At 41.2% G+C, this 144,179-nt stretch overlaps 1 protein-coding gene across 2 annotated transcripts; it reads left to right on the top strand.

Moving 5' to 3' along the window:
• Positions 1-37,888: 37,888 nt before the first annotated feature.
• Ca8 (carbonic anhydrase 8) lies at positions 37,889-135,318 on the top strand. 2 transcript variants are annotated; one of them, XM_052176042.1, is made up of 9 exons: positions 37,896-38,117; positions 38,820-39,011; positions 59,321-59,445; positions 95,217-95,312; positions 99,004-99,066; positions 99,943-99,991; positions 101,228-101,340; positions 114,962-115,131; positions 133,665-133,761. In XM_052176042.1, exons 1-8 carry the CDS (start codon positions 38,018-38,020, stop codon positions 115,094-115,096), a joined length of 873 nt encoding a protein of 290 aa, XP_052032002.1. In that variant the 5' UTR covers positions 37,896-38,017; the 3' UTR covers positions 115,097-115,131; positions 133,665-133,761. The 2 variants fall into 2 exon arrangements, with proteins under 2 accessions (XP_052032003.1, XP_052032002.1); XM_052176043.1 differs by lacking the exon at positions 114,962-115,131 and having other exon boundaries at positions 37,889-38,117; positions 133,665-135,318.
• Positions 135,319-144,179: the final 8,861 nt, after the last annotated feature.

Genomic DNA, 144,179 nt, shown 5'->3' with positions numbered 1-144,179 from the left:
AATGTGGTATATTTACACTATGGAATACTACTCAGCTATTAAAAACAATACATTCATGAAATTCTTAGGCAAGTGGGTGGAACCGGAGAATGTCATCCTGAGTGAGGCAACCCAATCACAATAGAACACACATGGTATGTACTCACTGATAAACGGATATCAGCCCAGAAGCTCGGAACACCCAAGACACAATTCACATATCATATGATGCCCAAGAAGAAGAAAGGAGAGGCCCCTGGTCCTGGAAAGGCTCAGTGCAGCAGTGTAAGGGAATACCAGGACAGGGAAGTAGGAAGGAGTGGATGGAGGAACAGGGGGAAGGAAGAGGGCATATGGGTCTTTTGGGGAGGGGGGATCCAGGAAAGGGGATATCATTTGAAATATAAATAAAGAATATATAGAATTTAAAAAAGAGAGAAAGGACAGCAGAGGTTAGAGTGGGGTGTTGTAGTGTGCATACTTGAAATCTCAGTGCCTCGGAGGAAGAGGCAGGAAGATCAAATGTTTAAATCCAGCCTCAGCTCCATAGTAGATTCAAGTCCTGGCTGTGCTATGTAAGACTCCATCTTGCAAGACAATCAAACAGCACCAGCACCAGCACCAGCAGCAGCACCAGCACCAGCAGCACCAGCAGCACCAGCACCAGCAGCAGCAGCAGCAGCAGCAGCAGCAGCAGCAGCAGCAGCACCAGCACCATCAGCAGCACCAGCACCAGCAGCAGCACCACCACCACCAGCAGCAACAGCACCAGCACCAGCACCAGCAGCAGCACCAGCACCAGCACCAGCACCAGCACCAGCACCAGCAACAGCAAGAGCAGCAGCAACAGCAACAGCAAAAAGAAAACCAGAGAATGGAGGATGGGGCTGTGTGGGATGCTAATGTTCTTTTAACCTAGTAGTTTCCCATCTTTGGAGTCAGATGTATCTCCATCATTGCAGGAAAACTGAAAATGTCACTGTGACCTCTTGTCCTTTCACAATATCTCATAAAACCAATTAGAGCTTTTTAAGTGTACTTTACAAGGACTAGTGTGTTCAAGGAAAAATAAAAAGAGCTCTTGACCAGAAAGCATTGCTTGTATCAAAACTATAGCTAGGAAAATATAAGAGCATACATTTGTAATGTTCACAACCTATCATGGTGATAAATACATGAAAGTCTAGCTTTGGACAAATTTATTTCTGCGGCCAAGTAATTTCAGCAGAGTGGAACAATGCCAGAGCCAGTGCATTGGCTGGAGTCACCCCGCCCAGCTAAAGCCTACTTGGGATAAACCAACTTTTGAGTTTTAAGGTTTACTCTGCCTTGTATTTTGTATTTTATTAATATATTGTACAGCTGAAACAGTCCCTATAGTGATTGCCCTGAGAGGCAATGTCTTACATAGACCTCTTGGAGTGTGGTGTGGCTCCAGCGGGTAACAGAAGCATCTCTGTTTCCTATGACAGAAAATGATTATCTCCCAGTAAGTAATGGCATGGGAGCAGACTCCAATTCCTTTCTCCAGGCAACTGAGTAATATCAATGACCTCTCAGAATAGCTAATCCATCACCAATGGCAAGCAGAACATGAAAGAGAACAAGAATTGCTTCTGGCATTTTCCACACTAACTGTGCCTTTGGGAAACCTCTGATGTTAGAGATTTGGGAAGTAGAATAATCACTTTTCCTCATACTGCATTAATGTTTAAAAAAGCTAAGTCATATTACAAAATAGGTCATATTAGAAACATCTTGCTTTAGGAAAAATGTAGCTTTCCACTGCTTGATTTCCAATACCTCCTGACTCTGATGTCCTGAAAATGATCATCTCCGGTAAGTCAGGGCATGCCTTGTCAGACCTACTTCTCAGCATGCTTTCTGCTCTCTAGCCAAAGACCTGATCATGGACTAATATCCCTTGCATTTTTCTGAGACTCAACACTGCTGGACATCCCTGTCAGTATTCTCAACACCCCAGAAATCCAACCACACAGTCTAAGGCCCATTACCATATCACTTCCCTGAGTGAATTTCTGACCTGCACTGTGACCAGTCTTGTCTTGCTAAGCTTGCCCATGACAGAGTTCACCACACTTGGATGTGTTAACAAAACCTATTCAGCATCCAGGTCTCTCTCTAGATCGCAGGCCAAGGCAAGGTGCACCTCTCCCTTTTCCCCAGACTTCCTGTTCAGAGTATCTCCTCTTGCTGCATTGTTCATAGAGTCCATCCTTGGGTAACAGTTTCCCCCTCTTTAGCACAATCTTTTAATTTATCTGATAAGTATAACTATATATTTAGAGTAAACAACATCATGTTTGGGTATGTATGCATAGTATGAAATGGTTTTCGTGCCTAAATAAATAACATACTGTGCCTAATTATCTTCTTAGTATATGTGTCTATCAAACTTTCTCTCTCTCTCTCTCTCTCTCTCTCTCTCTCTCTCTCTCTCTCTCTCTCTCTCTCTGTCTTTCTCTCTCTGTCTCTTTCTCTCAGTAGATTTCCAGTACATAATATATGATTTTTTGATCTCCAAATTGCACTCATCTTTGCTATAGTTTAGGTACTGAGTGTGTTTTTTTCAGAGCCCATAGGCTAAGGATTTGGCCTCTAGCCTCTGGTATTACTAAGAGATGATGGAGCCTTTAGGAGGTGGGTTCTAGTGGGAGTGAGTAAGGCCATTGGAACAGGCTTTTGAAGGTGCTGGAAGCTTGGCTCCTTCTCTTCTTTCTTTGCCTCCAGGCCTCTGTGACATGAAATGTCTCCTCTGTCATGTGTCCCTCCCCTGATATATTATGCTACCACATGCCCAAGGCAGCAGAAATAATGTTTATGGACTAAAGGTCTTTGAAATTGTGAGCTGAAACAAACCCTTCCTCCTTATTAGGCTCAGATATCAGAAAGTTGACTAGTGTATTCTTCTAATGGAAACTTCATACCTTTGACCTACAGTTGCCCAACCAGCTCCTTGTAACCACCTTTCTGCTCCATGATTCTGCAGGATAACCTTGTTTCCATGCTCACATTAGGTCATGCAGAACTTGTTTTTATGTGCCCGGCTTATTTTGTTTAGTGTATTGTTCTCCAGGTTCTAAGAAGACAATACTAACCTATCCCTGTCATTGAGGCCTTTATTATTTTTTCTTTTATATCACTTAGTAATCCCCAGCTGGATTGTAAACCTGAGGAGGTGCTGTTGTACAGGTGTATAGAGAGCTATTGTAGTCACTGACCAACAAGGTAGTGTGTGACTCACTGAAATAGTAAAAGCTGTGCATTGTTTCTGTGTCCCTCGCAGTGTTCAAATTAAATTTCACCCATTTTTAGACTATTTACTACAAATTGTATTTGTTAATGATATTGTGTGTCCTAGATCAGTTCCTCTATAGCACTTCTTGGACACCGTCATTAAAGGCTTCAAAACTTCTCAGGGAGACCACTGGATGGTTTATATAGCAGGGGTTAAACTTTTCATAGAGGAATGCTCTGCCCTAAATTGGTGTAGGACTCAAGGAAGGCATACATGAGACTGTAGTCATACATGAGACTGTAGAAGAATTTTAATCCAGCAGCACGGCTGTTCTGGCAAGGGATCACACCCAAATACCTGTGTGATCTGGAATATAAATCCCTCTGGCTGGAATATAATAACATTCTTAGTCCACACCTTTCAGATTAAAGCTGGTTTTTAAAAGGAAGCAGCCATGTTTCTCATTGAGAGGCAGACAAAGTGATGAATCAGAGAAAGATTTGACAGAATGAGTCAGAGATAGGATATGACCAGCTCTCATGAGAATACAAAGAATGAGAGGTGACTTAAGTGAGGGAGAGAGAGAGGAGAGAGAGGGGGGGAGGGAGGAAGGAGGAGGAGGAGGAGGAGGAGGAGGAGGAGGAGGAGGAGGAGGAGGAGGAGGAGAATGCAGTTTTATGGGACAGTTTTACAGAGACGGGTTGCAGGTAAAGACAGGATGAGCCAGATAATGAGAAGATAGAAGATTCGAACAGATTGTCAGAGTTAGTTTGAGGCTAAGCAGAGCAATTTAGTCAGACACCAAGAGAAGCCAGTTTGAGTCAGTCATCTTGGAAGATTAGATTGTATTGAGGTTAGAAGCATCCAGGCCTAAGCCTAGGGATTCTTAGAACAGGTGAAGAAACACTCTGGGCTTAGCACAAGCCGTGTATTTGCACAGTTTGGGTATGGCTCTCATCTCATCCCATCATCTGAGGAAATAAAAGAGAAATTTACAAGAGACATTTCTAATGTGACACAGGGATTACTGGAAGGCACTCTATGACCCAATGCACAGTTCTACTTCTGTTTTTCTTCTGGACACCGTGGGACAATGGAGGATTATAGCAAGCTGAAAATTATCAAATGCTAAGGCCAAATCAGTCAGAAATATGTCAAGTCTATGCCTGTGGTTTTCTAATTTTCTAATTCGTAATAAACTTGTCAGGATTTGAGGCATGTTCTGGCAGAATAGTTTTGTACAGACACTGCTGCACAAAATAGCTGTTCTGTAAGAAAAATGGATCTTGGGAAAGTTTCAAATGAATGCTGTCCATGCGGCCAGGACTCACCTTTCCCAGTGAGGCCCTGTTAGCCAAGCTTAGTTGATGTGAAGTGACAGTAAATCCTGGCACTTTTCAGATGTGCAAACCACCACAGCAATGCAGGGACAGGCTGTCACCCTTCTCCAAAATACGTCTTTTTTTCTTACACAAACTTTTACTCTAAGGCTGCCACTTCGTCCTACTGCCTGTCCATCGCCTTTCTAGCTATGCTATACTTTCAGAGCCATCTTGGAAAGATTCAGAATTCTGTGCTTTATTGGAAGACAGCAATCCACAGTGGGAAGTTTCCATGCCTCTGGAACTTTTAACCTTCTCACTTTCCTTCCATTTCTCCTCCCCTCCCCTTTCTCTCTCTTTCATTTTCAGTTTTTTCCTCCTTTGAGACAAGATCTCCCTTGCAGCTCTGACTCCTCTCAATTCTGTGGCCTCCTGCCAAAGCCTCCCAACCGCTGGGATGGGGGCCATACATCATGTTTAACTCAAGCACACACTCTGAAGTCTAGAAAGGGAGCCCTCAAGACTTCTTTTTTCCCCAACATATCTTAACCCTCTGTCTTTTCTTTCTTTTATTGCTTTTTAAAAGCCTTTCCCTTCATCCTGTTATTATGTTTGTGCTTGTGTGTGTGTGCTTGTGCATGTGCAAATGTGTGCCATGGTACCTACGTAGGAGTCAAGGGCCAGGTTTCAGGAATTCATTCTCACCTCCTGTATTGTTGCCTCGCATCTGCTGGTAGTTATGCTGGGCTTACAAATGTGTGACACGGTTTGACTTTTTAAAAAGGAAATTTTAGAAAGTATTTAACTATTTAAAGTGTGTGTGTGTGTGTGTGTGTGTGTGTGTGTGTGTGTGTGTGTGTGTTTATGTATTTGGGTACCCAGAAGGTACACAGAGGTACACAGAAGTCACAGGGTAATTTGTGGTGTCTGTTCTCTCCTTCTACCACGTAGGTCCTGGTTATCAACTCAGGTCATCAGCAGGTGCCTCTAACCACTGAGCCACATGGCTCACTTCATATCTGGCTATTCATTTCAGTTTCAGGGAAACTCAGGTCAATCTTGAGGCCATCTTGTGCAGCAAGTGCATTTCGCTAGCCTCCACTTTGCATTTTCCAAGAACAGAACAGAGTCATTGAAAAGCAAGCAGAACTGGACATACATGTGTCCACTTGACTTTCTTGGCATTTGCGCTGCTTGAGGGAAAGGACAGATTCACTGTCAGTTCCACAAGATAATGTTGAAGTCCTGAGTGTTGCATGTGTTTCTTTTCTTAACCCTTAGGTAGCAAATCCCTTTTGTAATGACATTCTTGCTTTCACAACCCTCAGTCTTTACCCAATGGTGAGAGCCAGAAATGGACAAAGCTTTTTGAACTTGTGAGCCGTGGCCACCCTGTACACTCAGAGCTAACACGATAAATGCCTTATTAGAGTCATGCAGTTCAAGTAATGAGTTCTGGGTTCTGATATTCAGACTCAGTGACTGACCCTGCTTTTTCTCACTGGTGGCAGCTTCTCCATCTCTGCAAACTTATACTTTTCCATTTCTCAAGTGAAGGTAGTTATCAAGTCTAAATGGTATTGCATTTGTAAACAGTTTTGTATGATGTTCTCTGGTCAGCTAGCACTCAATGTCAGATGTGGTTTATATGTGGGTTACCATTACCACACAACTTTCTAATTTTATGAATTCTGTTGGGAATGTCATTCTATTCCGCACTTCATTATAACCATAACTGGGTCACCCTAAGTTAACTTTGCCTCTGAGGTGCTGCAGACCTCACCTTGCAAAATGATAATATTAATTCATCTCTTTTTAATTTATCAAGGGACTTCCACTAGTTACTAATTTAGGGATGCCTAGACTCTTTCTTCATGTCCTTGAACTTAGATGTTGAAGATTAAACATTAAGAGGAGAAAAAAAAGATTACAACTGTTAATTTCCTTCATTTTCAAAATGGCTCTTAGTAGCAAATAGGAGACAGGAAAAAGGTGGCTACAAAATAAACTTGATTTAATGTGTTCTGGACACCAACTTTCCCTTACAGCTCTCTTCAAGCCTGCTGAACACAAAGTACAACCTGTGATATATTTATAAAATGGTCAAAGAGAATCTGGCACTAGTGGAAAACCTGATCTCGTTCAAAAGTTGCTTTTGTGACTGGCTTTCAGCTGCAATGCCTGACTGTCTACTCAGTTCTGGGAAGGCCATGTGTATGATTTATGCTGGGCCCTTAGGAGCAAGAGAGGACAGCCTTTTTCTTTACTTGTGGCCTGGAGAGGACTCCAGTGGCTATACTGAAGTCACAGTTTTTATGAGGTCCACAGAGGACATGTGGAAGGGAAATTGGGAGGGAGTAAGGTTCTCTACTGTGGAGAGGGTCGATGCCTTAAAGTAGTCCTAGGCATGGCATGGCCCTAGGACACTGTAAGGGTCCACATGTTTGCTGGGTGGTGTAGTGAAAGTGGCTTCAGTTTTACCTGGCTCTGGACATGGTGTGTGTGTGTGTGTGTGTGTGTGTGTGTGTGTGTGTGTGTTGGGGGGGCAATTGTTTCCCTGCTTTGTTTTAATTTGCAACCATTCACTGACGTTTGTTTCTCTTAAGACTCAGCAAGGAGTAAGTTCTACAGAAACCTTATTTTTTCAAGTCCAGGCCTTACTGTACTTACTGGACAAGTCCAGGTTTGTCTAGAACTCATGACCTTTCACCTCAGCTTCCTAAGTGCCAGGAACACAGATGTGTAAAATAAGTTTTGTGATAAAATATTAAAAGATGTTTGGTGGATGCCGTGCAGGAAGAGCTGCACTGGGCAAGCAGCAAGCTCCCTGGAGATGACCCACCATCTGGCTCAGTTGTGATGGGAGCACTGGCTCAGCTGTGATGGGAGCACTGGCTCAGCTGTGATGGGAGCAATGGCTCAGCTGTGATGGGAGCACTCCGGTGAGGCATGGCCCCAGGGACTTTGACCCAGAATTGTTTCTTCCTATAGGTGTGCTTCCTCACGTTTGCCATTGCTGCCATCCTTATTGATTTGGCTTGGTGTGAGTGGACAGTGGGAGACCCTCACTGCTTTATGTAGCCTGGTGTGATTACTTCCTAGGTGATAACCACCTATTGGGCAAATTTCCTGCAGATCAGCATGAAGATGAATCTTCATGAATTAATGGTGTTTAGATGAATTAATGATTTCATAGAATTCCTGACTTGATTCTAATAATTTTAGGAGGAGTACAAGGAGATAGATTTAGTTGTTTTGTCAGAAAGATATAACAAAGTTAGAAGCAAGAATAAAATGTGCTCCCTCCTCAAAGACTACTAAGTAAAGGCTGAATAATGAGAAATACAATGAGCGCTTATAAATTACACTGAGAATATGCACTATGATAAGGCAAGGCCACATGAAACTGTTGGTTTGAATGCATAATGAGCTTATAGGATGAAACACTTACCATCAGAACTTTTGTCTAAGAAGGTATAAAATGGCTCCATCTACCAAATGTAAATATATATGTATATATGTTTGTCTGTACAATATCTCTATGTCTGTCTATATTTTTGTGCATACATACATGTATAGTGATATATATACACATATATATATGTATATATGTATATATATGTGTATACACACACACACATATTCATGCGTACTTGTGAAATTGTTGAAATATGTTGTTGGGCCCACCCAGTTTGTGTGTGTGTGTGTATATGTGTGTGTGTGTGTGTGTGTGTGCATGACCTCTTCTCTGTCCTTTTCTTTCTTGTTGGCTACTTAACAGAGTTTCTTGCTGGGTATTCTTGCCAGTCCCTGATAATTCAGTTGGCTGCTAACTGCACTGACCTGAAGTGCCAATGGCATATGCCATACCTTACTGCTTTCTTCAGTTACCTGGATGCCAGACAGGCTCTCAGCAGATGCTGATTACAGAAAAAAAAATAAGGATAAAATTTCTTTTTGTATACTTTGTATGTGTAGTCCCTGAATAATGCACCACAAAAGCTTCTGCACCACAAAAACTATCAAAGAGGCAGCAGACTCTTCATTCCCACCCCAATATACAACCTCTACAGTAAAATGTTCCACAGGAGTTGTCCAAAATGGCAGCTCCTGTCCAAATCTCCTTAGCCTGTGGCTCTCACAGGAGCTGCAGGAGCTGTCCACACCTTTCCTGCCTCAGCCTACTGCCACCTTGAGGAGCTGTCCATGGTGACAACACCTTCTTTCCTATCTCAGCTTCTATGAAACACCACTGCTGGAACTGTCCCATAGGGGCTGTCCACAGTTGCACCTTCTTTCTCTCCAGTCTCCCCTGCCCACAGTAGCCCCCACAGAGATGGCTAGCTGCATCAGGGAAGGACTTCCCACTCTAACCCATGGGCCACATGCTGGGGTGAAAAAAGCCACCAATCCCTGAGCAGGAGAGCCACCAATCCCATAGCTTCCCACAAAACTTCACCAATCCCTGAGCAGGAGAGCCACCAATCCACAGGTAGGAAAATCCACCAATCCCAGAGTTTCCCACAAAAACCTACCAAACCCTGAACAGGAAAACCAATTAATTCCTGAACTACCCAAGCTCAGGATTTGAAATCCCACCAATCCTCACTCTGGAAATCTCTGCCCTGAGAAACTCTGCCCTCTCAGAAATGTTACACGATGCTGCCCTTTGTTCAATTCCCTGCTGTCTACTCCTGGGGGCAGAAGGCAGCCAGCCATCACTGGATTTGTCCCTCCTGGACCATCCAATAAATTCCCTTCATGAGATCTCCTGCCAGGTGTGACTCTCATCAGAAGAAGCCAAGAAGAAAGGAAGCAATGAAAGGCAGAAGAGAAGTGAAGAGAAGGAGAGGGGCGGAGGCTCCTGAGCTCCTGAGCTCCTCTGGGGATAGCATCTCCTGGGAGCCGCAGCGCCTCTGCTGAGTTGTGAGGTTCCTTAGCTCCCCTGTCTCAGGATGTCCTTCTACTGGGACACTGTCCCACTCTAGAACTACGTGGTTCTTCGGCTCCCGCGTCTCAGGATGATCTTTCACTGAGATAGCTTTTCCCTTCCTGGGCTCTCAAGTCTCAATAGACCCTTCCATCCGAGCAGAGAAGCACAGTATTTATTGAGAAGACATTGCATGGAATGTGTAAGTTGAAATAGGAATATTTAACTGTGGAACTCACAATTCTAACAAGAAATGTTTTATTTCAGTACCCTGAGATGTCTAGGTATCTGCTTCTCTATTTAAAAACGGGGAGCTGGTCATTAGGGATGCAGCTCAGTGTACAGAATTTGTGTTTCGTGTTCAAGGTCCCGGGTTCTATCTACATCATTCAGAATATAAAAGGAAAGACTTTGGAATAGATGAGCTGTGGCGTCCCTGTTTGATTTTTGAATGCTGTGGCATTGCACATTTTTAGTTTATAAGGCAATGCTTCACCCCATCGATTATAGACAATGCACTGCTTTTCACAAGCATTGCTGATGTAGAATCTATGTTCTATTCCCATGGAGATGGGGATCAGTTTGACCCATTGGCTCCTATGAGAAACCTAGGCAGCAGCTATCTGAATTAGAAGAAAAAAATCAAATTGCATAGTATCTTTTAATGATGTCATATTAATATCTAAATGCATAATTTAAAAATGCATAAGATAATTGTCACTAGCTAGAATATATTTATAGTCTTCACACAAGGCATACTTAAATGTCTTCTATGTGTGTGTGTGTGTGTGGTACTAGGGATTGAATCCAGGGCTCAGTGCATGATGGATAGAAACTTTACAAATTAGCCACACTCCCAATGCTTAAGATACTGCTTTTAAGAAACCAAGCTGTTTATTTTTTTGTTTTTTTGTTTGTTTTTTGTTTGTTTTTCAAGACAGGGTTTCTCCGTATAGCCCTGGCTGTCCTGGAGCTCACTCTGTAGACCAGGCTGGCCTGGAACTCAGAAATCCGCCTGCCTCTGCCTCCCAAGTGCTGGGATTAAAGGCATACACCACCACCGCCTGGCCAAACCAAGCTGTTTATGCTGATAGTATAAAGGCTCTGAATCCTGTACAGTTTTTTATATAAACAGATACACATAGACAATATAGATATCATATGCACATACCCACAATACATATTCACAACCAGTCATATACAGCTTCAGATATATTAGACATGTACCCACAGATCACACATTCACATGTACAGGTGCACATGTACACACATCATACACTAGAAGCACATGCATAGTCACACAGACTCACCCACAGGCTACTTCTTGAATTGGAGACATGTGAAGGAGGACTCTCTTCTTGTGGCAGAAGTACCAGGTTAACAGTGTCAGAGAAAGGCACCTCTGAAGAGCCAAAAAAGATGCTCAAGGCAGGGGAAGCTGCCTGATGCTCACTCTGGGGGCATTGTCAGCTGCTTTTTTCCAGCTCACTTCTATAAAGAGGATGTAGGCAGTGTAAAAGCCAACCAGGAAAGAGAGGACAGTGTGAGACAGAAAGGGAGAAAAAGAAAGGATTGGGAGGGACTATTTGAAGAAGAACTTGACCTAGGGGCGGTTGAATGTATATTCTGGTGTGCCCAGTGTTCAGGACCACTGGATGTGGTGCTTCTATACTTTAATGGGTACCAATATGGATGATATATGGTCACCCATATCCCTACATTCTCTATGTTCACCTAGCATGCTGACAAGACCATTAATGGGCTTTGAAGGAAATCCCTGAGGATTTTGGGGCATTGAGAAGCAGTAGTTCCTGAAGGAAGAAAATGTCACTGCGCTTTGGTGTTTGCCTACATTTATTGATAGACATATTCTAGTCTGTGTAGAGGAAGTATTTTGTCTCAGGATTTATGATCTTAAGATAGAATATGATTTTCTCATCAAATACCTGCTCTACTGCTATCCGTTCTTGTGTCTAGAATGTTACCACAAAGAACTTCTGTCATCTCTCTCAACTGCAGGGTGGGTTTTGTGACGGATTTCTAATCAGCAAAACAGGGCAGAGAGATTGGGAATGTCATCACCCAAGATGACATCACAAGAGGTCTAGGGTCCCCCTGGCATGACACATCCTCCTGTCTTCTTTGCTTGAGGGACCACAGAGATCTGATGCCTCTAGCCAAACTCACTAGAGACTGAGGCTGCTGGCAGCTTGGTGAGTGACATTGGAAAGAAGATCTCCTCTTAGCAGAGCCTTTGATGGCATACCAGTCCACACCACGACATTGAGCACACACCTTCACACCCAGTTCCTTTTTCTTTCTTTGTTTGTTTCTTTGTTTCTTTGTTTCTTTGTTTCTTTGTTTCTTTGTTTCTTTCTTCCTTCCTTCCTTCCTTCCTTCCTTCCTTCCTTCCTTCCTTCCTTCCTTCCTTCCTTCTTTCTTTCTTTCTTTCTTTCTTTCTTTCTTTCTTTCTTTCTTTCTTTCTTTCTTTCTTTCTTTCTTTTTTCTTTCTTCCTTCCTTCCTTCCCTCCCTCCCCCTCCCTCCCTCTTTCTTTCTTTCTTTCTTTTCTTTCTTTCTTTCTTTCTTTCTTTCTTTCTTTCTTTCTTTCTTTCTTTCTTTCTTTCTTTCCTTAAACATCAGTGATTGTAATATGCTGTGCCATATTATGACTGTGAACAAACTCTGGACACAGTATCCCAACTATGCCAATTTTATTCTTTGAGTATTTGGAACTAAAAGCATTATGAAAATAGCAAATGCAGGCTAGGCTTTCTCTGGATCTCCTCTATCTGCAGACAGATCCTGAAGAAGGAAAGCAACGATCCCTAACTTCTCAGGGGGCTTTATCAACCAACAGATACCTTCCCAAGCTAGCACATCCCTCCTATTCTGTTAAGTACTGCCTATTGAAATTACACACTTACGTCTATGTCTACATCTCCTTCCCTCTTCATACATATGTAAGTTTGCAAAGCCCCACTTTGAATGTGCACATTTCTCTCTATAACGTCCCATACATGCAATATTAAAAGTTAGGTGGTCACATTTTCTCTAGTTAATCTACCTGCTGATAGTGTGTCTCTTAGAACAAGTTCTGCAACTTAGGAAGGTAGAAAGGTTTGTATCCTGTACAGTATCATTTCATCATCAATCACCATTTATGGAGAACCCATATATGTTCTGTATATATTTCTTGGTTTACAAAATACATTTTAATATAATGTATGCTAGGTTTCCAAGTAGTTTCTCACAGTCCTAAGAATGCAGAACCCTGAAGATTTCTATAAGATAATTATGTCTGGTTGAGAAATTGTAGCAATCACATCCTTCACTGTGAGCAGGATGTGACTTTCTCCATACATGCTATAGTCTACAAATTCTTTGAATCTAATTAAGTGATATAATAATATCTTTGAATTCCATACAAAATATTAATTGTTGTGGGATATCCACCAGAGAAGGCTACTCAGACATGGGTTTAAATCAACAGAAGGTCTTCATTAGCTAGTTGGTGACTGATAATACTGTGTGCTTAAAAGCTCACTTCGAGAAAACTTTGGGACTATGCTGGGATATTTGGGATCCCAGGATAGTCTCAAGCTTTCCTCATCATGCACTTTAAAATGTAAAAACTACATCCAGGATTGACATACATCAGTTAGTAAGAACAGTTAGCCAGAAGTGGAACTACAGAAACAAAAAATAAAGCAAGGTTAGTATATTTAGAGATGTTCTTAGAACTATGAACATTGATGAATTAGGTCTTTGTGTTAATCTGGGCAGGTGGTGCTGTCTACATGCTGAGTTTTATGGCCTGAATGGTACTTCTATCATGGAGTCAGTTGTGCTAATCACTAATCAATGCCAGCAATATAGAAAAATGTTTATATGTTTTGAGAAAGTGGAATTTATTCCAGGAATGTAAGGTTGACTTAACATCACAAAAGAGATCAATGTTATATTTATTACAGTAAATACATAAAAGATAACTATAATATAATAGCTACAAAAAATTGACAAAATTCACCATTACTCCTTCTTATAAAAACAAAATAAAACAAACAAACAAAAAACAAGGGATCCTCAGTCTGATAAAGAGAATTGTAACAATGAGCATTCCCACCTGAACATAACTTCCCTGAAATAATGACTAAGACTCAAATATATTTACAAATACCTAGGTCATAAAGCTAGGCTCGTTCTCCAACTAGCTCATAACAGAGTGTCCTGTTTACTCTAACTGAGTTCTGCCATATGGCTGGTTCCCTCTGCTCAGCTTTCGTGAATCTTTCCTCCTCCATGTCCTGGGACGAATCCTCCCACATTTGACTCTCCTTCAGGATGCTTTTTTTCCTTCAGGATGTCCATCTCCTATTTTACTTTTTCCTGTAGGTCATAGGCTTTTTTTATTGACAAGTGATGCATCCATACAATACACATATTCTCTCTACAGAGAATATTAAAAAATCTATTAGGCAAGATCATACTGAGTGCTAAAAAATATAAAAATAATAGCACTGTTTTCCCTTATACCCAGGGACAAGACAAAGTTTTCTATGGTCACCATTTTTATTTACTATTTCATTTGCAGTCTTCAGAGTGGAGGAAATGGCAGTGATTCCTGAAAGGAATATGGTTTTTCTTTCTTCTTTTTGTTTTTTTTTCTTTGGTTTTTGGATTTGTTTTTTTCGAGACAAAGTTTCTCTCTGTAGCCCTGGCTGTCCTGGAACTCACTCTGTAGACCAGGCTGGCCTCGAATTCAGAAATCTGCCTGCCTCTGCCTCCCAAAGTGCTGGGATTGCAGATATGTGTCACCACCACTCGGCTGGTTTTTCTTGAGATAATAAAAGTGTCTAACAAATCATAGCAAGATTATGTAACTCTGTACATATATAGAAACATTTAATTATAAACTTTACATGAGTAGAATTTATGTATAGAAATTACATTCAGTACTACTATTAAAATTCATTCACTATAATATTAAAATGATAAACATCATGAAAGATAGGTAAGCACTGAAATTCTATTTGGAAGTATCTCACAAACACATCTAGAGGTACATTGTACTAATTCAAGTGCTTTTCAAAATAATTAAGTTGCGTATCAAAATTAACCATCAAGCCCACCCTTTGTCAAACTGACACTCAGCCACATTTCCTTATACCATGATAGTCTACTCATAGAACTGATGAAATCTCAACTCAATCCATTCACATAGCCTCCTAGAGTCCCCCTAACTTTGCCTGTTTCAATATTGTTTAAAAGTTCAAGCTTATTGGGTGTGGTGGCAAAAGGCTCTTAATAATAGCATTCAGGAGTCAGAGGATGGCAAATCTCTTTGAATTTAAGGCAATCATACTCTACAAACCGAGTTTTTCTGCCCCACGATGCATGCTTTCCCTTCTACCACCTTTTCCCAGATTCTTCCCTTTTCTTCTTTCATTCCCTTCCATGAGCCTTTCCTCTTGCTGATCCTCAAAATCATAGCCTATTTTCTTTAAAGTATCATCTGTCTCTATCTATCTATCTATCTATCTATCTATCTATCTATCTATCTATCTATCTGTCTGTCTGTCTGTCTGTCTGTCTGTCTGTCTGCCTGCCTGTCTGTCTGTCTGTCTGTCTGCCTGCCTGCCTGTCTGTCTGTCTGTCTGTCTCTAGCAATATCTATCTAACTCTATTATCTATATATTTTAGAGAGATAAAAAAAATACAACCTACTCACTCCATTAGTTGAATGCTGACTAACAGGAGTTGGAGATTTTAGTGTGGGGTCTTAGGTATTGATATCTATCATTGAATTTATAGGTAGGCATACATCTATATTAATAAAAGATTTCTTCAACTTATGGTATCAAAACCTACATTTCCTTCTACATTGGCTATAAAAATCAATTGTTACTATCGAAATGATTGTAAAATGGAAAAAGCAAAAAAGTGGTGGTATGAAGTGGTGGTGTATGAAGTTGATTTTAAGTCTACTGGAAAGGGAGACAGGGTTAGACACACTTGGTGGCCAAGAGGACAAAAGTTTCTTTTCAGGGGATGCACAGAATGACAGATCTTTATTTTCCTGTAACCAAGAAACAAAGTTTCTTCTTCATGGACATTCTGGAACGCAAACAGGGTCATTTTCTCACAGTTATCACCAAGGCACAAGGTTTCCATCAACTCCAAATATAGATGGCTTGGATCCGTGCAAGTCAAGAACACACGGATTTTGTTAGGTTTCTGTTACAGAGGGAAGGCCATGCACGCTGGAGAACTTCCCACAGAGGATAAGAATATAAATGTTATTTAAAAAAATTTGAGTGGAATGTGTCAAGTTATAAGTTAATGTTTTATATTGATTTTTCCTGTACAAAGAAGAAAATCTAGATCATTGTAGTTTGTATATGACATTGTAGCATGAGATTGTATGGGACTGGTAAGATTCTCAGTAAAAGCATTTTCAGGGCAAGCCAGACAATCTCTGAGTTGGATTCTGGAATCCACATAAAGGAAAAGAAGAGATCCCAATTTGGTTTCACTCATACCCCCCATAAACACACAATAATAATTAATATGTATTTTAAATATATAGAATAGCTGGGCATAGTGGCACATATCTTTAATCACAGCACTTGGGAGACAGAGTTATGGGAGTTTTGGTAAGTTCAAGGCCATCCAGGTATATATAGTGAGTTTCCATACAGCCAGAGCTACACAGAAAATTACTGTCTCAAAGATTAAAAAAAAAGAAAGAAAGAAACATTTTAAAAGGAAATATTAAAATAGAAATAAAACATCACATTTCAGTTATTTTTGTTTGTAATCTCCCTTTGGAGGTTGAAGAAAACTTTCACAGGTGTCACCTGAGACCATAGATATTTCCATTGTGATTCATAACAGCAGTAAAATAATAGTTGTGGAGTAGTAATGAAAATAATTATGTGGTTGGGGGTCTGCACAGTATGAGGAACTGTAATAAAAGATCACAGCATTAGAAGGTTGAGAAACCCTGCTCTACATGGGAGAGATAATGTGAACAGTTCTGTAGGAAATGATGAACTAAGGTGGGTTGTGAAGGAATAGGAATAGGAACAGGAATGGCAGGTGATCTGCCTTTGGGCTGATGTCGAATACTTGGGCCATGTCGAATACTTGTTCCTGAATATGACAAAGTATACCTGGGGACCAGAAAGTATTCAGTATTGGAGTTACAGGAAAGATAGGTCAAATCCAATTGAGATGGAGCCAGCACAGAGAACATGGCAGTTCTGAGACTACTGGTCTTTCAAGATGGAGAGAAAAGGATATAGGAGGATCACTCAGGCCATTTTAACATTTACGATTATAATTGGCTAGCCTCCTTTATTTTATTGTCTATAATCATACAAATATAGAATATGTTGAAATTCAAATTCTCTTTTGAAAAAAATATTTTTAAAAACCTTGTTCACTATTATTGGCAGATAGTTACTTAATTTTCACTCCCTCCTTTTTTTCTTCTTTCCTTTCTTCCTTTAGAATCATTAAGTTGTGCTTATCTGGCAACTGCTCTGCCACTGTTCCAGTCCCAGGCAAGTAGAATTTATTGATTATTTCAGCATGTTTCTGGAGCCACAATACTCACTATTTGCTTAATACACACCATAGTGTCTTTGAAGTTAGTAGATCTTTTGAATGTTCTAACATTGATACTCGCCATTTTAACCTCCTCAATAACCCACGTCTGTAAATGTAAATATTGCTTTTATTTCCCCAGATAAAAAAAATGCTATGAGAGCTGAATCAAAGCTTTATGAATACATGGCTTAGACTGAGCCCATAGTGCTTCTATCTAACTATCCCTAGGCTCAGGCCTGGAAGCTTTTAACCTCTGTACAGTCTAATTTTATGTAAGCCGGGACCTTGAAGGCTTCAGTTTTCAATCTCCATCTGGTAACCTAGGCCTAGAATGTTATAGCCTCTGAGACTTACTGCTGAGTTAACTCACTCTTTCTAGCACTTTTTGAACTCTTCTGGGCTGGTTCATATAGTGGGTTTGGTAATGCTGTTTGTATTCTAATGTTCATTTGGGTCCCCAAGATTATTTGCACAGGAGAGTCCCACACATAAGACACTGCCCTCCAGTTAGTTCTGACCGGTAAATAAAGATGTCGGTACTCAATGCCTGGGCAGGGCAGACAGAAGCAGAACTTTAGGATTTGTGGGCTTGGGACTGGGAGGAGAAGGGAAAGGAGATCCACCGTGTGGGGAGGGAGAGCATAGAGAGGAGAGACACCATCCCTGAGAATAACACAGAGCAGAGAGGGGTGGCTGCCCGTGTGAAAGAGCTGGAGGGGTGCGACCTAAAGCAGTCAAGATATAACACAGAATTTAGGAAGTTGTAACTCTGAATTGTCTGGGGGAGGTAGATTCTATCAGTAGAGGAGTTAGGCAGTGGCCCAGCCATTGTGCTGATTAAGGCATATCAAAAGAGAAAGGCTGTGTGTGTTTCACCAGGGAACTTAAACCATTGAGGTGGGTAGTGAATCTGCCACCAGGTTTTGTTAATTAAATAATTAAGTCAATACATTCAACTTAGCTGTTCTGGCTCAAATTCTTCTCCTAGCTGACTGATTCAAATCAGCTTCTCTTGGCTTCTGACTGGATTGCTCTGCTTGAAAAGACTGCCTCTGAACTCCACTGAATAGAACCTGAGCCCCACTGCATTTCCTGAACTTATATGAACTGCACTCACTGAACTACCCTTCTTCACTGACTGAACTCAACTCAGTTCGCTGAACTCTCTTTGTGCTACTCTTAAGTAACTACTCTTTCCTGTCTGTCCTTGTAAGACTTGGGTATACTATCTTTGACTCATTCTGTCAAATCTTTCTGATTCATCACTTTGTCCCTCAATTAGATGTCATTTTCAAACATGGCTGCTTCCTTAACTTTGCCTTCATTGTTTGAGATTAAAAGTACGTACTAAGGCTATGTCTGCATTCCAGTCCGAGGATTAAAAGTGTTTCATTCCAGCAGATCACACAGACGTAGAAGGTCTTTGGATGTGATCCTTTGCCAGAGCAGCCATGTTGCTGAGTTAAAATTTCTCTACACACATCAATTCTTCTCCTCTTCATGCTTATTTCTTCATGCTTAAAAAGAAAGTCGTTCTTTCAGAAAGTTGTGAGGATTGTGTAAATAAGCGCAACAATATCTGGGGCTGAAGATATGTGCATCATGTATCCTGCCTTAAACCTTCCCCTGACTTGGTATCTATTTCTCAAGCTTAATACTACTTCCTAAAGGTTTTGAATTTTGTGACCTCTCTGAAGATACTGGGACACTTCCTGGAAGGTTTAGTTGAGGTTTTCTGTGTTCAGTGACCGGTAAATTCATTTTATGTTGATATCATTCAGAAGTGCTTTATAAAATTGGGATCTTGGTTCTCACTCTGTTCTGTGGCCTAAAATCAATCTAATTCATTTAAAGGAATTTTTCTAAAGATCAAATTGATTTGTGGATTCTATTTTTAGGTTTTTTGCAAGACTGTTCTATCTATCCATCCTACCTTGGCCCACAAGGATGCTCTTTTATAGTCCGAGATTGGTAATTGTGACACATAGCATTGGTTGTCAACTTGATTACACCTTGTGATGATTTGTATATACTCAGCTCAGGGAGTGGCACTATTAGAAGGTATGGCCTCATTGGTAGAAGTGTGTCACTGTGGGTGTGGAACTTAAGACCCTCATCCTAGCTGTCTGGAAGCCAGTATTCTTCTGGCAAGCCTTCAGATCATGACAGAACTCTCAGCATCTCCTGTACCATGCCTGCCTGGGTGCTGCCATGTTCTTGCTTTGACCATCATGTAATGAACCTCTAAACCTGTAATCCAGGCCCAATTAAATGCTGTCCTTGTAGGAGTTGCCTTGGCTATAGTGTCTGTTCATAGCAGTAAAACCCTAAGACACACCTAGAATTACCTGGAATACATTAAGCGGTCACATGTGAGGGATTCTTTGCTTAATTTGAAGCAGAAGATCTACTTCTAACACAGATATTTGAGCTGAGAAGACATACCTTTAATCTACAGCTTTTGAAGTAGGAAGACCCATTTCTAATCTGGGCCATGCCTTCTGGAAGTCTACATAAAGACATGAAAGAAGGAATCTTTTGCTCTTTGCCTGATTTCTCATGCCTTACCAGTTAGTCCTTACCTTCACTGGCATTATAAAATACTTCTCTGGAATTATAGCATATGCTGATTAAATGAGACATACAGCCTCATAGACTGAGCAGCTAACAAATTCTTAGACCTTCTGTTCATAGGTAGAGCACTATTGGACCATGGCCTGTAGTTAATTCTAATAAATCCCTCTAAATAAATAGAGTATATAAATATAGGTATTTATCCTATAAGTTTTGTTATCCTAGAGAACTCTAGCTAATACAGTGAGCATTTAGTATAGTATTGTATCATCCTAAAACTTCTTTGCCAATACTGTTTCATCTAAATTAATTTTATCCATTTCATTTCTGGATCACAAAATGAACTATAATTTTTTAAAAAAGATTTGTTTATTTATTATATTTAAGAACACTGTAGCTGTCTTCAGACACACCAGAAGAGGGCATCCAATCTCATTACAGATGGTTGTGAGCCACTATGTGGTTGTTGGAATTTGAACTCAGGACCTTGGGAAGAAGAGCAGTCAGTGCTCTTAAATGCTGAGCCATCTCTCCAGCCCTAGAACTTTTTTCAGCTCTCAATAACATATACAATTTTTTCAGTTGTGATGACTTTAAGAGATAATGTACCTTACACTTTTCTTCATTGCAGGGCATGATGTTGCACTGTAGATGTTGCTAAATGTGTTAATAAAAACACAAGTCTGCTAGCAAAAACAGATGGCAAGATAGTCATTACTGAAATGCTGGGTGTTTTCATTGGGTTATGGATACCTGGGGTAACTGCAGCTATAAAGACCTGTTGTAGAGCTCCTACTGGGAACATCAACAAAAGTGTACTGTCAGAATGGAAATGGAAAACACTGGCGTAGATGATAAGAGAAAGAACTTTGCCCAAATTCTAGAGTATGCATTTCTACCAGAAAAGTAATGTGCAAACTGTGAGATGAGTCCAGCATAAAAAACACATTTGAAACTTGTTCAGCTATTGTATGTCCACCAACAAAACCTTCAAGTTTGAGCACCCCATGACCTGTGAGCACCGCCTTTAAAAGCAAAGAATCTGGGACCTTGGGAGAAGGAAGATTTCCATGTGAGGATGAGGACCTGAGTTCAGATCTCCACTATCCACACAAAAAACTGCAAGAAGTGGTGCATGTCTATAACACTAGTGCTGGCAGAGGGGACATAGGCAGAGACACGTGGAGGCCCAGAGATCACTGCTCAGTGGGTTAGCTAAACAATATGCACTTGGTTCAGTGAGAGAGCTTGTCTCAAAATGTAAGGTAGGGCCATCAAGATGGCTCAGTTAATAAAGTTGAGACATATTTAATTTGTTTCTTTTTCATAGGCAGATACATAGGTACTCACCGATGCTGAGTTTTCTATTGTACCCTGCTATCCTTTCTTCTTTAAACTTGCCCAGGAATGGGTACTTTCTCTGAGAAAACACAACACAGAAAAATCTTGGATTTTAAAATTTTTTTAAATCAACTGATGAAAAGTTTCATGTTTTTGGAAGACTAGGGTCAATTTTAATGAATTCATTGATGTTAGGTGGTAAAATTTAGGCCGCTTAAGAGTTCCATATTATGGGAAGTGGATCTTAATTTTTTTCTTAACTAGTTTTACTCCTATAAAATTTTAAGGATAATTTTATATGGTATATTTTGCTAATATTCATCTCCATTTCTCTCCAGATCTACTCCTATTTAGCCATCTGTGTTTTTTCTTCTGAGCACTCTCCGTTCAGTTCCACAGATCACTTTTTAATTGGGTTGTCTTCTTGGTGTTTAGTTTTTTGAGTCTTTTGTGTATTCTAGAGACTAATTCTTTCAGATGTATAGGTGACTAAAATTCTGGGAAATGATATTACAGAGTGGAAGATTAAGTGTGGAAGATTCAGTAAAGACTAACTTAGAAAAAGACACAGAATTTTTTCATTCATTGATATAGACAATGATCAATCAATTAAAGAACAAGCATTGGAGTGGTTTTACCTAGGTCAGAATTGAAATGGGAGGTTAAGAGAGAGGCTTTGAAGTCAAATTCACAATACTGTATTAGTGATGAAAATTCAATTTATGAGAGGGCAAACAATGTAGGTTGACCCCAAGCTTTCCCCTCTGGAAAAATGGTGCCTCTTTTAGTTGTAGTTAGTGAGGTTTATTTTAGACTTGAAATTTGAGAAACAATTAAATGAGGAAGATTAGGAAGCCAGTTGAAATTTATGTTAACTATTTACAAAACACTAGGATTTATATATATTAGCTTTTGTTTTTACAATTATGAGTTGCTATTACTTTAAATCACATGTTTTTCACAGAACAAAATGCTACCATGTTTAATATAGAAATTTGTGAATGTGGAATGGAGTATGATTCTTTTAAAGTGAATGCATACAAAGTTGTCTTTGCTGCTGTCATCATAATTTCCACACAGCAGGCAGTCTGTTTGAAAGTCTCTGTCTGAAACCTCAAAACCTCCCGGCTCTGGGATGCTTTCCATTGGTCAGACTGCTGTCTCCAAGGCTGGTTTCTTGTGGTCTTCCCTTGAGACATTGAGCGTTAACATGCTATTTCATGGCTGTGACTCCCCAAGATCAAAGACAAATATTACTCCTTATACTACCCCAATCTATAGTATCTGTTTTGGTTATCTTTTGTCAACTTGACACAAACTAGAGTCACCATGAAGAGGTAACTACGGTTGAGAAATTGCCTCAATCAGGCTAACTTGTGGCATGTTTTTAATTATAACTGATGTAAGAGGACCTATCTCAGTGCAGATAGCACTATTCACGGTCTGGCATCCCTGGCTTATATAAGAAAGTAAACTGAGCAAGCAATGTCGAGAAAGTCGGTAAGCAGAATTCCTCCATGGCCTCTGCATAGTTTCTGCTTTTAGGTTCCTGGTTTGAAGCTCTGACTTCCCTTTATGCTGGACTGGATTCTATAAGCTGTGATAAATCTGTACCTTCCCAACGTTGCTTTTGATCATGATGTTTAGCATAGCAACAGAAAGCAAGAGAGGAGAATACCTAATCAATAAATATTAGTTGTGTAATGGATGAATGAGCATATTCATATGTAGCTGTAGGAGTGATGTCTCTCCTACATGAAAATCCCTAGAACTTTGCTACAGCAGTGTACTGCACAACCAGTGTATTTAATCAATTTATTTAATTCATTTATTTAATCAATGATGGTCTACTATGTTATCTAGTGACATTGTGTCCATCCTAGCTTGCAGAGATACACAGTATGTTTATATAACACTGGCATTAACTAATGATGCATTTCTCAGAATGTGTCCCCATTAAGACACTCATTATTACAATTATAATTTTATTGTTCCTAGAATATGCAGAAAGCTCTCATCTCAATGATTTTCCTCTCTTCTTTCCATGACCTCAGCTCCTTAATGGATAAGCTCATTACCTACCTCACCTGAAATGTAAACACGAGTGTCCTATTTGCTTGTCCAAGGTGGGGGGGTGGCCGTGTGGGTAACTAATCCAGAATACATACATGTCTGTGTCTAATTTGGACTTTACCAAATTTGGTTAAGTATCTTGTCACCTAGACCCCCAGCAGATCCTATTTTGATTTGAGGTCTCAAAGGGATAAAGGTTAGGTTACTGAGCCATTCACTAAGTCTGGGATTCTTAAATGATAATGGTTCTTATATTGTATGTACTTGGGAAAATCTTGGAAATTGAATCATAAAGACATTTCTGAATATGAATGCCATGATAAGAGCATTATGCACATAATTTAAATTAATAATGAAGCTAATTTCAACACATGATGATCTAAGAAATTATACATATAGATGCCTTCTTAGAATAATTGCAACAAAGATTCTTATTCTGTTCTGGGAAAGTAAATTTTTTTTTTTAAAATATTTAGTTATTTATTATATGTAAGTACACTGTAGCTGTCTTCAGACAGCCAGAAGAGGGTGTCAGATCCCTTTACAGATGGTTGTGAGCCACCATGTGGATGCTGGGATTTGAACTCATGACCTTTGGAAAAGCAGTCGGTGCCCTTACCAGCTGAGCCATCTCTCCAGCCCGGGAAAGTAAATTTAAGGGAACAGTACTCTAAAAAATATCTGAACAGTGACATATCAAACATGCTGTGTGTACATGCTGACAAAGATGAACCTAATAAAACAACAGTTCTTTTTCAAACACATGTGCAATAGTAAAACATTCACAAATGCTAAAGTAAATATGGCATTTTTGAGTTTGGAAAGAGCCAATGTGTGCTGTGCAGTGAGTGTCAGGCTCAAAGTTGGCAGTTGTAAAGGGGAGGCTGGAATCTGGTGGTCAGTTGTAATGGTGGATGGGGAGGGAGTGGTGTGTAGGCTGTGTCAGGAGCACACGTGGGTGTGCACAGCTGTGAGTTTTGTGTAGTCTTCCCAGGCTCGGTTCTCCTGGATACCGGTTATTTGATACTCCAATATTATTCCATGTAATACATGGGGAAAGATGAGAGAAAACACACTCTCAAATTGTTTAGCAATTGCAATTGTTCTCTAATTATATTATTATATTGACTCCACTGGCATATATTTGCATTTTGAAAACACACACCCTAATTTATAGGCATGACTGCTCTAGTTGAAGTGGTTTGCCTATGTTAACTTCTTTATTCTTCCCAATAGCCAGTTTGATTTGGTGTAGCCTCTGCCTTCTCTTATTGGGTTAAATACGTTGATGAAGCTTTGTCAATGTCCATTTTATTTCCTCAGATGAAGTGGTGAGATGAGAGCCACACCCAATGTGTGTGCATTCACGACTTGGGCTGAGTCAGAGCACTTTCTTCTATGTTCTAACTATGCCTAGGCCTAGGCCTAGAAGCTTCTAGCCTCAGTACAATCTAATCTTCCAAGCTGACTGATTCAATCAGATGTCTAACTGAATTTCTCTGCTTGACATCTTAGTAACTTTGGCAATATGTTCTATCTCTTTCTCTGTCTCCTCATTCTCTGGATCATTCTGTCTTCACCTGTGTCTATTTTGTCCTTTCTACAACATAGAAAGAACAGAACAGTTTTTTAAAACTGTCCTGGTAAAACTGCCATATACACTTATCACATACCACAGCACAACCCCCCCCTCCTTTCCTCCCTCCCTCCCTCCCTCCCTCCTAAATAGCCTTTTTTCCTGTGCTGTTCTATGAGTTGGACATATCCTATCTCTGACTTACTCTGTCAATTCTTTCTCTGATTTATCACTTTGTCTGCTCCTCAATTAGATATCACATTCAAACATGGCTGCTTCCTTCACAAACTAATCTTACCTTCATGGTTAGGAATTAAAGGTGTATACTAAGGGCATGTCTGTATTCCAGCCCTGTACTTTAGGACATGTCTGCATTTGGGCAGGATCATATCTTTGGATGTGATCCCTTGTCAGAGTAGCCTGTTGCTGGATTAAAATTCTTCTACAAAGATCAACACTTCTTAAACTAGAGAGCCATTATACTACATTGCCCTTTGATATTTATAGTATTCCAATGATAAAACACATTTAATAAGATGTGGTTCTTCCTTATTTTTGAAGTATAATTTTTTTGGAGAAGTTCTCTGTAAATATATTTTAGTACTTGACAATTATTTTGTTTTAAGTTTTTCATGTTTTAGTTTTAGTCTGTTCTTTAATTTTCTTCTCTACAAAGGTTGGGGAATAACAAGCTATCATGTTGCATGTCATACTGACCCTTAAATAATTGAGTTTTAGTTGAAAGTAATGACGTCAGTCTTGCTAGTGCTGCATATGTGCTCCGCAACAGGCTTGACTTTCTCTTCCAGCATTGACAATTACGCTGATATTACCCAGCTATGCCTGATCAAGGGCTTCCAATCAGTGTGAACACGATGAATCCCATTAGCGTTAGCATTAACATTCCAAATGCTTTTTTTTTGTTTATTGTTTATGTTCCTGATTCCTCCTCACTACACAATCTCTTTACAGAATAGAAATATTTTACATAAAACATTTGAATGCTTTCTGTTTTGGTGGAGAAGCATTTTCAATTGCTAAATAGGCACTTTACAGTTGACACTCATTGAGAGTTCGTGGCAAATGTGAATGGATGAATAGCAAATGTTGCTATGAATGATCTTTTCATACAACAGTGATTAACACATCCTCACGTTGAGTTGTGAAGCAAGAAGAGGGTTTGAATGAGTTCTAGCTTAGGAGCTGGTCAAAGTTATATTGACATCTCAGATCCTCCCTATGTTAGCTGTGTGTCCATGGCCAAACATGGAGTTCTCCAGGTTTTATTTCTTCTGCTATTAAATGAACTTTTGTTTCATATTGCTGTGAATTGATAGTTCAACCATATTATACACATAATATACATCAAGTAATTGGTAAGCTCTCTGCCAATGAAAAGGGATGTTGGAATTCTATCAAAAGATGGATCTCTGGTTTTCTAGGAAGAAGGAGACCAGCTATCCAGAGAACTACTCCATATTAGCTATTGTAACATGCTCCAGGTTTTGATATTTTCAAGATAGTGGATCTAGAAAATGGTCTGAAACAAGCAGGCCCAGAAAGACATTGGAGAGGCAGATCTGGAAGAAGAGGTATATGAAAACATGCTTACAGAGATGGGTTGGGGTTGGAGCTTTCTCTATTAGAAGATTCTAGCCATTTTTTCCATTTTCTATGCTTAAGAAAAAATCTCCAAATAACACATAGGGCGCTGGATAATCCTTGTTGTCTACTTGAAGGGATTTACAAACACCTGATAAAGAAAATTGGTACTGAATAAAGGCGGTTGTTGCTATTATAACCCTCACCATGTGGTCTGTAGGCAATTGGATTTGGTTCATAAGACTTGAAAAAGTTTGGAACCATGGGCTAGGGAAGACTGAAAATTTTGCAAGTAGAGCTTAATGGCGGTGTGGGTGAGGAGATAGAAAACCAGAATGCTGAGTGTGGATGGTAAGTCCTGGCTTAAAAGGCCATCCATATTGCATCTGGCAAGTAACCAGGAAACATTCTGCCTGTGTCTGGACAGCATGAGTGAGGCTGAATTCAAAAGTAATGAACTAGTTTGTACTTTGGAGCAAAACTCAAGCCTAAGAGAGAAGCAGAACATTCAGGTACAATATGGGCTTATCCAGGTTTATAGTGCAGTAGAAAACATGGAGTATTCAGTTTATTTAAAATAAAAAGGGGCGGGGGTCAGCAAATGAACCTGTGGACAGGGAAAATGCAGGGAGAGATGATGCAATTCTAAGAGTTTAACATGATTTAAAGAGAAACCTTGCATTCTATGCTGGGACAGTAGGAAAGGTGCTTCGAACATAAGGCCCAACTTAATGAAAGCCTGAGTCACTAAAAATGCAAATTTGCTTGAAAGGGGATAGGATGGTGGAGGATGTCATTGGAGGAATTCTCTGCACTAAAAGAACTGCCTAAAAAGTGTCTTCCCAGCCGCCATGCACATAAAGGACACTACAGCTGTGGCAGAAAGGGCCTGCCTGATTTCAACTCAAGTTTGCAACAGAACTGGTTTTTCAGAAAGGCATTATAGGGTCAGAGAGGCTCTAGGATAAAGTTCCAGAAAGCCACTAAGGCCAGGCAATGTGCAATTGGGTTGGATTTCTTGAAAGAAACATTGCCTGAAGTTCTGATAGTGAAGCCCAAGGTTTAATGGAGCCCCCAGGATCCTGGAGATGCCTGAATACAGGACATTGGCCTAGGAATGGGGTGGGTAGGCATGGAATAGAGCCTGCCTAAAAGAGAAATTCTGACCTGGTCATAGCAGAGCTGAGGACTGAGGACTACCTAAGACTATATGTTCCTAGCTGATATGGCAAGAACTTCAGGCACTAGCTGGATACGGAGCTGTCGGACTTGCATTTGCTGAGTTAGGTGTGGTCTTGTATTGGCCTGACATTCCTTAATATGCTCCTATTCCACCCTTTGGGAATATGAATGTTTACTCTATGCCATTGTATATTACAAAACAGCACTTGCTTTTTGATGATTTTATAGGTGCTTACAGTCAGGAGATTGCTTTGAATCTGAGAAGAAACAGGACCCCCACCTGCACCCCCGCAGCTTTAAATTTTGGTGCCTACTCTTTTTTCATTAATTATTTATTCACTTTACATCTTGAACAGAGTCACCTCCCCCTCCCCCAAGTCCCACCTTTGCAGATCACTTCCCCATTACTTTCTCCTTTTGCTTTGGGTACCACCCCATCCTGGGACATCCAGATGAAGCAGGACTAATCACATTCTCACACACTGAGGCAGTCCAGCTAAAGAAAGGAAATCAATGAACATTAGCCATAAGGTACAGGATAATCATGCTACAATCCACACACCCAAAGAATCAAATAAGGAGGACCCAAGGGAGGATTCATGAAGGTAAAAAAAAAGGTAAAAAAAAATAGTCATCATAGGTATATGGAGGGAGGGAACTGGGTGGGAGACAGGGTGAGAGGGGGAATAGGTAGCAAGGGGGATTGGGATCAGGTGGGGGAGGGCTGGGAATGAGAGAAGAAATTAGTGGGGGGTATCTCTGGGACTCCCTGGATCTATGGGGGTGACTCTAGCTGAGACTCTAGCAGCTGGGGATATGGAGACCAAAGTGGCCAAGCCCTCTAGCCAGGTGGGACTTCTAGTGGAGGCAGGAGGACATCAATCCACTCACAAAACCTTTGCCTTAAAATTTGTCTTGCCTACAAGATGCACAAGGATAAAGATGGAGCAGAGATTGAGGAAACAGCCAACTAATGACTGGCCCAACTTGAGACCAATCCCATGTGAAAGATTCAACCCCTGACACTATTAATGATACTCTGTTATGCTTGTAGACAGGAGCCTAGCATAACTGTCTCCTGAAATGCTTCATTCAGAAGCAGATGGAAACAGATGTAGAGACCTACAGCCAAACATTAGGTAGAGCTCTGGACTTGGGGAGGGAGGTCTTGTGGAAGAGTTGAGGATAGGATTGAGTGAGCTGGAGGGGTCAAGGACATTGCAAGAAGACCTACAGAATCAACCTGGGCCCGTGGGGGCTCACACAGACTGAACTAAAGAGCATTCAGGGGCTGGACCTAGGACCCCTACATATATGGAGCAGACATGCACCTTGGTCTTCATGTGGGTCCCCTAGCAATTAGAGTGGGAGTTGTCTCTGACTCTGTTGACTATTATTGGATCCCTTTCATCTAGCTACATTGCCTGGTTTGGCCTCAGTGTGAGGACTATTGAATGTGTTGGGACAGTTAAAAGCCATTGGTCTTTCAGAGATGGGTTAAGCATATTTTGAATTAGCTAAAAAAGAGGCAAGAAGCCAGGAGAGGAATGTTATTACTTAAAATATATTTAGAGGCTACAGAGATGGCTTAGCAGTTAGTGCATACTGCTTTTACAGATGATCCAAGTTTGATTCTAAACACCCATGTCAGGTGACCCACAACAACCTATAGCTCCAACATCAGGGGCTGTGACACCAACTTCTGGAGTCCGTGGGCACTAGCACTCATATATCACATACCCCTTACCACATTTATATATACTAAGTGTTTGAAAATAAACAAAACGTTATATCTGGGTGTTAAGCCAACAAGGATCCAGATTCTGACTGCCTACCTGAATATGTTTGGAAGTATCTAGGAGACACAGCTTTGGGTGTTACTGTGAGTGTTATTCTAGAGAGGTTTAACTCTCAAAGAGGACCCATTCTGAATGTGGTTGGTACCAATCCATGGCTTAGTGTCCTGGGCTGAGTAATGAGGGACAAAGGACAAAGTGAGCTGAGTCCCAGCATCCTTTTCACTCTGGCTCCACCCTGTGCCCATGCCACCACGCCTTTTCCAACACGAATGGATGGAAACACTTCAAACTGTGAGCCTACATAAGCCTGCTCCTTCTTATGTTCCATTGGTAAGGGCCATTAGAGAAGAAACTAGTGTAAGACTAACACAGTGACCTCTGTGCTATGGGCCTTGGCTAACAACGATGTACAAACACCGGCTCATGAAGTGCAGTCAACATTTTCTGTGCCATTGGTAATAGGCGAAACTGGAAGTGACTGTACTGGCGCTTTCTGTTCAGTTTTCCTTGAAATAAAAAGCTGCTTAAAGAATGTGAAAAAATAGCAGCCTTATTTATAATAGCCAGAAGCTGGAAAGAACCCAGATGTCCCTCAATGGAGGAATGGATCCAGAAAATGTGGTATATTTACACAATGGAATACTACTCAGCAATTAAAAACAATGACTTCATGAAATTTGTAGGCTAATGGTTGGAACTGGAATTGGGTTACCTAAGTGAGGTAACCCAATCACAAAAGAATATACATGGAATTCAATCACTGATAAGTGGATATTAATTAGCCCAGAAGCTATGAATACTGAAGACACAATTAGCCTAACAAATGACTCCCATGAAGAAGTAAGGAGAGGGCCCTGATCCTGGAAAGGCCTGATCCAGCATTGTAGGAGAGTACCAGGACAGAGAAAAAGGAGGGAGGTGATTGGAGAATGGGTAGAGAGAAGGCTTATGGGACATATGGGGAGGGGGGAACTGGGAAAGCAGAAAGCATTGGGAATGTAAACAAAGAATTTAGAAAAAAAAAAGAAACCTATCTAAAGTAAAAAAAAAAAAAACATTAAAAAAAAGAATATGAAAAAAGCAGGAAAAGACTCCAGAAATATAATTTACTTTTAAAAAGGTTCATGTTGTACTCTTATCTACTTGCTTTCCTTCCTCTTTCCTTCTAAGCCACTCAAAGGTATCTGTCAGTACTGGTCCAGTCCACCTCGGCACTGTGCTGAGTAGGATGACTATCTAGTAACCATGAATAATGTATTGCAGCTGGAATGTGCTTCAGATTGGGGCAGTGCTGATAGGACCCTCACTGTCCTGATAGGATAGACATATTGACTGAGTTCAGCTATCTGGAAAATTCAACTTCAGGTTTGGTGGCTCAGACAATAGGCTCTAGCATGAGAGACAGACCTCAGATCATTCATGGCCCGTGTCTATGCTGGTGGAGGAATCTGAACCATTATTATTATTATCATCATTATTATTAAGAAACATAGACTTTTACAATAAGAAACAATCTGAGGAAGATGGCATGGTGTATGGTAATAAGGGTCTGCTGTTTTTTTTGGGGGGGTTGTTGTGTGTTTAATACATTTCTTTATAAATTGCTAAACTGACATACATCACAACATAGACTATGCTGCAAGAAAAAACAAAACCAGGACTTCTGGATTTCATATCAGAATACCTAACTTCTAACCTTTAGAGAGTGTGGAAACTTTACCTGGAGACTCTTTTCTTTTAATTATTGTTTCAATATGGAATCGTTTCTTAAGTATCAATCTGACAAAACACTCTCTGTAAGCCATAGTAAAGAATTGTTTTTGTTGTATCTTTTATTTAGGTACCAGGGTAGAATATACTGCTCAAATTTGTGCTCGATGATTTGTCCAAGGTTGACTAGCTTTTCTCCAAGTACCAGGTGTTGCTTTTTCTTGACCAGTCTGAAGAAGCCTTATAGCATCCTTCCTCTCCTGGATAACTTTATCTAAAGCATCCATGGATGTTGTTTCGATCTGTGCTGGGTTTTAAGCCAAAGTGAAGTGGCTTAAAACATGCATCGCCATGAGTGAGAACCTGGGAATGCGGGTGGGCAGGGCCGAGATGGACAGTTTTTCTGCTCATGTTGCTATTTTCAGCTGCAGGCTCTGCAGTGCTCTCCAACTGCGCCTCCATCTTCCCTTTCCATGTGGTTGGCTGGGGCTCACTCAGGCCTTAGTGGACTCAAGATGGTATCAACTAGACAGCTTGTAGCTATGGACGGCCATTCTACTACAGATGTTTGGATTAAACAAATTCTGAAACTAGCTCAGCTTGACCTGTGTCTATAGGAGGGCAGGAGTATGGCAGCCATCTTTGAAGATGGCCACAGGACTCAAGTTATTATCCATCCACTTTTGATCTGGCTTGCTGCTTGTGAGCATCAGGCATGACTGCCTCTTGACGGCAGTGTGGTGTCCAAATTGCTCCAGGAACTTAAGGATGGATGTGGGGCGTGGGGAGGGGAAGACATTCACACTTGGCGAGGGCATCTTCTCTTAGATTCAAAAGGTTTCAGTGAATTTTGAGTCCTACAGTTCTGTCAGCCAAGTCATAAACTTGTTTTAATGCCTTAAAAAATTAAAACATAGACAAACTAGTTAAATAGGTACTTTCCCTTATTTATAGAACCACAGAGGGGGGAAAATAATGACCAAAAAAGTGAATCCACCCTGGCTTTTGTGCTTGTTTATGTTGTATATTTTTTCCTTTGAATTGCAATGTTCTTCTATGCTCCCGTGAGTTCCTTTCACAGGCAAAAGAGCTCTTATTTATCTTTCAAGAGTGGTCTGTCATGTGTCACTCCCTTGATGAAGCCCCTGTTGACACACCTGCCATCAGGCAAACTCGATCACACCCTTTTATTTCCTTTGAGGCCCTTCTGCACTCCCACAGCTCCCACCTTAGTAACTAACTAAAGTTTATTGCCCTAGTATATTTATAAAGGTCAACCAGGCCATTCTATGGCTGACGACATAAGGAAACTAATTTCTAAGCACATACCGTGACCTGTGTGAGGGCTGGCTATGCAGAGCAATAAGGCTTGGGAAGCTCTCTGTATGTTAGATGAAAAGGTCAAGAAATACATACTCTAACATGTGATATTTCAGGGTTAGAGTTCTGCACAGTGTTTTGTGAGTTATTTTCTTTTCGCTATGGCCAAATATCTGATAGAAACGCTTCTAGAACTTTTCAGCATGGCAGTGCAGGCGTGGAGGAATGCCTTATGCCACAGTGAAGGGAAGACCCACAATGAGAGTACAGGAAGGGGCCAGAGAGGCCCCACCTTCTACCTTTCCAAATCTCTCAGTGGTGCTGTCATATGAATTCATCCAAGGATTAATCCATTCATTAGGTCAGAGCCCTCACGGTCCAACAGCCTCTGCAACTATACTGCTGTCACAGGCACAGACAAAGATCTGCTTTATTGATCGTCTAGCCATTTATTAATCCATTCCAGTTGGCAATAATGATTAACCACCACATGTGTATTATAGATGCTCAGGGGAGAGGAACTGTGCCCTGCAGTGAGGACTTTGTTTGGCAGAGGCTCCCTAGGGAAGGCTTGGTTGTTGTGATAGTGTACTTTATCAGAGCAATGATCTTAAAAATGTCAACTGTAACAGAAGTCATTTGGTGCTAAAGTGGTCGAGGGAGTCCTAGCGTAAACTGCCATGGCCTCAGAAAACAGGGGCCAATTCCTGTGTTCTCTCCAGTTCAGGGTCCTGGGATGAAGCAATGGAGATTTTTGGTTTGGTTAGTTTGAGGAGTGGTGGTACACAAAACAAAAAGTTGGTGGAACCATATAATACTCCCCAAACTTTCTCCTAAAGAAAGTAGCATGCAAAGCTGGAGATGTGGTCCATTGGTTAAGAATACTGACTGCCCTTTCAGAGAACCCAGGCTCTGTTCTCAGCTTTCACATAACTATATAACTCCAGTTTCAGGCGAAATGGCACTCTCTTCTGTCCTATGCAGATACTAGGCAGAACCACACAGGCAAAATGCCCATACACAAAAAAATAAAATAATTAAAAAAATAAACTAGGTAGCACATGCCCCTTTTAGCCATATTAATTTGATATTGGCTGATTATCCCCACATAGAAGAATAAAACTAGACTCTCATCTACCCCCAGGCACAAAATTCAGTTCCAGATGTGTCAACAACATTGTCTTAGTCAGGGTTTCTATTCCTGCACAAACATCATGACCAAGAAGCAAGTTGGGGAGGAAAGAGTTTATTGAGCTTACACTTCCACATTGCAGTTCATCACTAAAGGAAGTCAGGACTGGAACTCAAGCAGGTCAGGAAGCAGGAGCTGATGCAGAGGCCATGGAAGGATGTTTCTTACTGGCTTGCTTTCCCTGGCTTGCTCAGCCTGCTCTCTTATAGAACCCAAGAGCACCAGCCCAAAGGTGGTACCACCCACAAGGGGCCCTCCCCACTTGATCACTAATTGAGAAAATGCCCCACAGCTGGATCTCATGGAGGCACTTCCCCAACTGAAGCTCCTTTATTTGTGATAACTCCAGCCTGTGTCAAGTTGACACACAAAACTAGCCAGTACAAACCTTAATGCAAAACTCAGAAGCTCTAAAATTGCTAGAGGAAAATACAGGAAAAACATTTCAAAAGACAGGAATGGACAAAACCTTTCTGAAAAAGATTCAAATAGTTCAGGAAATTATCCCAAGAATTAACAAACAGGAGTACAGGAGTGAATGTGAGGAAGAATCCCCTGAACAGCAATGGGAGTGAGCTCTGGTCCCCAGAGAGAAGAGACTCCCAGCAGAGCGGAGAAACCCACCATTTAACAGAGGATTGATACCTGGATAACTGACTAAATAAAGAACTCTGAGAGTTAAAGATTGCAATAAAGGGACTCACGAAGTGTCTGAAAAACTCTTAAAGGAAGAAAAATGAATAGCCAAATACAATTTAAGAAAGCGGTCATCCTCCTTGACTACCAGGGAAATGCAAACTAAACTTTTTGGAAATTCTATCTTGTTATCAGAAGGACTGTCCTCCTCAAGAAAACAAGTAGCAAATATCATCTCCAGCATGTGTGCATGTGTGTGTGTGTGTGTGTGTGTGTGTGTGTGTATGTGTGTGTGTGTCATGGTATATGTGAGTGTATGTGTTATGTGTGTCGTGGTATGTGTTGTGTGTGTGTGTGTGTACATGGTAGACATGGAAGGCAGAGTTAACCCAGGGTGTCATTCCTCTGGTGTCATCTATGTTGTATTTGGCCTAGAGGTTGTCAAGGAGGCTAGGCTGCCTGGCCAGCAAGCCCTGCTAATTTGCTTGTCTTTGCTTCCCCAGCGCTGTGATACAGTTGTACATCATCGTGTCTGTGCTGATCTTGGAGAAGAACACACACATCCACTATGAAAGTCAGTGTGGACACTCCCTGAAAAAAGTCTAAAAATAGAACTATCATTTGATCCAGCTATACAAGTTCTGGGTACACAGCGGAAGGAATCAGAGCCAGAACATCACAGACTGCTCTATTCACAACACCTAGGAGATGGACCAGACTTAATGTCTACCAACAAATAAATGAGTAGGGAAAACGCACATCTACACACATCTACACATGAAGTTTTTAATGGAATTTTAGTCAGGCATAAGGAAGAATAAAATTATGACAACTATAGGAAAATGGACAGAATTAGAACATATGCTATATAAACCAGGCTCAGAAAGATAAACATTTTCTCTTATATGAGAAATATATATATGTATATATGTATATATATATATAAAACATACACACACACACACACACACACACACACACGTATGTGTGTGCATACACATATGGGACATGAGAGCAGAATATTAGAGAGAGGAAGCAGCTTGAGGGTGAGGAGCAGGAGGTGACAAGAGGGCATATGGGAAGATATGTGGGAAGATATGTGGCATGAATGCAGAAGGGGAGACAATTTGTGAGGTGAAAGAGGACCACCAAGGGGAGGAGGAGGGAGGGGAGAGCAGTGGAGGCGGTTGGGTAAGATAGCATGGGATGCACTCATGGTATTGTAAGAGGGAACTGTAACTTCCTTGAGGGCAGAAGTAGGTTTTTATTCTTTTTGGGTCTTCCCCTGACACTGCTGCTGAAGATCCAGAATGAAAATCTGCCTAGAGATCATTTGTCATGGACAAGCCAGCTCCACTGCCAAAGTACTCTGAGAGGATGAGGCGCATGCAAAGTGAGAGGGTGACAGTTAGACATGATGACTCCAGGACCCAACCTCAGCAGTGCACATAAGCAAGTCTTGTGCTTGGGCAGACAAAGGACAAGGAAGACTGACTGGGAGGACAGGGGTATTCACAAGCTCTGAGACAAGACCCTACTTTCCCTGCTCCTCTGACATCTAGAGGAGCTTGTCCCTTTCAGGGGTCGCTGCTTATATCAAATGACTTAGTGATTCAGATGCTACTGTCAAGAGATTATTCTGCTGCTGTGGTTTGACCTCAGATATGCAAACACTAAGTGCGAGCAAATGAAGACAATTCAAAGACAATATTAGCTTAAGAGAGACCCAAAGTCAGTAGATACTTCTGTTCCTAATATGAAGCATGGGTATTTTTAGATTCAGAGATTGGGTTTGGATGTGCTTGTTCTATTTTGTCATTTAAAGAATTGGCCTATATCTTTGATCTGTGTTTAGTTTTGCTGATAGACAGGCTTTATAATAACTAGACCTAAAAATGCCATCTTTGGTAGCAATATAGCAGGGGACATGTGGAGAGGTCTTAAGGTGTTAATAATTAGCAGCATGTGAAGCAGTCTCAAAGCAATTAAAGATGGTAATTGAATATTTGGTTGCAGAGCAAAAGGGCTCATGTGTAGCTGGAGTTACTGGTTGCTTGCTTATAGGAGTTACATTATATAAATAAGGCTGGAAGTCCAGAAAGAAAAAAATATGAGCCAAACACATGCTTGTTTTACAGGCAGTCACAGTGTTGAATAGCAATGCCTAGTTGCTATATGCGACACTATTGGCTGCAAACCTCAGTTTTGTAACGATTCCATCTTTCAGCCTAGCATAGTAAATATGGCACACCATTTACTCATGGACAGCTTAATTGTCAGGGACAGTCTGATGCCACTTGATTAGGTAAACACTTCCATGTTCATGTACTTTAAGTACAATCAATCAGTGGTCACACAATGGCCACAACATCACATTTACGCTCATTTGAGGGCATAGGGGAATATTAATGTGGAATTCAGAATGGCCCAGGGATTTTATCGTAGAGGACCTCTACAGTTTTTGCTTGGACTTCATCAGCTATGACATTTGATTAATGTGAAACATACATGCACACATTCATACACGCACACATACCCTTGAAATCCACAGGCTGTGTGGGTGCTGCAGCTGGTCAGGGGTTTTCTCTCCAGACAGTGGTGGAATAGGTCAACAGATGTTTTTCTCCTTAGCCTCCATCCACTTCCTGAAGACATGTAACTTATTGATGTGATATTTATTTTTTTGTGATGTGATGTGATATTTATTTTTTTAAGTTAAGGCCCCAGCAGGCAGTAAAGGATAGCAACCCAGCACCTTAAAGTTTCCTAATTAATCACCTCTGTCCTATTTGAGGAACTCACATGCATCCATTAATCTCACAGACATTTTGGAGTGTGCACAGGCTATGCAAAAGGCAAATCATACTGCAGGCCCGAGTCCTAGCTTACTATGCAAATATATCTCCTATCGACGTGGCGTCAAGGAGTTTAGGGGTTACTGAGCAGGGCTGGAACACGGGATGAAGCATTAGCCTGAGGTTGGGAAACATGCTTCAGGGGTAACGACTTGACCTCTTTGGATCGGGGAAAGTTCCTGTTTGTTTCGCAATGTGTGTACATTTCATTATTTGCGCGATTTCACGAGGCGCTTGGGAGCTGTGTACACAGCAAGGTGAGCCTGCAGCAGCACCCCAGACTTAGAAAGTGGAACCAAACACCCTATTTCATTGTTTTTGAAATGCATTTAGTAAAATTTTCTCAAACTATACCTACTTCTCGATGCCAAATTATTCTTTTGTGAAATGTTTCTTGGACTTATTTTGGGGGAAAAATAAAATCTATATCCATTTTCACTGTGCTCTAAGGACGAATTAAAAGTAAAACTAGCTCAGAGCAGCTGCCACCACCGCTCTTGGCCCCGTGGTGGTGCATTCTTGCAATCCCAGTGTTTGCGAAGTGGGGCCCTGTGCAGTTGAAGGTCATCCGTTTCTCCACTGGGAGGAGTTTGAAGCCAGCCTGGTCTCTTTGAGACCCAGTCTCACAAAACCAAACCCCAACAAAACTGACCGGTAAATGATGGCCAATAAATCGTTCGACCAGGGAGTCTTACTGGGTTCACGGTCTTCAGTCCTGTTGTCAAAGCAAGGCTTTAGGAAAATTGTTTGGAGCAAGGGGAGCACTACAGACAGGCTGGTCTTTGGGGCTTCTATTAGGGCTTGGGTGCAGCAGCCTTCCCGGGTCGCCACAGCCCCAGCCTGGCTTTAGCAGGCTTGCCTGTCCCAGTTGTCGGGGTGGGAGGGGTGGAAGTGGGGTGCGGGGGCGTGTCTTCGGGCCAGACACGCCCCCACCAACCTTAAAACGCGCAAGCCTGCTCCGGACCGCTGCCGCTCGCCCTCGCGGGGACTGCCACGCTCTGCGCGGTCCCCAGCCCCGCGCCTGCTGCTCTCGCACCCGCGCCGCAAAGCTGCCCATGGCTGACTTGAGCTTCATTGAAGATGCAGTCGCCTTCCCCGAGAAGGAGGAAGACGAGGAAGAGGAGGAGGAGGGCGTGGAGTGGGGTTACGAGGAAGGTAGGCTCGTGGGGCTGCCGTCGCGGCTGCTCTGCCCCACGGTCCCCCGCCTGACCCTCTGTGGCTGACGAGGGCGGTTCGCACCTGCTGCTCCCGGGCTGTGGCATCTTTCAGCCTGGAGCAGACATGCAAACGAGTTGCTTTCTAGTCTTAGGAAGTATTGCGTCCTGAATAGCAGGCTGGCTCATTGCTTTTGGGGACTTTAAAAAGTCTCTGCAGATCCAGGGTTCCGAAGAGCCATTAGTGCCCATGTTTACTGTATACACGGAGAAAAGCCCAAAAGACCCCATAGATAATATGTATGGGACATGTATATTTGCATTTTAAACAAGTGGCACTAATTAGCGTTACAGGTTTTCTGTTGTCGCTGAGCATGTTGGGCTTTGGGGAATTTCTTAGTACTGCACATAATTGAACTGATGAGCAGAAGAAATTTCTGTGGTGTCTTTTCCTAGTCACTTAAAGATGGCATAAGTTCCCTACACCAGGGCGTCCGTATGCACAGACAGTAAAGGATTTTGTGTGTGATATTTAACAGACCACTCACGTCCCGAATGTAAAAACCCACACACATTTCTCATATTTCAGCTACATACAGATGATAGTCACGGCTATAATTTTAAGGATTGTGATATTTTCGTGTTATCGTTTGCTGTCATTAACCTTAAAAAAAACCCCAACCTAGTCTCATTTTGTCTTCAGGTGTTGAGTGGGGCTTAGTGTTTCCTGACGCTAATGGGGAGTATCAGTCACCTATCAACCTAAACTCCAGAGAAGCCAGGTATGACCCCTCGCTGCTGGATGTCCGCCTGTCTCCAAACTACGTGGTGTGCCGGGACTGTGAAGTGACCAACGACGGACACACCATTCAAGTCATCCTGAAGTCAAAGTCAGGTGATTTGGAGACCATGTCTCCTCACTTTTATAAGAAAGCTCTGATTTAATGTGTATGCTTTTAAAGGTGATACCAACACAGTTTCTATTTTCCATAGTTCTTTATAAGTTGCATTTTCTGGAAATTACTTTCTAATACAGTTCTGAAGGGCCAAGAGGGTGAAGTGATAGATATTTCAGCTGGCTGTTCTTCCAAAACTGTGCCTGGAGATGCCAACTGCTCAAACAAACATTTACTGGACTATGAAGAAAAGGTTACATGCACAGGCATTCTGATTTGAGTTTTCCTGGTGTGCATTTTGTTCTAAATTATTGATTAGCTGAAATCATTTAACTATAATGACTTTTTTTTAGATTTTTTTATTCGATATATTTTTATTTACATTTCAAGTGATTTCCCCTTTCCTAGCCCCCCCCCCACTCCCAGAAAGTCCCGTAAGCCCCCTTCTCTCCCCCTGTCCTCCCACCCACTCACTTAGTATGATAGAACATCATACTAAGTGAGGTAACCCAGACTCAAAAGGTGAATCATGGTATACACTCACTAATAAGTGGATATTAACCTAGAAATTATAATGACTTTTGAAAATAGTTTGTGAGACCAAAGACTAGAATTTATTGATATCACCTGTCTTTGAGATAAACTTTTCAAATTAAAGTTCCCTTCTCGATTAATGACAAGAATGACATTAGCGTTGGACGCAGCCTGATAGTTAAGTGGCAACTCAGTGCTTGTACTTGTTCATTGTTAACTCCTCACTCTGCTTAAACCTCGTTGAAATGAATCTGAAATGTTTTACGGAAAATGCGATTTCCAGGAAAATTGCTTTTCAGCTTAAATGTAGGAGAGGAGAAAGCAGATTTAAAAAACATTAGCATTAAGATTGTGTTTTTTCATGGGGAATAATGACTGTTTTTCCTCCTGGAGAGAATGTAACATTAATGTGTTGAATGTTGATGTGTTTTTACAAACTGACTGTGCTTGCATTAATTCCAAATTGATAAGCTAGGTATTTCAAACCATGAAACCATTAGGTCTGTCAATAGGCAGGGAAGGTATTTATTTCTTCCTTTAACTCATCATGTTTCACAGTTTGGATTTGAAGTCCATGAGGCAGAGCATGTATTCTTTGCAGTTATTGGTAGTTTAATCGAGGTAGGAACAGCTCCTGAAGTGTATATTTTATATGGAGCTAGTAAACACACACACACACACACACACATGTACACACACAGTGAGCTTAGATTTGAGCTTAAATCAGAATGTTTTGGAGATGTTTATCTCTGGTCATTATATATTTTATTCTTTTATATACTTTATATGTTGCTCCACCCTTTCCCTCTGACCTCCACTCGTGAGCAGGAGGAACGGCTGCCCATAGTTCTGTCTTGACTTGCAATGCCTAATCTAGACTTCATTCTCCACTTCTTTGGGTCCTTCCTCTTTCAGTTGCCCAGTTCTCTTTTATCACTACAGTAATTTCTCCCTTTTAATATTTCAACACACTTAAAAGTCAATCACTACCTTTAACCCAGCACTGCAGAGACAGAGGAAGGTGGGGATCTCTGTGTTCCAGGTTAGCCTGATCTACAGAGTGAGTTCCAACCTTGACTACACAGTGATAGCTTGCCTTAAGAAAAAGAAAGAAAGAAAGAAAAGAAAACAAGTGACTGAAAAACCCAATTCTTAATTAGTTTCTTAGGCTACTTCAGCCTCTCTGAGGAATTGTCTTTAATCTCTGAACACCATCATTTATTGTTTATTTAATGAAGCTTTTTTTAAATCAAAGTGGACTACAGATATAATTTGAATAATTGGCTATGTCTACATTTTCTCTACATTTAGCTACATCCAGTCATGCCCTACCTACAACTTCTGTTTTTCTCCAGTAACAACTACTTTGAACCTTTAAAAATGTATTTTTTCTGGTTTTTTTTTTGGAGATTATAATATAATTCCATTATTGCCCTGTCCCTTTCCTTTCTAACTCTTTCGTATTACCCCTTCTTGCTATCTTTCAAAGTCATGGCCATTTTTCATTAATTATCTCTATCTATCTATCTATCTATCTATCTATCTATCTATCTATCTATCTATCTATTATCTGTCTATCTATCTATCTATCTATCTATCTATCATCTATCTTTCTATCTATCTATCTATCATCTATCTATCTATCATCTGTCTATCTATCTATCATCTGTCTATCTATCTATCATCTGTCTATCTATCTATCATCTGTCTATCTATCCATCTATCTATCTATCTATCTTTCTATCTATCTATCATCTATCTATCTATCTATCATCTGTCTATTTATCTATCTATCTACCTATCTATCTATCTATCTATCATCTATCTATCTATCTATCTATCTATCCATCTATCTATCTATCTATCTATCTATCTATCTATCTATCTAATCACCTGCTCAGTCTGTGCAATGTTACCTACATGTTTGTTTTCAGGGCTGAACCTTTTAAAGGTGTTTCCTTTGTCATTACCTCTGTGTTTCTTAATAGCATGTTTATGCCATTTGCTCTAATACTTAAGAGTTCTTCAGCCTCTCTGCTATGGAACGGGAGGTGGGCCTTAATATTCTTTCCTGTCCTGGTTTCTCCCCACATAATTAAATTATATTGTTATTAAAAGCAATACTCAAAGCATAATTGCCATGACCTTGCACCTGCCATTTCTGCCCGAGGCCCTGTTGGGTTTTCTTTATGGAACAATGTTTTCCTTTGGAGTTACTGTATTCTTATTTATTTATTTTTAATGTTGCCTAACAGAAACTCACTTCCAACTCTGACAGATGATAGATTCCGTCTCAGGACATTCAATGGCATCAGCTCCTCCTTTCTTCCCTCGTGTCCTTTCTCTGGTCCCTTGGAGCTGCCCCTTCCTCTCTGGACTGCCACTGAAACACTGAACTTCATATACTTTTCAAGTTAGCTCCACACTTTCAGCTTCTAAAAACTGGTGCTGATTGCGTTGATTTTCTTTTGAATTTCACCGTTCAGTGTTTTATGAAAGTGGGGCCCTTCTTCATCGTTTTCTGTTGCCTTCTTCCTGTTGTTTGTTGGTTTTGGGTTCCTTCTCTCTCAGCTCCGTTCTGTCCTTTCCACTTAGAGGTTCTCCTAAAACACCCAGTGACCCAGCCCCTTGTTGCTACGTAAGATGAATCTAGATGAGTCTCAAATGCTCAGGCCAGAAAGGCAGAGGCTGAGGTCTGGTCACATGGTCAGTAATGGAGTCAGGAGGTGACATGGGTGTGCTAGAGATAGCTTTGAAGGAGGCCTCAGTGTCCTCAGAACTTACCTGCTTGTGTCTCTGCTTTTTCAGGGACACTGGGTAGGTAGCAAGGCAGGGCTGGCCCACATGTGCATTCTGGTTGTTGTCAGCAGCCGAGAGAATTCCACCATATGTTAGGTTCCAACCCTCTGTTTATCTGTTAGGCACGGCAAAGGCAGCTGTTTGGCTATGGAGAATGGGGTTCAGAGAGAACCGCTCTTTTTAGGGACTTTCATTTCTTGTTTGAAGTTTCTATTTTATGTTTCCACCCTCATCCAGGCATACCCAATGGCCTGAGTCTGTCCTTGTGTCTCTTTCCTTTTGGCTGTTATGACAAAATGCCTTAGACAATGTAACTCATAAATATCAGTTTCTGTCTTCTAGTTCTGGAGTCTGGGAAGTGTGAGCTCGGGGTGTGTGCAGACGTGGCATCTGATGGCAATATGATCTGCTGCATCGATGGCACCTTCTAGCTGTTGCCTTCAAGTTGCAGAAGTGGCGCACTCTGCCAATTCTCCAGGACAGACCCCTCCTCGCCTAGGCATCTCTGGCAGGGCTGCACTCGGGGCCTGGCTTTACAATCAGCTGTACCCAGTGGGCGGTGTACTCCCGGCTCACCTCTGCCTTAGTACTTTATGCTTTACTAAATGAGACTTTGAGGCCACTAGCGAGTCCTTTGGTTCCTTTGACACTTTCTGCTGGTTTAAGCTTTCACCCTTGTCCATTCTGAGCTTGCACATTCCCCTCGCGTGTAGTGAGGCCTGAGTGGGCAGGGAAGCACCTCGTGTCTAACTGGACGAGATTCCTGATGACAGTGTGACGTCTTTAAATTTCATTTATTCCTCATTTATCTTATTTAGTTATTTAGTTAGTTCCGTTTTTGAGATAGGAGCCGTGTAAGTGATCCAGGCGGGTGTAAAAACCACTGTGTAGCTGGAGATGGTTTTGAGTTTCAGTGACCTCCTGCCTCTATTCCAAACTTCTGGGATTGTAAACAGGACATACAGTGTCCTACTCACATGCTTCTTAATGTATTATTTAAACGATTATTTTGCTATTAATATGTACATATGGTGTGTGTGTGTGTGTGTGTGTGTGTGTGTGTTGAAGGTTAGTGTAGGGGGCAGGGGTTTAGATGGCAATTTTATGATTCTATGCACCTTTATTCCTTTACATGGAGGGTTTGGGGTCAAATTCAGGTTGTCCGGCTTCAAAGAAAGTGCTTTTACATCCCGAGCCATTTTGCTGGCCCACAGCTTACCTTTTTAAAGTAAAAAACGGTATTCATAGTGTAAGGATGGTATTCTTTTTTAGGAATTAAAGCTTACATTCTATCACCTGCCATGCTGAGGTCTTAGTTTCCGTGGGGATGCCGGTGACTGTGGACATAGTCATTCTTACCTTCCTTTTAAGTTTTTTTTCTTTTTTTATTGTTAAAAATAAAACCTCCACAAAGAATTACCCCAAATGACCACGCCATTTTTTTGTAGTATACCAGTGTCTATGCTTCACAAACCAACAATCTTCGTGACATCTTGGTGATGCAGTTCCTGTGTGTGGTCCCTCTGGACACCCTGCCTTCGGGTGTTTCTTGGACCCGCCGCCGTCTAGTCTCTACACTACGCAGCTCTGTTGAGACTTCCTTGGGCTGGGGTCACCCACAGGTGATCTTACCACACCTCTCCCCAGGGGAAACTGTAAAAACCTTATCATACTCTAACTGCCTGGTTGGAAAGGAGATGTGTGGAAACTGGTCTGAGACGCAGTTTCCTGCGGGTTGTTTTAGTTTTGACTGCTTCTCCCTGTCAGTTCTTCAGACCCAAGCATCCTGAGTGCACAGAGTTCTTGGTCCTGCTCACTCAGGCAGTGCAACGTGGAGACCGTGGGCTGCTTTGTTTCTCGTGATGTTTCTGCCATCAGACTGGCCCTACGCTGATACCCCTTGGCAGGTCGGGACACCCTAGGGAAGGAAAGTCAGTTTTCACTGAGGTGCACAGTTTGCACTTGAGCAGTTCCCCAAGTCAGACTGTTCTGTGTCTGTTTTGGAGTTCTGGACCCACACAGAGCACACATATCCGACTTTCCCAGGCATCCTTTGGAACACTGCTGACATCCCATGAGGAAGGTGGCATTTTTCCTTTCTGACATGTCTTCCTCCAGCTCCTGATAGTCCCTCATCTCTTGACACTTATTGATTTTTTTCTTTTGAATTTTAAAAGAGATTGGGTATTTTAAAGGGATTGAACTTTTATTTTATTTTATTTTATTTTATTTTTAGATAGATTTTTTATTTACATTTCAAATGTTGTCCCCTTTCTTGGTCCCATCCCCAATGAAAATCCCCTAATCCATCCTCCCTCCCCCTGCTCACCAGTCCACCCACTTCTGCTTCCTTGTCCTGGCATTCCCCTATACTGCGTCATCGAGCCTTCACAGGACCAAGGGCCTCTCCTCCCTTTGATGTCCCACAAGGCCACCCTCTGCTGCATATGCATCTGGAGCCATGGGTCCCTCCATGTGTACTCTTTGATTGATGGTTTTGTCCCTGGGAGCTCTGGGAGTACTTGGTAACTCATAAGGTTGTTCCTCCTATGGGGCTGCAAACCCCTTCAGCTCCTTGGGTCCTTTCTCTAGCTCCTCCTCTGGTGACCCTGTGCTCAGTTCAGTGGTTGGCTGAGAGTGTCCGCCTCTGTATTTGTCATGCACTGACAGAGCCTCCCAGGTAACAGCTATATCAGGCTCCTGTCAGCAAGCACTTGTTGGCATCCATAATCGTGTCTGGTTTTGTAACTGTATATGGGATGGATCCCTAGAAGGGGCAGTCTCTGAATGGTCTTTCCCTCAGTCTCTGCTCCACATTTTGTCTTTGTATCTCCTCCTGTGGGTATTTTGTTCCCCCTTCTAAGAAGGACCAGAGTATCCATACTTTGTTCTTCCTTCTTCTTGAGCTTCATTTGATCTGTGAATTGTGTCTTGGGCATTCCAAGATTCTGGGCTAATATCCACTTAAAAGTGAGTGCATACCATGTGTGTTCTTTTGTGATGGGTTACTTCACTCAGGATGATATTTTCTAGTTCCATCCATTTGCTTAAGAATTTCATGAATTCATTATTTTTAATAGCTGAGTAGTATTCCACTGTGTAAATGTATCAAATTTTCTGTATCCATTTCTCTGTTGAGAGACATCTGAGTTCTTTCCAGCTTCTGGTTATTATAAATAGGGTTGCTATGAACATAGTAGAGCATGTGTCCTTATTAATGCTGGAGAATCCTCTGGGAATATGCCCAGAGATGGTATAGCAGAGTCCAATTTTCTGAGGCACTGTCAAACTGATTTCCAGAGTGGTTGTATCAGCTTGCAACCCCACCAACAGTGGAGGAGTGCTCCTCTTTCTCTACATCCTAGCCAGCATCTGCTGTCTCCTGAGTTTTTGATATTAGCCATTCTGACTGCTGTGAGGTAAAATCTCATGGTTGTTTTGATTTGCGTTTCTCTGATGACTAAGGATGTAGAACATTTCTTTAGGTGCTTCTCAGCCCTTCCATAGTCCTCAGTTGAAAATTCTTTGTTTAGCTCTGTACCCCATTTTTTTCTGTTTATTATCTCAGCAGTATAAACTCACCTGTCTACAAGAGGTAAGCAGATAGCTAGGAGAACAAAAGAGTGTAAATAGTTACCTGGGCATCACGTTTACCACTGGTGTTAGGAGGATAGGGCCCAGATAGAGTCTACCAGGTTTTCCAGGTGTGTGTGATATGTCAGGGGAAGCAGGAGGTGTGCTCCTGTACAACAGTAGATTGGTTTCCTCTGCTTGGTTGAACCCATTTGGCAATGTTATAGTTTTACCTTATACAAAGGGTAAATACACGTCAGCCACCAGTTATTGAAGGGCAATTGTTTTGTGCAAATTATTAGAGATGAGTTTGGGAAAGAAGAAAGATTTGAAGTGGTCTGGAAGGGTAAATATGCTTGCAGGTCAGTGAGATATGGAGCAGAGGACTGCAAAAACCACAAGGGGATGGGAGAAATGTCGAGATGAGAGTGGAAGAAACATTTTATAGCACCTCTGGAAGAAGATAACTGTGGAAAAGGGAAAAGCGAGGAGGGTGCATTAGAGAACAGTCTTGAGGGACCATGAACAGAGTCTAAAGAACAAGACTCCCCCTCCCCCTAAGACAGGAGTCGTAAGTAGCATGCTGATCTAGGAAAATTAACATGGCAGTATAGAATGAGTTGGGACCCATGAGAGATTGGGTGCTGGTTGGAAATTCAGAGCAAGGAACTAAGACTGAGGCTTTCCACCTACCAGTGGAAAAGTAGGGCTGACAGAGGCTATACTGAGGTGTCATCTGCAGTGCTCTATTGGGTAGTGTGTGAAGTAGGGAGGAGATGGACAGAGATAGGTGGCAGTGGAGTCCCTAAGCCTGGGCCAGGGCTCGGATCCTGTCAACATCCTCTCTGTCCTGGATCTGCTTGAAAGGGGCAGAGTTACACTTGGCCCAGAGTTTGGCCCATTTTCACATCCTGTCAGTGATGACTTGAGCAGGCCATGTGCCTCCATTGTCTTCTGGAGCTGGGGAAGTGATTTAAAGCTGTCACATACACTGTTTGATTTCTCATCAGGACTGATGAATGGCAGGAATCTTCACACTTGAGGTATGCAGACTAAAAAAAAATTGAACATCTTTATGATGATAAGAAAAATAGTATACATGTAATATGACAAAAGTTTTCATTTATTGACAGTGGTTATTTCTCAGCTCTCATGGACTGTGCTGAACTCTTTCTATACCAATTTTCTTGTTATATATACTTATGATAAAGTTTACCTTATAAATTAGTCACAGATTGAAATTACCAACAATATGTAATAATCATATAAAAGTTATAAACACATACTGGAATACAAATTGTGTGGATGAAGTCTCTACATGTTTGAAATTGATTGAGTACTTTTACATTGAATTGAATGCAGGTAACAGAAACCATAGGTTGTAACTAAAGATACGGACAGATTTCTTTTTTTTTAAATTTTTTAAATTTTTTTAATTTTTATTTTCTATATTCTTTGTTTACATTCCAAAAGCTTTCCCCTTTCCCAGTCCCTCCCCCCCCATATGTCCCATAAGTCCTCTTCTCTCCATCCATTCTCCTATCATTCCCCTTCCCTTTTCTCTGTCCTGGTACTCCCCTACAATACTGGATCAAGCCTTTCCAGGATTAGGGCCCTCTCCTTCCTTCTTCATGGGAATCATTTGATATGCTAATTGTATCTTCAGATTTCTATTGGAACAGTGTGATACTCAGTCTGTGATATTGCAAAAGCCTGATAAGATAGCACATCACTCCATCTATCTTCAAAGGGTAAATACTTGGTTTTTATGACACATGGTCTTGCTGTTTGCCCAGGCTAGCCTCCAGTTCTTTCTTGTCTTCCTTCAGCTTCTGAGTGCTGGGATTACAAGTGCATGTCCCCTGTGCCTAGCATAGATAATGACATTTTTAATTGGCCATCAGCCTAAGAGAAATTGCTACCAACTCTGTATCATTTGTGCTATCCTCTGACACTTATTATAGCAAGTTTAATTAGAGAAGTTTACTTCTGGGTCTTTTGTAATTCTCAGTCTATTTTTAGGCTGGATGATTATTCCTAACCTAAATTCCTCTGTATAGAGCCTCTGCCTACCTTATCACTTCTTTTTTCAGAACACATGTGAACTGCTTGGAATCCCTGAGCCTTTCCAAGTCTCTTCTCCCTGCCTTGGCTACACTTTTCCATACTCTTAGTATATTACTCAAGGCTGTCATTCCAGAAAGTCTTCAGTGACTCTGTGTATACGATCTGGTTTTGGCTGACTCTAGCTGGATATCCTCCTAGTGTCCAAACATTCTCTTCGCTGTCTCTGATACCTCCTATAGGGAACATTCTTTAGGTAGTGGGGATGTCTGGCTGTTCTGGGTATAATTGTCTGCATTAAGGGTGCCTAGCTGTACCGTGCATGTGTGGCTGCATTGGGAATGCCTGACTGCACTGGGGATATCCAGCTGCATTGAGGATGTCTAGCCGCCCTGGGCATGCTTGACTGAACTGTGGATGCCTGGCTGCACTGGGGGTGCCTGGCTGCTGCTGAGGTCAGATCCTCTGGCTTTGCCTCCTCTGTGTCCAACCCACTAAAAAATGAGTGTTCAGTTCAAATGAACTGTGAAGGAATTCTCCTCCAGTCACAGCTTTTGAATTTCACAGTAAATCTGTTTTCAGCAAAGGACTATGAGGCTTAGACAGGTTTACGTACATGTTGGCCCATCAAGTTGTCACATGATCCTCACATTTTATAGAGCATTCCTTTAGGGGCTCTGTCTGTGTCTCTTAAGCATCATGACAAGGCCCATTAAAGAGCAGCTAAGAAATGGGGACAGTAGCAGTGACATCAACTCTTTGCAGATTCTCCTCCCAGCTTTGTCACTCTAAGGAAATGAAGCATTCCAGAAGAGTCCTCCCTAGGCTGTTTCACCGTGATTTCATTGGAGTTGATGTCATCCCCCCAAGGAATCTTCCAAGCACTAGCCAAACATCACTCTCCAGAACTTAGTGTGTGGTTATGTAGGAAAGGCCCTTCCTGGGTTGATTGCCTTCCTAACAAACAACATTTTGTTGTAGAAAATGGGTGTAGTATCTTTAGATGGGGTCCAGCAATGACAATTTATTTTGGTGTATGAACGGTCTATCTCGAGGGATGGATAAGGAGTTCATTTACTTGGCATCTCAAACTAAATTCAGCATTTTGCCCTTTTAATGGATTTGTGTGGCCACCTGGCGACAGTGCGGTTTACTTTTGAGTTGTTAGCCAGCAGCAAAAGTGAGACGTACACAGACCTGACACCTGGACAAAGCCACTTCTCTGCTTCCTCTCCCTGAGGAGGATCAATCGGGGAAATAGTGCCTTCCTCCCATGGGCTCACATACTCGCTCCCAGCATGTGCGGTGCATGATGATCCTGCTGCTTCATTATAATTTAATGGAATATGATTAACTGCAGCTAATCACACTGCCACAGAGGCCAAGAACGACTTGGCTGTGTTTGATCCCTGTGGTCAAGATGAATTCAATTTTAACTGAACCGGATGTGAGAACCACGAAGCCAGGACTTCTGTCTGTTTTGTTAAGTTCATCGTATCCTATGTATTTTATACACACTGCCTGGTGTCATGTAATAGATTATAATGAGTATTTGTGAACGGTTCCCTTGGGTTTTGAGTATCTTCCTGTTGAAACACAGGCCTGTACAGCTTGAGTTTCTAGCATGTTTAAAAACAGACACTCTGGGGCTGGAGAGATTGGTCCATGGATAAGAGCACTTACTGTGTAAGCCTGAAGACCTGAGGTCATTTGCAGTTTGCAGCACCCATGGTAGAATGATTGTCTTTCTTTTTAAACTTATTACACATGCATGAGCATGTGTGTGTACGTGCACGTGTGTACACACACACATGTGCACACATTTTTTAAAACTTAAATACTTTATTTTTTAATTTTTTACTAGATATTTGCTTTATTTATATTTAGGATGTTATCTCCTTTCTTATTATCCCTCCAAAATTCCATATCCCATCCCCCCTCCCCATGCTTACCAACCTCCTGTCCTACTTTCCAGACCTGGCATTCCCCTACACTGGGGCATTGAGCCTTCATAGAACAAACGGCCTCTCCTCCCTTTGATGCCAGACAAGGCCATCCTCTGCTACATATGTATCTGGAGCCATGGGTCCCTCCATGTGTACGCTTTGGTTGGTGGTTTAGTCCAAGATCTAGGGGTACTGGTTGGTGCATATTAATGTTCCTTCTATGGGGCTACAACATCTTCAGCTCTTTGGGTCCTTTCTCTAGCTCCTCCCCTGGGGGGCTCTGTGCTCAGTCCATTGGTTGGCTGTGAGCCATGGGTATTTTGATTCCCCCCCTTTTTTTCATTTTTGAATGTTTTATTTTTTACAAAACAATATATATTCATCTAATGACATAATAAAATAGAGATCTTAAAAAGAAAAAAAAAATGATGCCAGCCTGGCTTACAGAGCTAGTTCCAGGACAGGATAAAGAAATCCTGTCTCAAGAAACAACAACAACAACAACAACAACAACAACACTAAAATAAAAAATAAACCAACTGTAATTCTATAAGCTAGAAGTGTATAATTGATGGGATATTCTTACATACTCAGTTAAAAGAAGTTACTTTGTGATTTTTTCCCCTACAGTGTATACTGGGCCTGTTATTCTTTTTTTTTTAATTTCTTCTCTGGCATTTATTTTTCATTTTGGAATTATTTAAGGATATAAAACTTGCAAACACAGCTAAGCCCTCTACCCATCCTCAGGGGGAATGGCTTATTTAAAGTTCTCCTTATCTTTTCTATTTGTGGTCTTTATTTTGTTATAGACTTATCTTTTCTTTTTTTATTTGATATATTTTTTATTTACATTTCAAATGATTTCCCCTTTTCTGGACCCCCACTCCCTGAAAGTCACATAAGCCCCCTTCCATTCCCCTGTTCTCCCACCTACTCCTTCCCACTTCCCTGTTCTGGTTTTGCGGAATACTGTTTCACTGAGTCTTTCCAGAACAAGGGGCCACTCCTCCATTCTTCTTGTACCTCATTTGATGTGTGGATTAAGTTTTGGGTATTCCAGTTTTCCAGGCTAATATCCACTTATTAGTGAGTGCATACCATGATTGATCTTTTGAGACTGGGTTACCTCACTTAGTATGATGTTCTCCAGCTCCATCCATTTGCCTAAGAATTTCATGTTTTCATTGTTTCTAATGGCTGAATAGTACTCCATTGTGTATATATATCACATTTTTTGCATCCATTCTTCTGTTGAGGGATACCTGGGTTCTTTCCAGCTTCTGGCTATTATAAATAGGGCTGCTATGAACATAGTGGAGCATATACCCTTATTACATGCTGGGGAATCCTCTGAGTATAGGCCCAGGAGTGGTATAGCAGGATCTTTCGGAATTGACATGCCCAGTTTTCTGAGGAACCACCAGATTGATGTCCAGAGTGGTTGTACCAATTTGCAACCCCACCAGCAGTGGAGGAGTGTTCCTCTTTCTCCACATCCTCGCCAACACCTACCTGCTGTCTCCTGAGTTTTTTAAGCTTAGCCATTCTGACTGGTGTAAGGTGAAATCTCAGGGTTGTTTTGATTTGCATTTCCCTGATGACTAATGAAGTTGAGCATTTTTAAAGATGTTTCTCCGCCATCCGAAGTTCTTCAGGTGAGAATTCTTTGTTTAACTCTGTACCCCATTTTTTAATATGATCCCCCTTCTAAGAAGGATCAACGTATCCACACTTTGGTCTTCCTTGTTCTTGAGCTTCATGTGATCTGTGAATTATATCTTGGGTATTCCGAGCCTTTGGGCTCAGCAAGTGCATACTGTGTGTGTGCTTTTGTGATTGGGTTACCTCACTCAGGATGATGTTTTCTAACTCCATCCATTTGCCTAAGAATTTCATGAATTCATTGTTTTTAATAGCTTAGTGGTAATCCATTGCATATACACTTTCTTAAATACATAAATACAACCTTCTCGTTCCATATAATGTGCATGAGTATCTGATGCATATGATCTTAGGGTAGAAAAACAGGAGGGCTCCTCCCTGGAGAAGACCATTTTCCCTTCTCTGCATTCCTCAATTCTTTGTCTAGGCCTGAGGCCTCACCAGCTTTCTCCCTTCCATGTTAGCCTGTCCACTGTTGTCATCCTTATTCAGGTCTTGTTTAGGTATCCCTGTTGATGAAGCTTCATGGGTATAGCCTCTGACAGTTTTGGGAGACAAGATCTCAGAGAAAACATCCTCTGGTTCTTAGAATCATTCTGTCCCCTTTTCTACAACAATCCTTGAGGTGAGGGCCATTTGTATTGTAGATATATCCATTGGGTACTATACCATTTTTTGTTCTCTGCAATGATTGTGATTTTTAATTAATCATCTCTGTCTGTTGTAAAGAACAGTTACTTTAGTGAGGGCTGAGAACTATGTGTATCTGTACTATAAGAATAAACAAAAACATAGTTAGAATGTATTCTGGTTCAGTAAAGTGGCAGTTGTAGGTTCTCCTTCAAGATCCATGACCACCCTTGGCATTGGTAGTTGATTAGATTTCCAATTCCAAGCATGATTTTTCTCTTGTTGGGTAGCTCTTAAGACTCGGTAGAGGGCTATTGGCTACTGCTAAGGTGTGTATGCAACTATTGCACCCCTAAGGTTAGTTTGCCATGTTGGTCATTGTTGGGCTTTATAATTGTTGCAGTTGGGTAGGCCTATTGGTTGATTCTCTCCCTTGGAAGCTTGCATTGTGTCTTTTCGTACCATGAAGACCAGTTCTCAGGAAGGGGGCCTTCAGGTTAAAGGCATCTCAGGTGCTATGGATCCTGTGTCCAGAGTATTTGCCATTTTCAGCAACTTATCTTCCACCTCTGGGAACCAACCAAGGGCAGCAATACTACTCTATGTTTTGGGAGTCTCTTGGAAAACCCTGACTCACAGTGTGGTTCTGATGCTTGGTGTTGAGGCTTTTATTAGTCTGTGGCTCTTGGGGGATCATCGTTAGTTCAGACAGGAAGATTTTATTTATCCTGTATGTGTATATGTATACCCAAGTTTATGTTTATTACATGTAATTTTAGGTAAAATGTCAACAGCGTGATTTCTTATGATTCTTACTGTTATTTTACCTTCCTGTCCCCTTCTTTATTCATTTCCATTCTTTTCCCTAGTTAACACCTCCCTCTCCCTGCCTCTTTCAAATGTTTTATACCTTCCTTTTCTCCTACCTCTACAATGATCCCCTTTACTTTCCTGGTTTCTGCAGTTACTCCTAGTTACATATTCTCATTGGAAGGTTTGGAGCAGATGGCTGTAGAGCCAATGGCTGTAGTTATATGCATCATGTTTGTGTCCTTGACTTTGTCCTGTTGGTCGGCATATCTGTCTCTGTGCCAGCACCATATTGTTTTTCTTACAATGGTGCTGTAATGTGTCTTGAGATTTGGAATGGTAATCCCTCTAGTACTGTTCATTTAGCTCAGGATTACTTAAAATATCTGAGGGTCTCTTGGGATTCCTTAATAATTTTAGGATAGTTTCTTATATTTCTGTGAAAAGTGAAGCAGGGATTTTTGATTAAGATTGCATTGAATATGTAGTTGGCTTTTGATAGAATAGTCATTTTTACAGTATTACTTCTGCCAATCTATGAGTGTAGGTATTTTTCCATTTTCTGGTGTTTTTATCTCTTTCTTCTGAGATTTAAAGTTTTCATTGTAGAGGCATTTGACTTCCTTATTTAAGTTTATTCTTAGATATGTTCTTTTCTTTAAGGCTGATGTGCCTACACAGCAGTGTGTTCACGACTTTTTCCCTTGTATATCTATTATTTATGCAAAGAAAAGCTATTCATTTTTATAAGTTGATTCTCTCTCCTGCCACACAACATAATAATAATTTGTAAGACTGTCAGTACTAGTCATTTTTGTCTTATAGTTTTGAGAGGTGGCTTTCTTTTTGTTTCATTGAGATCCATGTCAAAACCAGTTGTATCATCCTTTCCCATATGAAACTGCACATTGCTTTATAGTAGCTCTTATAAGTATGTGTTCATATGTATTCTATAATGGGTTTTAGGCAAATAGTTTAACTCCTTTTATTCTTTTAATTAAATATAATTGGATATTTTATTTGTTTACATTTCAAATGTTATCATGCCCTTTCCTGGTTTCCCCTCTGCAAACCTTCTATCCCCTCCCTCCCTTACCCTGCTTCTATGAGGGTGTTCCCATACCCACTACTTCCCTAGCAGTCTTCTACTCTGGGGCATCCTTCACAGAATCAAGGGCTTCCCCTCCCATTGATGCCAGATTAAGGTCCCTTCGGCTCCTTCATTCCTTCCCCTAACTCCTCCATTGGGGTAACTGTGTTCAGTCCAATGGTTGGCTGTGAGCATCTGCATCTGTATTGGTCAGGATCTGGAAAAGCCTATCAGGAGACAGCTGTTTCAGGATCCTGTCAGCAAGCACTTCTTAGCATCAGCAATAGTGCCGTGGTTTGGTGTTTGCATGTGGGATGGATCTCTAGGTGGGGGAGTCTCTGGATGACCTTTCCTTCATTCTGTGTTCCACTCTTTGTTCCTGTATTCTGAGTTAAAATTTTGGAGATGGGTAGGTAGCCCCATCCCTCAACTGGGGGGGTCATACCTAACCTCTGGATATGGTCTCTTTAGGTTCTCCCTCCCCTTTGTGGGTTATTTCAGCTAATGTCATGTCCGTGGGTGTCCTGGGAACCTCTAGCTTTCCTGGCATCTGGGAACTTTCTGGTTTCTAGCCCAGTTTTCTTTCTCCCATTGCTAAACATCTCTGTTCAATTTCCTGGCCCTCAGTACATCTCCCCCATCTCCTCCCATATGTTGGAGCATCTTCTGAGTATATTCTCAGGAGTGAAGAGCTGGATCCTCATGTTATACTATGTCCAATTTCCTGAGGAAATGCCAAACTGATTTCCAGAGTGGTTGTACTAGTTTGTAATCCCACCAGCAATGGAGGAGTTTTCCTCTTTCTCCATATCCTTGCCAGCATCTGCTGTTACCTGAGTTTTTGATCTTAGCCATTCTGACTGGTGTGAGGTGGAATCTCAGGGTTGTTTTGATTTGCATTTCCCTGATGACTAAGGATGTTGAACATTTCTTTAGGTGCTCCTCAGTCATTCGTGTTTCCTCAGTTGAAATTTCTCTGTTTAGCTCTGTTCCCCATTTTTTTAATAGGGTTACTTGGTTCTCTGGGGTCTAACTTCTCGAGTTCTTGGTTTCTCCATTTATGTTAATTGAGAGTTTTTCTGCATATAGTAGCCTGGACTGGCATTTGCATTCTCTTAAGGTCTATATGAGATCCGCCCAGGATCTTCTGGCTTTCATAGTCTCTTGTGAGAAATCTGGTGTAATTCTGATAGGTCTGCCTTTATATGTTCCTTGGCCTTTTCCCCTTACTGCTTTTAAGATTCTTTCTTTGTTTTGTGCAATTGGTGTTTTGACTATTATGTGACAGGAGGAATTTCTTTTCTGGCCCAATCTATTTGGAGTCCTTAGGGTTCTTGTATGTTTATGTGCACCTCTTTCTTTAGGTTAGGGAGGTTTTCTTCTATAATTTTGTTGAAGATATTTACTGGCTCTTTAATTTGTAAACCTTCACCTTTTTCTATACCTATCACATTTTGTTTTGATTATCTTCTCATTGTGTCCTAGATTTCCTGGATGTTTTGGGTTAGGAGCTTTTTGCATTTTGCATTTTCTTTGACTGTTCTTTCAATGTTTTCCATGGTATTTTCTGCCCCTGAAATTCTCTCTTCTATCTCTTGTATTCTGTTGGTGATGCTTGCATCTATGACTCCTGATCTCTTTCCTAGGTTTTCTATCTCCAAAGCTGTTTCCCTTTGTGATTTCTTTGTCATTTCTATTTCCATATTTAGATCCTGGATGGTTTTTTCAATTCCTTCACCCGTTTGGTTGTGTTATCCTGTAATTCTTTAAGGGATGTTTGTGTTTCCTTTTTAGGTGCTTCTACCTATTTACCTGTGTTCTCCTGTATTTCTTTAATTTCTTTATGTTCTTCTTAAAGTTCTCTATTATTGCCATGAGATGCAATTTTAAGTCAGTCTTGCTTTTTCAGTATGTTGGCATATCCAGGGCTTGTTGTGGTGGGAGAACTGGGTTTTGATGATGCCAAGTAGCATTGGTTTCTGTTACTTTTGTCCTTGTGTTTGCCTCTTGCCTTCTGGTTATCTCTGGTGTTAGCTGGTCTTGCTGTCTCTTACTGTGGCTTGTCCCTCTTGTAAACCTTTGTGTCAGTACTCCCAGGAGATCAGTTCTCCCAGGCAATTTGGGTATGGAGAGCTGTGGCATAGGATCATCTCTGGGGTGCAGATGGAAAAGGGAAGGATCCTGCTCCCTGCTGTTCCTTGATTCCCATGACCTGATGGCTCTGGGAGGGTCCCTCTTGGACCAGGAATTTGAGCAAAAGTGGTGGTCTCACCTGTGCTCTCAGTGTCAGTACTCCTGGGAGCTCTCTCCTGGCGGGGGATTTGGATACAGAGAGCCATGGCACAGGGTCAGTTCCAGGCGCAGATGAAAACCAGAAGAATCTTATCTTAACTCCTTTTTTAAATTTATGTATGCCTAATTTTATGATATACTTCTTTCTTTTCTGTTGCAACACGGAGCTCAGCTTCTCCCAAGATAATCAATTTTATTGCCTCCATTTAAAAATGGTGAGTTCTAGAATTTGCCTTTAAGGCTGAAGTCAGGTCCATGCTGTGCATGGTAGTGGTGGGGATGCAGTGTGATCTTCAGAGGATGCTGGTTGAGGTGCTGTGTGAGACTCTCTTTTTCCTTTTCTTGTTTGGGTGACAGGGTACACAGAGAGTAGAAATCTGACTTCCTTCCTTGCTTTTCTCAAGGTGGAGTTTGGAAAATCAGTGGAAAGGACCATGTTGTAGTGAACTATTCAGAATCTAGGGTACTGTTTTGAAATAAAAACCTTGCATACAATCACAAACCTCTATCATGGATGTATACAGAATAGAAAATCAGAGCATGTCTTCACAGAATTCTGAGAATCTGTAAACCTTTTTGAGTCATGCATTTAGATTGGTTTTGATTGCAGTTGATAGAATTTAGTTCTCTACGAAGAACTTAGAGTTTAGAAATCTAGGCTGAGAATCTATATTATTTTTTCATTTCACTCTCATAGACAGTATAGTTTAAGTCTCTGTCCCTAACTAATCCTCACGATGGTTAGGCTCTCCCTCCAGGCTCTGTCCTGGGCTTGCTAGATGGGTGACTGTGGCTGACTACGCCTAATCCTTGAAACCCAGCTTTCCCTCTGTCCATAAAGAGGAGAACACTAACCCTGGGAATTTGCTGTGATGGAAGGTGGAGAGTGCTGGATTCCTGTGCCATAGTCTTAATCAGATGGCCACCCATTCTGTGTACACACACACACACACACACACACACACACACGCTTCATGGGGCTTATTCACTTCTACTTGCAGAACTATTAACATTTCCCCTGGTCACTCTTTTTCCTCCCAAGTTAGAAAGATGACCTTGTAAGATACTTTCAAGGGCATCTCAGCATGTGAAATGCCTTTATCTTGCCTCTATTTTCTGTTATGTTCTTTCCTCTTGTTCTCTTTCTAATTGACATTTTCTGGCTGCAGTGCACACAGGTTGACATAAAACCAGTTAGAACTGGTTATTAACTAAGATCAACCAAACAGCAGACAGTGCTGCACGAGTTCACTTTCTTATAACTTGGCTTTGAGGGTGGCGATGAAGCTGATCCCAGAAAGAAGATTGTCAGGCTCCCATGTGGACAGTGGTGTGTTCACTGACCCTCCTTCTAGGGTATCGGGGAGGAAGTTCGTCAGTTATTTGTGTAAAAGTCCCTAAACTTCTTAACTGTTATAGCTGATACTATTTTTGATTTAGAAGTGGCTAGGAGGGAAACAAAAGTCTGGAATCAATCTTTGTTTCTATTGAAATTGGTTATTGCTCTATATAATACACTTTATTTCAAATTGCAAATACTCTTTCTAGGGGCTGTATAAGAAAATACATACAAAATTGCTTAAGTGCAAGTTATCATGAAGATTCATTTTCCACAAAACTTTAATGCGTTGTTCTTTGGGACAGAGTTCTAAATCACAGTTCAGAAATGAGTACTAGATGTGGCTCACTTGGACAGATATACTAATATTTTGAATATCACTACTATTTGATTACAATTTCAGCCTAAGGGTAGACAGGGCAGTATATGTGATATGCTGAATGGTCATTGATTTTTAAAACTATGATTTAATAATAGACTATATTTGTTTTTTTTTAATTCTTTTTGTTTTTCAAGACAGGATTTCTTGAGGACAGAGTTTTTCTGTTGTAGTCTTGGCCATCCTAGAACTCACTCTGTTAACCGGGCTGGCCTCAAACTCACAGAGATCTGCCTACCTCTACCTTCTGAGTGTTAAGATTAAAGGCTTTTGCCATTGCTAGATTGTATTTATTTTTACTTTGTGTGTGTGTGTGTGTGTGTGTGTGTGTGTGTGTTCCACATGTGTATGGGTATTGAGGAGGCCAGACAAGGGTATTGGATACCTGGAGCTGAGTTACAGAAGGTTGTGAGCTGCCTCGTGAGAGTGCTTGAAACCCGAGATCCTTTACAAGGGCAATGAGTACTCTTAAGCACTGGGCCACCTCTCCAGTCCCCACTGGTTGTATTAATATTTATTCTCCTTGAATATTTTATCAGCTTATACCTATTCTTGAATTGAAATTATACTAATGTCAGTGGATGGCCCAAAGATGTAGCTTAGTTGATTGATAGAGTTACAGCAAGTGACTGGCTTGTATGGGGGCTCTGACCATATTTGTGAGTCTTGATCGGTGATCAGCCTAAAAGTCACAGTAGTGTGTGTGTGTGGGAACTGGACAGATGGCTCATTGGTTTAGAGGCAGTATTATTCTTGCAGAAGACTCAAATTTGTTTCCCAGCACACACATTAGCTAGTTAGTAACTGTTTATAACTCTAGCTCTAGGGGATATGACATCCCTTTCTTGCCCCACGAGCACCTGCACATAATTTAAAAATAAATGTTTTAAAAAAGTCTCAGGAGGGATTTATTACTTTGACTATTTCTGGAGTATAAAACAAGAAAACTTAAAATGTAGATATTATTACAATGACCCTATCTGAATAACAATCATAAGAATCTTAGTGAAATCTGGATAGTTTAAATTTGCCTCAGTTGCAATAAGTTTCTCATTTTGACTTTTCAGATATAGTCTTTAGAGTCCAGGAGAACTTTTTGGTTCAACAATAGCAGCACAATCACAATCACAACGCTTCTTGTGTGTCCAGCTTGGGATAGCATTCAGCAGCATCATTCTCTCTTTCAGTTTTGTCAGGAGGACCGCTGCCTCAGGGACAGGAGTTTGAACTGTATGAAGTTAGATTTCACTGGGGACGAGAAAACCAGCGTGGTTCCGAGCACACGGTCAATTTCAAAGCCTTTCCCATGGAGGTAAGAATAAGACTCTTGTAAAAATCTCAATAACTTAGTAAAGAACTCAGCAATTTACAACAGATGTTTGGTTTGAAAGAAGATGTGTAACCCTTGCATTTTATGTGTGTGCTAAGACAAAAGACTACTTAGTAGATTTAGTAGGTTGGGGTGGCTAATGGGCCATTACCTGCCTACTTCCTGGGCTCAGAGTGCACAGGTGGAAGAGGCCACAGCACTTATGCTGTTTCATGTCATAGAGAACATATGTACGTGTGTGTGTGTGTGTGTGTGTGTGTCTGTGTCTCAGCCCTAAAGTAATCCCTACAACACTTCTTTCATGAATTCATATACATTCTTTAATACACAAATTAAAGTGTCATATCTCCTATGGTTTTTTCCCTGGGATCCTTGCCTAGGTGGAATTCTTCATCCCCTTTCTAATCTCCCATTGGACTTGATAGTTTCCTGTTCCATGTTCATCCCATGGATTGGCACTTGTTGAGTCCACTGATTTCTTTGGCTCCTATAGTTTGAGGACAAGGTCTCCTCTTCATTCCTCTGATGACTCTTATCTTTACAAAATGCCAGGTTCATCACAAAGGTCACAAAGTTGATGAGATGCTCCTATTGGTATAGCACTTGTATTTAATTGCATAGGAATTCCAAGTTCTTCCCAATAAGCAGATGTTCACTAGTATATAGGAGCCTCCCTTTTTTCCTCTCTTCTGCCCTTACTCCCAGTCCTGTGTTTTAATTTCTAGGCCTTACACCTTAACTATATTAGACTTTGACTTCACCTCAATGTAGAATCAAGTAATAGTCAATCACCTAATGGATTTTCTGTTTTGGATATCTGGTACCAGGCTTCTTGCTCTGTCCTCCATACTTTGGATGTACAGCATATTAAATATGAACTTATTCCAAGACTGCAGCCATATGTAGATCTGCCTCCACCATCAGACATCACTCATGTGTCATCTACATCTTATGTGGACTGGACAGGATTACACTGGGATATTTTTCTGCATTATCTTAATCATTATTTTAATCAAAATCTTCTCAGATCCTCTAGCTATTCATTTCATTCAAAAGAAACCCAAGCTTTAAAAGGGAAATGTGAAATGCTTGAAAGATGGAAGAAAAACCCAAATGGCAGTGTATTGAAGAGTGTCTGAGGTGTGCCTCAGGAATTCAGGCAAAGAAGGTGGCATCAAGTTCCTGTTGAGGAAGGTTCCCTGTATCTCTTTGCTCTTTTGTTTTTGTTTGTTTGTTTGTTTGTTTTGTTTTTTGCTTTGCCCTCCCCCCATCCCTTGGGCGCAGAGATACCCTCTCATTTCTACCTCTGGCTCCTGTCCCGAGTGTACCTGAGAAAGAAGAGTGTATCTCACACAACATCGAAGAAGAAGAAAGACACCACATGCAGCTGTGGAGGACAGGGGTGGGGGTGGGGTTCGGTGGGGGCTGGACAGAGGGGAGGGCAGAGCCAGCCCTGCCTCCTATTGGGGTTGGAAGGTCTGTGTTACCATTTCATTCTAGTCATTCTCAAAGGCAGGGGTCCTGGTGGAGATTGGCATACTGGGGCAGTGAGAACCACAGATGCAATCTGAGATTCTGCTTCTCAAACAGTCCATGGCTGTGCAGAAGTTTTGCTATTTTGGAGTCAGCTGTCATCTGGGCAGTCAGATGAGATTTCTGACCTAACGTTCAGGCAGGATTATCCACTTGGTGTTTTAACTGATTCATTCCTTTAAGTGCAGGCAATGGTTTATTTTGAGTAAAGATTAAATACTGGCAGTGAGGCTTTGCTTCTGTAGAGATATTTATATTGGGGATAATGGAATTACTAGCTTCATTCTTTCCAACGTTGTTAAGGGGTGGTATTTGTCTTCTTTGTTATCCCAGATTATCCTTGGTGCAGTCCCAGGGAAAATACTGACATTAGTCATCTGTTGCTTGCTTGGACTGATTCTATTGGTCTGTAAGTGCTGCGGCTTCACAGAGCTTAGAAGGAGGATCTCTGCACTGCAGTTCTTAAAACTGAAGGATACGGGGCTGGGGTGATAGCTCCGTGCTTCAAAGCATCTCCTGATCTCCCAGAGGACCCATGTTCTGTTCCCAAGCATCCATGTCAGGTGGCTTTCAACTACTTATAACTCCAGTGCCCCTTTCTTTACATTTTCATGGGCATTGCCTTCAACTGTAGTAGGTAGGTTATTATAAGGCTGGGTGGAGCAGTACTCTACTTTAGACTTTAGATGCCAAAATTTGAGCCTTTTGACTGGTGAAAATTTTGTTAAGTTGACTTATTCCAAAAGGATTTTATCTGTTTGTCAGGATGTTGGGTTTGGCGATTCTTGGTAAATCACTACCAGTGTTTGTACTGGAAAAGCTACTGTCACAACCCTAGGGGACATTGCTTTGATTTTTATACTGGGCCAATTAAAAATAAAATCAATCAGGAATCCAGCATGTGGCCAAGGTTTCTCAATAAGAATATCATTCACCTTCTGCCCACCATTTGAGAGAGGAACTTTGTTGAATTTAGGAAATATATGGTCTCAGAATAACTCATGGACCTGAATAAATTCAGCAAGTTAAATGTTTCTTTCTCTGAATCCCTCTAGGTTTATTGCTACTGGTCCATATCCTCCTCTCCTGCAAGCTTACCCTATAGAATGTCCAAAAATGTCCTGTGTGGTTCTTACATCTTGATTTCCAAAGCTGTCATGTTACATAATGCTGAAAAATTAAAAAAATTCCTCTCTCCTGTTAAATCTGTGGAGCTAGTTTTGCTTCTACTATGTTTTGATTAAAAATATTTATTTTTAATGACTTTCTGGTCTGAGATAGAACATGCTTAATGGTGTTCATAATGTCACTATTAAAAATTAACTAATGTCAGCATTAAAGTTAGTATTAGTGGTATAAATATGTAAATAAAAACATAAAAACTTTAGTGGAAACTGGGAATGTACAGTGTTATAACCGTGAACCCAGAAGACTCTGCTAGGTATAAGTCAGATACAGTAAGCATTAAAGATTTAACCATGTGAGAGTCAAGAAACATCATCGAGGGATTTTAAGCAGAAGGCAAAGCCAGCCTAAAGGAAAACGAGATAGTGCATAGCATGTGATGCACTGTGTTTCCTTATGATACATGTGAGGCCCTCTTAATCCGTAGTAGGAGGCAGATGAATGTGTCATTCAGTTAACCACTGCTCTCAGAAGGATTCTCACTTTAGAGATGGGGGAAGAGTGAAACATTAATGTTGAGGAATTCTTAGGCATTATTGCCAGAAGGTATAAGCTGGTAGACTTTTTGGAAGATAGCTGTGGCAATGATCATAAAAATTTTTGTAATATTCTTTACAAATTTTAGATAGTATATTTTGACCATATGCATCCCTCCCCTATCTCCTTCCAGATCCTCTGTGTTTTTATAATTTCTAGAACATCTGTTATTAGATCAGTTTGACTGAGCCTTAGAATTTTCTGAATGTGTCATTTCTTTTTTATCGCTAGTTAATTCTGCGTTGATTGTTTCATACACGTATATACTGCATCCTTGTAGTCTCCCCTCTCCCCTCCTGCCCCTCTCACCCCCTCTTTCCTATAGATATCTTTACCATACTTAATGACTATCCATCTGTGTGACTCTGGGTTTAGAACTATCCATCGGCCAGTGGGCTCACTAGGGGATATGCAACTGAAGACAACGACCACCTCTTTCCACAATGTCAGTAGTCAGTACTTCTGCAGTAATGGGTACAGTCCCACAAGGGCTTCCCTCATCTATGACTGACTGTTAGCAGGACTTGTCTTGGGTGGAACCTGTGTGGATAACCTGTGATGATGTGGTGAGTTCCTAGTACATCAGCTGTGCTATGTATGCCTAGAAGGTGGCGTTTCATAGCCCTTATCCCTATCATTACGTTCCTTTAGCATTTTCTTTGATGTTCCTAGAGCATGAAATGGGGTTCTTTAAATGCTGTATTGAGGGCCAAACCCCAAGATGTTCTCTTCAACATCTAGAGCTGCGATGAGTCTCTGCTCTCACTAGTTCTCCTTGAAGAGAGGCTTCTCTGACTAGGGTGGTTTTAAACAGAAATTTAGCAGATAGTGTATCTACCTCCTTAGGCATGGAGTTTTGAGCAGGTCTGTAGAACTAGGCATGGATTCCTTCCTGTGGGGCAAGCCTCTAATCCAGGTAGCTTGGTTACCTCCGTAACAGTTATACCTCTGTCACACTAGCTGATGAGTCCTGTCTGACAGGCTAGCATTATGACTCGAAGGGTTCCCAGTTGCAGGGTTCACTGGTGCCCTTTTCATCCCCCAGTTGCCCGTGTAGCAACTTCTAGAACTCTGAAAGTTAAGTAGCCCAGTTCCAACCTGATTTCTCTGCATCCAGCACCAACTTTTTTCTTTCTCCATTTATTTATTTTTTTCTTTTGAGGCAAGTATGTAGCCCAATCTGCCTTGAACTCAAAATCCTCCTGCCTCAGCTGCCTGAGCTCTGAGATTACAGGTGTGCACTACCCTGGAAGGTTTAGGGCAAACATTTAAAAAACTTTCTGTTTTTCTCATTATACTCCAGATGCAGGAGTATTGTTGGGGGAGGGGACACTGATTCTGCACACACTAGCACTCTGAGCAGGGAGGCTCTGGTTTAAGAATGCTTTTCCTGGCAGGCTGGTGGCCGTGTAGTACAGGCCCTTGTCTTTATTTAAGTTATATTTAAGAAGCTGCTCTTGCTTTGTGTAGTCTGAGTGGGCTAAGTGACGAATGAGCTAAGAACCAGCTGTTTATGGGATGCTGAATTCAGTGGGAAAGAAGATTGTCTTGCAGAGCAGAGGCCCCTGCTTCTCTACCATCCTGGCTCTCCCTCCCCTGCCACTGTGACACATGCCAGCTCTGCTCCTGTCTTGCATTCCCTCTTTCTCCTCACAGGTGTGGGGTGTCTACCATTAATTGTCACCTTGGTACAAATGACCTGGTCAACAAATTTGGGATTTTCTTTGCACATGCAGTTAATACTTTGGACTACGATGTTTTGGGGGCAAACAGTTGTCATCCAGAGGAATTAGGACAACTGCTAAGAGAAACTCTGCAATCTGAATACTCAGCTTCACTGGTTGGTTTCATTATTTCCAACAAAGTTTTACTAGTCTTCAATAAGGAAGAATTTCTCATCTCTGGCTATACTTATTATTTAGTACTCTGGTATCCCGCATGGGGCTCGCACGTTGAACCTCCTTGCTAAACGGACCACTGGCTGCTCCAGTGGTCACAGTTGTAGAAACTCTATTTCAGCAACAACAACAACAACAACAAAAACAAAAAAACTTATGTTTCTTGAATTCTACCAAGCACTTTCGTTTTTACTCCAGGAAAATAATGGTCTCTGCTTTGATCCAGCATGTTTATCTTTTCATTTATTATATTTTTGTGTGTGCAGAAACCTACCAGATTACTGGCTAGAAGATAAAGTTGTGATGTTGAGCAAACAGAAATGTCCTTGCAGCTGCACCACACTGTGGGGCGGGCACATGGTGAGGGAGGGGTGCCCAGGGGCCCACCCTTCCTCCCCATCTGACCTTTTCTTGGCAGTTACCTCTGATTTTTCATCTGTAAGCAGTTCCTTCTTTATTGCTGTTTGAAGATACACAGAAGGTTGTTTTGTCAAGCTAAATTTGGAAGAGGCATTCATATTCTGGCTGATTTCATGATACAAAGCAAATCAGTGTAGACCCATAATATTCATGGATATGTAATTAATGCACAGGTAGTTATAGAGCCGAGTTTACTATAGACTCGTGGTCTGAAGTGAATCATTTCTTATCTTAATATGATTTCAGACAATAAACATTGATTTTGACATTTAGTCTATAACTGAGCAGCTGTCTCTAAGTTTACATCGCTTTGGGCATACGATGTAATTTATCCATCAATCCCCCATCTGTCCAAACATCCATCCATCCATCTGCAAATACATTATTAAAACCTACTACTATTAAGGCTTTGGCTCAATACTGGTGATGAACGCAACCTGGAGCTTGGAAGCTTTCACTTATCAGGGGAACTCAAATGTATGTGACTCGTTTCCTCCCGTGTTTTGTCCTAAAAAAAAAAAAAAAGAGTATTTACAAACGATAAATGTTTCTATGATATAGAAAGGACCTCAGCCCTTTAATCCGCCCATGCAATATGTGAATTCTGATCATTAGAAGCTAATGAGAATACTCTTTAAAAGACATATGGGATATAAACATCCTTTGAGGTGCAGATGCTTGCCAACCCTACAGAGCATCAGCTGGTGTATGAAAGGTATTGTGCCTGGCATAACCCAGGCACAGGCTGCAGTGGGATAAATTAGTTACAGTAACCTAACAAAGTTAGAAGCAGTCAGATTTAGGACAGAAAGTATTAACAGGGATGAGTTAAGAAAGGAGGCCCATTTGGGAACCTTGGCCAATTTGGAAGGAATGAGAGAATCTTGATTTCATGTCAGCTCTTTTGTCTTGGATAAGCTGGTAAACTGACTGTTTCCAAGTTCCACATTCCCATGTAATGGGCAAGAATCTAGCTCAGGCATTGGTAGGGCTGACCCTTCTGTAGCTCCTATGACTAGGAAGACATGGGAGAGACGTAGGGCTGATGGACCTCAGTGGTTGTGGTAAAACTTTTTAAGTTTTTGCAAATAAGACACAGGGAGAGTTAACATAGGGGAAAAATGTAGAAAGCCTTTATTTGATGCCTGTAACTTCTCTTTCCTCTTCAGCTGAATGTATTAGCATTATAATCTAAAGACTAGGCAGTACTCTGTATCCATTTCTAAAGCCCTCTTTCCTGATGTCTTTTTTATTATGATTAGTATACATACACATGGAATAGAATTTCCATCCTTAGCTGTCACTGATCTAGAGGCAGTGGGACCGGGAGGATGGAGCTGATAAATAAGGCAGACTAAAGTCTCCTGCAGTAGCTAACTTTATTCATAGCCTCAGACAATTTATACTCTTAGGATTAAGAAAGGTCACGTGAGTACTGCTCATGAGAGAAGCTGTATGTAATCGCGGTGACAAGCCTCATTGGCACAAAATTGTTTTTGCATAGAGGCACATAAAGCTAGTTTAAATATTTAATTGAATAACAAGAGCAAGCAATAATGACTAATCTGAAGTAAACCCGCTCCTGTCTGCCATGCCTCGGAGGAGAATGAAGACACCTTCCAAGAACAATTCTGTGTTTTGAAGAAACTGAGGTCACGAGACTCTTGTTTCATTTCCTTGAAGCTCTCTCACAAGCCCTCTAAATTCTCTTTGCATGACTCCATTCCTGGACCCTGTTCCTACCATCAGCTACTTTGTGGTGAAACTAAGCACCACTCTGGGGAGCAAGATGGTCTCTGACCATGGTTTAATGAGAGGATGTTAGAAGATGTTTTAGCTTTGTAACATCTTAGTCTGACAAACATGCAAGTTCTTCTGCTTCAAGAATTGCAGTTTAGGTCTTGGGTGTGTGACAAGGAGGGAGAAAGCCTGCCTGGTGTAACCTAGACTCCATTCTCAGGACTGTGAAAAAGGAAAACAAGAGAAAGATTTTCTAGGATAATTGCATTTTTTGCCAATTCTTGGGTGTGCTTAAATATTTTTTCTTTTAGTTTCATAGGGCTCTACACAACAAAAGTTCACTACAGAACCTTACAACAACATATACAATATTCTCAGACTGAAAGCCTTTTGGGGGAGGGGTATGATTTCCCAGGATGCAGTTGGCCCTGGTGTCATAAGAGAGAAAGCGCTATTCTGATTCTAGTTCACTGTATTTGCTGTTTGGTTCCCACATAGTTGTTTAACTTATATTTTTTCATTGATACATATAAAAATAGTTTTACCACTCATAATGTGAAACAGTGTGAAGCTGTAGAAGCTAATAATGCAGTGTCCATAGTGATGGCTCAGTGGGCAAATGCTTGTCATGAAACAAGAGAATCTGGTATTGTATTTATTCTCAACACCTCAGTCCAGGGTACAGAGATAAGTGGATTCCTGGATTTCACCAATTCAGTGAAAAGACTTGTCTATTATAAAACAAAAGGTGGCCAGTGATTGAAGAAGCCACCCATAAGGCACATGCATCCCCCCCCCCCACACACACACAGGAACATGTATTACCCTCCCAAGACTAAAAAGAAAATAATAGTGTAAGAGTCAGGTGTTTATTTGATGGTTTCTAAAAGCATTCCACTAACATAGTTAGATGTATTCAATGAAAATGCAGGAACTTAGGGCTGTGGGTTACTCTTATTTAGAAGCTCAAAAGAACTAAAGAACTAGAGAAAGCCAAGTTTCAAGTTAAATATAAACATTAACTATAACTGGAAGATACGTATGACCTGACATATATCAGGAGACCTTTTCCCATTCACTATTGTCTGTATTTGGAGACCCCACAGCAAGTAAGTTCTCTGAACCCAGGCTAATAAGTCAAAGACCTCTACATGAAATGAGTTATTTAGTGGAACTGCTTGGTGGGCGCTGGAATTTCCCAGGAATACTCCTTGAGAACTCTACATTGGTGAATTAAGTAGAAGGATTGAGTATTGTCCCTCTGCCCCATCCCCACCCCCACCCCTGTTATCTGCACTGTAAAGAAGTAAGACCTTATGAGAGTCTCTGGATGGGCTGTAAAAAACATAACCTTTGTGATGAGAGGAAATATGCTGGAGACAGCGTAGTGTGAGACAGGAAAGGGACTGGAGGTGATTCAACAGTGTGCCTGGACAGTTAGTTTATGTGCAGGAGGGAGGGTAGGGCTAATTAGTTAATTTCCTAGGAGTAGCTCAAATTTCACACAAGCTTAAAAGAGACAAAACGGAGGAGGAAGGAACTATTTGGGGTGGAGAAGTGGAGAAGAAGGCCGGCTTTGTTTAAGGGGAAAAATATCTCTCTCTGTAGAAGCCAAGAACAGGGAAGATGTGTTTCCTGTTAATGATGCTAATTCTTCAGATTTTTCCACTCAGCCTCTCGTGCTTAGGCTCTTCCCTGACTCTGGAAGGCTCCACAGCTCAAGATACTGGAGAGAAGACCACTGCGTTGTCAGGGAGGCAGCAAAGGCTGCCAATTCCTTACTGCAGTCTGTCTCGTCTTAGCCATCTGTGAGCCCTCACATCCCTTTAAAAAGATTTGGGGCCGGAGTGGGCAGAGACTGGCTGGGATTTAGCTTTTCTGTTTCTTCTTTCCACTCTACTAGAAATAGATTAGAAATAGGTTTTACCCAGTCCACTGTCTGAGCCTGGGCCAATCACTGAACTGTGGGTACTAACAATGGGTACTTCATGGTTGTCCTATTTTACAGCAACTGTAGCCTTGGTCCAGGACTTAAGTCACCGATCCTCCTCTTACTTTGGGTTATATAGCAGTGGAAATATTTTGTAGTGATTTTAAAAATGAATACCACGTATCTACCTTGTTCAGATTTTTATCAGCGGGCTTTGTTCACAATGGACTCACCAGCCCTGATGTACTGTTGAGCTGCTTGCTTTACTGAATTAAAGTCTCCTGTATATGGCTTCAGGGTGAGTCACAATGGAAGGAGGATCATGATGCTCTTAGCTATTTGTCACCTTTCACAGCCCAACACTGTCAGGCTCTTTCCTGAGGCGTGTTTGTGGTTTGGAATCATCTTCCATGCAGACAACTCACACGTTAGTTACATTTGCATCACTGTGACCACAGCTCCCGACAGAAGTCAGCTGAAGGAGGACAGATTTATTCTGGATTGGGGTTTCAGAGGGTCCCAATCCATCCTGGTGGGGAGAGTGTGGAAACAGGAGGGCTTGACAGAGGCTGTTCACACCCTGGGGGGCCAAGAAGCAGGAATTAAAATAAAGGCCAGGTCTATCCTTTATTTATTTATTTATTTATTTATTTTTACAAGTGTGGAAAGAACTCATTCATTCTGGATGAAAAATGAGCTCCAATCTTTATTGCATAGAGAAAGAAAAAGCTTCTACCCTTTTAACGTTAACTGAGTTAAACCCAAGTTTGTAAGAAGAAAGCTTGGTTCCTTTTAATAAGACTAAGCCTGCCTTTTTAATTTTTCTTTTTTTTTCTCTTTTTTTATTCGATATATTTTTTATTTACATTTCAAATGATTTCCCCTTTTCAGGCCCCCCCCCACTCCCCAAAAGTCACATAACCCCCCTTCCCTCCCCCTGTTCTCCTATCCACCCCTTCCCACTTCCCTGTTCTGGTTTTGCCCTATACTACTACATTGAGTCTTTCCAGAACCAGGGGCCACTCCTCCATTCTTCTTGTACATCATTTGATGTGTGGATTATGTTTTGGGTATTCCAATTTTCTAGGCTAATATCCACTTATTAGTGAGTGCATACCATGATTGCTCTTTTGAGACTGGGTTACCTCACTTAGTATGATGTTCTCCAGCTCCACCCATTTGTCTAAGAATTTCATGAATTCATTGTTTCTAATGGCTGAATAGTACTCCATTGTGTATATATACCACATTATTTGCATCCATTCTTCTGTTGAGGGATACCTGGGTTCTTTCCAGCTTCTGGCAATTATAAATAGGGCTGCTATGAACATAGTGGAGCATATATCTTTATTACATGGTGGGGAATCCTCTGGGTATATGCCCAGGAGTGGTATAGCAGGATCCTCTGGAAGTGATGTGCCCAGTTTTTTGAGGAACTGCCAGACTGATTTCCAGAGTGGTTGTACCAGTTTGCAACCCCACCAGCAGTGGAGGAGTGTTCCTCTTTCTCCACATCCTCGCCAACACCTGCTGTCTCCTGAATTTTTAATCTTAGCCATTCTGACTGGTGTAAAGTGAAATCTCAGGGTTGTTTTGATTTGCATTTCCATAATGACTAATGAAGTTGAGCATTTTTTAAGATGCTTCTCAGCCTTTAAAGATCCACTCCAGTTCTCCACTTCTGTCAACCAGCCTTTATCTCCTGAAGATTCTGAGCCTCCCCAGACAGACTTGGCTGGGAATAAGCACTGAGACCATGAGCCTGTGGAGAATGTTCCAGATTCAAACTGTAGTGGTAAGAGAGGAAGCATTTCTGATGCTTGCATCTATTGGGAAGGAAGACACTGGAGTAGCTGATGCATTGGGTGAACACATGTTAGTATGTGTTTTCAGTGCATCATTCATGAGAATGAAGAAACACAAGAAGACAATACTTGCTTCCAGTGGTTCTTGAGTATCAAGAAAGAAACATAGCTGGCACCTGGACTGTTGTTAAATGACATTGTAGAGAAATAGGACAAGCTTAGAAAGTAATGAGTGTGTGTTCACTTCTGTGCTTGGAGTTGACAAGGATAACAAAGAAGTGCCCATTATCCACAGGGTGGCAGACATACTCAAAATGGCTGCTTGTATGAAAAAGGCTTTTAGGATGTGAGTGCAACAGATTATGGAATGATGGAATTCTGCTAGGCTCAGAGAAAAGAAGAAAAGAATGGTGTCTTAGTTGGGGTTTCTTTCATTGCTGTGAAGAGACACTATAAGCAACACAACTCTTATAAAAGCAAACATTTCATTGGGACTGGCTTGCAGTTTTAAAGGTTCAGTCTATTATTGTCATGGTGGGAAGCATGGCAGTGTCCAGGCAGATTTGGTGTTGGAGGAGCCAAGAGTTCCACATCTTGATTTGGAGGCAGCCAGGAGGAGGGGGGTCTCTTCTTCCCTTGGTGGAGCTTAACTGTTAGAACCTCAGAGCTCATCTGCACAGTGACATACTTCTTCTAACAAGGTCACACATCCTCCAATAATGCCATACCTTCTAATAGGGCCAATTCCCATGGGACAAGTGTATTCAAGCCACCACAAATGGATTTTAGAACTAGATCTTGAGAATGGAGTAGGAACTTGCTCAATAAACAAGGTTGGAAAGGCTGTTTCTGGGCTAAGGAGTAGCATTATTTAAGGTAGACATTTTAAACTCTATTCAGGATGAGAAGGATATTCTTGAGTTGCTGAGAATTAAACTCTATTTTCTGGACGGTACTTGGACATATAGGTACTTTTAAGCAGGTAGATTGTCAGGGTGAGATTAGGGTGGTGGAGAGGGAAAGGGCAAAGTTCAGGGAAGATGTGGGGTATGTGTGATGTGGTAGAAGATATATAAGTTAGAGAGATTAGAACAAGTCACGGGGATGCTAAGAGATGGAACATAAACAATGCAACATTCCTGAAATGAGTAGTGGAACCCTTACAGACGGAACATCCCCAATCCAAAATAGTGTCCACCAGAAGTGATTCTGATGTGAGCTTTCTGAACATATGCATCCAACAGTGAGATATGATGGGTCTGGACTCAAGTCTAAACAGGATATTCATATACATTCCACACACACTTTACACACATAGCTTAAAGATGCACTTTTACTGTATTTATAATATACACGAAACAAAGGTTGGTGGTATGGCATCTTCTACTGGCAATGTCCTATTAGTTTGAAAAGGTTTTGGACTTTGGAGTTCAGATTTTGGGATGAGGGATGATAGTTGTGTAATAGGGAAAAAATGAGTAGGGAGACAGTGGGTAGAGCTACTGAATGAATGAATGAGTCAGCAGGTTTTAATAATAGAGCCACTGTTATCAGTAACTGTCTGCCATGCTTTTAGATCTCCCAACTTTCAAATTGCACAGAGAATCATAGTATGAGTTCCTAGCCCTTTGGGTATTGATAAGATGTCCTTGGCCTCTTATATGGTAAAGACAAACATGTGGGAAGTCGTAAGTAATTTGCGTCTTAAGTAGGATAGTAATGACTTTCTGTGTAACAGTGTGGATTAATTCAGCAAAATCATTAACTCTAGTCCTTATTTATTGTTGATTGCATTTGATTTGTATTGTCAAGGGGGGGATTCACCTTTAGAATGTTCCCTCTTTTTTTTTCAAGTCTAAGCATCTTAATTTATTAATCTCCACAGGAAAATGTGTATTTCTCCTTTGGTGATGCTTTTTGAAGGGCTTTATCTTGATACCTTTGTTCTGTAAAATTACTACCACTTGCTACTGTTGACAGCTGCTTCCAGAGTCTCTGTTTGTCTACTTCCATTACCTATGGTACTTTCCTACACAGTATCTATATTTTGTCATGTGCCCAGTAAAGGGAAGTCTAGTAACTTTCATGTTTTCACATATTTTTTAAAAAGGGAAGAAAAGAAACAGCAATCAAGGAAGCGACTGGGTTTCCTACATTGGCCTAGATCAACATTTTAAGAGAGACCTAATTTTGACTTAGAAGTGAAAACCAGTTTTGTGTCAAGCAATACAGAATTTTATTTAAAATGATTAGAAACTTGTCTTGCTGGTGGTCCTGGCCCAGGGATAAAAATATTCTGGCAATTAGAGTATTGCTTTTTGATTCCAGATGGAGGACTCCTTAAAGGGCGGGAGCTTGACTTCGGAAGGTTGTAGGTTTTCTGAGTAGGTAAGTATTGTGTCCCGTGGGATGCAGAGATTTGAGAATATGGCAAGTGATGTCACTGTTCTCTTCAAACCTTTGTTATGGAGAAGCTAGGAAAAAGATAGGATAAAGGCTGATTAAATATTAGAAGTCACTTTTGGCATGATGCCCAGTAAGCATGTATATGATATTTTTATGAGTTGGGTTTTGGGTGTGAGGCTCTCGGGGGAACAATGTTATTAATGATGCAGCTACATGGAGACCAAGAGAAATCAGAAGAAAGTTTTGAAGGTCAAATAGTCATGCTGGTGTTGTGATTGTCGTCAAATTGAAAATAAACTCTGTTAGATCCTAAGAATTTTTCATATGTAGTGGTTTGTCTTGCCATCTAACAGAGCAGCAATTCTTGGCAGATAGTGAATTTTAAGTAAATAAAACAAGCAGGTAAAAGAGTGAAGAATAGATGAGCGAGTTCTGGGCATGGTGCCAGGTTCTGAGGCCATGAAGGTGACAGGGAGGTCATTTTCCCACTTTGGAGTCTTCCTGTTTGCTATATAGAATGCTTTCCAATCAGAGAGCTACATGGTTTGCTACTTGAGTGACTTGGGGCCTCTATTCACATGCTGCATAAACAAGGAGGTAAACCCCAGCTTTCCCCCTTGTTTAGCTGGTTTTTCACTATATCCTTCTGTAGAAATTTATTGATATAAACATAACTATATATGAAATATGTGCAGCTATCTAGCTACAAATTGCTGCAAATGTATAAATGCAGGAATACAGCTATTTCATTATAGTCTACTCTAGTTGGGTTTTAGCATATATGGAATTTAGGTTATCTGGAAATGAACTTCAAATGTCTGGTTAGGGACAGAGAATGGAAGCGTGACTGTCAGGGTTTCACTGAAAAACATCCGTGGTCAGATGTTTGGTTTGTAAGTGGAGTCTACCTAAGAGCTGTTGGGGCATTGCTGTGCACCTTTTCAGCTATGAGTTCTTTATTCACCAACTAAACATTTATTGGGAAACTATTATCATTGTTCCAGATAAGTTTTCAGTAGTGGTAAATTTCATAGGCAAATCTATAGAATCACTGCACCCAGAAGACTTTGCCTCTAGTCCAATGATTTCCTTGGTTACTGGATGTGACATACTTTAAAGGATCATTGTTAAAATCTAGGTGTGACTGTTTACATGACCTCCGATGGGATGGTGGTCTTGGCAAAGAGGAAAGGGGGAGCAAATTATAAAGGTGGGGAGAGAGGGACCTTCAGAGTCCGTTACAGCTTTAGACTATTTGGAGGTCAGAGGGAAGTGGAGCATGTGACTTGGGAACAGGAAGAATGGTGGAAGTTTTGGACATGGCCTCCATGTAAAATCAGGATGTAGATTTTGATATGCTTTGAATTTGAGAGTTGCCATTCATTTCGTAAAATGCCCAGAAGGGGCTGGGATTATAGATCTTTACCTCAGAATAGAACAGACTAGATTTATGCCAGTGGCTAATAGTCACTCATTTACCTCTTTCAATCAGGCTCTATGGAAGCGATAACTCCAGGAACACAGTGTCCTTTCTTTACCCAATGTCATTGGTAACAGTTACAGTATTAAGTGGTGTCCTGTTACCATTGCTGATTGGTACCACAGGCATATGGAATGTTGCTTAGCAAGCTTAACCATGTAAGACTTTGCCAAAAGGAGTCTTGATCCTAAGGTAAAGGCTGTCTCACATGCCTAGCTGCCACAGTATGAACGATGCTACCATAGTAGCATATTATTCTTAGTCATACCCACTGTCAGTTCATTTTTTGATGTTTATTAAGCACCTTTGAATAACAAATTACTGCTAATATAATCCATAGATAAGTATTTAGGAAACATGCAAGTATAAAAGATTGGATATTTTAATATTTAGGCATATGACCTTAAGATGGTATTGGTGATAGGGTTTTTCTTTCTTTTCTTCTGCCCTCTCTTGGTTGTATTTGTATGCATGTGTAATAGATGCACATATGTGTGCATCCATGTATATGTATGGAGGCCAGAAAAGGATATCTAATACCCATCCTACTCTGCCACAGCATATACAAGAACTTATCAAGGACAGGTCCAGTGCAGCTGGGAGATGCAGCTGCTCGGCTGTGATCCCCACCAGCTGTACCTCCTCTTTCACCATCTGTTTCTTTCCATTTGGTTTAGGAAATGCTGATATCTGCAAGCACCAGTCCTGATGATTAGTTCTTAGAAGTGAGAGAAGGGCTTGTATTCTCTTGAAGTTCATACAAATGGCTAGTCAGTGACTTAGTATACACATAGCCTGTGCTAAAATTTCACAATTTTAGAAAACATTTTTTGCCTCCAGCCCCGAAGCAGTCGTTTTCGATCCCTTCTTCCTGGAGTCTAAGGTTGAGTTTCTTTCTCCTAAAGTTGCTGGCTTAGAAAGTTCACATCATACTAAGTGAGGTAACCCAGACTCAAAAGATGAATCATGGTATGCACTCACTAATAAGTGGATATTAACCTAGAAAACTGGAATACCCAAAACATAATCCACACATCAAATGAGGTACAAGAAGGACGGAGGAGTGGCCCCTTGTTCTGGAAAGACTCAGTGACGCAGTATAGAGCAAAATCAGAACAGGGAAGTGGGAAGGGTTGGGTGGGAAAACAGGGGGAGGGAAGGGGACTGATGGGACTTTCTCGGGGAGTGGGGGTTCAGAAAAGGGGAAATCATTTGAAATGTAAATAAATATATCAATAAATTAAAAAAAAAGAGAGTTCACAGGAGAGGGATTGTGCCTCTGAGGAGTTTTCTGAATTTTGTCACTTTGCCTAAGAAAGGGGGAGTTCCCAACACAATTGTCCCTTGGGTTTTGTTGGGTAGACATGCTTTGATGATCTCCTTAGCAGCTGTTGGATATTTGAGTTTCTATTTTGTGGCTCTTGTGAGTAAACGGGCTTATTTCTCTGTGTATATATTTCTATTTCTCTTGGGTTTATATACTTGGGATAGGAGTTGCTGGGTCATATGCTGTCTTAGTTAGGGTTTCTATCCCTGCAATGAAACACTGTGACCAAAAAGCATTTTGGGGGAGGAAAGGGTTTCTTCACCTTATAATTTCAGATTGTTCTTCATCACCGAAGGAAGTCAGGACAGGAATCCAGGCAGGGCAGGAATCTGGAGCAGGAGCTGATGGAGAGGCCATGGAAGGGTGTGACTGGCTCGCTTCCCCTGGCTTACTCAGCCTCCTTTCTTATAGAACACAGGACCACCAGCCCAGGGATGGCATCGCCCATAATGAGCTAGGCCCTTCCCCACTGATCACTAAGGAAAAACCTTACAGTTGGATTTTTTGGAGGGATCTTCTCAGTTGAGGCTCCTTCCTCACTGATGACTCTAGCTTGTATTGAGTTGACACAGAATCAGTCAGTACATATGCCAATTCCCTGTTTCCATTTTAGAAACTTCTTCTCTCCTTCCCAAGGTCACCAGTGGCTGTTCCATTGACAGTCCCTTGAGTGGAGTAGTGTGTGTAGGTTCTGGTTTCTCTGCATCCTGACTAACGTGCCATTAGATTGTTGACTATAGGCATTGTACAATGTGTGAAGTAATGCAGGATGATGACTTTGAGCAACGTTTTCCTGGTGGTTACATTATATTGAACACCTTTTTATGTGTTCACTGACTAATTATATACCTTTCAATACAAAGACTCTTCATACTTTAGAACATTGAACTGGGCTGGGATAAATCTCGTTGTGAAACTTTTGCAGAATGTGCGAGGCCCTGAGTTTAACTCCAATACTACTATGAGAGAGAAAACAAGGGAAGAGGAGAGAGAGAGAGAGAGAGAGAGAGAGAGAGAGAGAGAGAGAGAGAGAGAGAGAGAGAGAGGAAAGAAAAGAAGAAAAGAGAAAACAGGTTATTTGTCTCATTGATTGTAAAACTTTATCAGACAAAAGATTTTACAAATGTTTTCTCTCATTTCTTAGCTTAAATTTTTTACTTTCTTGGTGGTATTATTTGCAGTGCTTCACACAGGCCAAATTACCTAATTTTTTTTGGTACAGTTTTTCATTCTTGCTTTCTGAGAATGGGTGTTGCCTGTGTAGTCCCAGGCTGGTTTTAAGCTTCTAACCCTCCCACTGCCTGACTTTCCTGAATGTAACAGGTGTGCACACCTGTGTTCAATTTGTTTTACTTTTGGGGTAAGTTTACTGGATGACAGAAACAGAAGGTCTCCAGCAATGAGTATGGAACTCATTCCAGTCTCACAGATGTGACTTCTTGCTTTCGGGACCACTGTCTAGTTATACACTTGATGGACAGTTTTTCTAGTAGACATTTGCATCTTTTAATTTTATTTTTCTAATGGCATTTCCCTTTAGTGTGTTGTGTTTTGTGAAGCACTGTATCTGGACAGTTAAGCCATGTGACAGAACTAGTTAGTGTAAAGAAAATTTATTGGTTGGGGAAGGGAAGGGGTAGAGACAGGGAGATGGCAGAGAAGGACAGAAAGAGAAGAGACAGAGGAAGAGAGGAAGTGGCTGCCCAGAAACATGCAGGAACACACACACACACACACACATACACGCGCACACACGCACACACACGCGCGCACGCGCATGCACACGCACACACACACAGAGAGAGAGAGAGAGAGAGAGAGAAGTTAAGAGAATAAGAGAGGTTAACCGAGAGAGGTTAAGAGAAAGAGGTTAAGAGAGCGACCAGGAGATGGATAGAGAGAGGGGAAGCTGAGAGAGCAATCCCTCTTATATACTTGGTTCACACCTTGCAGGCTACACAAGCTGTTGCTAGGTAGCTGTTGGGTGAATTATAGCAGAATTGTCTGTAAGTCAAAAAAAAAAAAAGTCCCCCTGCTATAAACTAAATGTTTGCTTCGCCATATCTTGAAGTGGTACCTGTACAATGGTTACCATTTATCTAGGCAAATAATGTTTTAATTAAGCTTTCATTACTGCTGAAGCTTAAAAGGCCTATTGATTTAAAAATATCTTGTTTTTTTACAAAAGTGAAGAAAAGATAAAACATCTGTGTACCTTACCTGGTTTTTTTTAATTATTATTATTATTTTTTGAGACAGTTCTCATTATGCGGCCCAGGCTTACCTTAAATCTGCTTCCTCCTGCTCCGACCTCCCAAGTACTGTGGTTACACGCAGCTTTCTGTTAGAATTGTAGGAAGCAGAATTCATTGTTGTGTTTCATTACTGTGGCGTAAGGAAGGTCCTTTGTAACCTTGTGGGCTTTTTATGTCCACCACAGTTCCTGAAAAATGACACAGAGGTTTAAATTTATTTACAATGCTATGTCCTTAAGCTGGGCTTGCTTCCCAATTATCTCATAACTCAATTATCTTGTTTATGCTCTTGTGTGCTTGCCACTTGGCTGGTTAGTTACCTCTCCTGATTTCATATGTCCACGTCCTGAGTCAACATGGCAAATCTTCCCTGCGCCTGACTCTTTCCCAGAGTTCCTCTCTCTCTCTGCCAGCTGTCCTGCCTGTTCTTCTGCTTTGCTATTGGCCATTCAGCTCTTTATTGACAGGTAATGCCTTTACACAGTGCACTAGAGATTTTCTCTATGCTCTTTTCTTTCCTAAAGGCTCCATCTCAATGTATAGTTATACACATCAAATACAAATTCAGGCTTCGTACTGATTTCATTTGTCTACAACAAAAGGGAAGTCTTCAATGAAAGAGTAGCAGCATGCATGGCCTAACACCAGGGATTCAAAAGAAGCATGCACGTTATGGTGGGAGCACTGGAATGTAGTCACACCAACCCTGATGGTCTATGTCAGTCATAGACACATAGTCAGGAGACACATAGTCAGTCCCTGGTGAAGACCAGGGAACTTTAGCTGGCCTCACAGAGCACAATGCTTCATGGTAAGCTTAGAAAAATGTGGAAGGGCTGTTGTTTGCCATAACAATGGGGGACTGCAGATCAGGCTCAGCAGAAGAACAGTTTTTTACCTGCATTGTACAAGGCCCTGAGTTCAAACCTTAGCATCATACAGACCAATCAACAAACCAGCTAAGCAAACAAACAAAAAACCCCCAAAAACCCAACAACAAGAACAAAAAAAAAAACTCAAATTGACCAGAAAGTTTTAGTATAGTGCAATTTAGGAATAGCTTATTATCCTAATCAGGTATCGCATATTGCATAACTGCATATACTTTTATATGATTCACATTGCAGTTTATTTTTTTAATGCTAGCATCACTATAAATACAGTAGTGATGAGTTTTTCTGTGACAACTATGGAGTCACCAGAAGGTAGGGCATTTCCAACTTCTTTGTCATTTTATAAACACAGTCACACATTCTCTCCATTTCATTTGTTATTAAAGTTAATGTAGACTTTAAGAGGATGGTTGCATAGCTCAGATGATTAAAGCACAATTTATGTATCACACAACCAATGGTATGACACAGAGACCCCACCTTGACCTGTGCAAGCCCTAGGACACTTTAAGCGCTTTTGTCATTGATGCTAATCATCATCAGCTCTTTGTTTTTGTTGAGATTGGGTCTGGATATGTAGCCCAGGCTGGCCTCCCTCGAGTGCTGCAACTCCAGGATTGCTGGCATACAGGCTTGTATTACCACACCCAGCAAATTAATCACTTAGTTTCTAGTCTTGTTTTCTGGGGAAGGGATTGTTCCAGGGCCCTTTATATGCCAGCTAGGCACATTGTGGCTAAGCTACATCTCCACCCTCATGATGAATCTTGGATTGTGTCTAAGGTATGGCATCTAGAAATGTTTCCTCATTTCATCATAATCTGCACAGAATTGAAGTTTAGTGCTAGAAAATGTAGGTAAAACTTCTTTTTCTTTTCTTTTTACTGTTTTGAAATTTCCTCAATTTTATACTAATTCATATATAATGATGAAACTCATAATATTTGGGCACATTTTCCCTGACTAATCCTTCGATCTTGTCTCTGTCATATGCCAAAATTAGTTTTCTGAAATTTACTTTTTTAATGACTCCAAACTAATTCATTAACAGTCACTATGCTTAGGTGATAGAAATATTTTTATTAGATATATTCTTTATTTACATTTCAAATGTTGTCTCCTTTCCTGATTCCTTCCCCTGAAAAATCCCCTAACCATCTCCCCTCCCCCCTGTTCTCCAATCCACCCATTCCTGCTTTCCTGTCCTGGTATTCCCCTATACTGCAGCATCTCGCCTTCTCTGGACCAAGGGCCTCTCCTCCCTTTGATGTCCAAGGAGGCCATCCTCTGTTTGAGCCATGGTTCCCTCCATGTGTACTCTTTGGTTAATGGTTTAGTCCCTGGGAGCTCAGGGGGGGATACTGGGTGGTTCATATTTTTGTTCCTCCTTGGATCCTTTCTCTGACTCCTTCATTGGGGACCCCATACTCAGTTCAATGGCTGGCTGAGAGTGTCCCCCTCTGTATTTGTCATACACTAGCAGAGCATCCCAGGTAGCAGCTATATCAGGCTCTGGTCGGCAAGCACCTGTTAGCATCCAGAATAGTGTCTGGGTTTTGTAACTGTATATGGGATTGATACCTAAGTGGGGCAGTCTCTGGATGGTCTTTCCCTCCATCTCTCCTCCACACTTTGTCTCTGTATCTCCTCCTGTGGGTGTTTTGTTCCCCCTTCTAAGAAGGACCAGAGTATTCATACTTTGTTCTTCTTTCTTCTTAAGCTTCATTTGATCTGTGAATTGTGTCTTGGGTATTCTAGGTAAAAACTTCTTATCTGATTTCTGGTTCATACCCATTGATCTCTTTCTTGTATCCAGTTGTCCACCCTATTTTTTTTAAAACCCTAATTGTTTCTGTTCAGATTCCACCTGATACTGTAGCTTCTCATAACAGTGAAAAAAAGCTGGACTCTGTGTTTAGGATCAGTAATTTCTTAAGCTCCATTTTCATGGAATATCCATTACAGTTATTTTATAGCATTGCATAGTCTTCAGAATCATGGGAGCAGCAGAGTTTTAGATGTGAGAGGAGTCCAGTCACCTTTACTTCATAGAAGAAGCACCTATAATTGTTTCACCATGTGTTTGCTGAAGAATAGTTCTTTGTGCTACTCTCTTGAGCAATGAGTGAGTTGGATTAGCATGTTTTGATTTTAAAGTGAGTTACAAAACTTATATAAATAAGGAAGTACTTTGCTAGAAAAGCAAATGTGTGCTTACACAGAGCTTTTTGTCTTCCGACAAGGGCCTCCCTCTTCATTTTCATGTGGCCATAGAGAAGGAGAGCAAACTCAGAGAATGATTTTGGTAAAATTCTATTACACATGCTGCAGTGTGTACTCATGTCTGTTTAACCTGACAAAGTTCACCCTTCTTACAGTATTCTGAAGACAGGGTTTATATAGTTGAGCATTTTTATGTCCACATATTGTCTTGTGAGCATGAGGTTAATGCAAAATGCATTCCACTATGATTCCCAGAGGGTGGTGAGAGTCATGTTAATGCTTCAGAAGACTGTGTATAAGCCAGACACATGACATATCTTATTTGGCCCGTTATATATATATATCCTTCTTATGTCTATTTTCAACTGAATAATCAGGTCAAGAAGCATTAAATAAGTTGCCTAACCTACTAAGGTAATGGCTCAGATGAGGACTGTGTGTCATTCTCTCTTCCCTACAGGGTATGGCTTTCCCATTTCTTTTTTTTTTCTTTTTTTTTTATTCGATATATTTTTTATTTACATTTCAAATGATTTCCCCTTTTTTAGCCCCCCCCCACTCCCCGAAAGTCCCATAAGCCCCCTTCTCTCCCCCTGTCCTCCCACCCACCCCTTCCCACTTCCCCGTTCTGGTTTTGCCCTATACTTCTTCACTGAGTCTTTCCAGAACAAGGGGCCACTCCTCCTTTCTTCTTGTATCTCATTTGATGTATAGATTATGTTTGGGGTATTCCAGTTTTCTAGGTTAATATCCACTTATTAGTGAGTGCATACCATGAGTCACCTTTTGAGTCTGGGTTACCTCACTTAGTATGATGTTTTCTAGCTCCATCCATTTGCCTAAGAATTTCATGAATTCATTGTTTCTAATGGCTGAATAGTACTCCATTGTGTAGATATACCACATTTTTTGCATCCACTCTTCTGTTGAGGGATATCTGTGTTCTTTCCAGCATCTGGCAATTATAAATAGGGCTGCTATGAACATAGTAGAGCATGTATCCTTATTACATGGTGGGGAATCCTCTGGGTATATGCCCAGGAGTGGTATAGCAGGATCTTCTGGAAGTGAGGTGCCCAGTTTTCGGAGGAACCGCCAGACTGATTTCCAGAGTGGTTGTACCAATTTGCAACTCCACCAGCAGTGGAGGAGTGTTCCTCTTTCTCCACATCCTCTCCAACACCTGCTGTCTCCTGAATTTTTTATCTTAGCCATTCTGACTGGTGTAAGGTAAAATTTCAGGGTTGTTTTGATTTGCATTTCCCTAATGACTAATGAAGTTGAGCATTTTTTAAGATGCTTCTCCACCATCCGAAGTTCTTCAGGTGAGAATTCCCTGTTTAACTCTGTACCCCATTTTTTAATAGGGTTGTTTGGTTTTCTGGAGTCTAACTTCTTGAGTTCTTTATATATATTGGATATTAGCCTTCTATCTGATGTAGGATTGGTGACGATCTTTTCCCAATTTGTTGGTTGCCGATTTGTCCTTTTGATGGTGTCCTTTGCCGTACAGAAACTTTGTAATTTTATGAGGTCCCATTTGTCAATTCTTGATCAGGCAGGCAGATCAATGGAACAGGATTGAAGATCCAGAAATGAACCCACACACCTATGGCCACTTGATCCTCGACAAAGGGGCTGAAAACATCCAATGGAAAAAAGATAGCCTTTTCAACAAATGGTGCTGGTTCAACTGGAGGTCAGCATGCAGAAGAATGCGAATTGATCCATCTTTGTCTCCTTGTACTAAGCTCAAATCCAAATGGATCAAGGACCTCCACATAAAGCCAGACACTCTGAAGCTAATAGAAAAGAAACTGGGGAAGACCCTTGAGGACATTGGTACAGGGAGAAAATTTCTGAACAGAACACCAATAGCGTATGCTCTAAGATCAAGAATTGACAAATGGGCTTTCCCATTTCTAATAAAATCATTCTGACTTTTGTTTTGACTAATCCTAATTGAAAAAGCCCCAGGAATACTATGTTGACTGATGAGACTCTTGTAGATAAAGTGAAAATTAAGGTGAAGTATTGTCCATTTTCAGAATTACCAGGAAAATGCATTTCAGTGTAATTGGTATAATTGGGTCTAAAATATTGTTCTAAATAATGAAATTATTAGGTAAAGTATGAAGCTTATAAACTTGGAGTTGGGTCAGAAACTGAGAGTGGCATTTCACAGAAATGAAATCATGTTAGGTTTCAAAATCCAGTTAAAGTTGCTTTATATGCATTCCTGGTACTAAAAAGAGCTCACATCAGTAACTATCAGCATACTTGACATAGTTAATATAAATCTAGTCACATTTGTCACACTTGATGACTATGAAAAGATGTTCTTTGGACACTCTAGGCTGCAGATTCCATCCAACTGCTCTGTGGGCAGTGATGGCTTCTGAGGAAACAGTGGAAGAGAAAGGGCATGGGTGGGAGATGCTAGCTTTAGAGGCATAGACTCCACTTTGATTTGGATAGTAAGTATGACTTAGATACCTCAAATAAGGAATGGATGATTCTTGGCTAAGAGGGTAAATTTGGGAGATTTGTGGAGATAGAAGGTGAGATGTAACTCTTGGCCGTGTGTAAAAAGGACATGTCGAAGCAGATGTCTAGTTTGGTTTCTGCTGTTAGAGTTAAGAAACATCCAAGACAGCAGTGTGGAACAGTAAGCACTGAGATACATCAGAGTTAAAACACCCTGCAGGAGGGCTTTTACTAGGCAGCTTAACACCTAGGCTTAAGAGTCTGTTTGGGTTGAAGCTGTTGATTTTGGAATCCTAGACATCTAGGTGATAGTTTAAGTGATGAGAGTAGATAAGGTCACCCGCCAACAATGCGTGAAGGGAAGGAAAGTAAAGAGGCTGAAGGATGGACCCTGGACAGAACCAGGGAGCCAAGTCAGAAGAAAGGAATTATGGGAGCTGGAGGCAGAGGGACCATTTGTGGTCCTCACAGTGTATTACAAAATGGAGATGATCCATTTTGGTCTCTATTTGTGGTGAAGACTCAGCTCATATAGTATGCAGCTGGCAGTAGCTGGCTTACACAGCCAGATGTCCTGTTGTTTCTGACATAGTCTCCCTGAACCACACTGGTCCGCCTTGAGTTGCACACTCCATTTCTCCTGGAGTTGTCTTATCTCTACAGAAAACCACTGTTGTCTGTTTAGTCTTTGCATGGACATTCCTTCATTGAATTCTGCCCTGTTCAGACTTCTTCAACCACACTTCTTTGGAAAGACTCAAATGAAAGCTTCGAGACAGTTTTGTTAGAGTAAAAGCCCAGGGCAGGTGAGCTGCACACCTTGACAGCTGCCTAAAGGACAATGGACAAGAGAAAGCAAAACAAGCCATGCCATCGTCGGAGTTAGCCAGCATGGAGGTTAGCCACGCGGTAGACAGGCAGCCACATGATGGGGAGGGGAACTTCAGAGAAAGAATAAGAAATCCCACATGCTAGAGAAAACATACTCATGCTCTGGATAGCCCCTGAAAGAAAAAGGAGGAAATAAAAGTTTTGCCAGAATTGATTCAAACAAGGATTCGACTGAATCTTATGTTAGCTCATAGGGACTACAGTCAGGGATGAGGATTGTAGCAAGAAAAATCACATTATCCCATTAAAGGAATAGTTAGTTCTTTTAGCCCTTTTACCCCTACATACCTGAGAGGTAGTCCTTTTGGCAGGTGAGTGACTTATAGGTATTAACTTTTATTTTATATTTTAATTAAAAAGTAACATATGGTTACATCATTTTTCCTGTCTCTTTCCACCTTCCTCTCCTCTCACATTCCCTCTTACTCCCTCAGATTCATGGCCTTGTTCTCTTTGTTACTGCCGCATATGTATCTATAAATGCAACCACAGACTCCTCCCTCTGCTCCGTGCTACTTGTGTGTATGTGATCATGGTTACAGGGGGGCCACATGGCATCGGCTAACAATTCGGGGATTGTTCCTAAGGAAAACAATGTAGCCTGCTCGCCTGTGGTTCCTTAGCTGCCTGTGGTTCTCTTTCTAGGGTTGAGGCCTTGTGAGCTTTCTCCCTTCCCCACTGGTATGTCAGTTGGGTTGTCCTTGTTCTGATCCTATTTAGACAGCCAATGTGGTGAGACTTCACAGATGTAGCTTTTCTAATATAATGGAGAGATACAACCTCACAGCAGATTTCCTGGTCTTCTGGCTCTTACATTCTTTCTGTATAGTCTCCCAAGATGTTTCCTGAGCTTTGGGTATAGGAGTTGTATTGTTGGTGTATCCGTTAGGGCTCTGCAACCCACAATTACTTGTTTTTGTAAAAGTCCTACCTAGATGTGACATTTACAGATGATGACAACAACCAGTGTAACACTGTAACCCTAAGGGCACAATAGAGGCATTCATATCTTGGTGGTAATTGGACTTAAGGCCTGCTCAACAGGCAGGAAATCATGCCCAATACTGAAGCCTAGATAATTACTGGGGGCTGGCGACTTCATGGCTCTTAGGAGAACTTACTCCTGCCACTTTACTAAATCACCACAATCCTTAACTACATTCTAAATACTTATTTTTATTCTTACAAATAAGTGAGAATCACTAACCTGTCATTGAAGAAAACCTTTCTTTGCACCATTCAGAGACTATTACAGAAAACCAACTGTATTGACTCTCAGGAGTGGAGACAACAGCATGAGTCTATCTGTGGTTTGCAACTTTCCTAATGCTGCGATCCTTTAATATAGTTCCTTATGTTGTGGTGACCCACAACCATAAAGTTATTTTGTTGCTACTTCATAACTACAATTTTGCTAGTGTTATGCATCATAATGTAGCTATTTGATATGTAGGATGACACACGATGTAGAGGTAGATTGTCCTAACAGGTTCATCCTTGCACTGGACCTGGGATGTCCCAAGAGCACAGCATTGGATGTGCACAGCATTGGATGTGTTGATGTTCATCGGAGCAGAAGTCAGGAGGGCAAGTAGACACCAGTCAAAAGTGCATGGCGGCCTAAGTGGTCATTCTTGTGGAAACCGAGACACCTTAAGAAAACAAGAACACATAGCAGCAGGAGTTAGCTCAGTCCGCAAGAAAAACAGGCAGGCCTCTCAAAGACCCAGTTCTCTTTCAGAGGACTCACCATCCCACTGCTGCAGCAGTGAGGTTTAAACTGCGACATGAAACTTTAAACTGCTCAAAGGAGACAAAATACAGCAATGGTCATGATAGAATCTACCATTATAAAGATGTAAATAAGGAATGAACGATGTAATACAGAAAGCAGAGACAGTAACATTCCAGTCTTTCCTTCTAAACTCACCCTTTCAGTCTTCTTGCATAGTGCTATAAATGATCATATTTTTATTTTGTCCACATTGAGACATTTTTATAAAGAGACTTGAGGCCTTTACGTCTCTGAAAGGTGTGAACACTCAAATGCCCGATAACACGGCACTCAGCAACTGCTTGAAGGAACGCAGCCATTGAGCCATCAGAGCTTCTTGGTAAAGTGTGGCTTATGCCGCCCATGAGAAAGTGTTCCCTGTAACAAATGAACAGACCTAACCTATGTGACATTCAACACCACCCAGATGCTTTGATGGTCTCTTTACTTTGCCTTTTTTACTATGCTATACAAAATGATAAGTACAGCATAGTTTAAGTTACAGCAGATTGTGTCCATAACCCACAGATCAGGTCTTTGTGAACTAACAGGCTATTTCCTGGGAAATAGAGGGCACCACACAATCAAGCTTCCCTGCATACTTATGTACATTTTTCTTCCTGTGGAGACAGGGTCTTACTATGTAACGCTGGCTGTTCTGGAACTTGCTATGTTGTCCAGACTAGCTTTGAACTCATGGAGATCTGCCTGCCTCTGTTGCCTGCGTGCAGGGATTAAAGGTGTTGTGCCACCACACGTGGCTTATGCATCAATTTAATTACCAGTACTCTCCATCTTTTTTTAATAAATTTTATGTTTTTTTAATTTTATGGGGAATATGAAATATTTTTAAATGTCATAGTTTTCCATTGTTTTGACTCATGGGATGGTGAACCTTTCCTGGCGAATTTCCTACAGGAACTTTTACTTTGAGAGAGAGCCTACTGGTTTTACAATGTCCTGCTCCTAATGAGCAGTAATATGAAAGGAGATAAAAGGCAGTCAGTGCCAGAAAGGAAAGTCTTTTTATGAATGATATAGACAGTTGAGTGCCTTTGACCTGCTAGATTCTTAGCCCAAAGAGTACTACAGATTCCGTTTTGTTGTTCTCCAGCATTGCCTCCCGTTTCTCCATTACCTGTATACATGGTTCCTCGTTACATTTAGGCAACCTTGACAAGTAGGTGTCATGTTGAGAGAGAATTTCCAATAACTCATTCTCTGTTCCAGGCATCACAGTGACATCTGTCTACACCCCGAGATGTCTTCTTGGATAAAGGTCACATCATATATTGACATTGAGTTTCAAAGTGCAAAATTAAATCCAGAGAGAAACACCACTTGACTCTTTCCTGTTACACAGTACTCCGATCTGTTACCCATCACTGATTTCAATCAATCTCTGATTTCCAAAGGACATTTTTTTCCTTCTTAAATATTATAACTCTGCATGCCTCACACATACAAGGCCTTAGGTTTGGTCCCTAGCACCATGGAAAATGAAATCTGTGGCTCCACCAGATGTTTTGCAAAGAAATGTTTGGGGGCTTAGTAAAGAACAGGTTAAGTGAGATACTCAGCTACTGAGACTGACAGGCTGCTGGCCTGAGACTCCCTCACTCTCCATTGCTGGCTTCTTTTGGCATCGAGGAAGGCAGCTGAGCAAACCCAGGGCTCACAGCAGGACCTGATGTTGGAGTCCTCTGGACGTCTGCTGTGGTAGACTAGCTCAGGGAAAGTACTTCATGGCCTGCGAGATAGGGAGGACGATCTTTTCCAGATTCAGTTGTGTCTGAGTTCAGAGGTCACTGTGAATGCTTATGATTATCAGAATTTACAGTAGCTTATATGATGCTCTTAGGCTCTGCTCTGGACTGCTGTAAGAGGAGATGAGAAGAAGATTGAAAGCCCAAGGAGAATTCTGCTTAACTTCAGAAGTGCCAGTTTTCCTTATTATTGTTATAGTCAATCAGCACCTACATCAGCTGCCTTTTAGCTCCTGCCTTCTGACAGACCTGCCCACTTCCTAGGATGGGTGGCCTTGCCCCATGTTGGTGGATGCCTTCACATTCTGCCTTTGTCTCTGAACAGCTTCTCCATAACTTAAAAAAGAAGAGCATGCATAGGCCACGCCTCACATTCCTTGCAGCTCTTGAAGCCTGTTTTCTAGCATGGCCTTGATATGGTGATGGCCATGTTCTTCTGGAAAACTCTTCTCATTTGTGCTAACTGAAGCCTGGCGTCTTGAGCTCCTTCAGAAACTTATTTGTAGGCCTGTGTTCTCATGGCATGTCCCGGTAACCTGCTTCCATTGGCTAGGTTCTGCCTCCTAAAGTTTCTAACCACCTCCCAAAGTAGCACGGCCCACTGGGGACCAGGTTCTCAGCATGCAAGCTTTTGAGGACATCTCTGGACCATGATAGTACCTCCGTATCTGTAGTCTGTACTTGTTTTGGTTTTTTATTAGATATATTCCTTATTTACATTTCAAATGATTTCCCCTTTCCTGGTTCCCACCCCCCCAGAAAGTCCCATAAACGATCTCCCCTCCCCTGTCCCCCAATCAGCTCCCTCCCGCTTCCCTGTCCTGGTATTTCCCTACACTGTTGCATCGAGCCTTTCCAGGACCAGGGGCCTCTCTTCCCTTTGATATCCAACAAGGCCATCCTCTGCTGCCTATGTGCCTGGAGCCATGGGTAACACCATGTGTACTATTTGGTTGGTGTTTTTGTCCCTGGGAGCTCTGGGAGTACTGGGTGGCTCATATTGTTGTTCCTCCTATGGTACTGCAAACCCTTTCAGCTCCTTGGGTCCTTTCTCTAGCTCCCCCATTGGGGACCCTGTGCTCTCAGTTCAATGGCTGCCTGAGAGTGTCCCCCTCTGTATCTGTCATGCACTAGCAGAGCCTCCCAGGTGACAGCTATATCCGACTCCAGTCAGCAAGCACTTGCAGTTACAAAACCCAGACACTATTATCGATGCCCATAAGTACTTGCTGACTGTAGTCTGTACGCTTAAGGTGGCTCTAATTCTGACTCTGTCTTGAATAAAGCAACAAGTTCACATCATAAAACAGTCTAAAAGTGAATTCATTTTACCTTTGATAGTGTATTGGTGGGAATCCTAGCTATCAGTTTAGGTTCTCACCCGAATCTCCATCTCCCTGCCCTCCTGTCTCATAGCTCACCTCCTGCTCCAGTCGGTTTTTCTATCCAATGTAGAGTAAGGCCAGAGGGTAGAGAGGATTTGCATGAATGAATGGCCTGGGGCAGTTCTGAGGAGTCTGGGTCACCCTTGCCTTGAGCACTGGATGCTTAAATGGGGGAAGGAAGGGATTAGGGATATTTAAGTCTGTTTGGAGTAGGAAATCAAGGTAATTAGAGATTCTGAACAGAGGAAATGTGAAACCCAGGCTCTAGAGAGATTAGTGAGACTCTCTAACACAAATGGGTAGAGGCAGGAAAGGCGTTGGTGAGCGGAGATAAGGGCTGGTGTGCTGCTCCGTGTCAGCCAGAGTGCGCCTGGGACAGGAATCGGTGTCACTTCTAAAACTCTTTTGTTTGTGGTAACAAGAAGACATCTGAAAGGAAATGCCCTTAAACTTCTGCAGACAGGGGACTCCAGAAGACTCACAGGAGTGCAGGGGTTGGGAGCCTGCTGAGTCACAGTGGCCTTCTCAGATTTTACAACTTTTTCCAGTCTCGTGATTCATTCTTTTGTCCTTTAATACTGTCGTGTTATTTGTGTTAATAATAGACCTCATTTATCTTGAAGATAGCTTCCTGTTGAGCTGCCATGGAATCTTCTTTGGACTTACTTTTCCCAGTGACAAGCAAATGGCTATAAGACTATGGCGGGTCAGAGTTTCACAACTGTGGACAAGTTTATCTGCTACTGTGAGTTAAGTAAAGATTAATGTATTCCAGGGACTAACTCAGTCCCATACTCAGTTACAGGAAATCAACACCGTCAAGGGTTTTCTCTGAAACTAGAAAAGGGTGTGCTACAATGGCTGTTTGTAACAGCCTGTGGTCCGATGTGTTGGTAGGCTTGCAACCTGGCCACCAGCACCCCCTCTAGGCTGGAGTATGGTCGCCTTATGTCTCTCACTGAGGCCTGAGTGGGTGGGAAATAACTGTAACAAGTGAGGAGGGCTGGCTTTGATTGTTAGAGAAGAGCTTTTCTCATCTACTGAGGCTAGGAGAAAGCCAAACCTTTGACTCACTGAAGGTGTTTGGTGGCCATAGTAAGAGTTCGTGTTCAGTCTGTATGAAGTCACCCTGGACTACCCACTGTCGTATGTATTTTCAAAGCAAACACTGTCCGTGTCCCTCACAGACTTGAGGCAGCTTCGTCCTGGCCTAGAGGGTCATCGTTATCCCTCTGTCCTTTGAGTTAGGTAGCTCTGCATAGAGGGCCATCTAAAGACTCTCAGTGACATAGAAACAAGCCACCTAGTACTTAGCAGTGGCCAGCAGGGTTGCTACAGTTAGCCTGCACTGTAAACTGGGAAAATTGCCCTCCATCCTCAGACTTCATCTTTCTCCTTCTTGGGGAGGCCTTGTCGCCTCCATTTAACCAAGGCTGATGACAGCAAAAATGAGAAGGGCATATGGGAGGAGAGGGTACACGGGGAGACCCAGAGGTGTGAATAAACTGAGCTTTTGAAGTGCAGTGCTCCTTAGGTAACAGAGAGCTTGATGCCTATGACTCCCAGCCAAGGTCTGCAAGGGAGAGCACCTGTTGCCTCTGAGAGTCCAGGGATGCAGGAGCTCAGGTAGCTGCTCTGCCCCTGTAGGAGCCGGACACACCCTCAGCAAGTCTGCACTGTTCGTCCTGCCTGCCTTTGAAGTCCATCTGCTGAGGCCCTTCCCTCTCAATAGCTATCTTCTTGGGCCTCTCAGAAGCTGGCTCTTAAGACCATAGGGAAAATCTGCATCACCTCCCTTTCCTGGCACTTCATCCCTTAGTGTATGGACTTCAGTCCAAACCCTTCTATCTCCATATGCCTTTGTTGAAATACTTCCCTCAGAATGAGGCATAATACACATGCATTTTACAAAACATCGGATTTATGCGTTCTTATATTAAGAGTCTCTTTATCTGGGGAGGGTATTTGTTCTGACACCCCAGGCAGATGGCTGAAATGGGCACAGTACAGAATAACAATAACTAATGCGTAAAGAGGTAAATTATAGCAATGACTGTGGTAAAACCTCTAGTGTTTCCCTGTTAGAGCTATGACAAAGTCTGAAGCAGCCTGCAGTCTGACTCCTTTGACTTGTATCTTTGCCGGGCTTTGGTCCCCACAAAGGCATTCTAGCCTTCATGTACCTTGATGATCTTCCTACTTCTGTGACTTTGGTTCAGGGAACTGGGCTGACCTTACTCTAAAGAGGAGCGGCTAAAGTTATAGGAGTGAAGGAGGGCCCGGGAGGACAGTGATAATCTGAATAAATCAAGAGGTTGAGATGCAAACAAATCATGCTATGGTTGCAAGACAGGAAGGGCCCAAGTTCTGGGAAAATCCCATGAGACAACCTGGCTGCCAGTGGGGGAAGGTGCTGGAGACTGAAGTGTCGGACAGATGGAGTTTTATAAAGGACCATGGAGGACTGACAGACAGAGGTGTGGCCAGAAGTGGGCAGGCAAACTGGTGGATCTCCATGACTTGGGTGAGAGGGAGGGGCCTTAGGGAGTGAGGATCGGCTTTACATGTGTTGTAGTTACTAGGTTAATCTCAAGTGGCAATAAAGCTTTCCGGCACTTTCCCTGCCGGTGTGTGACAGTGTCAAGGTCTGGTCATTGAGCTCCTTATGTCGGTCAAGGATATAGTCCGTAAGCTGGGAATCGTGCTGTGGGAGAACACATGAGGGCTGCTCGGGGCAGCATGGTGCTTGCCACTGGAATTGGTTGGAGCTACACTGAGCTTGCTTACCTCAGGTGAGATAGATAGATGGATGAGGTTATGAACCCAATTGTGTCCTTCCAAAGTCAAGTATTCATGCCAAGCATGCGATTATGACTGTATTTGGAACTCAAATCTCTATAGAGTTACCTCTAAGAGGAAAGGCCTCTTATGCACAGAGCCTCATCCAGTATAACTGTGTTCTTGTAGGAAGTGATGATTAGGACATAGACCATGTGATGTCAGGGAGAAGGTCATTTGCAAGCCAGGGACAGAAAGGTCACGCACATGGAGACAACTCTGCCAGCACCTCATCCTCACACTTCCAGCCTCTGGAACTTTGAGAACGTGAGTTCCTGTTGCTACAGCCTTCCTGGCTGGCATGCTGTGACAGTACCTCACAGGAGGAATATGGATGGAACAGGGAAGCCCTCGAGGACCAGAACAAGGCTAGATTTGAGAAGCAGCAAGTGTGCAGTGTGCTGTGCCTGCAGATCATGCATCTGGTTACATCCGTGGGGACAGCCCAGGCTGGCCAGCTTCCAAGGTGTGTCAGAAACTGGCCTGGAACTTGAGTTAGCCACCTAATCTCTTTTCGTGAGGAAATGGACTCTCCCTCCCATTGTTTCCTTCCTGTAAGAGGAAATACATCTTCAGGAGAAGATAAAGTCTCAGGACCAGGATGGTCCTTTAGTCCAGAGTGTGGGGTGCTTGTAGGCTTTGAGGTGACAATCTTCTTTGCCCCGAGTGACCAGGTTTCTATGTGCCACATAGCAATCTCCTCCTATTCACATACATCGGTTAGAATTAGTGGGCTAACATGGATACATTATTAAGTCTATATCTCATTCCTATTTCCTTAATTTCTATGGAATGTCCTTCTGTCTCTAAATTTCATTTACGAAATCTTATTACTGTCAGTGCCCTTTTGTTCTTCAGTTTCTCTTGTCTGGGACATTTTCTCATTTTCTACTCAATGGTCTTGACACTTGTGAGATGTCCTGGCTAGGTGTTCTGTCTGACGTTCTAATCACGATTGCATTGTCATTAAGGGTTGTGCGGGGGAGGAACATGAAGCACAGTGCCATCGTCATTACATATCAAGACACCCACTGTCAGTGTGAGGAGCTGTAAGCTGGCCTTGATCCTGTGGTTTTGTTGGGCTCCTTTATTAGAAAGTCCCCCTTTATCTGATCTGTGTGCTGTACTTCTTGAAACAGTCACCGTGCGCTATGCACACATAGCAGAAAGCCCTGAGGTTGTGAAAATGCTTAAAGGAATTTGCAGGATTCTGAGGGGCAGGTGTGAGTGAAGACTCGACTGAGCAGAGAAGAAAACCAAACCAGACTCCACATGTCAAAGAAACAGAAAACAAAATGTCATGCTTTAAAAACATTTATCAATATTTCATTTCTGGAAAAAAGTGTCCCATAATATTTTTTGGAGGGGGGGAAGAAAATGGCCTTTAAAGTCTGTGATGTGATGGATAGAATCCCTTCCGATGGCGGGCTCGGAGATTTGTTTGATGAAGCGGAGCCCCTAGCCCTTATCTCTACCACGGGGTTTTGGAAAGCCATTGCTGCCTCCACAGAAGAAAGATCAAAATTATTCGGCATTTTATTATTGATTGTGAGGATTATTAATTGCGAGGTGATACGAGGCTGCACTCAGAAAGGCCGTGCCTCGAGGGTTAATACTGGACGCTACAGTCCCTGTGAGGCTGCGCAGCCTGGCCTGGTTCTTCAGTACTGACTTTCTTACCTCCCTCTAGCGGTCACTTGGCTCTTTAATTTTTCACAAACAGACTCTTTTCTCATATCCTGATTATAGGTTCCCCTTCCTCTACTCTTCCCTGTCCTTCTCGCCTGATTCTACTCCCCATTTTTCTCTCATTACAAAAGAACAGGCATCTAAGAGACAACGGCAACCTAACAGGACGAAATAAAATACAGTAAAGTGAAGCAAAAGCATCATAGTGAAATTGGACAAGGCCACCCAACAGGAGGAGGAGTCCCAAGGGCAGGCGCAGGAGTCAGAGACACACTCCTTCTCACAGTCAGGGGTCCCATGAAATGCTAAGCCAAAAGCTTGTAGACAAATTCAGCAGCTGGAAATCAGTTTTAGGCAATCCTTACAGCCGTCTCTCTTGGAAATTTCAAGATGTAAAATGTACAATGATCCAACTTTAAGTGTGCTTTTGTTTTTTTGTCAAGAATTGCTTTTTAAATGAGGAAGTGTTTCAATTTCCATTTATTTATTTGGTGTGGGTGGTATGGAAGGTGTGAGGGATAGGGGGTGGGGGGGGCTTGTGGAGGTCACGTGGGGGACCTGATTTGGCTGCTTGCAGTATGTGTGTGCGTGTGCGTGTGTGTGTGTGTGTGTGTGTGTGTGTGTGCTGAAAGAACAAGTGCATGTTCTAGAGAGCATGTCGGAAAGCGGCAGAACTTTCCGAGGTGAGCAGTGCAGGCTCAGCATTGTCTGCCATTACCTCACAGATGAAGGTTCATCGGTAGTCAAGGAATTGGTCTTTTTCTAGAAATGTGCATCTGCATTCATTACTTTACCATAGCTTCAAAAAAAGCTCCCCTCCCCCATCCAATAATAATAATGTCAGCCTGTTGAGATCATCTGCCAGTCTAAAAATAGACTGTTGAGAACGGCTTTTTAAGATTGGTTCCTGGAAATGCTGGACGGTGGTGCAGGTCCTAATCCAAATCCCCCCCAACCCCGTTCTGTTGGTGCAAGGGTTGAAGGATACTACCACTCCACCCCTGAGTCACACACACCCTTGCCTCCATCCTCCCAGTGAGGAATAGTGTTTGGCTCCCGGGATGTAGAGAAAGATGCTCAACCAGTGTGAAATCATCCTTGAGTCACATTGAGCGGAACAGAGACAGGAAGGGCTCTCACAGACAGCCTCTCGTGGGGCGGTCGTCTGCTTCTGACTGGCCGTGATCCCCTTCTACGCTTGATACCCCGAGGGTTCTGCGAGGAGGATAGACACTGCTGCTTTTCTGAGTCGTGTGTTAAGTGATGCGGTCGGCCTCTCTTGTGTCTTCAGCTCCACCTGATCCACTGGAATTCCACACTGTTCGGCAGCATTGACGAGGCGGTTGGGAAGCCCCACGGCATCGCCATCATCGCTCTCTTTGTCCAGGTAAATTCTCTGCTGTAAGGTGGCAGTGCTGAGAGACGCGTTCCCTTAGTCCTTGTGTGGAATATATTTTTAAACTCTCAATTTTATTACTTAGAGGTCAAATTAAACACATGTGAATGCTGATAATTTGACCGTTTCCAAGAGTTGAGCTGTATTTCTTGTATAAAATAGGTCACTTATATATTAGATGTTTTCTTCAGAGTGGTACCTGGGGCCTTTGGAGAAACAATTTGGAAAATGTCTCCTGAAGTCAAACTTCATTTTATTTAGGAAAAAGAATTTCACAAAAAAATTTTTAGACCCAAGTTTACTATGAAATCTAAGAAAAGCCAACACTATAATCATGTAGTGACTCGCCCTGTCTTTTTGTTATTAATAATTTTTACTCAAAGATGATTTAAAATGCTTTATAGAAAACAATGCTAAAATAAAGACGGGTGGAGACCATGGCAGTTTAGGCAGTCTAAGTGGGCATTCATTGGTCTCTGTCACAACAGAGACTATAACACAGTTTAGCAAACGCATAAAATGGAACCATGTGCTGTGAAGTAGAAATTTGAAAGATATCCTAAGGTGAGTTTTGAACCTCATCCTCAGCTTCATGGTTTGCTAAAAGACTTAGCAGAGGTGAAAGGGTCCTTGGGAATCTTAGCAGCCTTCTGGTCTCAGCCGAAGAGCATCCGAGCGAGGCCCATGGGGTCAGAATTAAAACACAGCCTTGCATTTTAAATGGAATTCTCTCCCCATCTCTACTTCATGTTTACATAGGCACATCTAAGTATTCCTTTAGTTTTACAACTATTATATAGGTAGAAAGAAATGTCAAACTATTGACAGCAAATGTTTTTAATTTTCAGTATTTTGAAGAATTAACTTAGAAAGACCTTTTTTTCTGTAACCTGGGAAAGGGAGTGGAGTATCAGGTTGGCAGAGTTGAGGCAGTGGAAGACATTATATCATCTGTAGGAATAAAAACAAGGATAATAAACTTAGGAACACAAATGAACAAGACGTCGCCATCTGGGGAGATGGCAGCAGCTTCATGTTCAGACGTCGTACTTGGTGGATTTGGAGTTTTGTTATGGTTGTTTGCTGTTACAATTGTCTGATACTGCATATGTATAGTGGTCTGGGGACTGAGGAGGCCCTGGATTGAAAACTTAGCTTCCTGGGACCAGCCTCATGTTTCCAGGAGCAAGTTCGTGGCCGCAGAAAGGCCCAGAACATATGCAGACGTTCTCACCTCCGTGCATTTGCTGTGAGGAAAGACTCAGGAGTTGCTGATGAGTGTCAGAGGAAGCAGAGGAGAAGGGGCCAAAGTTCCCACACCCCAGGCTGGTGCCCTGGCTGCAGCAATGGAGTCCCGGAGTAGGAAGTGGGGGCAGTGTCGGCTGATGTGATTTGTAAAGGCTTGGCTCAAACAAGAAAAGGCCAAAGGAGTAGAGTTCGTGGTGGGTTTGAAGCCTGCAAGCTAACACAGACATAGTTTAAAAAACACAGAGGAAAGAAGAGGGGATGGTGCATGCAGAGGCGTCTTAAAGGAGAAGGGAAGGTGTAGAGTGGAGGATGTCTGCCCAGGCTGCTTGGATTAAGGCCTCCCACACAGCACCTGCTTCCTCAGGTGAAGAGAGCGCAGGGAGTGAGTGAGGGACACTCATGTCTGGGGTCCTTCCTTATTCTGCGACACACAAAGTAGTGTTTCAGAGTAAGAGGGATCTGAGTGTAGGGTTTGGCTTTGAACCAGCCGGCAGTGAGAGAGATAAAAAGGAGTCTGGGCCAACCCACTTAAGGCTGGATGTCATGGATTGGGTGGGACAGCGCGTGAGGTGTTATTCTCCATCCACACAGGAGGAAGGACATTTCCGGCAGATTGGTGTGATGATCAATTGGAGAGCAGGCAATAGGGGGATAAAGGGCCTGGAGACTTGAGAGGCAGAGAAGATGTCATTCTGTTTAATGAGAAGGGATGAATCAAGGGGCTGAGTATGTCCGGCTGCTAACACAGACCTGAAAACTTCAAAAACCGACAGCAAGGAGGATAGCAAGGCTAAAGTAACCAGTCTGAGATCATGGGGCTAAAATGTGCCAGTCAGACACAGAAGCCGGCTGGTCAGTGCAGTGTGGGCGAGCTCACCACTGGGCCACTGTATTGTGTGACTTTACAGTGTTCTGATGGGGACTCTTCTCAAAGTTTGTGATCTGACAGGAGATTCCTAAAGGAAAAAGTGATCCCAATCAGACGTTCATGCCTCTAAGAGCTACCTCCTCCTCCTCCTCCTCCTGAAATCATGAAAATAAGAAAACACCATTTCTTCTGATGATTGGGGAGGGCTCCTGGTTGAGATGCTGGCTTTTGCACTCATGCATATATTTGCAAGTTTATTTTAAGTGTTGCATTTTTTTTCTAGAAAATCTAGTAACGTGCATCATCTATCATATTGTCTTAGTTGTTGTTTTGTTGCTGTAAAGAGATACCATAACCAGGGGCAACTTATAAAAGAAAGCACTTAGTTGGGGGCTTTTGGGGGGCTTGCGTACTTAAGCTCTAGAAATTTTGCTTTCTGTTTTTAGAGCCCATCTCAGGAAAGTTTTTGATCACCTTGAGCTGACTGACCATTCTCCTATTCATTGTTTCTTTCTCTTGCACGTTTCACAGTTAATGTTAGCAGAAAGAAAGGTGTGCCCGTCGGCAGCTACTGTAGCTTCTTGCAGGCCAGCCTGCAGACATGTTTGTAGAGAAAAAGCCTAGCACAGCAGCGCCTGCCTGTCTGAGGAGATGCCCGAGCCATGCTCTTCCTCCCTGTTGTCAGGGCCACAGGAGGGAGGCTCAAAGTGGCAGTCAGATGCCACTAGACATTTACAAAGACAAGGACATAAGTGACAGAAACTTACTTAGAGTATCAGTTTTTTGGAACATCACTTTAAATACACACACATATATATTAGAAATGTCTGTTTTATAAACAATATGTAAATACGTATCATAAAACATATAAATAAAGAAATATATGTTATATATATGAATGCTTTAAAGTCATGAAGAAGAGGCTATTGAATAGTGATCAGTGATAATCCAGAGATGTTTTAATTTTGATATTGACATATGAAACAGTATATCCACTTCTGAGTTAATGAAAAATTTCAATTTTGATGAAATTTTTATGGCAATGCTGCTCTAAAGGTCAAAGGCAAGAATACAGGGCAAAATAGATAAATAAATAACAGTGAAAAATCTGGGCATGGTGATACATGCCTCTAATTCCAGAACCTAGGAGGCAGAGATAGAGACAGGTGGGTGTCTGAGGCCAGTCTGGTCTACAGACCACATTTCAAGGCTAGTTAGTTAGTTGTCTTTTAAAGAAGGCAAGACTTTAGATACATGTTGCATAATTTTAACTCACAGCTACTTATGCTATTTTTCTATAGAAGCTTTCATGGTTTTGCATATTGCCTATGAAATAATAAATGATAAATATCTATAGTAACATGAATTTGGATAGAGTCTCGGGTATTAATTGTTCAAGCCTTTGAAACATGTCACCTTTAGTTATTGGTCTTGAGCATAAATAGAAAAGTAATTTAGTTCCTGAGAAGGCCATTCAGGTGGCCTGGAGCCTTGCATTTGGTAGTTATTCTGGGTAAAAGCCAAACATGAAAAATGTATTTGTGGTTTGTGCTTTATGTATTTCAGATAGGGAAGGAACATGTTGGCTTGAAGGCTGTGACTGAGATACTCCAGGATATTCAATATAAGGTAAATCATTATTTTGTGGTTTTATATGAATTCCCAGGGGGCCACCTCTAGGCTTAATATCTCTCTAGAAGGACATATGGAACTCTGAATAGCTGCTGAAGTCAACAGTTATGGTTTATTACAGGGGGACACCGGGAAGGAGACATGTGTTGAAGCCTGGAACCAAGCTTTCTAGTGTTCCTTCTGGGTTCCTAGTAGTCCCAGCCTGACGTGTCACCAGTGTGAACTGGGAACGCGCATGTCCTTGATGTCTAGGGATATTTTCAGGGACTGATCATTTATCATGAATTGCCTAGTCAATTTTCCCTGGATTCTTCAGTCCTATTGTTAGTTCTCTAACACTGAGTTAAGGCCGGTGACCATATATTTTCAGTATAAACACATTGGCTCAATGTGACTGGTGAAACAGGTCCCAAGGAAAGGGTTGAAAATCACCAGGGGTCCACCTTAAATGTGACACAATCCAAGCCTTCAGGTATAGGAAAACATCTTAGCAGAGCTGGGGGTGGGGTACTTCAAGGGCTCTGAGGCCATCTTCTGGAAGGCTCATTCTCACTTCCCTGATAACTTTTCCTATGGCATCTGTTTTAGTAAAAAAATTTCTGAGGGGCAACAGGCACCAGTTGCATATTCTACACCAGGCATTATAAATGAAATTTAAATTAAAAAACAAACAGCCGTAGACCCAGAGGAGGTGTATTTTACTGGATCCAGTCCATTTCACTCCAGTGAGAAGTGTGGTCAGCTCAGTAACATTGGGAGTTGGTAAAATCATCAGAAGAGATTTAAGTGTAGAGACCTTTAGTTCTAATAATTTTTATTTGAAATTTTATAAATTTTATATTAACATGCAGTGAATTGTCTTTCTTTTTTCAGGGAAAATCCAAAACAATACCATGCTTTAATCCTAACACTTTATTACCAGGTAAGCATTTATCTGATGACCTTGAATGAACTCTGTGTGTGTAACCTCCCCGTTCTCCTTGGGTGTTCATAAGCATCTATTATTAGCTGACAGAATTTCTTTGGAATTTCTGTTCTCTGTACCAGGTGCACTTTCAGATCACTGTTGATTAGGCAGGAAAGCTTTTGAATGTTAGGAAACCCTTGCCTCCACTTCCTTATTCCAGAAGAACTTTCTCAGTGACATCATTTGTAAAATGTAAAGTGGCCACCTCAGGGTAAAGAACCCACAAACCTCAAATAACTGATACACTTTCAAGACAATCAGGTTATTGCTAAAATGAAATAAACCTTGTATCTACTTTTATAAGGTTACTTCCTTACAGCATCACTATTTAATTATTCTAATTGTATTTATACACAAGTAATAATTATATATAAAACACCCTGAATATCTATAAAACATAATTTGGAGTTCTGTTTTGGTCTCCACTTTTCTCTGCTTAAATTATGTGCTATTCCATAGTGCTCCAAACTAAACCATGTTGATACATTGTATCTTCTCTTTACACTTAGCAGCTCTATCACAAACTATTTTCCCTCATATATTGAAGACTTCCCTTGGTGTATGTTTAATCACCAGTTCTCTTAGGCAGTGCTAAGGAGTTCAAACAAGTGTCTCATTTTCTTGTGTCACAGTAGGATTTTAGTAACGTACTGTTGAAAAAGCAATGAAAAGATTGCTAGAAGGGAATGTTTAAAAACATTGCCTTTGCGTAAGTTCAAATCCTCCACCAGTTAGTAGCTGTGTGATCCTGGATAAATGCCTAACATTCTGTGACTTAGTTTTCCCATATAAAATGGAGCTAATATGTCTCATTTGATTGAGGGGAAGACCCAATGAATTGATATATAACATTCCAAAGAACACTGGACAACACATAGTTCAGTAGAAATCAGCCAGGATTCAGTTATTATAAAAATAGAGAATAGTTTCTGAACTATATTAGGGCATATGGTAGATATATGTAATGGGCCATTGGTAGAAGTCTTTGTAAATATAAAGGGAATTAATCGGGGTTTTCATTGATTATTGTCTTCACAAGTGGTACAGTAAGCATTTGTAGATGAGGCTCTGACTTAAAATTGGTATCCATCTGAGAAGTGTTATGTGAACTGACTCCTGTTTTGAAAATTGCTGCTGGAATCTTAAGCCCATCAGCTTGCCCTTCTGTAACATGCCCATGTGTTTGCACAGACCCTCTTCTGCGGGACTACTGGGTCTATGAAGGATCTCTTACTATCCCACCGTGCAGCGAAGGAGTTACCTGGATATTATTCCGATACCCTTTAACTATATCCCAAATGCAGGTGAGTATGCACCTTTAGATCTTTCAGAGCCAAGTTCTGAGGCTAAACATCCTTTCTATAAAGGGAAAATGTCTGCTTTATGCTTTAGTTCCTGTTATTAGGCCACCATAGCTTTCAGATGAAAGTTAAATGCTGTGAGCCAGGGAAAGCGATAGAAAGGTCAAAGATGAATGCAACCCAATGCTCATTTATGATGTGTAGTCTAAAAGTTAGTTTTTGTAGAGTAAACGGAAGTCACCATGAAACAGCAAAACTTTTGGTTAGTCTAGCCATTGCTTTATGTGCGCTTTTTCAGGTATAGGAAAGAGAAAATCTGGAAATAGATTGAGACTGCTGACTGTTGACAGGCATGTAATCATTCTTTCTTGATATGCATATTACTGTCATGTATGTGGGTATGTAAAGGAGCCAGAAAGAAAGCCCTGGAAAGTTCTGGATTGTTCCCTGGGTTTATTTACTCTTGCTGCCCTTGGGTTCCCCACATAGATTCTCTAAAGGCCAATGAAAGCTGTCTGTGCTAAGCCATGCTAAGGTGATAAAATCATTTGAGACCAGGACTTAAGAGTTTGGTAGGTATTGTAGCAAGATGTACCTGGAAGAAAAAGAAGGAGGAGGAGGAGGAGGAGGAGGAGGAGGAGGAGGAGGAGGAGGAGGAGAAAACGAAGAATGAATGAATGAATGAATTCTAACATTGCGAGGAGAGACAGCCTATTTTGGCTGGATGTTAGCTGGGAAAGCATGAGCCAGCACCTCTATTATGTGCCGATGGTTTTGAAACAGCAGGGGATAGAGCTCTTGCTGAGTGTGTGTGGTTCTGGCTGTGACTGACAGCACCACTCATATAGAAAAAAATGGCATGATTGCAGTGTAGTACAGAGATGTTTGCAAGGTTTCTGTCTTTCCAGATCTATGGGTCATATTCTCTAAAGCTGTATTTTTCCTTCACGACCAACCCCCAGATGCTTAAAAAATAGTGAGAACCAAGTTTTCTTCAGGAAAGTTTTATGATTTTTAAAAGTATCTTATCATTTCTTGAAGTTAAGAAGCTCAAGTTAACTAAATTATAGATTGATTCCTTTGCTAGTATTATTTTTACTTGTTATAATTTTAAATATTATTTTTATTTGTTGAGATTATATTACATAATTTCCTTCCTTCAAAACCTCCTATATATCCCTACTCCCCCACTGTTTCAAGGGTATGGCTTCTTTTTCATAAATTGTTGCAGACGTATATGTAAATACATAGGTATTCATCAATACATAGATAGAACCTGCTTATTCTGCATAACGTTATTTGTATGTAAATTTCCAGGGTTGACCATTTAATATTGCATAATCAGTTGGTGTGTTCTTTACTGGGGAAGACTATTTCTTGCACTCTCAGCACTCTTTAAAATCCCATGCTTAGCATTTTCAATCATTATTCAGATAGTCTAGGGAGCAGTGTAAAGTCCCCGCTCACCCTCTCCCGGATACCTCTCATGGGCTTTGAACTTTTACCACATCCCCTTCAGCTCTTGTTTTCCATAGGAAAAATTGCAACTCCGTTCTTCTTCCTCATCTATTAGTTCTTAAAAGAAACTATGTCAAAGTGTGAACTGGGCATAGGGGACAAAGGATTAAAATATAACCTTCACTTTCAAAAGTGCTGCTCTCATTTCAGAAGGAAAATTGACTGTACAGAGCTATAGTTGTGGTAATGTGCTCCAGAGAGTCCAGACTGGGTGGACTGAGGTCTGACTTCGGAAAAGTAGAGGTTTGTCTGGAGGGAGTGAGGAAATTAGAAAATAAATACTGAAAATAGAGCCCTGAGATAATGGTGTCTTATTTTGAGTTTTAATAGTAATAATACCTTCAGTAATATATAAACCTCCAACTTTGTTGGCCTAGAGTAAATGTTTTATATGAGTTTGTTTAACCTCAATGTGTCAGAGATTTATGGTCTATCTGAAATTACACGGAGGAGGATCGCTTGCCAACACTGCTCTGGGCTTGTGACAGGCGAGCACCATTGTGAACATTCTCAGGTGTGGGGTAGACTCACAGTGTTTCACTGTCAAGTTCAACAGTATATGCTAAGATGGAGGCAAATCCATTGTTTGTGGTTCTCTCTGGGGTCAAAGGGGACCTCGGTTTGAGTAAGGCCAGACGTCAAGTCTAACAGTCATTCACCAAATCACACCTGGAGATAAACACCATGAGTGTTTGGAGGAAATGTCTCCTCTTCCTTTGAGAATGGCTGATTTCCCAGTCACATTAATCTGTCAGGAAATGGGCTTATTTTTAGCACAGAGAACTGTGGCATCTCTTGAGAGAGAAGCAGTATAGTGCAAACACACATGTAGAAAACATGTGTTTATGCCTATGAAAATTCACTGTAAAGTGGTTTTCTGTCTTTGACTTGAAGATTTCCCTCGATGCTTCTCATAGAAGTCCATAGAAAATAAAGTTAAAAAATTTGAAGAAGTCCAGAGAGGACAGTAAAAATTAGAAGTCCAAGGAAAGAGGGTATGACCAAGAAAAATCCAGAAGGTGTGCATCATTAAAGGAGAGGGGAGGAGGGGAGACATGGACAAAGACAGAGGAAAAAGAGAAAAAGACATGGGTCTATATTCAAGACTGGAAGCAGCATCCAGCCTCCCGTGATCTGTCCAGCCTCACAGAAGCAGTTGGCGCCTCGGAATGCCTCATCTTTACTAGAAACTCTGAAAAAAATGCACTAAATCATGCTTCTCTCCTGCTAAGTCTACAGCAGCTTACAGTGAAAGAGGGTGGGCTTCTCCTGCAGTGCAGTTGTCCCTGCAGTGTGGTTGTCCCTGTCCTCGGTGCTGAGGACTCCAGGATTCATGACCTCTGTGTAGGTGACTTTTTCATATGATTCCTGGCTAGTGCACTGTATGTGGGAGAGGAAAAAGAAGCTTGGGTGGATCAGAATGAAAGAAATTTTCTTTTTATGATCTCACAACCACTTAATCACTTTAAGATAAGAGGGCTCTAATTATTAGAAATCAAGGAAGAACAGCAAAAACCATTTTTATCTAAATGGTTGCTTAGAATGAGCTTTCCAAAACAGAAGAGAAATACCAAACATCATCAAATATGACAGAAATTTTATTATGCTTTTTGTTTTGGTCATCATTGAATGGAGACAGAACTGCCCAGCATTGTTAGAATGTGCTGGTGGAACAGTGGTCATATAACGAGAGATGCGAACACATATCAAGAGAAGTGATTGGTTGGTACTATCCTTCTTTTCTTACCCTCACCACTCTTTTCTGCCACATATCTATTTCAACTTTTTAGCTTATCTCTATTCTCTTATTACCTGTCTTGTGCTTTTCCATAAAACAGTACCACTAAACAAAGGGAGATGATGGTACACTTTCTTCTTGGTCTTACCTAGTCTCTGGCCCTTCCTTATCTTATATAAATGGGTAGAAAGTTTAGAGTGCTCCTGTACCTGACGGCCTGAGTTAGAGAATGATGTATATGTGGGATATATATGGAGGATCTAGGTCATGTATGTTTTGGGTGCCGGGTATGAAGCCACAACATTGTGGGTGTTCAGCACATGCTCTTCCCCAGGCGTTACCTCCTGTTATGGATACATGCGGAATTCTAATAAGCTTGGAACTCAGATGTCTGTCTGGAGGATTTTACGGGTCCACATGGGGCTGAGACTGTCCATGGTGAGATGTCCATACCATGGACATGCATGGAAAGAATTCAGCTGATCTGGAATGTCAGAAGTACTTTCAATCTATGTCCATGGCTCTGGTGGTTTGAATGAGAGCGGCCCCCACAGGTTGGTGTGTTTAAAAACTTCGGCCTTGTTGGAGGAGGTGTATCACTGGGGACAAGCTTTGAAGTGTCAAAATCAACACCATTCCCAGTTAGCTCTATTTGTCCCCTACTTTATAGATCATAATATAAGAGGTCAGCTGCTGCTCCAGTGCCAGCTCATGCTTCCCACCATCACCATGGTGATCAAGGACTCCAACCCTCTGGAACTGTGAGCCCCAAACTAGAAGCTTTCTAATTCATGGTGCTCTGTTAGCAATAGAAAAGTAGCTAAGGCAGAGCTTGGTACCGGAGTGTGGGCTATTGCTGTGACAGACCTGACTATGTTATTTTTTGAAGACATTGGGACCTTGGACTAGGAAAGGGGTTAAACTCTGTAAATGGGGCTTAATGGGCCATGATAGCAGGAGTTTAGAAGACAATAGTGCTGAGAGTGATGTGGTTGCCCTTTGCCTATGACCTAAGAATCTAGAGGCTAGATTGAAGGGAAAAGGAAACCCCATGTCTATGGGTCCCTTTCAAGACTTGGGTGTTGGCAATGTGATTGTACTAAAAGCTGGGGTTTGTCACAAAGTCCCCTTCTTAGTTTATAGGATCAAGATGTAAGAAGAGTGTTGGACTGAGTTTTTTGGCAGAGAAAATTTTAAGACAGGCTAATATTTGCCCTCAAAATATTGACTCAGTTGTGTAGTTACTACTAATAACTCTTATGGAGACCAATGAAAAGGGGTAAACAGGGTAAAAAGAAATATAAAACATACAGTTTGTTGAGAAAAAGAATACCAGGAAATTTTATGTTGGAGTCAAGGCTTATGCTGAAGGAGATGAGGGTCCAGATGCAGAAGGGAATAGAGTAATATCTTCAGGGCAAAACTTCACACAGCCAGTTCTGCAACTTGTGGGAACAAAGCCCAAAGAATATTCTCCACCTAAAAAGCAAATACATAATTAACAGAGGGAGCCAGGCTTCATCCCAAGCAAGCAGTCCAATTCGGTACCCTCAGTCATGTGGTCCGGGTTTTGGATCATGAAGGAAAGGGAAGCACAATGGTTGTGGAATCTTCCTCGTCAGGTAAGGAAAGCTGCTAAGTCCTGCTTTGTTAGCAGAGGTGCCCTTCCCTAAAGTCCATTGTGTGAAGCTGTGAGAGTGAAGCCAGGTTTGAATTGCAGACCCAAGGATGTTGATGGTGTCAGAGCCGTGGGATGTCCACCTGGGAGAGCATTCAGCAAAGTTGGAAAGATGGAACCATCTCTGATATCAGAGATGGAGTTACAGAATTTAGCGTTCGCCCTATTGGGTTTCAGTGCAGTAATTCCTCACTCTGCCCTCATTCCTTCCGTTTGGAATGGCAATGTATATTTTGTGCCATTGTACTTTAGTAGTATTTTATTTGCTTTTTGCTTTAATTTTATAGAGGCTTATAATTAAGATTGTCTTGAGGCTCAGATGAGACTTTGGGATTTTAAAGTATGTTATGACTGTAAAAGATGATAGGGACGTCTGAAGTTGGACTAAATGTACTTTGCATTATGATATTTCTAGGGACCTGCAGAGTAGAATGTGATTTATATGAGAGCATCACCCACCCCCTGCTCATATGTTTAAATATTTGGTGGCTAATTGGTAAAATTTTTTGGAGATGGATCAAGATGTGGGACCTTGTTGGCAACTGTGTGTCACTGGGGTTTGAGGTTCCATGAACCAACCCCATTTCCATTTAGCTCTCCGCGCTTGATGGTGGTGTCTCAGGATGCAAGCTTTCGGCCCCTGCCCTAGCACTACCCCTGCTTGCCTTCAGTCATACTCTCAGCTGCAATGATCAGGTGTTCCGACTCTCTGGAAGTGCCAGCCCCAGATTAAATACTTTCTTTTATAAGGTGTCTTCATCATTGTGCTTTGTCACAGCAATAGAAAAATAAGACCGAGGCCATGGTGTGGATGAGTCCTTGTAGAGCGGGCTTTGCATTTCATTTCCTTGCTAGTTTCTTATTCCACTTTTTGCTGTGTGAAGATGCAGCCATGAGCCTGCCCCTTGCTCTTATAATTTCCAACCTCCAGAAACAGATTATTTTTACATCACCAGTTTTAGGTATTACATAGTCACAGCCCACACAAAAAAAGACTTGGGTACTTGTAGGTCTCAGACATGAGTGTGCACCCACATCCTTGGGAGGTCTCCGGGCTCTACCTGAGATGCTAAACAAATAGGAGTGCTATAGGAGCTGGCAGTTCCCATTGCCCCTGTTGAGAGCCACTTCAAGTACTGTTTGTTGCCCTGTCCTGCACCCATCCCAATCTTGTATTAGATTTGTATTCTAATTCCAAACACTGAGGTTCAGAAGATGAGTATGAGGGCCCTAGACCCTGCCTAATAGAAATCATGCCATGCAACCAACAAATTGGGAAAAGATCTTCACCAACCCTACATCAGATAGAGGGCTAATATCCATATATACAAAGAACTCAAGAAGTTAGACCCCAGAAAACCAAATAACCCTATTAAAAATGGGGTACAGAGTTAAACAAAAAATTCTCACCTGAAGAACTTCGGATGGCGGAGAAACATCTTAAAAAATGCTCAACTTCATTAGTCATCAGGGAAATGCAAATCAAAACAACCCTGAGATTTCACCTTACACCACTCAGAATGGCTAAGATTAAAAATTCAGGAGACAGCAGGTGTTGGCAAGGATGTGGAGAAAGAGGAACACTCCTCCACTGCTGGTGGGGTTGCAAATTGGTACAACCACTCTGGAAATCAGTCTGGTGGTTCCTCTGAAAACTGGGCATGTCACTTCTAGAGGACCCCACTATACTACTCCTGGGCATATACCCAGAGGATTCCCCAGCATGTAATAAGGACACATGCTCCACTATGTTCATAGCAGCCCTATTTATAATATCCAGAAGCTGGAAAGAACCCAGGTCTCTCAACAGAAGAATGGATGCAAAAAAAAATGTGGTATATCTACACAATGGAATACTATTCAGCCACTAGAAACAACGAATTCATGAAATTCTTAGGCAAATGGATGGAGCTGGAGAACATCATACCAGGTGAGGTAACCCAGTCTCAAAAGATCAATCATGGTATGCATTCACTAATAAGTGGATATTAGCCTGGAAAACTGGAATACCCAAAACAAAATCCACACATCAAATGAGGTACAAGAATAGCAGAGGAGTGGCCCCTGGTTCTGGAAAGACTCAGTGTAGCAGTATAAGGCAAAACCAGAACAGGGAAGTGGGAAGGGGTGGGTGGGAGAATAGGGGGAGGAAAGGGGGCTTATGTGACTTTTGGGGAGTGGGGGACCAGAAAAGGGGAAATCATTTGAAATGTAAATAAAAAATATATCGATTGAAATAAAAAAAGAAACATTGCCATGTATACAACATGTGAAAACAAAACAAAAAGCTGGTAGAATTAATCAAAATTGTGGGTTTAACCTAATATACATGTGATTGCAACAGATAGTCAGTAGAAAAGATATTGCTGGGAATTTTTTGAGTTCTTAATTTCATGCTTAGCCTCTGGTCCTCTGGGAGTGTTATATACTTACATGCATTGCTTTTAGGCACTTCTGTGACACTTTGTATGAGTATTCCTCTATCTTGTGTGATGAGAGAACTTCTGTGGTAGATGCAGCCTTAGTGACCTCAGCTTCTGGAGGGAGTTCATAAGCAGCTACACAGGAGTGGAGAGGAGTTGGGCTGAAGCTGCTGTGGGCTGTGGATGGGAATAAGAGGGACACTGGCATCAGCGTGCTTGGAGAGAGGATGCTCTTTCTCTTCTCTAATCCTTCCTCAAGAAAACATGTCTAGATAAGGGAGCCTGTACAGAGTCACTCATAGTTGAGAAATTAGAAGCTTCTCTGACCTTGAACTGTTTTACTGAAATATGATTAATGTAGGAAGTTGTGCATATTTGGCATAAATATCCATAAGAATATATACATTTGGTAGGTTTTGGAATAAGGACATATCTGTGAATCCATTGGCACTATCAAGACCATCAGCATGTTCATCATCTTTATCTTAGTTATGTTTCTATTGCGGTGAAGACTCTACGGCCATAGAAGAAAGAGTCTCTTGGGCCTTACGGTCTCTGACTGTGAGTGTATGACAATCCTGTCAGGGAGCACTGAAGCAGGCAGGCATGACAGCAGGACAGAGGCTGAAAGCATATCTTATCTGTAAGGAAGAGAAAGAACTGGGAATGCATAGGCATTTGAAATCTCAAAGCCTTGTACCCAGTGACACACCTCCAACAAAGGCACAACTCTTAATCCTTCCCAAACATTTCCACTGGGAAACAAGTGTTCAAGTATGTAAACTTGTTTGGGCCTTTGTCGTTCAAACTTTCTCATCTCCCAATTAACTCTTCCATACATTGGTCATGGTGTCTTCACAGCAACAGGAAAGAAACTAGGATAACCCTCCAAAATTTCTTCTTATGGCCTTTATTAGTATTATGTATTCTTGGTAGGAGCAGTTAATTCAAGTTCTAACTCCTTGATACTTTTAAGTGCACAACACAATACGGTTAGCAGTTTTTCACAGAGGGCAATGATTGAGGATAGCCTTTGGCTAGATCTCTTCTCAAGAAGTTGTTTTCACATAATTTGCTCCAGACTGAGGCCCAGGGTTTGAAGGCTGTGCTTTCAGCTTAGAAGAAGAAAATATAAAAAATTAACCGAGTTTTAAAAGAAGCTTGAAAGTCAGTGAGAAATGACATAGTTCCTATAATGTGCTTAGGTGACAGCCTGCCACTGATCCTCCTTATGGGCTGTGAACTTTGACATAGACTCTTCACACAGTTTAAAGTGGATAAAGTGAATGCTGAGAGGCAAGGTTTAAGCTTTCCCAGTGGATTGATTCACTTTCAATTTCAGCTAAAGATTTATTTCCAAAATGCGGAAGGTTTGATGTATAAAGAAGTTGCCCAGTGGATGGCTGGTTAGTAATTAGCATAGGCTGTTCCTTGCTATGCTGAGGGTTTGTGCATGGATCCTTTCCTCCTAGTGTTTATGTCACTGCTGTGAATGCTGCCACCATTGTCATCTCTGTTGCACAGGAGAAATTGGGGCATAAAAAGGTGATGTCAGTTGGTCATGTGAGGCCCAGGTGGCAGAGCCAAGAGACAATGACAGGCATTGGACAAGTCCACAGCCTCACCACTGGATTCTTTTTGAAATAGCATTGGATTTGTGCTGTCAGGGTTTTTCTGTTTTCACCTGTAGTGGGAGAAATAAGGAAAAAGCAAAAACAAATACTGAGGGGATCCTCATGGAGCCCCAGTTCTAGAGTTTTCAGGTGCAGTAAGCGTTGGGTACTGCTTAGGACCCTGGGAAGGACCAGTAAAGAAGGCAGCTTTAGTAGTTGCTTATGTGCTTGGCTGACACTGCTATGCCAGCCAGCACAGCTTGTAGGCATAGTGAACATGCAGATGAACAGGGCAATTCGAGCTGCATCAGACTTTCCTCATTTACAAAACTCAATGTGTATTTGGAGATGTGGAAAAAGAAAACATTACAAGTTATCTTTGTAACCAGGTTGCTAATCTAACCTGTCATTTAATTTTCCTTAGCTCTGTGTTCCAGCCTATATGGGAGTGGACTGAATTAGAATGTATGGAACATAGGAAAATGCACGAGTCTGGTTTTGCTATCACTTAGAGATTGCCTGGCCCCTTTAAGTCTGGGCTTTTAGTCAGAAGCCCTGAAGTTGCTGGTCTCTTTCATCGCTTCTCTTTAAAGAACACCGGATTCTTGTGTTACAGACCTCTGTAACCACAGTATTTTGATAGACAGACACTTCTTGTGAAAAGAATGGAACATTGTTATTTCTTATTGCTCTGGAGTATTTTAGTGAAGTACCAGATGTCCGTAGGTTATGTGGGTGGCATGTAGGGTGAGCTTGGGAAACGCACATAGAATTTTTGCTGGCTAGCAAATTCTTCTCACATTTATATTTGGTAGAATACAGTTTCTTAGGAGGCTCCAACCAGAGGACTTGACAAGGAGGTCCTCAGGACCCTGGAAATCTTTTCACATGCTGCAGGCATGACAACCTGGAAAGACAACCAGAGTGGGGAGATGGGCTGGGAATGGCTATAAGAAGAATCTGGACTTACACTCTGGGAGAAGCAGAGGCGTCTTTCACATCCGTATACTCCAGAGGGCTAGATGAGAAGCAGGGTTGGTGTTCCGTGTGTGTGTGTGTGTGTGTGTGTGTGTATGATCTGTTAACTATCTTCATCTATGTATCTATGTATCTTTCATCTATCTACCTACTTGCCTACCTACATATGCATCTATGTGTTTATCTATGCATCTCTGTATGTATCTATATATCTATGTATGTATCTATCATCTATCTATCTATCTATCTATCTATCTATCTATCTATCTATCTATCTATCTACCTGTCTATGTATCTATCTGTCTGTCTATCTATCTATCTACATAACTATGTATGCATCTATTTATGAATCTATCTATACATCTATATATGTTTGCATGTATGTGTGTATGTATGTATGTATGTAAGTATGTATCTATATCAACATTTTATGTTTATATATAAAATGAAATTTAGTCATATACATAACCTCCAACACTATTCACATTCCCCTAACACCTTTCCTAATTTAATTTCCTCCTTTTCCTTTTCTTTCCCTCTCTCCTCCGTTTTTTTTTCTTCTATGATAACATACAACAATTAATGCTAGTCATATATGCATGGGTCTCAGGCCTTTCATCAGTGCATGGAAAACCCACTAGTGGCCATACCATCAAAGGAGAGTGATTCTCCTTCCTGAATAGCTATTGACTGCCAGTAGCACCTCAGTAACCTGAAGAGCCTGGGGACCAACCACCATCTATATTGGACAGCTTCATCTTGAGTGTGTCTGTGTGGGTAGCCACAGCTGCTGTCTTCATGAATGTAGAGGCCATGTCATGTCCAGAAGGCAACATTTCACAGCTCTCTTCCTCATCCTCCAGCCCTTACATTCTTTCTGCTTCTTCTTCTTCTGTGATGGGCCTTGAACTTTGGTAGGGGTGGGGGGTTACTGAAGATGCCCGATGCAGGACTGAGCACTCAGCCCCTTCTTACCCACACCTGCACCAATCATGTGCCTCTGCATTGAGTGACGTGTGTGCAGTTAGTTCCCCTATAAGGATTGCACCACTATGACACCAGTGGGCCCACATTCCCTGGCAGGTCAGGATTGTAGCATTCATCCTCCCGCACCACATAAGAACAACAACGTTTTCCCTTTCAGCTACACATAGAGCACCATCTAGCACTGTGAGGGCTAATAAGCAGGGAAGACGGTTTCTGGACAGTTTGATTTTCGCCTGCAGTCTCCGCATGTGGTGTGTTCAGCAATAAGGTCTTACCATGCAGTCCTAGTGGGCAGCGAGAGCAGTGATGTGATCCTCTGTTATTTTAAAACTTCTGGGTGCCTTCCTCACCAGTAACTTGTAGGGAGGTGTTTGTTTTTTGTTTAATAACCCATATCCTCTGGGAATGTCTACCTGTTGAAGTTGCCTCTGTCTGAACTTATTTCTTTTAAAGTTATATTTTGAAATTAGCTTATTAACTAGTGAACTTTTCCATAATATTTTTTCCATAAGACTTTTTCATAATACTTGGTTTATGTCAGCCTGCCCATCCTCCTCCTGTGTCTCTCTGGCTCTGGGTTACCTCACTCAGGATAATTTTTCCAGTTTCATTTGCAGATGTCATTGTTCCTTACGACCCAGTAATATTCCATCGTGTATATGGGCCACAGTTTCCTTGTTCATTCATTGGTTGATGGGCATTCGGTTTGATCCCATTTCCTAGCTAGCTTGACTCGAGCAGCAACGGATGTAAATGTGCAAGTGTGTCTGGAGCAGGCTAGAAAGTTCTTTGGGTATGTACCCTGGAATGATCGCTTGGTCATTTTGTAGTTATAGTTCTGTGGCTCTTTTTTAAACCTCCAGACTTATTTCCAAAGTGGCTGCACTAGTTTACACCCAACCCCCACCAGTAGTGTATAAAAACTCCCCCTTGCCACAACCACACTACTATTTGTACTACCAATAAATACTGTTTATTTGTATTATTGATATGGAATCTTTTTTAAAATTTTAATATTTTTCATAATTTATTCATTTTTATTCACATTACACCTAAATCTTAGCCCTCTCACCTCTTCAACCCCCCCCCCCCCCCACTGACTCCTCAGGTACCACCCCACCCTGGGACACCTAGTTCCTCCAGGGCTAATCACTTCCTTTCTCACAGAGGCCTAACCAGGCAGTCCAGGAAGGAGAACTAATGGCAGAACAGAGACAGAGATAGCCCTGTCTCCAGTTGCTAGGGGGACATAGGAAGACAAAGCTGCACATCTGCTACAAACGTAGGGTGGTCTAGGCCCAGCCTCTGCACACTCTTTGGTTGGTGGTTCAGTCTCTGTGAGCCCCCATGGGCCCAGGTTTTTTGACTCTGTGGGTCTTCTTATGGTGTCCTTGACCCTTCTGGCTCACTCAGTCCTATCCCCATTCTTCCACAAGACTCCCCAAGCACCACCTGATGTTTAGCTATGGGTCTCTGCATCTGTTTCCATCAGCTTGACAAGGCTTCTCAAGAGATCGTTACACCTAGGTTTCTGTCTGCAAGCATAGCAAAGTATCATTAATAGTGTCAGGATGAGGAGGCATGGAATCTTAAGGCGATTTTAATAAATATTTCCCTCATGGCCAAGGATATTGCGTGCTTCTTAAGATTCTTTTTAGCCATTTATATTCTTTCTTTTGAGAATTCTTGGTTTAGAATAGCCCATCTTGAATAGTATTTTATTTTAAAATGATAAGTGTGTGTCTGCTTGTGGGTTTGTGCATGTGAGTGTAGATGCCATCAGAGGCCAGCAGAGGGCATCATGCCCTCTGGAGCTGGGGTTACAGGTGGTTTTGAACCTACTGATAGGAATGCTGCAAAGCACAGGTCTTCTGTAAGAGAAGTTTGCCCGATCAATTGCTGAGCAGTCTCTCCAATTCCCACAGGTCAATTTCAGATCAGGTTGTTTATTTTCTCAATATTTAGGGTTTTTTTTTTTGGAAGGGAGCTAATCCTTTAGATATTCTAGGCTCTAATGCTGTCAGATGAATATCTAGCGAAGATTTTTGTTTAGTATTCTATGCAGTCTAGTAGCAGATCTAATACCTAATCATCTCACACACAGTGATGTCACAGCGGGTCAGCCAGGAGTATCCTTGGCAAGCTTCAGAGCATTTGCTGTTTGTTCTCTCCCGTTTTCTCTTTGTGTATCAAGCTGACATAAAATGTTTGTATGGTAGGATTTTCACATTAACAAATCTAGTATGTTTTGATAGACAGTGGAATTACCCAGATTCCTATTGCCTTCTTGCAAGGACCTTGTCTCATATCCTTAGGTCTGGAACAACCAATTCTGTCTTACTGATTTAAAATTTTTTGATTTATTATTATTTTAATATGTGTGTGTTTGTGTGTGCCTGTGCACATGTGTGCATTAGTATGCGCATGCACACATGTGCACAGAATACTTCTGGAGGCATTATATCCCCAGTGTGGATGCTGGGCACTGAACTCAGGTCCTCTGCAAGGGCAGCATGTTTTCTTAACTACTAAGCTGTTTTGTTCCCAGCTCTTTGTCTGTTTTTGAAGTTCACCTTTCATTTTCTCTTTAACACTGTAACTTATGGATATTTGAAATTGCTTATGAAATTGCTGAGCTTGCATATGTATAGCTAGGGCCTAATTTCCTTTACTCTGCTTTTCTTTCCAGATAGAAGAATTTCGAAGGCTGAGGACACATGTCAAGGGGGCAGAACTTGTCGAGGGCTGCGATGGGATTTTGGGAGATAATTTCCGACCTACCCAGCCCCTGAGTGACAGAGTCATCCGAGCAGCATTTCAGTAGCCAGAGAGACTGGGAACAAGCCCATCTGCATCAGGGTATGTGAGGTCAGGCAGGATGTGAGTTACCTTAGCCCAGCATCCCAACGTCATTCTAGAGACTGACTACTGAAATGCATGGCATTGTGAGACATTATGGTGCGTCCTCCAGCTCCATTAGTGGCAAGTCAGGCAGTCCTATCATTTTATATATATAATCTTATTTTCCTTTATTTTCTCACTTGAAATCCTTAATAGCAATTTCTGGTTCAATAGTGGCTTTCCTAAGGGAGGGCACGTGGGGTGCAGAGGCAGGAATTTGCCGTGGTCTCTTCAGCATTCACTTTGTCATCTCCTGAAGATGCAGTAGCCGCTTCCTCTGATCCAGAGCATGAAAAGAGCCCTAGAAGAACTAGCCTTCCTGTTTGTCACCGTGTAGGGTCGTCTTGTTTAGTGGTGTATGGAGGGCTGACCCAGCATGACCAAAAGGCCTGCGTTCTGTAGAAGTCTTTGTTATTAGCCTATGTTGCCTGTACAGAGTAATGGGTTGGGATGTGACATTTTCATATATATGGCCCACTTGGTCATATTGCTCCTGCCCCTGTACTCTCTTTTGTTTGCTTCTTAGAAGTACTTTTTATTTGCTCACAGAAGCAGCATATATTAGCTACTTTAAATAATATTATTTTGTTGAACGACATATTGAATCCACCATATTTATTATTTACACGCAGGGAGCTCACAAACATGGGAAAGTAAAAAAAAACATGCAAAGATTGTTTTGTATTAGAGTCTTTCCTTACCTTGTAAGCCACCTAAGTGTGCATTGGTCAGAGAAACTGCAGCAGACAGCTGCTTCCCACAATGGGGACACTTCTGCTAGAACAGTTCCTGAAGAAGCAGGACAGAGCTAGGCCTGGCCATGAACTCTTGAGATCATGGCTTGATGTGTGAGATGTCTTGGCCACATAGATCAACAGTGAAGTCAGAGACGAGTGGAAAGCTCAAGCCTTGAAAACTCAGTCTCATGACCCAGCTGCTATTGATGGAGATTTCCAAAGGTGATGACGTCATCGGTCTACACTTTCTGCTTTTAGTCTATACTATACTGGAGACCTGGGTTTTCTGGCGTATGCTGCTCACTCTCTACCATACCTCCTTCCTTTTGCCTATGTGACCGCTCAACTGCCCAGAGCTCAGCTCAAACACCAGGTTCAATAGGGATCCTCTGCTTTTCTCTTGCAGCTGACTTGTTTCCTGACCCCTTTTCCTATTTATGTGTTTCTTATTTCCCTATTGTATTTCAAACTCTATGACCTGGGATTGTTTTGTTTCACTATGAACCCACTATAAGACATGACGTGTTGTATCTGGCTAGTCTTCAGGTTGATGAGAAGTTCCTCAGAGCATACATATAGAGCAGTCAGCCTCAAGTGTTCTCATCTCTGAGCTGGCCAGCGTAGTTCCCCTTCCCCTTCCACTAACTTGAGATAATGAAGGCCCAGCAAATCCACCATTGCTAGGAATGGGAAAAGTCTAGTAATTCAGATGTCAAATGAGAAAGTCCAAGTGTGCTTTAGGCCAAAGTTAAAAATGGATAAGCCAAAGAAATAAAATGAACTAAGTAAGTTCCCAGTGATTATCGAGCACTTATTTTGACTGCGGTGGGTATGCCACAAGATCAGAAATTAGTCGGTGTGCAATATGGAAATGTTTGTCACAGAGAGGAAAAATGGCATTTGAATGGATCAGAAGGATTATTTTGACAAGTTTTTATGGAATCTTAAATGGGACTTTATAATAGAGGTAGTCGAAAGCCAGGCCAACCACTGCCTAAAGCAATTCATTGCTTGAACAGTGACACTGAAAAGTTGATGCACGCAGATTGACTGGACTCCTTTTTCTTCACACCTCCTGGGCTGAGGTCAGAGACAGTCTCCACTGTGATGTGAGTGGCTCAGCAATGAAGGATGCAGTGGCCAGAGTTCATAGAAAGGTCTACAGGGACGATAACTGGACACTTTTTAGAAGGGCATTTGTTTAACTTTACAAATGGCTACCCAGTTGTTTTCTCAAACTACTTTCAGTCCCACCAGAATGGAAAACTCCATTTCCTTCAGACCACTAGCACTGCCTGGCTTTAATGGTCTTCTTAAAACAGTGATTATCACTTTAAGTGCACAGATTAACGGTATTCATTGTGATATTTTACACATGCACGTTTATGTATTTATTATGATAAAGTGGGTCAGGTGAAGCAGAACACTGAGACTGATTTTATTTTGAGCACAAATTGTAGGGGTGGGGTGGGGTGAGAGGGCAGGTGTGCGACTGAGCAGTTTGTTCTCTGGGACAGATTTTAGCATTGAAGACTTTGAACCTTAAAGGCTGCAACCAAGAGGACACACTGAGACAAGTTTTGTGAAGAGCAGGTGCTTTGTGTGTTCCAAGATGAAGGAAGAAAGGAGTGTTGACCTAAAGATTGGACCTGTCTGTGCCTTGCTTTGTTTTTTAAATGATGAATAGGTTAGTCACTAGGTGGTAATGGCACTTCAGAAAAGACCCCATGGAAGGAGAGGATAGACCTACAGGAAAAGGCCCTTTAAGAGCATAGAGAGGTACGAAGGGACTGAGCAATGGTAACTTACTGGGCTTCCCAGACTATAGCTACTATTCTCTCTGTGAATATAATTAATGTAAACGACACTTTTAGTGACATGAGATTATTGCCTTGAGTGCTTGATTCATATCTGGTCCTAGATCAGAGTTGCTTCTGAGTATCTAAACATTCATCACTGTGCTCTGTGTGTCCTTTGTCTCTCTGTCTGTCTTTATCATACACAGATACTGAAATCTCATGCTGCTTCTGAGATTTTGTATATGTTAGATCATTAATTATTTGATAGAACAATGTTATTTACTTTTTCTAAGTTTTAAAGTAGTTGCAGTTGAGATATTTCTTTTCAAAGGGGAAAATCCTTCAGAATTTCTAATTCTGATTTTGTCCTTTTACGAATGCATTATTATCCTTTTGTGTCTTGAAATGCATAATACAAATGTAGTCTTAGTTCTACATAAAGTTATATTGGGAAATCATACTTATGGATGTTTTCTTTTTATTTGATATTTAATAATACCCTAAGGCACATAATTCAAATTTTTATTAAAGCAAAATTATTTGATAGTCAGACTTTGAATTTAATGCATGGATGTTTCATTTAAGCTCTTAGAACTAAAGAGCAGGAAAATTCCACGATAGTTGTTCTCTTAAAAATGCTTAAAATAATTCAGATTTATTTCAGCTGGGCTTTTTGAAATAACTTTAGTTTTGGAATTAAAATGGCAGGTTTTTAAAATGTGCCATTTCTGGACATCTGCAGGGCTTTGATAAGAAGAAGTATTATTCCCATGAGGAATTTGAGAAGATTTTATATTAGCACTTGAAAGTATGAATGAGAATTTGGTAGTTGTTTATCGAATTAGCATGTAATTCACTAAGGTGCTAAGAATGCTTTGGTTCAGCAGTGATGGTTCACATTTCAGGGAGACTATTGCTACTATGAGGCCCATTACTTGTTGAAGTTTTTAAAAAGTGTTCATTTTTATTTGTGTATGTGTGTGAGTGCACGCCACATATGTTCAGATGCCACTGGAGGCCAGCAGAGGGTATCAGATTCTTTGAAACTGGCATTATAGGGGGCTGTGAGCATTCTGCTGTGGGTGCTGGAAACCAAACCCAGGACTTGTGAAAGCTAATTACTGAACCATCTCTGTAGTTTAATTAGTCTTTGAATTTTTAAAATTGGGTTCAGAAAAAACAAATACTAGTAACAATAGTAAATAATAAGATCAGGTTTGGGGTCCAGTTTATACATGATGCCTGATATCACAATATTAGTAGTAATCTTCTGGAATATGGTTATATGCCTTTTTCATTAAGTGTTAGCCTAATTTAAAAGCCAATTGGATGGGTCACAGAGTAGATCACCCAAGACTCAAATATCATTAATCCATGCATAGGTTCCCACTGACTGCAATACATTACAGTGATTTATTTTCTGCAAGCACCAATTATACATGTTTCTTTTTCTTATTGAATGTTCTTTCCTCCATTAAAAACAGCAACAACAAACAGAAAAAGAAAGAAAGAAGAAAAGACCAGCAAACATCCCAGAATAATCTTTTTGCAAATTGCTGCCATTTTTTTTCTTGGTCTTTGAAGCCATCCTTGATTACATTGAAAATTTCCCAGCATGTGTTTCTGTAGTTAATGGCTTTGTCTTCTCAGCTTTAATGAAGTAATATCCAGCATCAGTTTCATATCTGTTTTCTTCTGTAACCAGAAGGAATTCTTGGCTAGAAAAACACAAGGCCTCATGTGTGAGGAAAACCTCAAGAGTCACAGCCAACCTGTTATTCCTCCAGGATGAAAGAAAAGACCAAAGCCTTTTCAGTTGGCTGCACTTGGCTCAAACCATGTAACGTGATGTCCAGGATCAGCAAAAGCTCCACAGATAGGCCTATTCTCTGTTTACTGGATCCCATAGAATTCTCTCAATGCTTAAAGAATGATTTCAGTAATCCAGGTCAAGATCTGGGTCAGAAGTCTGCTCTTGCCTCAAGATCTAAATCACTGGTGTGCCCTCCATTTCTGCATAGTAGTTCATTCCAGATGTAGTTGAGCTGACAACCAGGAAGAACCTTAACACCAGGGGTGCCTAAATCACCCCTTAGGCTTTGAGTATTTGACATAAAATGATTCTTAGCTTGAGAGTGAAGGTATCAGAGCTGCATAGGCTCTCTTCCTGATTACTGCAATAGGCAAGTAATTCCTGCCCTGAAATATGTTTCTTTACCTTTTTATGTTTTTAGAAATGTTAATAATTGTGTATAAAATTCTGAAGCGATTTACTTTTTTTTCTTACCTGACAGTTTAAAAAGCCATTTGATAAGACGAAAAAGAAAAAAAGATTTTACAGCCAAGAACCACTGTCTTTGTTGAGCATTCATATGATATATGATATATGATGTATGATATACAACATATAATATATGATCATATAATATATGATCCTTGAAATACAATCAATTTCATGATTTTTAACATCAAGACATGTTTTCCAAGGAAAACCATCACGACTGTGGCCAATTCATGTGACCTAAATATGTTTTCTTTGTCTATTGCTCTTTGCTCAAAAGACACATGTTGAAGTAGAAATGGATCTAACCAGGCAGCTAAGAGGATATTTATCAGCCAAGGAAAGAATTTACTTCTAGGAGCTGTAAAGTAGACCTGTCCTATAGATAAGAAGGTCAGTCCTAAGAGCAGGCTTTTGTGATGTTGTGGATTAGAATTGTCCCAGTTCCTTCCTGTATGGTGTTGATGGGAACCTGGCTGTACCAGGGTATGTTCTAGCAGAGCCCTTGGATGCCTTTCACTTCTGGGCTTGTCTGATGAATGTTCTTCTCTCTTGACTAACTGTGTCATGGCATGAGAAGAGGCAGGAGGTCTGTAAACATGGGCTCAAGCTAATAGGGTTTTGTAGAAAAGGTAAAAGCTAAGACTAGAATTTGGGGAAATTTCCAAAAGTGCTAAAAAGCGAGTACAGAATCCCTCAGAAATAACATGCTCCTTCATCAGGATTTTCAGAGGCCATTTTTCTCTTGGCTACTGCATGAGTCTGCACAGCCATCTAGAAAATGACTCCCACACTAGCGTTCCATTCTGATCAGAAGCCCTAAAGGGAAAATATAGTCAAGGTAGGATTAGTAACTTGCTTAAAAATTTTCTTAGAAAAACTCAAGAGAATTTTCTAGAAAGTCAGGTCACTATTTACAGCTTAGCCTGCTACTGAGTACTTGGCTGGCTACAGGAATTGAATTGCTAAGCTGCTCTTCCTCTTAGGATCACCCCAGCCCACACCCCAGGAACTCACCATTGGGAAGAGTATTCTACTGACTTGACTGTTTAAATACAGTTTCTATTTGAGGGGCCACAGTTTTCTCCATGAGGTTTTTTTCCAAGAAAATTCGGGATCACCAGCCTTTCTCTATTTACTGGAATTTAGATCCACATTAATTTAGCTTGTAGTTGATTTGGTTTTCTAATAATGTGGTAAGGAGTAAGTATTATTCTCCACTAAAATGTGAATTCCTGTGTGCTGGAATTAAGTCCATGTGTAAAGTATTATGTTAGCTTAGTTTTCTTTACGTAAGACTTCTAAGAACATTTACTATGCCAAGGTCCAAGACAGCCTGGTATAGGATACACCTCTGCACAGATTTAACCTGAGAGCTGTAACAGGTAGTGTGAGGGAAACCAAAGCATTTTTATGGTTCTAGAAGACCTCCAGCAGTGAGGATCAACACAGCTAGCTCATAGGGACCAGAGACCTTTTGTTTCCTCCTGTCTCTAGGAGAGGAAGGGCAGACCCAGGGTGTCCTCTTTTTATTTAAGTGTGTTAACAGAGACTCTGACTGTATTCTTTCATACAGACCTGGCTCTCTGCTGGCTGGTGCTCAAAGGTGAACCATATGGGACCCTGGCTTCTTCACCTAACCCCACAGTTCCAATTCATGGCCTGTCTCTGCATAGTTTCCTTCGGATAGCTTCCAGAGCTGTTTAGTGTCTTCATATCTGTCCTTGCTGCCTACAAAGACAGCATCAGATTATGTAAAACTGGTGCATGCATTCTGCATAAACCTGCTATGGAAAGACACAGATGACAGAGCCCAAGCTTAATTGTCAACTCCAGTCAGTTGGCAGTAGCTGTCTGGAGAGTGTAAGGAGTTTGTATTTCCCTATGAGCACAATGAGAAAGAGTATTGGGACTGACTGACAATGTCTGCTATTGGTTTCCTATCCTTTGTTGCAGCCCATAATTAAAGGTAACATTATTAACATGTGGCTTTAGTGTTCTAGTTGTTAACTATGGAAATTGGTTTGCATTAGCCAGTACTACACTGCCTGGTATTAGCCATTACTGAGGAAGTAAGAGAATCAGGTCAAAGTGGTTGGATCAAAGTAAATCACTTTACTTTGTCAGTATTTTTTTTACTCTCATTTATGTAAAGATTGAGGTCTAGGGTAAGGGGACTAATCCCTATCCTGCCAATATTCCACTTTCTAATACTATAGAGCATACTGCTTACACACAGGAAGTGCTTGAAAAACCTGAAGTGTTGGGGCTGAAGGGATAGCTCAGCCATTAAAGTCTATGCCTCAGAGTAGAAGAGAAATGCCATTGCACCAGGGAGGGAAGAGCGATCGATCGGGAGCCTTGCAGAGAGAGGGATTCATGCTGAACCCTCTGTGTGGAGTGGACGTTCTCTCCTGCAAAGGGAAAGGGCTTAGTAAATTCCTCTATTTGGGCCTCTAGTGGTGAAATCCCAGGGGTGGGGTAGCTTTGGAGATGTGAAGCAAAACTCAGGATAAGGTGACAGAAGACTGTGTCTGGAATGGTTCTTGTCCCCGAATGCAGAACAACCTCTTTCTTCCTATGAAAGGATAGGTCTGTGGAGTCTCTTTGACGCGTGTACTAATCCCAGTCTCCTCAATAAATCTATGTTTATACACACGTGGCACATACACATACACACGTATGTATATATGTATAGGTATAGGTAGGTATAGGTAGAGATAGAGATAGAGATAGAGAGGAGATAGAGATAGAGATAGAGAAGAGATAGAGAAGAGATAGAGATAGAGATAGAGATAGAGAAGAGATAAAGATAGAGAAGAGATAGAGATAGAGATAGAGAAGAGATAGAGATAGAGATAGAGATAGAGAAGAGATAGAGATAGAGATGGAGATGGAGATGGAGATGGAGATGGAGATGGAGATAGAGAGGAGATAGAGATAGAGATAGAGATAGAGATGGAGATGGCGATGGAGATAGAGATAGAGAGGAGATAGAGATAGAGATGGAGATAGAGATAGAGAGGAGATAGAGATAGAGATGGAGATGGAGATGGAGATAGAGATAGAGAGGAGATAGAGATAGAGATAGAGATAGAGATGGAGATGGAGATGGAGATGGAGATGGAGATGAGATGGAGATGGAGATGGAGATGGAGATGGAGATGGAGATGGAGATAGAGATAGGAGATAGAGATAGAGATAGAGATGGAGATAGAGATAGACATAGAGATAGAGATGGAGATAGAGATAGAGAGGAGATAGAGATAGAGATAGAGATAGAGAGGAGATAGAGATAGAGATGGAGATAGAGATAGAGATAGAGAGGAGATAGAGATAGAGATAGAGAGGAGATAGAGATAGAGATAGAGAGGAGATAGAGATAGAGATGGAGATAGAGATAGAGATAGAGAGGAGATAGAGATAGAGAGGAGATAGAGATAGAGATAGAGATAGAGATAGAGATAGAGATAGAGATGGAGATAGAGATAGAGAGGAGATAGAGATAGGTATCAGGCTTGAATTGGCTCATTTCACCAGCGGAGAAAGAACTTATTGTATTTCTCAAAGAAAGAACTTATTGCATTTCTCAGTATCTTAGAAAACAAAACATAGACTCACTGTGAATCAGCCATGTCAGCCTTGTGTATCACCTAGGGAAGGTGATAGGAAGTATTCACACGAAGACTTGAACATGCAAAGCAATCTGAGAAACATGAACAGCAATCCCTGCAGACTACATAAAAACCAGCGGAAAGAGAGCCCTCAAGCTTCGGAGGCAGCGAACGCAGGATGGATGATTGCACCCACTGAGGGGGCCCTGTCTTCAGCAAGCAGAAGGATGGGTTGTAGGGTCACTGTGGAGACAGCAGAATTACAGGGAAAGAAACCCCACACTGCTACTGTAAATATTATTTGGGGGTTTCTACCCCACGTTAGATCACTTAGTTCCCAAATAAAAGACATCAAACCTTTATATTTATAATAAGCCTTAAAACATCAGAGCTGGGCAGGTGTCAACCCTCTGTGATATTTTGTGATCTTTCCTGTCAATAACCCTGATGTGTTCTTGTCACTAACCCGTGCCTGTTTCCACCCGGCCACTCTACTCCAACAGGCTAGCTCTCATGGCCGTGTGTGCTCACGATACACTTACCCATGGTGCCTTCTTCCGTCTTCTCTTCCCTCTCCTTGGGAGTCTCTGCCCCAGACCCCCAGCAGGGGAACAAAGTGGCCTCTGCCCTTGTGACCTAACCTCCCCTTGCGGATTCTACTTCCTAATACCCACCCTGTAAGAACTGGGAGGACACAAACATTTAGACCATTCAAGTATACATAGAAGAAATCTTGTTAGAGGACAGTGGATGCCCACGGCTAAGAGGCCATCTATTTAAAATGATTTTAGTGGAAATATGGCCAGGACAAATGATTGCTTTTAACTGGAAATTTTAGAGGCTTTTGTTGTTGTCATTATTGTTTAAATGGAAGAGGTTCAAATAGAGGTGTGTTTACTTCTACGACTCTTTTAATTTTACTTAAACATCCAAGTTAATTGTTTACACAACAGACCTTCAACAATCTATGCTCAGCACTTTTGACAGAATCTGAAATTTGTATTAAGATTATATTAAGATTTCTCTGGTTGAGAAATATGTTAGGAAATAAGGCAAAAACCCACCTTTTCTTATAATGGGACACAGTACAAACAAACCCATTCTCATAATGGCTGCCCAAAATCCCAATTTAACGTAAGTTCACTGACTTTGATTTCTGGACGAAAAGAATTAAGCTTGAACTAGTGAAAAATGAAGTATATGTGCTTTCAATTAAGAAGTAATTAGACACTCAGTCAACCTTACGGCACACCAGGGAGTGAGGAGGAGGAAGAGAAATGTGACTCACTGTCCTGTATAAAATGGCTTTGTTAATTAGTGTAGGGCTAATTAGGATTGAGAGACAGTCACACTGTATCACATAGGTTTACTTCTGAATAATTTTAAAAGCTAAGTCGGGTGTTCTGTAACTGCAGCGCAGAATGAGGTGGAGACTTTTAGTAAGGTTTATCCTACAGAGTAGATAATTCTATATAAATGCTCAAGTGATGGCTTCAGACACTGGGCTGTATAGCGTCTCACTTAATGTTCCCAACACTTGGTGAGACATGTACTCTGTCTTTTAGAGATAAAGAAACGAGGCAGAGTTGGGATGAGTAGCTTGCTTAAGGTCACAAGCAGTACAGCCATTCAGGTCCCCGTGGGGTTAACTGCTGACAGTGAGCTATTGAACACATCTATGAATCTCTGCCTTCTCTTCCTTTTTAGATAATTCCCTGGAAAGGAGATCATCTGAGTGGGTGGGGAGCGAGCATGTTTGTTTTCACTTGATGGGACAACTTGCTAATTCTTCTGCAGGTTCACTAAGTCACATATGGTCACCCTGTGAATATTTTATAGAAAGAAGTTTTGTCATCCAGTCTCCGACCCTTGGTGTATCTCCTTTCCCTTCCTAGTCTATGTTAGAACAGGCTAGCCACTGAGCTATTTCTTTGCCTTTGTTTCCACGACTCCAAATACAATTGATAGTCATGTATGGCTTAAAAATTCAAGCAACCACAGCATTCGATGAAGCAATGGCACACATCCCCGGAACTCCACTGCCTGCAGCAGCTGCCATCACCAGCCCCAGGTGTCCTGGCATGGCTAGAGGCCCTGCAGCATGTCTGTGAGTTAGCATGATGTGCTTGGTGTGATGGTGACAGAGTTAGTGATACTTTACCCTCACTTAATGTAGCCATGTGTGTCTCAAGGGTGGCAGGGAAGTGACAATGAGAAAACAAAATCTAAATATTAACATTTGTTCTGCATTGTAAGTATAGATGGAATATTACATGCATACATGTCATCTATGTATGCATGTAATGTTCCATATGGAATTATTCTGTGTATGTTACTTGTCTGCTGGTTTGATGATGTCTTCTTCTTGTTGAATAGCTGTATGTCATAATTTAGGTGTTTATTTTTTAAAGGTTTATTCATTTAATTTTATGTGTGTGAGTGTGTTCTCTGTATGCATGTGTGTGTACCATGTGAATCCTGGTGTTCATCATTGGATTCTCTTGGAAATAGAATCAGGGATGTTTGTGAACTGTCCTGTGGATACTTGGAACCGAACCTGCATCCTTGGGAGAGTAACAAGTGCTCTTAGCCACTAAACCATCTCTCCTTCTCCAGTGTGTTACTTTTAAGCATGTTTACACTTAAAACATATTTACACCTGGGTAACTTCCAGTGTTCTGCTATAATCAACTATACTGTGGCCTAGTTAGTGTCTAATTTTAACAAATTAGCAGAGTTATATTTTAAACCAGAGAAAATTACTGTCCTCAAGAGTTGTGTCAATTCATGTCCCAACAAGCCACATGTCCAGCTGTGTTCACTTTTACAAGCATGGAGTCCTTAGGAAGTTCTCATCTTTGCCAGTGTGCACACAGATGATGCTCTAATTATAGAGTCCTGTGGTCCTTGGCTCTTCCATACTATTCTGTTATTCTGTCTAGTGATGAGCTCAAATAGTACAGCTTGTGACATCAGTATACACAAGATCCCTTACCTGCCTTCTTCTCACATCTTTAAAATTTCCAGATAAGCTATAGAATCATTTTATGAGAAGACTAGAAGTAACAACAAGAAAGAGTAACACAATATGAGAAAAATGGAAGGAAGAAAACTACCAGAGTGTGAGGCTTGTATGGCATACCACGGAAGTTTATTTCTTTATAATATTGAGGAACAAAGGGTAGATATCTGTTCAGTACAATCACTAGAGTTTTTATGTCCTGCATATTTTTAAGACTATGCTTTATATATTTTGTCCATTCGCTGCTGGTATGCTTGGGCAGAACCAACAGGGTTATGGCTGGACCGTGAACGCAGTGATGGCCAGCAAGCCTCTGTACTGTCTCCCCAACTTGGGCAGATCATCAGTAGTCATTTTGCCTTCATAAATGAGGTGGAGACATCAGCGGTTTAAGTTCCTGGGACTGTTTGGGGGCTAAGGACTAAGCTGTTTGTGAGCCTAAAAGGACATGCTAAGCAGATTAGCATTCACAAAGCATGAGCACTCACTGGACCATGATGACTATTCGGTCCATGTTGACTTGTTGACTAGTATCTTTTTCCATTCTGTTTTTATGTTGATTAGTGTTTTGTGGAAAACATAATTTGTTAGATTGTCTCTGCTTTTCTAATGATCCTTTCATTTAGTGCCTAATGACGGTCAGCTGCTTTTGTTTTATTTTATTTTATTTTATTTTATTTTATTTTATTTTATTTTATTTTATTTTATTTTAATTTTATTTTATTTTTTACTTGTCTAGTTAAACCGTAGTAGTATTTGTCAATTGTGATAATTTTATGTATTTCTAATTTGAATCATTCTTTCTCAGTTGCATCAGTGGGTACTCTATAGAGTGCTAACTCATTTGCTGTGGTGTCTGCTGTCTTTATTTCTGAAGCTCTCAGATCTCTAAACGCAGAATCTTGTTCTCCAGCATCTTTCCTTGGAGTGTTCAAAAAGATTGCCAGTCCTGACCACTCCCTTTCTCTTCTTTGATATTTCTTTGTTTTCCTTTCTGTAATTAAGTAGCTATGGGGACATCAGATAACTGGGTGCCATTGCTTACCATAGACACACATTGAGTTTCAGTCTTCTATGTGCTACTGCTCAGAGCTCTCTGAAGGAGGTTTTAGGCTAGAACTGAGGCAGGTGGGTGCAGCTAAGTTCACATAGAAGGAACTTGTGCAATCCACTCAATGATGTGTCCCTAGTGCCAGGGAAAATGGCTACTTAAAAAGGGTTCTCGTTCTTAGCACATCACTATTTCTTTTAGATTTTTAAGTTAAAATGTTTTTTAGATTTATTTATTTTGTGTGTGGGAATGTTTCGCCTACTCGTATGTGTGAGCACTATGTGTGTGCCTGATGCTTATGTGTGTGTGTGTGTGTATACTATGTGTGTGCCTGATGCTCATGTATGTGTGTGTACTATGTGTGTGCCTGATGCTCATGTGTGTGTGCATACTATGTGTGTTCCTGATGCTCATGTATGTGTGTGTGTACGATGTGTGTGCCTGATGCTCGTGTGTGTGTGTGTACTACGTGTGTGCCTGATGCTCATGTATGTGTGAGCACTATGTGTGTGCCTGATGCTCATGTGTGTGTACTATGTGTGTGCCTGATGCTCATGTGTGTATGTACTATGTGTGTGCCTGATGCTCATGTATGTGTGTATACTATGTATGTGCCTGATGCTCATGTGTGTGTGTATACTATGTGTGTGCCTGATGCTCATGTGTGTGTGTGTACTATGTGTGTGCCTGATGCTCGTGTGTGTGTACTATGTGTGTGCCTGATGCTCATGTGTGTAATATGTGTGTGCCTGATGCTCATGTATGTGTGTGTACTATGTGTGTGCCTGATGCTCATGTATGTGTGTGTACTATGTGTGTGCCTGATGCTCATGTATGTGTGAGCACTATATGTATACCTAGTTCTCTTGTGTGTGTGTGTGTACTTTGTGTGTGCCTGATGCTCATGTATGTGTGTGTACTATGTGTGTGCCTAGTTCTCTTGTATGTGTGTGTGCTATGTGTGTGCCTGGTACTTTTGATGTCAGAGAAGGAATTTGAATTCCCTGAACTGACTTTTGGAGTGGTTTTCTGATCCACCATGTTCTAGGTCCTCTCAAGAACGGGTACTTTAGCTGCTGGCCATCACTACCCCCCGAGTCACCATTTCTTAATAGTTCCCATTTTGGAGACTCCATTTTGAATTGTTGTTCTTAAAAGGAACACTTTCATAGATAGTCAGTTAGCTGAGTCAGACCTCTTGCCCCTAAAGTCAGCTTCTGACCTCTGCGGCCTCTGAGGGGCAGGAAGTGCACACACGTGCAGTTGTATTGTTCATAGCTTTTCAGGAAAGTCCCTAAAGGGATCTGAATTCTCCTCATTTCCCTGGGGTCTCTTAGTAAAAAACAAATTAAACTTCAAAATAGGCATGTGAAAGATAACATCTGTTGCAATTATATTGAAAGAATTGTTGTTTTAACAGACTTTAGGATGTGGTCATACTTCAAGGTCATTATTGAAGAACAGAAAATTCTCTCTACATTTTAGTTTTTTCTGTCTGTGTTTAGACAAGAGGGTATTTGGAATACATCCCAAAGCAGAGAATGCAAGCCTGATTACCTTTGTTCATTTGTCATTTCTTTAGATTCATGTTCTTGATGACCCGATGATATGGTTATCAGAAAGAATTTAGAAAATGCACAGAACTCATCAAAGGGAATGTTTGTCACAAATAATGATCACTGATTGAGCATTGGCATCTTTTTTAACCACAAATAGCATTAAAATAACAGAAAAGAGAATTTCTTTAAGTGTACAAATTCATAAGGATGAGAAAGCAAGAGGAAAGACACAGGCTGCAGCACTTTAGAGTCCGGAAGCATGTGATGTGGTGATGGGGCGTGGTGATGGGGCATGGTGATGGGGCAAGGTGATGGAGGTAGCATAGGTGTTGGGCTCGGAGGCCTGTATATTTGCCACAGAAGCCTCTGAATATCAAAGGGCAAGGCTAGTGGTAGCTGTGCTGGTTGAATACCTTTTTGAGAAGCAGTCATTTCTTAAAATCCCCTCCAAAGGCCTCGCAGATGCCTGTAAATACTTACCCTATGAGAGAGTGGTCAAGGGCTGATAGGAAATTTGGCTGTCTCACTAAACCAGGGTGGAGGATCGAGTTCTTGAGAACTCAGAGCTTCTGCTTTCTTCCTCTCTACCCATGCTCTGGTACAGTGTCTGGTGCAGCTGTCTGGCTGACCAACAAGGCACACGCCCAGGATAGCAGTGGAGTGAGATCAGAGACAGAAATCTGTCAGTGCAAATGTAAATGAGGTGGCTATGAGCTTCTGTAAGAAGTTTCCACAGAGATGGAAATGCAGAGACAGGGGCTCACTATGAAGCCCAGCAGGCCTTGAACTGATTAGACCTACCTCTATCTGCCTCACAAGTGCTGGGATTAAAGATGTACTCACTCTCTTAGCCACAAGATATGCCTTAACCTTTTGAAGCATATAGGACAATTAGTAGATGGCATTGAATTCAATTAATTATAAAAATTATAATATCCAAGATGATTATTCAACTTACATGCAGGGCAAAAAATGTAACGAAACACATAGTTTCATTTTGAATGATATTTATCATTACTATACTATAAAATAATCGATTCAACCAAGATTTTAGTATAAATATATTTGCAAGGTGGGATGTGGTAAGGACTTATGTACTTGTCTCAGGTGGTGTGCCTTTTTTGATGAGGGGGTGGGGATAGACTGGCTAGAGGAAAGCCCTTCAAATCTTCCCTTGCCAGTGAGAAAGTCAATAGGTAATACTTAAGCAGATTGGATAGTGGACTTAGAGGATCATGATCTGGGCTGTTTAATAAAATCTTTCCATGGAATGAATTGATTAGAAAGTTGCTGACATGTGAGACCAAGGACAGGTAGTCTTCATAGCAAACACTTTTACTTATTTAATGGTTTAAATGGCCTAAGTATAATTTTGATACAAAGTTAAATAGGAATACCTGCTGCTGTTGTTTTTGCCATACTTTTTGTGCATGTGCATGTGTGTGCAATGTGCACACATATGTGCAGGTCCACCCTTCTTTGGAGTATTTGCTTTAGGTCAGGTAGCATGTTGAGTACTTTTGAAATGGCTCAGATGAGACCTCTTATATTTTCATCTCTTTAGAACTCTCTCTGAAATACAGAACATTTCAAACATCTGCTATCATCTGCTCATCATGGAAAATAATGAGCCATGTTTCACATTTATTTTGGTGCTCAGAACATCAGGCGGGATGGTTTTGAAGCACCTGACATGATTACCAGTATGTGGGCTTCCAGCCTGGGGGCAGTGTGCTCAACACATTCTCATAAACCATGGAAGGCAAGGATTGTGATCTCAGGCCTCAGAGAGTGCCAGAGATCAGCCTGGAGTGTCTCTTAGTTGTTGAGTTCCTTATTAAGAAAGGGTCTCACTGCCTGCAACTGACTGGCCAGTGAACCCAAGGGATCACCTGTCTCTGCCACTCCAATGCTGGTTTATACGTGAACACTACCAAACGGGATTTTTTTACTGGGTTCTGGGAATCCAACTCATATATTTCATGCTTGCAAAATAAGCTCTTTACTAAAGGAATTATATCCCCAGCACCTAGAAGGCATCATTTTACTTTTTATAAAGACACAGATAATGAAAATCTTAACAGCAACAAAACAACAACAACAACAACAATAACAAAATGGCAGGTATTATTTCTAGCTTCCTCTCTGGGCAAGTATTAGCAGAGTAAGCATCCTAATTTACCAGCACATCACATACCAAGATAACTTAGTATTTCCCATAGGCATTTGCTGGGAACCTTTCAGTCATGCCCCTGGAGCATCAGAGACTAATAAGATACCAGTAATCATGTGAGCTTCTGTACTGTGGACACGTGCTTGAGGTCATTTCAGAGGAGGTAAGGTCTGAATCCCAAACTGATGGAATATTGCGAATTCCTATTTTGTTAGTTGAAATTTGGGGTTAAAATTTACTAGAAATTAGAATATTCTTCAAGTAAAATTTCCTGTTATGAACTTCAGATAATGTCTCTAGACCAACCTATCCCAAATGAGTTCTATAAAGGTCTGGTCCACGGGGAGATCTCTTAAGTCAGTAAAAATGGTTCCCATCCTGAATATAATGTCCATTTAGACATCAACAGTGCACATTAGCAACAGATCCTGGTGATTTTGAGTTAAAGGACTCTATTACCAGAGTCTTCATGGGGTTTTGGGATATATTTTTTTCCCAACAAGCTTTTGGTAATTTTGGGAAAGATTCAATTTCATTGTTTCCTTTGCACAAAAATGAATGCATAGTCATTAAATTCCTCTTAACTCTGAACTGCACTACATTGATTTGATTAGCACTCAGTTTCATGTATTTTAATTTGTAATCCATGTGTTTATTGTTACTAAAATATGTACCTTGACAATATCTTATTTTACCCTTGAAATATCAGATTTCTGAGGTTCAATATTATAGATATGACGGGAGAAGGAGTCAGAAGATATAAATTAAGAATGTGTTCAAGAAAATGTCATAATGGCTGTAGTTTAAAATGATATATTATTGGAAAATGGAAATAATAGAGTTTAAGTATTCTCCCAACAAAATGACAACAGTATGAGATGAGGCATCTACAGTTCAGCTCGATTCTACAATATATTTCAGAACACTATATGGTTATGGTTAGTGTGTCAATTTAATATATCAATTTGAAATATTATTAAAGGCTGTAGAATGACATTATTTGTTTGAAATATAGTTTGGAACTATATACTCCAGCTCTATAAACCCTTATTTTAAAAACTACCTATATGCTTACACGTGGACATTCATGACTTGCAAGTGTGTACAGGCATATGGACTGGCAGATAGGGATACCATACAGATTTTTTCTAATGAATTTTGTTGTGTCAGTGATTACAGTTTTAACTATGGTGGCAGTAGTGGTGGTGGTGGTGAATATTCTTGCACTTAAGATCAACCAGGTGGCTTTGTTTCTGTAAATTTCTAGAAATATTATTCTTTCTCAAGAAGCATATTGAGTCCTTAGCTTTTCTCTTCATTTTGTGGTACTGGGAGATTGAATAACATACTTGGGAAGTGTTGAGGCATTCCCTATCATTGAACGGACAGCTATTGTCTGAATCTATGATGCTGGGCATCTGCATACAAGTATCAATATCTACATCCCAGCAAGATGTTGGATTCCAGTCTTGGCTGACATATTTTCTCTAAATGAATGTCTTAGTTACTTTTCAATTGCTATAACAAAACACTGTGGCTGAAGCAACTTATAAAAGAAAGTATTTAATTTGGGGATCATGGTTCAAGAGGAATAGAGGCAACAGTCAGGCAGGCATGACATAGTAGCAGTAGCTTAGAACCTATACCTTGATATGAAATGAGGCAGAGAAAACTGAGTATAAAAACCTCACAGCCTGTCTCTACACACCTCCTAACCCTTCCCAAATAGTTCCTCTAACTGGAAATCACGTATTCAAACACATGAGCCTGTGAGGCGTATTCTCTGTCAAACCACGACTTTGGGAAACCTGTCGTTTGTTATGTCCCCAAAGTATTGTCCAATAAATTATTCTACATTTAACCATGTAATTATAGGACCTTTAAGGTGCTTTATGACCAGGAAGAAATGATTACTATCCATCATGTGTTTATAACACATGAACTTGTTAGCAATTTAAAGCCTATTTTTATTAAAACTGACACATAAGTATTTAATTGATAATAAAGCTCAAGTATCAATTTAGTTGAAAATATCTGTGACTTTGACACTGTATTTTAATTACATCTAACATAGAAATAAAATTATGGTGTCTTTGTTAGAAAATAACACACATAGCAAACCTATAAAGATGTTTAAAAATTTCTGCATTCTCTCATGTTTAATTTCTACTATCTTTAGTTGGATTTTAGAGAGGCTTTTCAGATGCTACAGAAGCATGCAAATAACCTAACTGCTTTGTTCTCTTTGCCTGAAGGAAGAAGACAGTGGTCCCACTGAGTCCTTTGATGAGTGGAATCTCTTGAGTGGCAGCTTCGTTTTAACCCTCAAGCCTGCATTATCTTCAGTTATCACAGTTTTGATGGATATCTGTGACCAGTGTCTGTATACATGCTGTCATGAAATATTAGAAGTGGCTGTTCATTGTAAAGAAAATCAGTGTGTATGCACACACCACAGCTTCTGGAATTCATACTTTTGCACATATTGCTTCTTGCTTATGTGTAGAAAGAATGAAAGTAGTTTTCAACTTATTAATATGACTGTATCATATATCAATATGAGATAAGAAAAACACATTCCCAGAGCCAAGTCATTTATTTCCTGTCTGTATTAGAAAATATGCTCACTAGTGTATTTCTTGTTAATAAAGTATGAGTTTTGATCTTCAACAACCTAGAATATCAAAATACAATATGAAGGAGTCACAAAAATTATCTCGTGTTTGTTTTCAATAATTGCATCAAATTTAATGTCAAATTGGTTTGTCATGAAAAAAATTTGAAGTAAATGCAAAAATGATTTATATATTATTTTTTAAAAACAATTTAATTCAATCTAATATAGTTAAGGCATGTCTGAAAGTATGGCTTCTAAGCAGTTAAGAGTAGCATTAAAACAGATAGGAAGAAAGATGGGCACAGCATACTAGTCATAGCTTTGTTTCCATAATAGAAATAAAATCCATTACTATACTATGTTAATTTAGTATTGTGTACTTTGTAAGTTTTCAAAATACATTATAGATGGTACTTTTGAGGTAAGATAAGAGCCAACCACACCCTTCTTTTCAGTTAAGCTCATCCTTAGTCATATCTCATTCAATGTGACAGAATGCTGTAAAGTGGTAGAGATAAAAGAAGAAATCAAGAACTTCCCAAATAAATCTTATTGGCTGTTTTAATTGGTGCAAAAAGAAACAACTTCAAAATAACAATCTCAGTTTGGAGGGATTGTGTTATTGCAGCTGGAATAAGCACCCATTCAGAGGCTTTAGATCTGTTGGGTAAAGGGAAATAATACAAATAAAAAAATCACAAAAGAGTTCTCCCAGAAAACAGAAGCAAGGGAAGTTCAACGTAGAGTCTTGGGCAGGAAGGAAAACTAGAGTCATGGTCACGAGGGAAGCGGGATACAGCAAGAGTCAGTATCCCTGGAACACAACAGAACAGCCATATGCATGGCCTCTGATGACAGAGAGAGGGCCTGAATCCTGCCTTTTTGAAATTTTTAGTATTTGTTAAAATGAAAATGTTAAAATATAGGTTAAACAAACAAACAAAATGAACCCTGAAATCCATGTTCAGCCATGGTTATGGGGATGCCATAGTTTATAGCTAATGGACTAGATCAAAAGGCCGTCATGGGTGGCCAGTTAAATGGTTCTCTTGGTGCTACTTTGGTAGTATAGTGCTTGGGGCACAGTCATGCATAGTGGTCTATGTCTCCACTCCCACAGAGCTGACCTGGACTTGTATTTTCATGTCTCATCCTTCCTATATTCTTCATCAATTTTACTCTGAAACATATAAAGTGGAAAGAGAAATGTAACAACAAAACTAATAATAATTGTCTTCCAGAGTGTTATCTAGCTGTCTTAAGAATTTCATAAAGCAACCAAATTTAATTTCTGAGTTTGTTTCTTAAATGACCATTTAAGATTAGTATCCATGGTGAGTTTTGTAGAGCAATTTTCATCCAGCAACATGGCTACTCTGGAAAGAGATCACATAAAAAGACTTTCTAGGTCTGTGTGATGCGGCCTGAATGACACACCTATAATCCCTCTGGATGGAATACAGATATGCTGGTAGCACACACCCTTAATCTGAAACAATGTGGGCAATGTCAGTTTGCAGAAGGAAGCAGCTGAGAGTGATGTCTAATTGAGGGGTAGACAAAGTTACAAATCAGAGAAAATTTTGACAAAATGAATCAGAGATAGGATACACCCAACTCTAAGGAGAACAGGGCAGGCGGGGGGGGGGTGAGTGCATTTCAATTGAGTTCAGGCAACACGGTGTTGTTCAGTTGAGTGAAGTTGAATGCAGTTGAGTTCAGTTGAGTTGGTGCAGTTCTTTTCAGTTCTGCTCATTTCCTGCAGTCAATACAGTTCAGTTTGTGGAACCCAAGATGCAGTTTTTTTTCCAAGCAGAGCAATTCAGTGAGAAGCCAGAGACTCCAGTTTGAATTAGTCACCTTGGAGAGGAGTTTGAGTCAGAACAGCTGAGTTGAATCAGCCAGCCAGAGTTCTGAAAGAAGTAGAAAGGGTGATTTTATTCAGCAGTAAGCCTCTGAGATGATAGTTACTTCTGGTGAATTAAAGGTACTTTAACAGAGGCTTAATATTCTTTACATTCTTTTCATCTTTTTGGCTCCCCCTTTTTTTGAGGGAAGTTTTCACCATGTAGCTCTGATGGTCTTGCACATCTCTGTGTAGACAGACTGGCCTTAATCTCACAGAGATCTGCCTGACTCTGTTGGAACTGACATGTGCCACTAAGTCTAACCTATACTTTTATGAATGAAAACCCCCCTCAAGTACTAATTGCAACTGATTCAGAATAGAAACATTAGTGTGTGTTTATATGAATCGATTTGAAAGTCTAATTTGTCTTTCAATAAAACTCCAAATAACTATTCTCAAATCTACTTTACTTTGATGATTACTGGGAAAGAAAATGCAAAGTTTTGCAATGATATCTGAGCCTTCTAGAACAGAAGTGAGGGAAGCTGTTAACTAGGACTATATGGTGACTTCTATAAGTAGTGAGATTTAGGGTAAAGGCAACAAGCTAAAATGCCTTTCCTTATAAAAGTCAGAGTTGCAGTCATTAATGACCTTAATGGTGTGTGAGGTGATACTGTCTCAGAAGGTTTGCCAGCCAAGACAATTTCAGCATCTACACGAGAAAGAAATGTGTGTGTTTGTATGTGTGTGGATACACACATGCCACAAGGTGCCCATGGAGGCTAGAGAACAACTTTCAGGAGTTGGCTCTCTCTTTTTACCATGCAGTTCTTAGGGATGAGATTGAAAGTTGTTTGATTACTGTTAAATTAAACTGTTCCCATTTGAGTTTATATTTTTAGTGTTCTAGGAATATATATCAGAAAATAGAATATCTATATACTAGTTACTGAGAATTGGTTTTTAGATTTTTTGCCAACTTGAATATTATGATCTACTTAGTTATTCCAAAATAGCCTCATTGCTTCCCTTTTTGTGCTATTATTGTCATGTGTGTGTGTGTGTGTGTGTGTGTGTGTGTGTGTGTGCTATCCTTGTCATATGACCAAAGATATTACCTTACATCATTTGTAGATGGATCAACAACTACTTTAGAATTATTAATCTGAATAATTATGTACATACTAAAGAATCTAAGAAAGGAGAGTAAACACATATTCACAGAGTTTCTTAGTCTTATGCGTCGATCTCCTTATGCTCATTTCATTCCAGGGGTTCAAGTTATTGACTGTGTCATTTTCTTACTCTAGTTTTGCTTTGTTCCCATCTGCCTTTGTGCTGTGATTGTCAGGAATGCTGTGTATGTGTGTGTTGCAGGTCTAATCATACAATAATACAGTCCTGTCTTATATAGTTGTCTTTTAAGTGATGGTGTAAATAAGACATGCCCATTCGGCACTCCTTTTTGGTGACCTAATTATATTTTCTTGGGTTTTGTTGTTGTTTTAATAAAGGTTCTGATAAGTGTCTGATATCAGTAGGCTTCAGGCTGAGGATCTTCCATTAGCATTGCTTTGGGGCAAGACTACAGGAAGTTTTTATGGTTTTTGTTCAAACATAAAGTCTTCATTTCACCCTTATCTATGAAACTTGGTTTTGCTGGATATAATGGCTTCATTAATCTCTTTCTCAAACAAGGGAAAGTTGACAGCAAAGAAATACAGAAAGCCTGGGCTTGTAGGCTGACTAACAAAATGTGTAGCTGAAGGTGGGAGATTCTTGATGGTGTGAGATGGCTCAGCAGTTGAAAGCCCTGGGTGTTCTTGCAGAGGACCTGGGTTTGATTCTAGCACACACACACTGACTAACAACCCTCTTTAAGTCCACTTCTAGGGGATCTAATGTCTCTTCTTGTCCCTATGACCACCTCATGAGTGTGCACTGGAATTACAAAAATCATTCAAAGACATCTTAGTTTCATTTTCTGTGTTTATGATAAAATAGCCTGACAAAAGCAGCTTAAAAGATAAAAGGCTTACCTGACTCACAATTCTGGGTCACACACCACCATGTGGAAGAGTCAAGGTAGTCGCAACTTAAAGCAGCTAGGCAAAATACATTCACAGTTGGGAGCAGAAAGGCATGGGCTATTGCATGTGAGAAACTTTGTCTGCTCACCTGACATAGGACTAATATCCAGACTATCAAAGAGCTGAAAAAGAAAGGCTCCACAAAAAGATGAATAATCCAATGAAATAGACAATTGAACTAAACAGACCATTGTCAAAAGAAGAAATAAAACTATAAGTCAAAAGCACACCAAGATGCCATCTTACTTCAGTAAGAGGAGCTATCATGAAAACACACTAGATACAACAAATGCTTCAATGAGAAAGAGTCTTCATATATTGATGGTAGGAAGGTAAATTAGTTTTCTGTTGCTGCCATAAAATACCTCAACCAACACAATGCAATTTGGAGACGAAAGCTTTGTTTGAATTTACAGCTCTAGCAGAATAATCTAGAGTCAATCATGGTAGGGAGGCATGCCAGTGAAGTCGGGACACCGAATGCTCTCATCTTCAAATGCAAGTGTGAGGCAGAAAGAACAAACTGGAAGTGGGGTGAGACCATGAGCTCTTAAGGCCTGCCTCCAGTGATGTACTTCCTCCAGCAAGGCCATGCCGTCTAAATGTCCCAACCAATGAAAAATCAAGTGTTCAGATAGCTGAGCCTATGAGAGACATTTCTCATGAAAATCACCACAGAATGTGAATTAGTCCAGCCACCATGTAATTCCTATGAGGGTTTCTCAAAAAATTAAAAACAGAACTACTATATACCACTTGTAAACCATTTCTGATTAAATACTTGTCTTAGCATTTCATTGCTGTGAAGAGACGCCATGACTACAGCAACTCTTAATAAGGAAACCATTTAACTGGGGCTGACTTAGAGTTGCAGAGGTTTAATCCATTATCCTAGCAGGAAGCGTGGAGACACCTTGTTGGAAGAGCTGAGCAGCTACATCTTGGCCGAATGAAACCATAATACTGAGCAGAACTTGAGCTTAAATGTAAAGACTGCCTCTACAAAGACAGGCTTCCTCTATCAAGGAATCCACACCTATTCCAACAAAACCACACCTCCTAATAGTGCCACTCCCCATGAGCCACGCATTCAGACACATGAATCTGTGGTAGTCATACCTATTCAAACCACTACAATACCCAATGAATCTGAGTAAGCACACTGTAGAGATGCCCATATCTGTATGTTTGTCATGACACTGTGTACAATGATAATCAATGGAATCGGCATAGGTGGCCATCCGTGGATAAACAAATAGAAACCTGTGGTATATATGCAGAAGGACGAATACAGTTTGGTCATTTGCAGGACAATGACTGTAAGTGAAGAGCATGAAGTTAAACAAAATAAGCTGGGCCTCCTGCAGAGAAGGGAGGAATATGTGGAATCCAGGCAAGAGGAAGGACACGGAAGTCAGTGAAGCCTCCTAGGAATGTGGAAGGGGAAAAGGAGTGAGAGAAGGAAGAGTGATGGGGGTAACTGGGATCAGATCGACTGCATACAGGTACAGCCTTGTCGGAATGTAATCCATTACTCTGTGTAATTAACATGAACTAATAAAAACAAAATGAAACATTTATTAAAATGAAAAGAACATTGGAGTAGCCTAATATCAGTTATTACCTTATTGCAGTAATTACTCTGAAATCTTATTTCTCCACTTTATTTCTCTATTTTAAGTAATTAGAAGTGGTTAATTGGTAAGGAATGATTAATGGTTTTCAAGTCTTAATTCCACAAATGGAACACCAACAAGGTAATTACATAAATTGACATCCAGAAAAGCTGTGTTCCTGGGAACTCTGTCCACATGCTTCTCTTGGAATATAGTAAGACAGGAAAGATTTAAATGACAACCTATGTTACTTGAATAGATTATTTCATCTTGTTTACAAAAGTATGGGAACGCTAAGGTGTGAAATGGCGAGTCAGGGCTCTCGGGCTGTGCACAACTTCTCGTTATTGTTAACTTTTGTGTCCTTCCTTCTGTCTGCACCATTTCCTGTGTCATACAGAATGGCACCATGCCTGTCACTCATGCAGTGAGGTAGAGTTGTTGTTGTCAGATGTAGTGAGGGAGAGTTGTGGCTGACCCTTCGAACATTTTTAAGAAAGTCAGAACCAATATAGAAGAGAGGATTTTCAGTGGGACATCTCACCCTGTATCTTCCGTAGATGCTTTAATACAGCATCCCAGGGGCTGTACCTCAGGCTCTACAGGCAAGTCCATTTGGAAATGGTGCTATGGGGTTTGAAGAAAATTCCATTTCTGTTAGTGGAAAAAGTTTCCACCCACTGAAGCTTTGTTTGGTAGAATTCAGGAAAGTTTTTAGAGATGCTAAAGTCCTACATCTGCTTGATATGCTTCTTTCAGCCTGGTTTATTTCTAAGAACTACAGAACAATTTCTTGGAAAAAATTTAATTGCCTTCAAATTATATTGGAGTTCAGCCAGCCTCAATGGGAGCTTTTCTGTGAAATTCTATTCCAATTTGGTTCCAAGAGATTTAAAAATGTGTGTCAAACTCAGTTATAGGAGAAACACTATTTAAATCATACAGTTGGCTTCTTCATGGTGATCAAGAAAGCCGTCCTCTTCTAGCAGGAAACTGGGGTCAAAACTGTACCCTTGAATTTCACTCTTTTAGTAATTTTTCTTTCAAGTACTTGTTTGAGCAAATTACACTTGAATGAAATGCTATTTATAAAAAATATAATATACATAGTTTAGTATTCAATGACTATATTTAGAATATTTAGAAAGAAAGGAGAGAGAGAAAGAGAGAGGGAGGGAGAGGGGAGGGAGGGGGAGGGGGAGAGAGAGGGAAGGAGGGAGAAAGGGGGGAGGGGGAGGGTGAAGGTGAGTGGAAGGGGGAGAGAGAGAGAGAGAGAGAGAGAGAGAGAGAGAGAGAGAGAGAGAGAGAGAGAGAGAGAGAGAGAGAGAGAGAGAGAGAGAACTTATTGTAAGAAGGAGACCGTTCTACTTTTAGGCTCAGCCTCACACATACTCAGAATTGCAAAGGCTGCTTGGGAAAAATAGGCTCCAGCAAATAGTCCAAGTCTTCCACTCTTGCCTTTTACTGGGTCCCTGAGAGGGAATGCATGCAGGATCTCCCTGTGAGTAGACTGGGAGTTCTCCTCTCTTCTCTCTTCTCAAGAGCAGAACTGAGTGCTTCTAGAGGGCAAGGAGTGTTTCTCACTTACAAAATGCTGGGACAATCTACACAGCACTGTCCTGCTTGAACAGCAGGTGAGCACGACACCCCGAGGGCAGCACGGCAGGTATGGGCAGGACAATTGCCATCATTGGTGTCTTCACAACTACACAATGGAAGTATGTGATGTAAATTGATAGTGCCATTTATATTTCCTTTATTTAAAGTTAATCATTCCATTAGTTTACATCTCAAATGATAGCCCACTTCTTGGTTACCCCTCCACCAACCCCCATTCCACATCTGCCCTCCCCCTCTCCCCCCTCCCTTTTGCTTGTGTAAGAGTGTCCCCCCCCTCTTGCCTCACCACTTCAGCATCTCCTTACTCTGGGGCATCAAACCTTCTCAGGACTGAGGGTCTCCTCCTTTGGTGTCAGGGAAGGCCATCCTCTGCTATATATGTGCTTTAAGTCAGGTTTATGGATGGAACCAAAGTTCCTGTGACTTGGTAGGTCAAGTTACACTAGTATTTTTTTCATAAGCAACAATGAACAAATATAAAGCCAAAAGGATCACATTCATTCACACACACACTCCGGCTTCTGTCTGGTAAGTGCTGTAGCCTAGTTCCAATGGAAGCGCAGGCAAGGCCCACAGTGTTTCCTCACTGTACTTTGGATGCCGCTGGAGCCTCGGTCCAGAGTTGGTGTGTCTGGAATTGGTGGGCTGGCTCTGGGAATGAGTCAGTCTCAACACGAAGAGTCTCTCATTGGAGCTCTCTGGAAAGGGCCCAAACCTTCCTTAGCTGTCAGACCAGGGTTTTTAAGTCTCTTTCAGCTCAGGCCTGCAACACCACCTTATCTAACACTAGGCTTATCAATCTCCACACACAGTCTCCAGACTTGGTCTTCATGGCATCTTTTTAGTTAATTAAAATTGATGGGTCCACTGAGACAGGGCATTGACCATTTTCACATTTCACACTCACATCTCTGGGCTGCGTTACAGTTGTAATTTCTTTTATATTGCTTATATTTATTCCTTACAATATATACCTAGAGCCATGAACCCCTCCAGGTACACTCCTTGGTTGGTGGTCTAGACTTTGGGAGAAATGTAGTCAGGCCAGCCTATGTTGGTCTTCCAATGGGGTTGCAATCTTCCTCCACTCTTCCAGTCCTTCTGCCAGCTCCCCCACCAGGTCCCCTGAGCTCAGGCTGATGGTTGGCTCCAAGCATCCACATCTACATTGGTCAGTTGCTGGCTGGACCTCACCAGGAACTACCACACTTAGTTCCAGTCTGCAAGCGCCTCTTGACCACAGCAACGGAGTTGGGTTTGGTGTTTGCAGACATGAAGGCTCTCCAGATGGGCCAGTCCCCAGATGTCCCTTCCTTCAGTCTGTGTTCCAGTTTTTGTCCCCATTTTTCCTTTGGACAGGAACATTTCTGGATTAATAAACTTTGAGATGGGTGGGTGACCCTATCCCTCAACCAGGGTCCATGCCTATCTACTGGAGGTGGTCTCCACCGTTTCTATGTCCTCCTTCTATGTGCATTACAGCTAAAGTCAATCCTGTTGGGTCCTGGGAGCCTCACGTTTCTCTGGTGTCTGGGACCCTCCAGTGGCTCTCCCCAGCTCCTCATCCCCGCTGTTAACCTATTCTACCTATTTTATTTGATTTCCAGACCCTCTGACCTCTCTCTCTTCCAATGCAGTTCCAGCCTTTGCCTTCCAGTCTTGTTCTCCTCAGACTCTGGAGCCTCCCGAGCATGGATTTCATCTTTATTTCTACTGTCTTTGGCAAAATGCCACGGTTTGATACTATCATTGAAGGCCTTCTGTGCTTTTATTGCTGACTGTATTCATATTTATAAAATGATATTCCATTGTATTATGAAAGTTAGTTCAAAGGATATACACAATGTATGAGGCAGACTTTCCTTCTTTCTTTCTTTCTTTCTTTCTTTCTTTCTTTCTTTCTTTCTTTCTTTCTTTCTTTCTTTCTTTCTTTCTTTCTTTCCTTCCTTCCTTCCTTCCTTCCTTCCTTCCTTCTTTCTTTCTTTCTTTCTTTCTTTCTTTCTTTCTTTCTTTCTTTCTTTCTTTCTTTCTTTCTTTCTTTCTTTCTTTCTTTCTTTCTTTCTTTCTTTCTTTCTCTAAACAAGCCAAATACCATGACAGAACAAGAAACTAGGATTACTTCTTTTGCTTTTAATTTATGTATCTTAGAGAATTCCATACATGAATGCTGTATTTATATCATCTCCATCTCTCCCTCACCTCTCACCTCACCCCTCCCCACTCTATCTCAAATTTACAACTTCTTTATTATTGTTTTACATACATGCACTGATGTATTCCTTCATCACTTTTCCATCTTATTTTTTGAAACAGTGTATCTACATTGAGGTTGGAGCTTTCTGTTTCTTCTAGACTGGCCAGCCAGTGAGCCCCTGAGACTTACCCTCACTAGGGTCGCAGTAGTATGCTACCATATCTGGCTTTTATGTGAATACTGGAGATCTGAACTGTGGTCCTTATATGTATACAGCAAGCATTTTACCCACTGAGCTGTTTCTCCAGCTCCTGAAATCAGACTTGCTGATTCCAAGTCTAGGTCTGAGTCCAGCCAGCTGTGTGTGCTTCTTGGCATTGTAGATTCCTCCATTTCTTCATCTATAGACTCAAAACATAAACACTGAGTCATTTGTTAAATTTATCAGTCAAAAGGCTATTTGAGTAGGTGCTTGTTGATTTTACTGCACTACTTACAAGGACATCTAAATATATCCGGGAAGCCCTGTACATGCACTTGGTAGTTTGCAGTGGATTCAACAGCTGTATGTTGAACCTGATTATAGGTTCAGGCATTGTGCTGGGTAAAGGTAGCTATCACACTAAAGGACAAATTTCAGTGCACAGGGTATGAGAGCACAAAGCTGTACTCAAGGCATAGCAAAGATGACCACCTGGGAAGAAGCTCCTCTGAGTAAATGTCTCATATATGGCATCCAGGGATTCTGGTTTTGTAGAAAATGATGACCACCACCACTTCC

The sequence above is a fragment of the Apodemus sylvaticus genome, chromosome 3 (assembly GCF_947179515.1).
Source record: "Apodemus sylvaticus chromosome 3, mApoSyl1.1, whole genome shotgun sequence".
In the NCBI taxonomy this organism is placed as follows: domain Eukaryota; kingdom Metazoa; phylum Chordata; class Mammalia; order Rodentia; family Muridae; genus Apodemus; species Apodemus sylvaticus.
Note: the sequence above shows the minus strand (reverse complement) of the source record. Positions and strands in the feature narration are given on the sequence as shown.

What these genes read in the sequence shown, in the direction of transcription:
- Ca8 (XM_052176043.1), top strand. Translation starts at nt 38,018, where the DNA reads ATGGCTGACTTGAGCTTCATTGAAGATGCAGTCGCCTTCCCCGAGAAG. An exon ending in TCATCGCTCTCTTTGTCCAG is followed by an intron (nt 95,313 to 99,003) that starts GTAAATTCTCTG and finishes TATGTATTTCAG; the next exon opens with ATAGGGAAGGAACATGTTGG. An exon ending in TAACTATATCCCAAATGCAG is followed by an intron (nt 101,341 to 133,664) that starts GTGAGTATGCAC and finishes CTTTGCCTGAAG; the next exon opens with GAAGAAGACAGTGGTCCCAC.